Here is a 144,179-nt window from a genome sequence, read left to right as displayed (position 1 = left end):
TATACTGGTAAAGTAAAGCAAAGCAATGTATTCACCTACATAAAGTAGATATTTTATTAATATTTTATTGTTATTGGAATGGTTCACGAGCCACTATAACTTTTATATATAATGGTTTATACAGCACAGAGCAACACAAAATAGGAAAGATAAGGAGGAACGGTTCAAATGACTGCACATAAATTTGATTTGTTTTGTTGGGCACTAATATGATGTCTTGATGTACATCTCTTAATTGTTTACGTTTTTTTTACGTTTACTGCCAAAGGGTGGTCTGTCGAAGTCAAAAAATATTACATAGAGAGAACAGCCAAACTCCACACTGATGAGTTGCTATGCTTGCGAATACGTGCGAGCACAGCAATATATGGTAACATACGCCTTTACACAGACATGCCACAAAGATATATTCAACACATATTTCATACAGCACATAAATTGAACATATCAAGCACTAGACATTATAAGGTTTTAAATAATATAATGGAGTATAACGTCATGTATGTGTATTGTTGGAGCGGAGCAAGATGGACATGTCGTGCTTGGTGTCAAAATGATCGGAGGAATGTGTATGTTAATTTGGTGCCTGTGGTTAGGTTGTAGCACATTGCAACAAATAGTTATGATTGAATGTATGAATATGAAGCCACAATTCAACTGGGAACAAAAGACATCCTGTTTCTTTAAGGCTGGAGATTGCTTGCATATGTACTGACCAATGACTCATCATGAATGAGAAAATTCCCTCCCCTGGACCAATAACAGAAGACCCAGTCCCAGACCTATACTCCCCCAACATAGACAGTGTATAGCTGATCCCACACACAAAAAGTCCTGTTGTTTTGCTGGGTGCTGATGCAGATGGTGTTTTGCGGTTACTCTGCTGCTGTGAGGATGAAGAGATATGGAGAGTGGAGTGTGCATTGAGGGAGATGGTAATTGTATGTTGGCCGTGACTGTATGATTTCTTTTGTAACAATTGCTTCCTATGAAAATGTACTCTGTAACCCTATATATACTATATATACTGTACATGTGTTATATTGTATACATACCCTTTTAAATATCAAATATATACAATGAGCGTTGGACATCAATCAGACAATGTGTGTACTTGTTTTCTCTTAGGAGATGTAGTGTTTGCGATGTACAGCGCACTTTTATCGTATATGGTAATAAGATGCGCCTTGCGTCCGCTGCATATATTTGCACTGGCATTTTAAATGATTGTTAGAAATAGATCTGATTCTATCATATTCTAGTCAGATTGCTTAGAATTTAAGAACGGATCTCTCCGTGTGTACCCCCCTTAACTTCTCTTTGTACCTCGATTTCACTCATTTTTTCAGCTACCTGCCCTCACACCTGAATGGGCTATATTCAGCATTCTCCCCGTTTAGCAACAGATCACTTAGAGATGTAAAAAATAACTTTTCATTAGTAATGCAGCTTGGAAAACTGTACTGCATGAGTGTAAGCGCAGAATACCACTTCTTATGGGCTTCTGATGTTCTCTAATGACTTCCAGTTATATTTGGCTCTTAATTATAATGTTGCTTTGATGACTTTTGCTTTCTCTTTTGTTTTCTTCCCCCCCACTTGGCGCTCCTTTATCTGCAATACAATAGTAACATAGTAAAATTTGGCTTAATTCAGACCTGATCGCTGCTGTGCATTTTTTGCACAGCAGCCGATCAGGTCTGAACTGCGCATGCGTCGGCTCCGCAGTGCATCGGCGCATGCCAAACAACTGACGGCTGTCTCAGCCCTGCGATTGCCTCTGCCTGATTGACAGGCAGAGGTGGTCGCTGGGCAGGAGGGGGCGGGCCGGCGGCGTTTGGCCGCCCTTTAGGGGTTGCAGTCCGGCCAACGCAGGCATGCCCGGACCATTGATGCGGCGGCTGCGTGACATCGCACACAGCCGCTGCAACCCTCACAGCGACAAGTAGCTCCCTGCCAGCGCACAGGAGCTGCCCTGGTGGGGAGCTACTCTTCAAGTACACAAGCATCGCTGCTGTGCAATGCTTTTGTACTAGTACGACGGGGCAGGGCCTGACTAGTCCTGTGCTGGGCATCCCCCCTCATGTCAGGGAAGCTGATCGTAGATGTGCTGAATTTAGCACATCTATGATCAGGTCTGAATTAAGCCCATGGTTGTTGAGGTTGTAAAAAGACAATTGTCCATCGAGTTCAACCTATAGAGCCATGTATTACATTATTATTACAGATTATATCCTTGGGTGCTTATTTTGGCTAAGAATTTATCCAACCCTTTCTTAAATCAATCGATTGAATCCAACATTACAACCTTCTCTGACAGTGAATTCCAAAATCTTACTTGAAGATATTGATTATGTGTCTTATTGGGCTGATGATATGACATATTAGTTTACTTTCTCAGTCACTTATGTTCAGTTAAGTATATTCTATGTAAATTGTTGAATTTCATACCTATCTTTAATTACGAGACTATTATCATCATCCTCATTGGGACCCTGAACTTTTCTCATTTAAACATTTGTTTCCACTGCTATTCTTATGCACTGCTATCTTGTTGTATCAATGTCAGTGTGATTGGAATGTAGTATAGTGCTTTATTTAATAATAAATCTACAAAGAAGAAACCCTGTAAAGACCTATTTTCTATTGCTGCTCAAAAAGACATCCATTTACTGAGGGTGGGCACACACTAGAACGATCTCGGACCGATATGTTGTTTCTGGGCAAATCAGAACGACTCATCAGCCGGATTGTTAAGTCTCTATGCCCGATTTGCGCACTCCTGAGGTTGCATGTAATAACTTTAGGTTGGCTATGCTACATAGCCAACCATAAGATATCATGTACAATGCCATGTTGTTGAATGCAGCATGACATCCTGCATCGCGCTGTTGTCCCCTGCACCATGCAAGTGTGTATGCACTTGTTAATGCAGGGTTCCGCCACCCATCAGATTGGCCGGCTAAACACCATTCTAGCGTGTAGCCGGCCTTAGACAAATTGCTTTATGTTAAGGACTATTGTTCACTTGGAGGTTGTAAACACTGTTTGTGGTTAGACACAAGTGCATTCAATTACTTCATTATGTTTGTGTACAAAATTATATTACCTCTTCATAATAATAGCATTCTACCAGAATAATATAGAATCATTGATGTGTATCTATTCAGCTATGACCTAAATAAAAATATTTTATCTTTCAAGACAATGAAAGGTTTAAAGATAAGGAGAACCATACCAAACCATGGTCTGACATTACAATTAGTTCCATTATGAGTCATTATGGTAAAAAAAAATAAGATTTTAAACCTACCGGTAAATCTTTTTCTCCTAGTCCGTAGAGGATGCTGGGGACTCCGTAAGGACCATGGGGTATAGACGGGCTCCGCAGGAGACATGGGCACTATAAAGAACTTTAGAATGGGTGTGCACTGGCTCCTCCCTCTATGCCCCTCCTCCAGACCTCAGTTAGAGAAACTGTGCCCAGAGGAGATGGACAATACGAGGAAAGGATTTTGTTAATCTAAGGGCAAGATTCATACCAGCCCACACCATCCACACCGTATAACCTGGAATATACGCAACCAGTTAACAGTATGAACAAAACAGTATCAGCTAAAGACTGATCTCAACTGTAACATAACCCTTATGTAAGCAACAACTATATACAAGCCTTGCAGATTTTGTCCGTACTGGGACGGGCGCCCAGCATCCTCTACGGACTAGGAGAAAAAGATTTACCAGTAGGTTTAAAATCTTATTTTCTCTTACGTCCTAGAGGATGCTGGGGACTCCGTAAGGACCATGGGGTTTATACCAAAGCTCCAGACCGGGCGGGAGAGTGCGGACGACTCTGCAGCACCGACTGAGCAAACGCAAGGTCCTCATCAGCCAGGGTATCAAACTTATAGAACTTTGCAAAAGTGTTTGAACCCGACCAGGTAGCAGCTCGGCAAAGCTGTAAAGCCGAGACGCCTCGGGCAGCTGCCCAAGAAGAGCCCACCTTCCTAGTGGAATGGGCCTTTACCGAATTTGGTAACGGCAATCCTGCCATACAATGAGCCTGCTGAATCGTGTTACAGATCCAGCGAGCAATAGTCTGCTTTGAAGCAGGAGCGCCAACTTTGTTGGCTGCATACAGGACAAACAGTGCTTCTGTTTTCCTAACCCGAGCCGTCCTGGCTACATAGATTTTTAAGGCCCTGACTACATCCAGGCACGTGGAATCCTCCAAGTCATCCGTAGCCACAGGCACCACAATAGGTTGGTTCATATGAAATGAAGAAACCACCTTAGGCAAAAATTGAGGACGAGTCCTCAACTCTGCCCTATCCACATGGAAAATCAAATAGGGGCTCTTGTGAGACAAGGCCGCCAATTCAGACACCCGCCTTGCAGATGCCAAGGCCAACAACATGACCACCTTCCAAGTGAGAAACTTTAATTCAACCGTTTGAAGAGGTTCAAACCAGTGAGACTTCAGAAACCGTAACACCATGTTAAGGTCCCATGGTGCCACTGGGGGCACAAAAGGAGGCTGGATGTGCAGCACTCCCTTTACAAAAGTCTGGAGTTCTGGGAGAGAAGCCAATTCCTTCTGAAAGAAAATAGACAGTGCCGAAATCTGTACCTTAATGGAGCCTAATTTTAGGCCCATATCCACTCCTGTCTGTAGAAAGTGGAGAAAACGGCCCAGATGGAAATCTTCCGTAGGAGCCTTCATGGCTTCACACCAAGATACATACTTCCTCCAGATACGGTGATAATGTTTCGCCGTCACCTCCTTCCTAGCCTTTATCAGAGTAGGGATGACTTCCTCCGGAATCCCTTTCCCAGCTAGGATTCGGCGTTCAACCGCCATGCCGTCAAACGTAACCGCGGTAAGTCTTGGAACACGCAGGGCCCCTGTTGCAACAGGTCCTCCCTGAGAGGAAGAGGCCACGGATCTTCTGTGAGCATCTCCTGAAGATCTGAATACCAGGCCCTTCGAGGCCAATCTGGAACAATGAGTATTGTTTTCACTCTTTGTTGTCTTATGATTCTCAATATTTTTGAGATGAGAGGAAGAGGGGGGAATACATAGACCGACTGAAACACCCATGGTGTCACCAGGGCATCCACCGCTACTGCCTGAGGGTCTCTTGACCTGGCACAATACCTCCGAAGCTTCTTGTTGAGGCGGGATGCCATCATGTCTATGTGAGGAATTCCCCGAAGACTTGTTATCTCTGTAAAAACTTCTTGATGAAGTCCCCACTCTCCTGGATGGAGATCGTGTCTGCTGAGGAAGTCTGCTTCCCAGTTGTCCTCTCCCGGAATGAAGACCGCTGACAGAGCGCTTACGTGATTTTCTGCCCAGCGAAGAATCCTGGTGGCTTCCGCCATTGCCACTCTGCACCTTGTCCCACCTTGGCGGTTTACATGAGCCACGGCTGTGACATTGTCTGATTGAATCAGAACCGGTAGGTCGCGAAGAAGATTCTCCGCTTGTCTTAGGCCGTTGTATATGGCCCTCAACTCCAGTACGTTGATGTGTAGACAAGCCTCCTGGCTTGACCATAGCCCCTGAAAATTTCTTCCTTGTGTGACAACTCCCCATCCTCGGAGGCTTGCGTCCGTGGTCACCAGAACCCAGTCTTGAATGCCAAATCTGCAACCCTCTAGAAGGTGAGCACTTTGCTGCCACCACAGGAGAGACACCCTGGCCCTGGGAGACAGGCTTATCTTCTGATGTATTTGTAGATGGGACCCGGACCACTTGTCCAGGAGGTCCCACTGAAACGTCCTTTCTAGAGTCATGCCTAGGAATGATAGTCGAGTCGTTGGAATCAATTGTGACTTTGGCAGATTGAGAATCCAACTGTGTTGTTGTAGCACTCTCAGGGAGAGCGACATGCTCCTCTGCAATTGATCTCTCGATCTCGCTTTTATCAGGAGATCGTCCAAGTATGGGATAATTGTGACTCCCTGCCTGCGCAGGAGCACCATCATCTCCGCCATCACCTTGGTGAAAATCCTCGGGGCCGTGGAAAGCCCAAACGGCAACGTCTGAAACTGGTAATGACAGTCCTGTACAGCGAATCTCAGGTACGCCTGATGAGGAGGATATGTGGGGACATGAAGGTATGCATCCTTTATGTCGAGTGACACCATAAAATCTCCCCCTTCCAGACTGGAGATCACAGCCCAAAGCAATTCCATCTTGAATTTGAACTTTTTCATGTACAGGTTTAGGGATTTTAGATTTAAAAATAAGATTTTACTTACCGGTAAATCTATTTCTCGTAGTCCGTAGTGGATGCTGGGGACTCCGTAAGGACCATGGGGAATAGACGGGCTCCGCAGGAGACAGGGCACTTTGAGAAAGAATTTGGATACTGGTGTGCTCTGGCTCCTCCCTCTATGTCCCTCCTCCAGACCTCAGTTAGAGAAACTGTGCCCGGAAGAGCTGACAGTACAAGGAAAGGATTTTGGAATCCAGGGCAAGACTCATACCAGTCACACCAATCACACCGCGTAACTTGTGATAAACTTACCCAGTTAACAGTATGAACAACAATGGAGCATCAGATAAACCCTGATGCAACCAAACATAACCCTTATTTAAGCAATAACTATATACAAGTATTGCAGAAGAAGTCCGCACTTGGGACGGGCGCCCAGCATCCACTACGGACTACGAGAAATGGATTTACCGGTAAGTAAAATCTTATTTTCTCTAACGTCCTAGTGGATGCTGGGGACTCCGTAAGGACCATGGGGATTATACCAAAGCTCCCAAACGGGCGGGAGAGTGCGGATGACTGCAGCACCGAATGAGCAAACACAAGGTCCTCCTCAGCCAGGGTATCAAACTTATAAAACTTTGCAAAAGTGTTTGAACCTGACCAAGTAGCCGCTCGGCAAAGCTGTAATGCCAAGACCCCTCGGGCAGCCGCCCAAGAAGAGCCCACCTTCCTTTTGGAGTGGGCTTTTACTGATTTTGGAAGCGGCAATCCAGCCGCAGAATGAGCCTGCTGAATTGTGTTACAGATCCAGCGAGCAATAGTTTGCTTTGAAGCAGGAGCACCCAGCTTGTTGGGTGCATACAGGATAAACAACGACTCAGTTTTCCTGACTCTAGCCGTTCTGGCTACATAAACCTTCAAAGCCCTGACCACATCTAGTAACTCGGAATCCTCCAAGTCACGAGTAGCCACAGGCACCACAATAGGTTGGTTCATATGAAAGGATGACACCACTTTTGGCAGAAATTGTGGACGGGTCCGCAATTCTGCCCTGTCCATATGGAAAACCAGATAGGGGCTTTTATGTGACAAAGCCGCTAATTCTGACACACGCCTAGCTGAAGCCAAGGCCAATAACATGACCACCTTCCACGTGAGAAATTTTAACTCCACGGTTTTGAGTGGCTCAAACCAGTGTGACTTCAGGAAACTCAACACCCCGTTAAGATCCCAAGGTGCCAAAGGAGGCACAAAAGGAGGATGAATATGCAGCACTCCCTTTACAAACGTCCGGACTTCCGGAAGAGAAGCCAGTTCTTTTTGAAAGAAAATGGATAGGGCCGAAATCTGGACCTTAATGGAACCCAATTTTAGGCCCAAAGTCACTCCCGACTGTAGGAAGTGAAGGAAACGGCCCAGCTGGAATTCCTCCGTAGGAGCATTCCGGGCCTCACACCAAGCAACATATTTTTGCCATATACGGTGATAATGTTTAGCCGTCACGTGCTTCCTAGCCTTTATCAGCGTAGGAATAACCTCATCCGGAATGCCTTTTTCTGCTAGGATCCTGCGTTCAACCGCCATGCCGTCAAACGCAGCCGCGGTAAGTCTTGGAACAGACAGGGCCCCTGTTGCAACAGGTCCTGTCTTAGAGGCAGAGGCCATGGGTCCTCTGTGAGCATTTCTTGCAGCTCTGGATACCAAGTCCTTCTTGGCCAATCCGGAACAATGAATATTGTTCTCACTCCTCTTTTTCTTATGATTCTCAGCACCTTGGGTATGAGAGGAAGAGGAGGAAATACATAAACCGACTGGAACACCCACGGTGTCACTAGTGCGTCTACAGCTATCGCCTGAGGGTCTCTTGACCTGGCGCAATACCTCTGTAGCTTTTTGTTGAGGCGGGATGCCATCATGTCCACCTGTGGCAGTTCCCACCGACTTGCAATCTGCGCGAAGACTTCTTGATACAGTCCCCACTCTCCCGGGTGGAGGTCGTGCCTGCTGAGGAAGTCTGCTTCCCAGTTGTCCACTCCCGGAATGAACACTGCTGACAGTGCTCTTAAGTAATTCTCTGCCCAGCAAAGAATTCTGGTGGCTTCCGCCATCGCCACCCTGCTCCTTGTGCCGCCTTGGCGGTTTACATGAGCCACTGAGGTGATGTTGTCTGACTGAATCAGCACCGATTGGTCGCGAAGCAGAGTCTCCGCTTGACTTAGGGCGTTGTATATGGCCCTTAGTTCCAGGATGTTGATGTGAAGGCAAGTCTCCTGACTTGACCACAGACCTTGAAAATTTCTTCCCTGTGTGACTGCCCCCCACCCTCGGAGGCTTGCATCCGTGGTCACCAGGACCCAGTCCTGAATGCCGAATCTGCGGCCCTCGAGAAGGTGAGCACTCTGCAGCCACTACAGAAGAGACACCCTGGCCCTGGGGGATAGGGTGATCAGCCGATGCATCTGTAGATGTGATCCGGACCACTTGTCCAACAGATCCCATTGAAAGGTCCTCGCATGGAACCTGCCGAAGGGAATGGCCTCGTATGATGCCACCATCTTTCCCAGGACTCGCGTGCAGTGATGCACCGACACATGTTTTGGTTTTAATAGGTCTCTGACCAGTGTCATGAGCTCCTGTGCCTTCTCCATCGGGAGATAAACCCTCTTCTGGTCTGTGTCCAGAATCATGCCCAGGAAGAGCAGACGAGTCGTAGGAATCAACTGCGACTTTGGAATATTTAGAATCCAGCCGTGCTGTTGTAACACTTCCCGAGAGCGTGCTACGCTGATCAGCAACTGCTCTCTGGACCTCGCCTTTATGAGGAGATTGTCCAAGTATGGGATAATTGTGACCCCTTGCTTTCGCAGGAGCACCATCATTTCCGCCATTACCTTGGTAAATATTCTCGGTGCCGTGGACAGACCAAACAGCAACATCTGGAATTGGTAATGACAATCCTGTACCACAAATCTGAGGTACGCCTGATGAGGTGGATAAATGGGGACATGAAGGTATGCATCCTTTATGTCCAGAGACACCATAAAATCCCCCCCCCTCCAGGCTTGCGATGACCGCTCTGAGCGATTCCATCTTGAACTTGAACCTTTTCAGGTATATGTTCAGGGATTTTAAATTCAATATGGGTCTGACCGAACCGTCCGGTTTCGGTACCACAAACATGGTCGAATAATAACCCTTTCCTTGTTGAAGGAGGGGAACCTTGACCACCACCTGCTGAAGATACAATTTGTGAATTGCAGCTAACACTATTTCCCTCTCTAAGGGGGAAGCTGGCAGGGCCGATTTGAGGTATCGGTGAGAGGGCATCTCTTCGAATTCCAGCTTGTATCCCTGAGACACAATCTCTATCGCCCAGGGATCCACCTGGGAGTGAACCCACTTGTAGCTGAAATTTCGGAGACGCGCCCCCACCGGGCCTAGCTCCGCCTGAGAAGCCCCAGCGTCATGCGGTGGATTTAGTGGAAGCCGGGGAGGACTTCTGTTCCTGGGAACTAGCTGTGTTATGCAGACTCTTTCCTTTGCCCCTGCCTCTGGCAAGAAAGGACGCACCTCGGACTTTCTTGCTCTTTTGTGATCGAAAGGACTGCATTTGGTAATACGGTGCTGTCTTAGGTTGTGAGGGAACATACGGCAAAACATTTGACTTTCCAGCAGTAGCTGTGGAGACCAGGTCCGAGAGACCGTCCCCAAACAACTCCTCACCCTTGTAAGGTAAAACCTCCATGTGCCTCTTTGAGTCGGCATCGCCTGTCCATTGCCGAGTCCACAGGACCCTTCTGGCAGAAATCGACATTGCATTTATTCTAGAGCCCAGAAGGCTAATGTCTCTTTGAGCATCTCTCATATATAGGACAGCGTCTTTTATATGCCCCAGGGTCATTACTATAGTATCCTTGTCTAAGGTATCAAGTTCCTCTGATAAGGTATCCGTCCATGCTGCTACAGCACTACACACCCAGGCCGACGCAATTGCCAGCCTTAGTAAGGTACCTGAATGTGTATAAATGGACTTCAGAGTACTCTCCTGCTTTCTATCCGCAGCATCTTTAAGGGTGGCCGTATCCTGTGACGGCAGGGCTACCCTCTTGGATAAGCGTGTCAGAGCTTTGTCCACCCTAGGGGAGGATTCCCAGCGTAACCTGTCCGATGGCGGGAAGGGATACGCCATAAGCATCCTCTTGGAAATCTGCAGTTTTTTATCTGGAGATTCCCAAGCCTTTTCACATAACTCATTTAGCTCATGTGAAGGGGGAAAGGTCACCTCCTGCCTTTTCTCCCCATACATATGAACCCTCTTGTCAGGGACTGGGGTTTCCTCTGTGATGTGCAACACATCCTTTATTGCTATAATCATATAACGGATGGCTTTAGCCAATTTAGGCTGTAACTTTGCATCATCGCCATCGACACTGGAGTCAGAATCCGTGTCGATATCTGTGTCAACAATTTGGGATAGTGGGCGCTTCTGAGACCCTGACGGCCTCTGCGACATAGGATCAGGCATGGGCTGAGACCCTGACTGTCCTAAGGTTTCAGCTTTATCCAACCTTTTATGCAAGGAATTAACATTATCATTTAAAACCTTCCACATATCCATCCAATCTGGTGTCGGCACTGTCGGCGGCGACCCCACATTCATTTGCTCCCGCTCTGCTTCCACATAGCCTTCATCGTCAAACATGTCGACACAAGCGTACCGACACACCACACACATACAGGGGATGCTCTTTTTGAAGACAGTTCCCCCACAAGGCCCTTTGGAGAGACAGAGAGAGAGAGTATGCCAGCACACACCCCAGCGCTATATGTCCCAGGAATCACACAGTAATTTAGTGTTAACCCAGTAGCTGCTGTATATAAAGCTTTTGCGCCTAATTTATGTGCCCCCCTCTCTTTTTACCCTCTTCTACCGTGTTTCTGCAGGGGAGAGCCTGGGGAGCTTCCTCTCAGCGGAGCTGTGGAGAGAAAATGGCGCTGGTGAGTGCTGAGGAAGAAGCCCAGCCCCCTCAGCGGCGGGCTTCTGTCCCGCGTTTCTGTGTAAAATAATGGCGGGGGCTCATGCATATATACAGTGCCCAACTGTATATATGCTCACTCTTTGCCAAGAGGTTCCTAATTGCTGCCCAGGGCGCCCCCCCCTGCGCCCTGCACCCTACAGTGACCGGAGTGTGTGGGTGTAATGTGGGAGCAATGGCGCACAGCTGCAGTGCTGTGCGCTACCTCAGTTTGAAGACTGGAGTCTTCTGCCGCCGATTTTGAAGTCTTCTTGCTTCTGTCACCGGCTTCTGTCTTCCGGCTCTGCGAGGGGGACGGCGGTGCGGCTCCGGGATCGGACGACAAAGGGTGAGATCCTGTGTACGATCCCTCTGGAGCTAATGGTGTCCAGTAGCCTAAGAAGCAGGACCTATCCTCAGTGAGTAGGGCTGCTTCTCTCCCCTCAGTCCCACGCTGCAGAGAGTCTGTTGCCAGCAGATCTCTCTGAAAATAAAAAAACCTAACAAAATACTTTCTTATAGCAAGCTCAGGAGAGCTCACTAAGTAGCACCCAGCTCGTCCGGGCACAGATTCAAACTGAGGTCTGGAGGAGGGACATAGAGGGAGGAGCCAGAGCACACCAGTATCCAAATTCTTTCTTAAAGTGCCCTGTCTCCTGCGGAGCCCGTCTATTCCCCATGGTCCTTACGGAGTCCCCAGCATCCACTAGGACGCTAGAGAAATGGGTCTGACCGAACCATCCGGCTTCGGGACCACGAACAGGGTTGAATAGTACCCTTTTCCCTGTTGGACTAGGGGAACCCTGACAACCACTTGCTGTTGACACAGCTTTTGAATTGCAACTAACACTACTTCCCTCTCTGGGAGAGAAGCTGGCAAGGCCGACTTGAAAAATCGGCGAGGGGGCACCTCTTCGAATTCCAGTTTGTAACCCTGGGATACAATATCCATCGCCCAAGGATCCACGTCTGACAGAACCCAGACCTGGCTGAAGAGTCGAAGACGTGCCCCCACCGGCGCGGACTCCCTCAGTGGAGCCCCAGCATCATGCGGTGGATTTAGTAGAAGCCGGGGAGGACTTCTGCTCCTGGGAACTAGTCGGAGCAGGTGCTCTCTTCCCTCTACCCTTACCTCTGGCAAGGAAAGATGAGCCCCGACCTCTTCTGGACTTATGCGACCGAAAGGACTGCATCTGATATTGTGAAGTTTTCTTTTGCTGTGGGGGAACAAAAGGCAAAATGGTAGATTTACCCGCGGTAGCTGTGGCAACCAGATCCGCGAGACCTTCCCCAAACAAAACTTCTCCTTTGTATGGCAAAACCTCCATATGCTTCTTTGAGTCGGCATCACCCTTCCATTGGCGGGTCCACAGGGCTCGCCTAGCAGAAATCGCCATGGCGTTGGCTCTCGAACATAGCAGCCCAACGTCTCTTTGAGCGTCCCTCATATATAAGACTGCGTCTTTAATGTGACCTAAGGTCAATAAAATGGTATCCCTGTCTAGGGTATCAAGGTCAGCTGACAAGGTATCTGTCCAAGCAGCAACTGCGCTACATACCCATGCCGATGCTATTGCCGGTCTGAGAAAAGCACCCATATGCGCATAAATAGATTTTAAAGTAGTTTCCTGTCTGCGATCAGCAGGATCCTTGAGGGCTGTCGTGTCCGGAGACGGTAGCGCCACCTTCTTGGACAGGCGCGTTAAAGCCTTGTCCACCCTGGGTGAGGATTCCCAAACGTACCCTGTCCTGTGCAGGGAAAGGATACGCCATAAGAATCCTCTTGGGAATCTGCAGTTTTTTGTCTGGAGTTTCCCAAGCTTTTTCAAATAACTCGTTCAGCTCATGAGATGGGGGAAAGGTTACCTCAGGTTTCTTTTCCTTATAAATGCGCACCCTCGTGTTAGGGACCGAGGGGTCATCTGTGATATGCAAAACATCTTTTATTTCAATAATCATATAACGAATACTTTTGGCCACCCTTGGGTGTAACCTCGCATCATCGTAGTAGACACTGGAGTCAGAATCCGTGTCGGTATCAGTGTCTGCTATTTGGGATAGGGGACGTTTTTGAGACCCAGAAGGGCCCTGTGACCCAGTCGAAGCTGTAGATTGACTCCCTGCTTTTTCCCTGGACTATGCTTTGTCCATTCTCTTATGTAATAAGGTCACATTTGCATTTAAAACATTCCACATGTCCAGCCAATCATGAGTCGGCGTTGGCGACGGAGACACCACAATCATCTGCTCCACCTCCTCCTTAGCTGAGCCTTCCGCATCAGACATGCCGACACACTCGTACCGACACCCCCACACACACAGGGATATAGTTATAAGGAGACAGTTCCCCAATAAGGCCCTTTGGAGAGACAGAGAGAGAGTATGCCAGCACACACCCAGCGCCAACTGACACTGGAAACAATTTCCCAGATAATATAGCGCTTTTATATATATAGTTTACTGTGTAATACACTCACTGCGCCTTACAAGTGCCCCCCCCCCCCCCCCCCCCCTCCTTTCAGCCCTGTGTCACCGTGTTCAGCAGGGGAGAGACCGGGGAGCCAGCTTCTCTGCAGTTCTCTGTGGAGAAAATGGCGCTGGTTAGTGCTGAGGGACCAAGCTCCGCCCCCTCCAGCGGCGGGCTTCGGTCCCGCTCAATGTATAAAAACTGGCGGGGGATTTATATAATTACTGCGTCCGCAGCCCATAAACTTATAAATGCCAGATTTAGAGGTTTTTATTGCTGCCCAGGGCGCCCCCTCCTGCGCCATGCACCCATCAGTGCCTGCTAGTGTGTGTTGTGTGTGGGAGCAATGGCGCGCAGCGTTACCGCTGCGCGCTTACCTCAGGGAAGATCTGAAGTCTTCTGCCGCCTAAGAAGTCTTCTTTTCTTCTTATACTCACCCGGCTTCTATCTACCGGCTCTGTGAGGAGGACGGCGGCATGGCTCTGGGATGAACAGCGAGGGGAGACCTGCGTTCCGACTCCCTCTGGAGCTAATGGTGTCCAGTAGCCTAAGAAGCAGAGCCTATCACTTAAGTAGGTCTGCTTCTCTCTCCTCAGTCCCACGATGCAGGGAGCCTGTTGCCAGCAGTGCTCCCTGAAAATAAAAAACCTAACAAAATTATTTTTCAGAGAAACTCAGGAGAGCTCCCCTGTAATGCACCCAATCTCCTCTGGGCACAAGATCTAACGGAGGTCTGGAGGAGGGGCATAGAGGGAGGAGCCAGTGCACACCCATTCTAAAGTTCTTTATAGTGCCCATGTCTCCTGCGGAGCCCGTCTATACCCCATGGTCCTTACAGAGTCCCCAGCATCCTCTAGGACGTAAGAGAAATACACGTAATGCAATCTGAATGATAGACAATTAAAGTCAGTGTAAGTGTCAGTGTAATTTTTTAGACATCCACTAGCTGGAGCTGTGAGATAATATAATCTATACCAAAGCTACCTGCATTTAGTTACATGGGATCTATTTCTTGTTTGGGCGTGGATCATTGGGTGGACCTGAAAAAGGTCGACAGTGTCCAGGGGTCGACTCCAAAAGGCCAACATGGGAAAAAGGTTGACATGGAATAAAGGTTGACATGGAAATGGTCGACATTAGTTGTTGTTTTTTTTGGGGGGTTGTTGTTTACTCTGTGAAACAGGCCTGCTCCACCTGTGGCTCTCCAGCTGTTGTGAAACTACAAGTCCCAACGTGCTCTGCCACAGTTTTGCTATTACGAAATGCTAAAACTGTGGCAGGGCATGCTGGGATGTGTAGTTTCTCAACAGCTGAAGAGCCACAGGTTGGCCAGGCCTGCTGTAATATGACTGGGAACCCAAATTAGTGCACCAAGCCCCTTGCATGCTGCAGTTACTAATCCCAATCATAGTCCACGTGGATGGTAAAGTATGAAAAAATGTAAAACTATAAAAAAAAAAACTTATGTCGACTATTGCCATGTCGACCTTTCGACAATGTTGACCTGTTTACCATAGCGACCTAATGCATGTCGTCCAATAGTGGCCATGTTATTGACTGTCAGTCGTAGTACTGTCAACCTATCTCTGGGATACCTTTTTGTTCATGCAGTATGTGACAGACAACCAGAGACATCCAATTTCCAAGTATGTTCTGTCAAATGTCTGCATTTTCAGTAGGTTGATTACTCCCTTAGCCTCAGTTCATTTGTCTGTACTAGTTGAACTGTTTCTCATTAATAAACAAATGGTTCCTTATATTTTGTTACCCTCCTTTTCTAATAACCACCTAAAAATCTGTGTGCATGTGTTGAATATATATAGATAAGTGTCAGTAAAGACTGGAGGCCATATGTAACGGCTTGCGAGACAGCCGGAGCTCCAAGATCCCGGCCGAACTCATACTTTTTAAAAGCAGCAAACGTTTACAAGGCAAAACCAACCAGGTTTTACCTTGTAAATGTTTGCTGCTTTAAAAAAAGTACGAGTTCGTCGGAGTCTCGGAGCTCCGGCCGTCTCACAAGCCATTACATCCGGCTCCAGGTCTGCATTCTTTAACCCACTTTAGCTTCTCATACAGGATTCAGTTAAAATGCCGGCTGTCGGGATCTCTGCGTTCAGGATACTGATGCTGGGAATACTGACAGCAGATGACACTGTCGTTATACTGACACCCAGCATCCCGTCTGCTGATGTATCATACCGGATCCTCTCATACGTTTAGGTTTCTCAAGCTGTTGCTCACGCTTTTGAAATAGCCGGTGAAATAGCAGGTATCATCACTCCTAATTGAACTACATCATTGCTAATTGAATACAGGTCTAAAGGGCCCTACTCACTGGCCGACCCGCCGCCGAGCTGCCCGACGGTGGATACGGCCGACGAGCGACCCGGCGGCGGGGGGGCAGTGACGGGGGGAGTGAAGTTTCTTCACTCCCCCCGTCACGCGGCTGCATTGAAGTGCAGGCAAATATGGACGAGATCGTCCATATTGGCCTGCATGCACAGCCGACGGGAGACCAGCGATGAACGAGCGCGGGGACGCGCATCGTTCATCGCTGGAGTCTCCACACTGAAAGATATGAACGAGTTCTCGTTCATTTATGAACGAGATCGTTCATATCTTTCAGAAAATCGGCCAGTGTGTAGGGCCTATAAGAATTACGCAGAAGTACAATTTTTCTATAAGCTCCTTTTGTGCGATATATTGACTATTTCATGAGGGGTGTCTATGGCGCTCTAATTGGGTGCATCCTGCCTGTGTCACATCATAGTGCAAGTCCATGGGGTATATGCAATTGCGGTCGAATTCCAGCCTGCGGTCGAATTCCGGCTGGAATTCGACCGTCGAATCCCGGCCGCTGGGACCCAAATTCGACATATTCAATTAAAAACGGATTCGTCAGCCCCGCTGTCGAAAAATAAGAATTTACTTACCAATAATTCTATTTCTCATAGTCCGTAGTGGATGCTGGGGACTCCGAAAGGACCATGGGGAATAGCGGCTCCGCAGGAGACTGGGCACAAAGTAAAAGCTTTAGGACTAGCTGGTGTGCACTGGCTCCTCCCCCCATGACCCTCCTCCAAGCCTCAGTTAGGATACTGTGCCCGGACGAGCGTACACAATAAGAATGGATTTTGAATCCCGGGTAAGACTCATACCAGCCACACCAATCACACCGTACAACTTGTGATCTGAACCCAGTTAACAGCATGATAACAGAGGAGCCTCTGAAAAGATGGCTCACAACAACAATAACCCGATTTTTGTAACAATAACTATGTACAAGTAATGCAGACAATCCGCACTTGGGATGGGCGCCCAGCATCCACTACGGACTATGAGAAATAGAATTATCGGTAAGTAAATTCTTATTTTCTCTAACGTCCTAGTGGATGCTGGGGACTCCGAAAGGACCATGGGGATTATACCAAAGCTCCCAAACGGGCGGGAGAGTGCGGATGACTCTGCAGCACCGAATGAGAGAACTCCAAGTCCTCCTCAGCCAGGGTATCAAATTTGTAGAATTTAGCAAACGTGTTTGCCCCTGACCAAGTAGCTGCTCGGCAAAGTTGTAAAGCCGAGACCCCTCGGGCAGCCGCCCAAGATGAGCCCACTTTCCGTGTGGAATGGACTTTTACAGATTTTGGCTGTGGCAGGCCTGCCACAGAATGTGCAAGCTGAATTGTACTACAAATCCAACGAGCAATCGTCTGCTTAGAAGCAGGAGCACCCAGCTTGTTGGGTGCATACAGGATAAACAGCGAATCAGATTTCCTGACTCCAGCCGTCCTGGAAACATATATTTTCAGGTCCCTGACTACGTCCAGCAACTTGGAATCCTCCAAGTCCCTAGTAGCCGCAGGCACCACAATAGGCTGGTTTAAGTGAAATGCTGAAACCACCTTAGGGAGAAATTGAGGACGAGTCCTCAATTCTGCCCTGTCCGTATGAAAAATTAGGTAAGTGCTTTTATAGGATAAAGCCGCCAATTCTGAGACACGCCTGGCTGAAGCCAGGGCTAACAGCATTACCACTTTCCATGTGAGATATTTTAAGTCCACAGTGGTGAGTGGTTCAAACCAATGTGATTTTAGGAATCCCAAAACTACATTGAGATCCCAAGGTGCCACTGGAGGCAAAAAAGGAGGCTGTATATGCAGTACTCCCTTGACAAACGTCTGAACTTCAGGAACAGAAGCCAGTTCTTTTTGGAAGAATATTGACAGGGCCGAAATTTGAACCTTAATGGACCCTAATTTGAGGCCCATAGACAGTCCTGTTTGCAGGAAATGCAGGAAACGACCCAGTTGAAATTCCTCTGTAGGGGCCTTCCTGGCCTCGCACCACGCAACATATTTACGCCAAATACGGTGATAATGTTGTATGGTTACATCCTTCCTGGCTTTGATCAGGGTAGGGATGACTTCATCCGGAATGCCTTTTTCCTTCAGGATCCGGCGTTCAACCGCCATGCCGTCAAACGCAGCCGCGGTAAGTCTTGGAACAGACATGGTCCCTGCTGGAGCAGGTCCTTTCTTAGAGGTAGAGGCCACGGGTCTTCCGTGAGCATCTCTTGAATTTCCGGGTACCAAGTCCTTCTTGGCCAATCCGGAGCCACGAGTATAGTCTTTACTCCTCTCCTTCTTATGATTCTCAGTACTTTTGGTATGAGAGGAAGAGGAGGGAACACATACACTGACTGGTACACCCACGGTGTTACCAGAGCGTCCACAGCTATTGCCTGAGGGTCCCTTGACCTGGCGCAATATCTGTCCAGTTTTTTGTTGAGGCGGGACGCCATCATGTCCACCTTTGGTTTTTCCCAACGGTTCACAATCATGTGGAAGACTTCTGGGTGAAGTCCCCACTCCCCCGGGTGAAGATCGTGTCTGCTGAGGAAGTCTGCTTCCCAGTTGTCCACTCCCGGAATGAACACTGCTGACAGTGCTATCACATGATTTTCCGCCCAGCGAAGAATCCTTGCCACTTCCATTATTGCCCTCCTGCTTCTTGTGCCGCCCTGTCTGTTTACGTGGGCGACTGCCGTGATGTTGTCCGACTGGATCAACACCGGCTGACCCTGAAGCAGAGGTCTTGCCTGACTTAGGGCATTGTAAATGGCCCTTAGTTCCAGGATATTTATGTGAAGTGACGTTTCCATGCTTGACCACAAGCCCTGGAAATTTCTTCCCTGTGTGACTGCTCCCCAGCCTCTCAGGCTGGCATCCGTGGTCACCAGGACCCAATCCTGAATGCCGAATCTGCGGCCCTCTAGGAGATGAGCACTCTGTAACCACCACAGGAGAGACACCCTTGTCCTTGGAGACAGGGTTATCCGCTGATGCATTTGAAGATGCGATCCGGACCATTTGTCCAGCAGATCCCACTGAAAAGTTCTTGCGTGGAATCTGCCGAATGGAATCGCTTCGTAAGAAGCCACCATCTTTCCCAGGACCCTTGTGCATTGATGTACTGACACTTGGCCTGGTCTTAGGAGGTTCCTGACTAGGTCGGATAACTCCTTGGCTTTCTCCTCCGGGAGAAACACCTTTTTCTGTACTGTGTCCAGAATCATCCCTAGGAACAGCAGACGTGTCGTCGGAATCAGCTGCGATTTTGGAATATTTAGAATCCATCCGTGCTGTCATAGTACTACTTGAGATAGTGCTACTCCGACCTCTAACTGTTCTCTGGACCTTGCCCTTATCAGGAGATCGTCCAAGTAAGGGATAATTAAGACGCCTTTTCTTCGAAGAAGAATCATCATTTCGGCCATTACCTTGGTAAAGACCCGGGGTGCCGTGGACAATCCAAACGGCAGCGTCTGAAACTGATAGTGACAGTTCTGTACCACAAACCTGAGGTACCCTTGGTGAGAAGGGCAAATTGGGACATGGAGGTAAGCATCCTTGATGTCCAGAGACACCATGTAGTCCCCTTCTTCCAGGTTCGCTATCACTGCTCTGAGTGACTCCATCTTGAACTTGAACCTTTTTATGTAAGTGTTCAAGGATTTCAGATTTAAAATGGGTCTCACCGAGCCGTCCGGCTTCGGTACCACAAACAGCGTGGAATAATACCCCTTTCCCTGTTGTAGGAGGGGTACCTTGATTATCACCTGCTGGGAATACAGCTTGTGAATGGCTTCCAATACCGCCTCCCTGTCGGGGGGAGACGTTGGTAAAGCAGACTTCAGGAACCGGCGAGGGGGAGACGTCTCGAATTCCAATTTGTACCCCTGAGATACTACCTGCAGGATCCAGGGGTCCACTTGCGAGTGAGCCCACTGCGCGCTGAAATTCTTGAGACGGGCCCCCACCGTGCCTGAGTCCGCTTGTAAGGCCCCAGCGTCATGCTGAGGACTTGGCAGAAGCGGGGGAGGGCTTCTGTTCGTGGGAAGAGGCTGTTTGATGCAGTCTTTTTCCCCTTCCTCTGCCCCGGGGCAGATATGAGTGGCCTTTTGCCCGCTTGCCCTTATGGGGACGAAAGGACTGAGCCTGAAAAGACGGTATCTTTTTCTGCTGCGAGGTGACTTGGGGTAAAAAGGTGGATTTTCCAGCCGTTGCCGTGGCCACCAGGTCCGATAGACCGACCCCAAATAACTCCTCCCCTTTATACGGCAATACTTCCATATGCCGTTTGGAATCCGCATCCCCTGACCACTGTCGCGTCCATAATCCTCTTCTGGCAGAAATGGACATCGCACTTACTCTTGATGCCAGAGTGCAAATATCCCTCTGTGCATCTCGCATATATAGAAATGCATCCTTTAAATGCTCTATAGTCAATAATATATTGTCCCTGTCCAGGGTATCAATATTTTCAGTCAGGGAATCCGACCAAGCCACCCCCGCACTGCACATCCAGGCTGAGGCGATTGCTGGTCACAGTATAATACCAGTATGTGTGTATATACTTTTAAGGATATTTTCCAGCTTCCTATCAGCTGGTTCCTTGAGGGCGGCCGTATCAGGAGACGGTAACGCCACTTGTTTTGATAAGCGTGTGAGCGCCTTATCTTTGCTAGGGGGTGTTTCCCAACGCGCCCTAACCTCTGGCGGGAAAGGGTATAATGCCAATAATTTTTTAGAAATTAGCAGTTTTTTATCGGGGGAAACCCACGCTTCATCACACACCTCATTTAATTCACCTGATTCAGGAAAAACTACGGGTAGTTTTTTCACACCCCACATAATACCCTTTTTTGTGGTACTTGTAGTATCAGAAATGTTTAAAACCTCCTTCATTGCCGTGATCATGTAACGGGTGGCCCTACTGGAAAATACGTTTGTTTCCTCACCGTCGACACTGGAGTCAGTGTCCGTGTCAGTGTCTGTATCGACCTGAGGTAACGGGCGTTTTATAGCCCCTGACGGTGTTTGAGACGCCTGTACAGGTATTAACTGATTTGCCGGCTGTCTCATGTCGTCAACAGTCTTTTGTAAAGTGCCGACACTATCACGTAATTCTTTCCATAAGACCATCCAGTCAGGTGTCGACTCCCTAGGGGGTGACATCACTAACACAGGCAATTGCTCCGCCTCCACACCATTTTCCTCCTCATACATGTCGACACAGCGTACCGACACACAGCACACACACAGGGAATGCTCTGACAGAGGACAGGACCCCACTAGCCCTTTGGGGAGACAGAGGGAGAGTTTGCCAGCACACACCAGAGCGCTATATATATACAGGGATAACCTTATATAAGTGTTTTTCCCTAATATAGCTGCTGTATAAATTAATATGCCAATTTAGTGCCCCCCCTCTCTTGTTTTACCCTGTTTCTGTAGTGCAGGACTGCAGGGGAGAGTCAGGGAGCCTTCCTCCAACGGAGCTGTGAGGAAAAAATGGCGCTTGTGTGCTGAGAAGATAGGCTCCGCCCCTTTTTCGGCGGCCTTTCTCCCGCTTTTTTGTGGAAAACTGGCAGGGGTTAAATACATCCATATAGCCCAGGAGCTATATGTGATGTATTTTTAGCCATTTAAGGTATTTTCATTGCGTCCCAGGGCGCCCCCCCCAGCGCCCTGCACCCTCAGTGACCGGAGTGTGAAGTGTGCTGAGAGCAATGGCGCACAGCTGCGGTGCTGTGCGCTACCTTATTGAAGACAGGACGTCTTCTGCCGCCGATTTTCCGGACCTCTTCACTCTTCTGGCTCTGTAAGGGGGCCGGCGGCGCGGCTCCGGGACCCATCCATGGCTGGGCCTGTGATCGTCCCTCTGGAGCTAATGTCCAGTAGCCTAAGAAGCCCAATCCACTCTGCACGCAGGTGAGTTCGCTTCTTCTCCCCTTAGTCCCTCGATGCAGTGAGCCTGTTGCCAGCAGGTCTCACTGAAAATAAAAAAAACCTATTTAAACTTTTACTCTAAGCAGCTCAGGAGAGCCACCTAGATTGCACCCTTCTCGTTCGGGCACAAAATCTTAACTGAGGCTTGGAGGAGGGTCATAGGGGGAGGAGCCAGTGCACACCAGCTAGTCCTAAAGCTTTTACTTTGTGCCCAGTCTCCTGCGGAGCCGCTATTCCCCATGGTCCTTTCGGAGTCCCCAGCATCCACTAGGACGTTAGAGAAAAACGGACCAATTGACGATAGTGTGCGTCCTGGATTCGACTTCATGGATGGCACAAAAGTGTTAAAAAAAACTGAAAAAAATTGCGTGGGGTCCCCCCTCCTAAGCATAACCAGCCTCGGGCTCTTTGAGCCGGTCCTGGTTGTAAAAATACGGGGGGGGAAAAATGACATGGGATCCCCCGTATTTTAACAACCAGCACCGGGCTCTGCATCCAGTCCTGGTGCCAAAAATACAGGGGACAAAACACGTAGGGGTCCCCCGTATTTTTAACACCAGCACCGGGCTCCACTAGTCAGATAATGCCACAGCCGGGGGACACTTTTATATCGGTCCCTGCGGCCCTGGCATTAAATCACTAACTAGTCACCCCTGGCTGGGGTACCCTGGAGGAGTGGGGACCCATTAAATCAAGTGGTCCCCCCCTCCAGCCACCCAAGGGCCAGGGGTGAAGCCCGAGGCTGTCCCCCCCCATCCATGGGCGGCGGATGGGGGGCTGATAGCCATGTGTCAGAAAAAAAGAATATTGTTTTTTGTAGCAGAACTACAAGTCCCAGCAAGCCTCCCCCGCAAGCTGGTACTTGGAGAACCACAAGTACCAGCATGCGGGGGGGGAAACAGGCCCGCTGGCACCTGTAGTTCTACTACAGAAAAATACCCAAATAAAAACAGTACACACACACCGTGACAGTATAACTTTATTACATACATGCACACCGACATACACACGTACTTCCCGATTTGGAGAGAGATTCATCACGAATTACATCGAAAGTGTAATTTTGCAACTTTTTGAATTTGTTACGCCTCATTTACTAAGCTGTCGTATTTTTAATTTTCCTGTTTTCCGATGTCGATGTCATTCGTATTTTTGTAAGGTATAATGCGGCCGATTTAGTGGTTTGTCGGCCGTGTTATGAGGTTTTTTTACGACTGCGTCACATTTCGGTTACGGCAGTGTTTATCCGTTCCCGGACGCGTTTTTTTTCTAAGTTTCGATTTTGTCACTCATCCGTGATTGGTTTGATTCGTGATGGAGGAGTGTCTGTGCTCATTACTATAAAAACGCCCCAAACCGGCCGCACCTCGTGGGTTTAGCTAGTGGAGAGGAGAGAGGAAGGTGTATTAGGAGTTGGTGAGTTTTGTGGAGTTTGTGGAGGATTTGAGGCAGAGTTTTGCGATTGTTGAGTTCTGTACTGTGTGTGTAAGTAGTCTTGTCATACTAGTTGTGTAGTTATTTAAAAGTCTGTCTAGTTTTTTGTCTTTGTTTTTTTTTATGTCAATTGTCATTGTTTGTGAGTGAGTGAGTGTGTGTTTGGTGTGTGGTGTGTAGTGGTAGTGGAGGAGTTTGTTAATTGTTTTTTTTTTCTCAGTGTTATTTGTTGTTTGTCCTGATTATGTCCCAGTCAGAGGTGAGTGTGGTGAAGGAGGTGAGTGAGAGGGAGGAGGTGAGTGAGAGGGAGGAGGTGAGTGAGGTGGAGGAGGTGAGTGAGAGGGAGGAGGTTAGTGAGGAGGAGGGGGAGGTTGCTGCAGCGGCTTCCACTAATAGTGATAGTGATGGTGTTGTGGCTCCGCAGCCACGCACCACTACAAAGACAGGCCGCAATGTTAAGTTCAGTTACGCTGAAAATATGGCTCTGGTGCGGGAGCTGATGAGGCATCATTGCCAGTTGTTTGGACATGATGCTGCAAAGGTGTCAACACGCAGGAAGACTGTTCTGTGGGGGAAGGTTGTTGCGGCTGTGAATAGTGAGGGTGTGGTGAGGCGGACCGAGGACACCTGTCGTAAGCGCTTCTACGACATCAAGCGCCGTGTGAAGGCGAAGATGGCGAAGGAGGCTAAATCAGCCCGCCAAACCGGGGGGTGGACACCCCTTCAGAGCGTCTTATCGAGATAGGGAGGAGCCTGTTCGTACGCTGATTCTGCCTGAAGTGGTTGGTGCAACTCATGTCCGGGATTCGGATCGGCCAAGGCAGGATGGTGAGTTTGTTTACTTTTTTATGTAATTTAAACATCTGTGCTTTGTCCTTAGTTGTGTGAAATGTCTTTGCGCTAATTGTGATTGTTGTTTCTTTCTTCTAATGTGTTGGTGATGTAGTGCAGGCCTGGGCAACCTGTGGCTCTCCAGCTGGTGTAAAACGACAAGTCCCATCATGCCTTGCCACAGTTTTGCTATTAGTGAATGCAAAATGTGTTGCCGGGCATGCTGGGATGTGTAGTTTCACTACATCTGGAGAGACACAGGTTGGCCAGGCCTGATGTAGTGTTACTCTCAATTCTGTTTTTTTTATGCCTTATGTATTGTCAATGTTTCTGGTTGGCTTGGCCTTTTTCTGGTGTCTGATTTTCCAAGTAAATGTTAGTCGGTGTATTTGAAAAAAGTGTGATTACTGTGTTTTATGCATATGTTTAAATTTTAAAAAATTCAATGGACTTATGTTTATTTTGTGTTGTTTTGGGTTGTCATTTGTGTTGATTATGTGTTTTTTCATGCATTTGTGGATTTGATGTTTTCAATTTTGTGCAGATATTTGTGGCTAGTGTTTTCTTGTTAGCGTCTAAAATTGGTAACTTAGCGTACAATATTGTGGCTGTGTAAAGCTACGACGTTTGGGTTTTAAGTAGTATAATATTGTGCATTATGCGCCTTTGTGTATGTATTGTTTGGTGAAATTGTTTCGCATTTAAAGTATACACACCCAATGAAGTCATGCATTCAAGCCTAAGCATCGTTTAGTTAGCTTCTCAGCAGGTACCACATATGTTTACATCCCAATAAGTAATTTGCATAAACATATCAACCAAAGAGTATGTTCATATCGACATTCTTCATATTTCTACAGTACGCCGGAGAAGCAGCACAGCCAGGCCACATACAACATTGCCAAGAGATGCAGATGGTGGCAATGCAGGTAAGATTTAACTGTAACCACATATTCTGCAAACACATAGAAACACAAAATGTTAATGATTATCTTATCACATAGGTTCTTCGGCTAATCCACCTCCACTAAGGCGCCCATCACAGGGCTCGGTTACTGTGGCTACGAGGCCACCCAAGAGGCCCTGTCTTGAGGCTCAAGCTCCAGCACCAGCATCACCACCCCAACGGCGCATCTCCGCAGTGTCGGCCGTGCCACCACTTGCTCTTTTGGCCAGCCCCCAAAGTGAGGATCCACAATCCCCTCAGTTGTCTGGTGAGTAAACATAACAATTACGTGTAAATAAGTTTAAAAACAGTGGGGTAGATTTAATAACCTGGAGAAGGCATAAGGAAGTTAAAAAACACTGATATGTGCAAGATGATAAAGGCAGCAGTACAAAATAAACACAACTGTTAATGTACATATTGGAGCTGTTTGTCTTGTGCTTGTGCTGTTTGTCTTGTGTCTTGTCTTGTCTTAGCACCTAGCACATATCACTGGTTTTTCACTTCCTTATGCCTTCTCCAGGTTTATACATCTGCACCACTGTTAGTACTGAAAAAACAAAAAAACAAATGACCAGTCATACTTGCAATAATAAACAACAACAAGCAGATGGTGTTAAGGTATTTTTTGTCGGTTAATTGTCATATGTGATGTTGGCCATATCAACACATTTTTGTTTTGTTTTTTTTGGGCCTAAAAAAAAAAACATAAATGTAAAGTGTCATCCAATTGTTTTGCATGGCCAAAAACACAACTTCTAAACATAGGGCACCTTAAAACTTTTTCACCCATTGTTAATGTGTACATTTTAGACCACTATATTAGTTAACGTTTTGGACAGACCACTGACTGCCTTGAACAATGTATGAGTGTATTGGTCAACACATTTATTGTATTGTGTGTGTTGTTCCAAAGGAAGCTTCATACCCAATATGTCAATGTAGTACTTTGTATTTGTTTGAGTTCTTCGTGTTTAAACAGTAATTATGGCTCTGAATCCGACTATTTCCACAAACTTTAAACAACGGAGTAGTGAACGTTAGAAGCCACATATTTTTAATAAAAGGTGACCAACATAGTTAAGTTTAGGCCACAATCTCTTTAGCTATTACATTAATATTAAGAAGTAATGCATGTTGACGTAAAGCTATCGTAAGACCAATGCTACATATGTACTAAATAGTGCCTGTCTTCAACCCCATACAGACCCAGGCATCATCACCGAGGATATCCAGCAGGACCGTGACCAGGAGACCTTCACACTCCACCTGCAGCCCATCGATCCGACACAGCCAAACATGCCTCAGGACATACCCCAACCACCCCAAACATCCCAAAGCCACCAATTGAGCACAACACAAGGCCACACACAAATGGGCCCTGAGTTTTGGACCCGTTGGTCCTCACAACAGGCACAACACTACACGTGCCTCACCACCCACAGCCAATACCTGTCAAGTCTGCCCCATCATTTGCCAAGACTGAGTCGCAACTCAGGCGGACTTATAGTGCAGGTGGGCCGAATTGCGAACTCCATGGAACAGATGAGGGCAGACAACACCCAAATGCAGGCAAACCTACAACGCATCTTGGATGAACAGCAGCGCCAGCAACAAACACTCATCCAGATCATCCAACATAATCAAATGATCAATGATAATCTCTCAAGAATGATCGCAAACAACACTGCCGCTAATACGCAGCTCACAGCAAGTTTGAACAATCTTAGCCAAAGCCTAAGTGTGTTGCCATCACACCATGTGACATCGAGCTCGGGGACAACAACACCAAGCCACACCCCAGTTCAATCCCCAGTTCGACGCTCAAGTCGAAGCCGCGCCAACGAGCCTGCACAATCCTCCGCACCCAGCACCCAAAAAAAAAAAAGATAATAATGCATGGCCAGAATATGGTGACCATTTAATTATTTCAAGTTTTTGTTGTGCCTAAATTGGTGTGTTAAAAAAATAAGAATTTACTTACCGATAATTCTATTTCTCGGAGTCCGTAGTGGATGCTGGGGTTCCTGAAAGGACCATGGGGAATAGCGGCTCCGCAGGAGACAGGGCACAAAAAAGTAAAGCTTTACTAGGTCAGGTGGTGTGCACTGGCTCCTCCCCCTATGACCCTCCTCCAGACTCCAGTTAGGTACTGTGCCCGGACGAGCATACACAATAAGGGAGGCATTTTGAATCCCGGGTAAGACTCATACCAGCCACACCAATCACACCGTACAACTTGTGATCTAAACCCAGTTAACAGTATGACAACAGAAAGGGCCTCTTAAAGATGGCTCCTTAACAATAACCCGAATTAGTTAACAATAACTATGTACAAGTATTGCAGATAATCCGCACTTGGGATGGGCGCCCAGCATCCACTACGGACTCCGAGAAATAGAATTATCGGTAAGTAAATTCTTATTTTCTCTATCGTCCTAAGTGGATGCTGGGGTTCCTGAAAGGACCATGGGGATTATACCAAAGCTCCCAAACGGGCGGGAGAGTGCGGATGACTCTGCAGCACCGAATGAGAGAACTCCAGGTCCTCCTTTGCCAGGGTATCAAATTTGTAAAATTTTACAAACGTGTTCTCCCCCGACCACGTAGCTGCTCGGCAGAGTTGTAATGCCGAGACCCCTCGGGCAGCCGCCCAAGATGAGCCCACCTTCCTTGTGGAGTGGGCTTTTACAGTTTTAGGCTGTGGCAGGCCTGCCACAGAATGTGCAAGTTGAATTGTGTTACAAATCCAACGAGCAATCGACTGCTTAGAAGCAGGTGCGCCCAACTTGTTGGGTGCATACAATATAAACAGCGAGTCAGATTTTCTGACTCCAGCCGTCCTTGCAATGTATATTTTTAAGGCTCTGACAACGTCCAACAACTTGGAGTCCTCCAAGTCGCTAGTGGCCGCAGGCACCACAATAGGTTGGTTCAGATGAAATGCTGATACCACTTTAGGGAGAAAATGCGGACGAGTCCGCAGTTCTGCCCTATCCGAATGGAAGATTAGATAAGGACTTTTATAAGATAAAGCCGCCAATTCAGATACTCTCCTGGCAGAGGCCAGGGCTAGTAACATAGTCACTTTCAATGTGAGATATTTCAAATCCACCTTTTTCAATGGTTCAAACCAATGGGATTTGAGGAAATCTAAAACTACATTTAGATCCCACGGTGCCACCGGAGGCACCACAGGAGGCTGTATATGCAGTACTCCCTTGACAAAAGTCTGGACCTCAGGGACAGAGGCCAATTCTTTTTGGAAGAATATTGACAGGGCCGAAATTTTGAACCTTAATGGATCCCAATTTGAGACCCATAGATAATCCTGATTGCAGGAAATGTAGGAAACGACCCAGTTGGAATTCCTCCGTCGGAACCCTCCGATCCTCGCACCACGCTACATATTTTCGCCAAATGCGGTGATAATGTTTCACGGTGACTTCCTTCCGTGCCTTAATCAAGGTAGGAATGACTTCTTCTGGAATGCCTTTCCCTTTTAGGATCTGGCGTTCAACCGCCATGCCGTCAAACGCAGCCGCGGTAAGTCTTGAACAAGACAGGGACCCTGCTGTAGCAGGTCCCTTCTCAGAGGTAGAGGCCACGGTTCGTCCGTGAGCATCTCTTGAAGTTCCGGATACCAAGTCCTTCTCGGCCAATCCGGAACCACTAGTATTGTTCTTACTCTTCTTTGCCGTATGATCTTCAATACCTTTGGTATGAGCGGCAGAGGAGGAAACACATACACTGACTGGTACACCCAAGGAGTTACCAGTGCGTCCACAGCTATTGCCTGTGGATCTCTTGACCTGGCGCAATATTTGTCCAGTTTCTTGTTGAGGCGAGACGCCATCATGTCTACAATTTGTCTTTCCCAACGGTCTATTAACATGTTGAAGACTTCTGGATGTAGACCCCACTCTCCCGGATGAAGATCGTGTCTGCTGAGGAAGTCTGCTTCCCAGTTGTCCACGCCCGGGATGAACACTGCTGACAGTGCTATCACGTGATTCTCCGCCCAGCGAAGAATCTTGGCAGCTTCTGCCATTGCACTCCTGCTTCTTGTGCCGCCCTGCCTGTTTACATGGGCGACCGCCGTGATGTTGTCCGACTGAATCAACACCGGCTTTCCTTGCAGGAGAAGTTCCGCCTGGCTTAGAGCATTGTAGATTGCTCTTAGTTCCAGAATGTTTATGTGAAGAGACTTTTCCAGACTCGTCCATACTCCCTGGAAGTTTCTTCCTTGTGTGACTGCTCCCCAGCCTCTCAGGCTGGCGTCCGTGGTCACCAGGATCCAATCCTGAATGCCGAATCTGCGGCCTTCTAATAGGTGAGCCTTCTGCAACCACCACAGAAGTGACACCCTTGTCTTTGGTGACAGGGTTATTCGCAGGTGCATCTGCAGATGCGACCCTGACCATTTGTCCAACAGATCCCTTTGGAATATTCTTGCATGGAATCTGCCGAATGGAATTGCTTCGTAAGAAGCCACCATTTTTCCCAGGACTCTTGTGCATTGATGTACTGACACTTTTCCTGGTTTTAGGAGGTTCCTGACCAGATCGGATAACTCCTTGGCTTTTTCCTCTGGAAGGAAAACCTTTTTCTGAACCGTGTCCAGAATCATTCCTAGGAACAGCAGACGAGTTGTCGGGATTAAATGGGATTTTGGAATATTCAGAATCCACCCGTGTTGTCTTAGCACCTCTTGAGATAGTGCTAAAGCTGTCTCCAGCTGTTCTCTGGACCTTGCCCTTATTAGGAGATCGTCCAAGTATGGGATAACTAATACGCCTTTTCTTCGAAGAAGAATCATCATCTCGGCCATTACCTTGGTAAAGACCCGAGGCGCCGTGGACAATCCGAACGGCAGCGTCTGAAACTGATAGTGACAGTTTTGAACAATGAACCTGAGGTACCCCTGGTGTGCGGGGTAAATCGGAACGTGTAGATACGCATCCTTGATGTCCAAGGATACCATAAAGTCCCCTTCTTCCAGGTTCGCTATCACTGCTCTGAGTGACTCCATCTTGAACTTGAACTTTTTTATGTAGAGGTTCAAGGACTTCAGATTTAGAATAGGCCTTACCGAGCCATCCGGCTTCGGTACCACAAATAGAGTGGAATAATACCCCTTTCCTTGTTGTAATAGGGGTACTTTGACTATCACCTGCTGAGCGTACAGCTTGTGAATGGCTTCCAACACCCTCTCCCTTTCGGAAGAGACGGTTGGTAAGGCAGACTTCAGGAAACGATGAGGAGGATCCGTCTCTAATTCCAACCTGTACCCCTGAGATATTATCTGCAGGATCCAGGGGTCTACCTGCGAGTGAGCCCACTGCGCGCTGTAATTTTTGAGACGGCCCCCCACTGTCCCCGAGTCCGCTTGAGAGGCCCCAGCGTCATGCTGAGGTTTTTGCAGGAGCCGGGGAGGGCTTCTGTTCCTGGGAAGGAGCTGCCTGTTGGTGTCTCTTCCCTCTTCCTCTGCCTCGTGGCAGGTACGACAAGCCCTTTGCTCTCTTATTTTTGTAGGAGCGAAAAGGCTGCGGTTGAAAGGTCGGTGCCTTTCTCTGTTGGGGAGTGACTTGAGGTAAAAAAGTGGATTTCCCGGCAGTAGCCGTGGCCACCAAGTCTGATAGACCAACTCCAAATAACTCCTCCCCTTTATACGGCAAAACCTCCATGTGACGTTTTGAATCCGCATCGCCTGTCCACTGTCGTGTCCATAAGGCTCTTCTGGCTGAAATGGACATAGCACTCACCCGAGATGCCAGTGTGCAAATATCCCTCTGTGCATCACGCATATAGATAAATGCATCCTTTATTTGTTCTAACGACAGTAAAACATTGTCCCTATCTAGGGTATCAATATTTTCAATCAGGGATTCTGACCAAACTACTCCAGCACTGCACATCCAGGCAGTTGCTATAGCTGGTCGTAGTATAACACCTGCATGTGTGTATATATTCTTTTGAATAACTTCCATCTTTCTATCTGATGGATCCTTAAGTGCGGCCGTCTCAGGAGAGGGTAACGCCACTTGTTTGGATAAGCGTGTGAGCGCCTTGTCCACCTTAGGGGGTGTTTCCCAGCGCGCCCTAACCTCTGGCGGGAAAGGGTATAATGCCAATAACTTTTTTGAAATTATCAACTTTTTATCAGGAGCAACCCACGCTTCATCACACACGTCATTTAATTCTTCTGATTCAGGAAAAACTGTTTGTAGTTTTTTCACACCATACATAATACCCTGTTTTACGGTATCTGTAGTATCAGCTAAATGTAACGTCTCCTTCATTGCCAAAATCATATAACGTGTGGCCCTACTGGAAAATACGTTTGAATTTCTACCGTCGTCACTGGAATCAGTGCCCGTGTCTGGGTCTGTGTCGACCGACTGAGGCAAAGGGCGTTTTACAGCCCCTGACGGTGTTTGAGGCGCCTGGACAGGCATTAATTGATTGTCCGGCCGCCTCATGTCCTCAACTGACTGTTTAAGGGAAGATAAACCATCACGTAATTCCACAAATAAAGGCATCCATTCTGGTGTCGACCCCCTGGGGGGTGACATCTGCATATTTGGCAATTGCTCCGCCTCCACACCAATATCGTCCTCATACATGTCGACACCACGTACCGACACACACCGCAAACTCACAGGGAATGCTCTAATGAAGACAGGACCCACTAGCCCTTTTGGGGAGACAGAGGGAGAGTCTGCCAGCACACACCACAAAGCGCTATATATACAAGGGATATCCTTATATTAAGTGCTCCCTTATAGCTGCTTTAATATATATATATATATAGCCATTAATGTGCCCCCCCTCTCTGTTTTACCCTGTTTCTGTAGTGCAGTGCAGGGGAGAGACCTGGGAGCCGTTCTGACCAGCGGAGCTGTGACAGAAAATGGCGCCGTGTGCTGAGGAGATAGGCCCCGCCCCTTTTTCGGCGGGTTCTTCTCCCGCTATTTTTCCAGTCAGGCAGGGGTTAAATATCTCCATATAGCCCCTATGGGCTATATGTGAGGTATTTTTAGCCTTGTATAAGGTTTATATTTGCCTCTCAGAGCGCCCCCCCCCAGCGCTCTGCACCCTCAGTGACTGCCCAGTGAAGTGTGCTGAGAGGAAAATGGCGCACAGCTGCAGTGCTGTGCGCTACCTTATGAAGACTGAGGAGTCTTCAGCCGCCGGTTTCCGGACCTCTTCACGCTTCAGCATCTGCAAGGGGGTCGGCGGCGCGGCTCCGGGACCGGACTCCACGGCTGGGCCTGTGTTCGATCCCTCTGGAGCTAATGGTGTCCAGTAGCCAAGCAGCAAATCCACTCTGCATGCAGGTGAGTTTACTACTTTCCCCCTAAGTCCCACGTTGCAGTGATCCTGTTGCCAGCAGGACTCACTGTAAAGAAAAAAACCTAAACTAAACTTTCTCTAAGCAGCTCTTTAGGAGAGCCACCTAGATTGCACCCTTCTCGTTCGGGCACAAAATCTAACTGGAGTCTGGAGGAGGGTCATAGGGGGAGGAGCCAGTGCACACCACCTGACCTAGTAAAGCTTTACTTTTTTGTGCCCTGTCTCCTGCGGAGCCGCTATTCCCCATGGTCCTTTCAGGAACCCCAGCATCCACTTAGGACGATAGAGAAAAATAAATTGATAACACAGAATATGTGTATTGCTTAATTCGCAACACAAACAACCTCCACATTAGTGTCTAGGGCCAGATGTGTATTGCTATAAATATATTGCCTACCCCTAGGTGTCCTCAGCTCAACGTATGTCTAATCTATGACACCCAGCACATTGGCCATGGCCGCAAGATCACATAAAGCTACCCTGACTGCATGCCACTGCAACTCCTGGGTAGGGAAGCAGAGAGAGGCATCTATGTAGCCATCCAAGACATCCAAAACCTGAGTGGACATTCCAAAATTAAAGGTGAGTGTCATGACCTGTAAGCAATACAATACCGTGTTCTATTACATTACAGAAGCAACACTTAGACGTAGACGTGTATGTATGTGTTAACTCACCTGAATTACATATTTGAAAAAGGTAACCTGTGAGATACTAATTACATCGGCAGGCACAGCCTGGAAGCTGCCAGTAGCCATAAAGTGCAACACAGGCAGGAGTTTGTGCAGGCCTGAGACAGAGCGAGAGCGTACTGTCTCAGGGTCTAGGTTCAGTTTGACAAGGTCATACAGAGTGAAAATATTATTTACATTTAGTCTGCTCATCTGTATAACATGGTCATCAGCAATTTTGATATCGTTTAAACGCCCACTAAAAAAACAAGCCATGGCCAGCCTACACGGAACATGTACAACCTGCTGACCCTGTTGATTTTCCTGGCCTGGGTTTATTGTAGCCTCATGGAGCAGTGTCAGGTATCCCCCAGCAAACAATACAGCAGTACTACACACAGTAGCAGCCATTTCAGATTGAGTGTTTTGTAAAATGTGTTGGGGCCCCTTTTAAAGGTCAAAAAAGTCAGGTGTGACTAATGTAGAATTGACAACACATGTAAACACGCTTCTCAAAAGCAGGTCTACTTTTTTTTAGGCTTTTTGTACGATTAGTAATTTTTGGCGGCCGTAATTGCATTTTCACGGTAGAAATTACAAATACGAATGCTTAGTAAATGACCGAGTTCTATATCTAAACAGCCGCGTTTGACCGATGGTGTATTCATTCGTACTTTTACTACACAGCCGTAATAAAAATACGAATGCCCTCATCACTGCCGAGATTTGTGCTTAGTAAATTCCCGAGATGACACTTTGAAGAAAAAACAGCAAATCGGTCAAAATCGGGAGCTTAGTAAATATACCCCGAAGTGTCTGTCCCCTTGTCCACGTAGAATCCACGGGGTACCTGTAAATAAAATTATACTCACAACAATCCAATGTAGATCGGTCCTCTTCTTATTAGTTTGTAATCCACGTACTTGGCAAAATAAAAAAATGGAAACCACGGACCACGCACTGAAAGGGGTTCCATGTTTACACATGGGACCCCTTTCCCCAACTGCCGGGACCCCCCGTGACTGCTGTCAAAGAGGGTCCCTTCAGCCAATCAGGGAGCACCACGTCGTGGCACTCTCCCGATTGGCTGTGCGCGTCTGAGCTGTCAGGCGGCGCACTCGAGATACACTGTAGCACATAGGTGCTCCATTGTATCCAACGGTGGGACCTTTGCGGTCAGCGGTTGAGGTTACTCGCGGTCAACCGCTGACCGCAAAGTTCCCACCATTGGAGGTGCGGGTTCCTGGCCAACCTTGGACGTTTTTTTTAAAGGGACATTTTTTTTAAAGGGGCAATCATTTACAAGGCATGGTTTTGTAACTATGTAACTGATTGCCCCTTTAAAAAAATGTCAGAGTTCAGCCAGGAACCCACACCTCCGGCTAACTCGGACTTCATTACATGCGGCCCCAGATGACTGAGGAGGCCATGTCATAATTTGTAGAACTTTCTGCTTTTCCTTACTTTTCAATAATTGATAAACAGTTTAGATGTGTGCTCAGAGTCGTTATCTTGTTGCATGATGAACCCCTTTCCAATATTTTGAGCTCCACTTGTACAATGTGATGTACTATAATACTGTGGTATCGTTTCTTATCTATAGTTGACGTTATTTGAACTAAATCTCCAACTTTCCCTCCACCAAAACCACCCCAAATCATGACATGACCACCACAATGTTGAACTACATGACTTATACAGTTATCTAACACATATTCTCAGACCATTCTTCAAACAGTTTAAATTTGGACTCGTCGGTCCAAAATATTTTCCATTGATCTTGTGGCCAATATCGGTGTTCTTTGGCCTATTCAAGGCGTTTTACTTTACTTACAGACATCAACAATGGTTTTCTGCAAGCTATGCGACCATTTGCCTACATTGCGCAGATGTCTTTTAACTGTATCAACTGATACTGGAGTTTGTCTAATTTTATTCAGTTCTTCTTTGCAGTTGCTGGAAGTCTTCAGTTTCGCTTACTCATTACGATAATGTATCTTTTTTATGTACACCTGGATCGTCCAGAATGTTTTTTTAAGGCCCGTACACACTGGCCGATATATCGGCCGTTCTCTTGAACGGCCGATATATCGCGGGTCCGTCGGCCAGTGTGTACGGCCGATACGTCTGTGAACTCCGTCATTCACAGACGTATCGCGTCGGCCCCACAGCACAGCCGACGGACAATATATCTACGGATATATTGGCGCGTCGCTGTGTGTACGGCAGTCGTCCGACCGCCCGTACACATGCTGCGGCGGCCGGCGGTGATTGACAGCTGAACAGGGCGGGTGTGTGTACACGCCCGCCCAGTTCATGACGTCAGTCCCCGACGGATCGGGCAGTGTGTATGCACAGCACAGTGCCCAATCCGTCCATAGATATATCTGCAGATCAATTGATCTGCAGATATATCTTTCCAGTGTGTACCCACCTTTAGTCACGTTTGTACCTGTTTCTTTGTATCAAGCTAATGCATACGTTACAGTAGACCACAGAATTTTACATTTTTAGCAATTTGTCAATGAGAATAGCCTTTTAATACTGTAAAACTGGAAATTAAAAAAAAAGGAACCTATAAAATATTCATAGTAACATAGTATCTAAGGTTGAAAAAAGACAATTGTCCATCGAGTTCAACCTACTTGTGGTCTCCTATGCACGATTATTTTGTATAAAATTTTGACTGAAGTTGATGACTGCCGCTACGTTTTACACCTCTTTTTTATAACCATAGTGCGTGACTATGCCCCATAACCCTGGATATCCTTATCCATTAGGAATTTATCTAACCCATTCTTAAAGGTGTTGACTGAGTCAGCCATTACAACTCCCTCAGGCAGGGAATTCCAAACACGTATCGTCCTTACCGTAAAAAAGCCTTTACGCCGTATTGTGCGGAATCTCCTCTCCTCTAACCTGAGCGAGTGTCCACGAGTTCTCTGTGTTGATCTAACCAAAAACAGGTCCTGCGCAAGATCTGTATATTGTCCCCTTATATATTTGTAAATGTTGATCATGTCCCCTCTTAATCTCCTCTTTTCCAGTGTAAACATGCCTAGTCTTGCAAGCCTTTCCTCGTATTCCAGCGTCTCCATACCCTTAATTAGTTTGGTCGCCCGCCTTTGAACCTTTTCTAGCTCCAGGATATCCTTTTTGTAGTAAGGTGCCCAGAATTGTACATAGTATTCAAGGTGTGGCCTCACAAGTGATTTCTATAACGGGAGTATAATACTCTCGTCCCTAGCATCAATTCCCCGTTTTATGCATGCTAATATCTTATTAGCCTTCTTTGCTGCAGTCCTACTTTGGGTACTACTGCTTAGTTTGCTATCTATGAGGACACCTAAGTCCTTTTCCAGTACAGAATCCCCTAATTTTACCCCATTTAGTAGGTAGGTGTTATTTTTGTTCTTGCTACCACAGTGCATTACCTTACACTTGTCTGTATTGAAGCGCATTCTCCATTTCGCTGCCCAAGCTTCTAATTTAACTAAGTCGTTCTGAAGCGACTCAGCATCCCCCTCCACATTTATAACTTTACACAATTTGGTATCATCTGCAAAAATTGACACCATGCTCTCTAGACCTTCTGTTAGGTCGTTAATGAAAATATTGAACAATAGCGGTCCTAATACTGAGCCTTGCGGCACACCACTTAGCACTTCAGTCCAAGTTGAAAAAGATCCATTAACCACCATAATAGGGAGCAGCGCACTCCCTATTATCTAACCAGTTTTTGACCCAAGTGCATATTGTGCTTCCTAGCCCTGATTCTTGTAGCTTGTAGATAAGTCTCATGTGTGGTACAGTGTCAAATGCTTTGGCAAAATCTAAAAAGATTACATCCACCTCTTTACCCTGATCTAGGTTTGCGCTTACTGTTTCATAAATGCCAAGTAAGTTGGTTTGACAGGATCTGTCCTTCATAAACCCATGTTGATTCCTTTTAATGACCTTATTGACTTCAAGGAACTTCTGAATACTATCTCTTAGAATACCTTCCAATACTTTCCCCACTATAGATGTAAGATGTAAGATTCATTTAATAAAAATATTTTTTTAATATAGAAAAAATGTTATGGAATAAAATGAAGCAATATACATACCAGATTTATTAATGACCAGCTCTAAATTACAAAATTAAGCATATCAATAAACTCTTGGGACTGTGATGAAAATGAAATACGCTTTTGTTTAAAATAATATGGTAAATTAGGTAAGGTACATTTGAAGTAAAGGGGATGTAGTTAATAATAGGATTTTGATAACCTACCGGTAAATCCTTTTCTCCTAGTCCGTAGAGGATGCTGGGGACGACATCAAGACCATGGGGTATAGACGGGATCCGCAGGAGACATGGGCACTCTAAAGACTTTTCATTGGGTGTGAACTGGCTCCTCCCTCTATGCCCCTCCTCCAGACCTCAGTTGTAGGAACTGTGCCCAGGGAGACTGACATTTCGAGGAAAGTAATTACTTAACTAGTGGTGAGATATCTACCAACTCACACCCTCAACCATGCCGCACACATGGTATTCAACATAGTTCATGCCTGTTGGCGTGTGTTAATTGCAGCAACATGCTGAAACCAAGATAACACAACTTGTGTAACTGTAATAACTAAACTGCAGGTAAAGTACGCACTGGGACGGGCGCCCAGCATCCTCTACGGACTAGGAGAAAAGGATTTACCGGTAGGTTATCAAAATCCTATTTTCCTCATACGTCCTAAAGGATGCTGGGGATGACATCAAAACCATGGGATCTATACCAAAGCTCCAGTAGGGGCGGGAGAGTGCGGATGACCCTGCAGCACCGATTGACCAAACTTTAGGTCCTCATCGGCCAAGGTGTCAAACTTGTAGAATTTTGCAAATGTGTTTGACCCTGACCAAGTAGCTGCTCGGCAAAGTTATAATGCCGAGACCCCCCCGGGCAGCCGCCCAGGAGGAGCCCACCTTCCTAGTAGAATGGGCCTTCACCGACATTGGTAACGGCAATCCAGCCGTAGAATAAGCTTGCTGAATCGTACCTCTGATCCAGCGCGCAATAGTCTGCTTGAAAGCAGGACACCCAATCTTGTTGGGAACATACAGGACAAACAAAACCTCTGTTTTCCGTATTCGAGCTGTTCGAGCAACATAAATCTTCAAAGCTCTAACCACATCTAGAGACTTTCACTCAGCGAAAGTGTCAGTAGCAACTGGCACCAAAATAGGTTGGTTTATGTGGAAAGAGGAAACCCCCTTTGGAAGAAAATGTTGACGAGTTCTCAACTCTGCCCTATCTTCATGGAAGATCAGGTAAGGGCTCTTGTGGGACAAGGCCCCCAATTCAGACACCCGCCTTGCGGATGCCAATGCCAAGAGCATCACCACTTTCCAAGTGAGAAACTTCAACTTTATTTCTTGTAGAGGCTCAAACCAACCCGATTGAAGGAACTGCAACACCACATTAAAGATCCCATGGTGCCACTGGAGGCCCAAATGGAGGCTGGATGTGCAGAACCCCTTTCACGAACGTCTGAACTTCTGGAAAGGAGGCCAATTGTTTTTGAAAGAAAACTTATAAGGCCGAAATCTGGACCTTGATTGACCCCAATCTAAGGCCCGCATCCACAGCAGCCTGCAGAAAATGGAGAAAACGTCCAAACTCAAACTCTTCCGTAGGAGCCTTCTTGGATTCACACCAAGACACATATTTTCTCCAAATACGGTGGTAATGTTTAGACGTCACTCCTTTCCTGTCCTGAATAAGAGTGGGGATGACTTCCTTGGGAATACCCTTTCGGGCTACGATCCGACGCTCAACAGCCATGCCGTCAAACGTAGCCGCGGTAAGTCTTGATACACACAAGGCCCCTGCTGTAGTAGGTCCTCTCGAGGAGGAAGAGGCCGAGGATCTTCTATGAGCAACTCCTGAAGATCTGGATACCAAGCCCTCCTTGGCCAGTCTGGGGAAATGAAGATTGCTCAAACTCTTGTTCTTATTATTATTTTGAGAACTTTTGGAATCAGTGGAAGTTGAGGGAAAACATATACCGACCGAAACACCCACTGGGTCACCAGTGTATCCACTGCTATTGCTTGAGGGTCTCTCGACCTGGAACAATATCTCTGAAGCTTCTTGTTTAGATGAGATGCCATCATGTCTACTTGAGGAAGTCCCCAAAGACTCGTCACCTCTCCAAAGACTTCTTGGTGGAGGCCCCACTCTCCTGGATGGAGATCGTGTCTGCTGAGGAAGTCTTCTTCCCAGTTGTCCACTCCCGGAATGAAAAATTGCTGACAGAGCTCTAACATGTCTTTCTGCCCAGGGGAGAATCCTTGTCACCTCTGCCATTGCCGCTCTGCTTTTCGTTCCGCCTTGCCTGTTTATGTACGCGACTGCGGTTACATTGTCCGACTGGATCTGCACGGGATCTTGAAGATGTACCGCTTGTAGAAGGCCGTTGTAAATGGCTTTCAATTCCAGAACGTTTATGTGAAGGCAGGCTTCCTGACTTGACCATTTTCATTGGAAGCTTTCATCCTGTGTGACAGCTCTCCAGCTTTGGAGACTTGCATCCGTGGCTATTAGGACCCAGTCATGAATCCCAAACCTGCGTCCCTCTAGTAGGTGAGAACTGTGTAGCCACCACAGGAGCGAAATCCTGGCTTTGGGGGGACAGGATTATTTTCCGGTGTTTGTGTAGGTGGCATCCGGACCACTTGTCCAACAGGTCCCACTGGAATACTCTGGCATGAAATCGGCCAAACTGTATGGCCTCGTAGGCCGCTACCATTTTCCCCAACAACCGAATGCATTGATGTATCAACACGCTTGTTGGTTTCAATATTTTTTTTTACCATTTTCTGGATTTCCAGAGCCTTTTCCACTAGAAGAAATACTCTCCGTACTTCTGTGTCCAGAATCATCCCTAAAAAGGACAATCTTGTCGTCGGTTCCAACTGCGACTTTGGAAAATTCATGATCCAACCTTGTTGTTGGAGTATTGACAGGGAGAGTGCGATGTTCTGCACCAACTGTTCCCTGGATCTCGCTTTTATCAGGAGATCGTCCAGATAAGGAATTATATTGACTCCTTTTTAACGAAGGAGGACCATCATCTCCGCCATCACCTTGGTGAATACCCTCGGTGCCGTGGAGAGTCCGAACGGCAACGTCTGAAACTGGTAATGGCAATCCTGTACTGCGAATCTCAGATAAGCTTGGTGAGGAGGATAACTGGGAACATGCAAGTAAGCATCTTTTATGTCTACTGGCACCATGAAGTCCCCCTCTTCCAGACTGGAAATCACTACCCTCAGGGATTCCATCTTGAACTTGAACCTTTTCAGGTAGAGATTCAGATTTTCAGGTTTAAAAACCGGTCTGACCGAGCCGTCCGGCTTCGGAACTACGAAGAGGCTTGAATAAAAAAACCTTCTCCTTACTGTGCCAAGGGTACCAGGACAATGACCTGATCCCGACATAATTTTTTAATTTTTTAATTTTGTTACTGCCTCTCTTCCCGGAAGAGAAGCTGGCAAGGTCGATTTGAAAAATCGGCATTGGGGGACGTCTTGAAACTCTAGTTTGTACCCATGGGACACTATTTGTAAGACCCATTGGTCCAGGCCAGATTGAATCCAGATTTGGCTGAAAAGTTTCAGACGTGCTCCCACCCGAGCGGACTCCCTCAAGGTTGCCCCAGCGTTATGCTGCAGATTTGGCAGAAGCAGGGGTGGACTTCTGCTCCTGCGATCCGGGAGACGCTGCAGATCTTTCCTTTTCCCCTTGCAAAAAAAAAAAGGGGAGACCTTTGGCCTTTTTGTATTTGTTGGGCCGAAAGGACTGTATGTGAGAGTGATGTGTCTTTTTCGTTGGTGTAGGAGCATAAGGCAAGAATGTCGACTTACCTGCGGTAGCCGCCGAGACTAACGCATCCAGCCCATCACCAAACAAGGCCTCACCTTTTTACGGGAGAGCCTCCATATTTTATTTTGGAATCTACATCAGCATTCCACTGACGAATCCACAACGCCCTCCGAGCCGATATTGCCATGGTAGCGGTTCTTGATCCCAAGAAACCAATATATTTCATGGATTCTAGTATGTATGCAGCAGCGTCTTTGATATGACCTAACGTTAGGAGTATCTCGTCTCCATCTATTGTGTCAATGTCTAATGACAAGTTTTCTGACCACTTTTCAATAGCACTACTCACCCACTCACAGACAATGGTAGGCCTGAGTAGTGTCCCATTGGCCACATCAATAAATCACCTCACTCACTTGCAGTCTGTCGGCTCCTTAAGTGATGCCATTCCAGGCGCAGGGAGAAACACCTTTTCTCTTTTATGACAGGGCCCTGTCTAAAATGCGGGGTGACTCCCACCTTTTTTGGAAAAAGGTAAGCTGCCTGAATTCCTTTTGGGAATCTGAAATTTCTTTTCAGGTTAAATCAGACCTGATGTGGAGGGAAATATAAGAATTTACTCACCGGTAATTCTATTTCTCGTAGTCCGTAGTGGATGCTGGGAACTCCGTAAGGACCATGGGGAATAGACGGGCTCCGCAGGAGACTGGGCACTCTAAAAGAAAGATTAGGTACTATCTCGTGTGCACTGGCTTCTCCCTCTATGCCCCTCCTCCAGACCTCAGTTAGGGAAACTGTGCCCGGAAGAGCTGACACAACAAGGAAAGGATTTGGAATCCAGGGTAAGACTCATACCAGCCACACCAATCACACTGTACAACTTGTGATAACCATACCCAGTTAACAGTATGAACAACAACTGAGCCTCCTTTTACGGATGGCTCATAACAATAACCCTTTAGTGAAGCAATAACTATATACATGTATTGCAGAGAGTCCGCACTTGGGACGGGCGCCCAGCATCCACTACGGACTACGAGAAATAGAATTACCGGTGAGTAAATTCTTATTTTCTCTGACGTACTAGTGGATGCTGGGAACTCCGTAAGGACCATGGGGATTATACCAAAGCTCCCAAACGGGCGGGAGAGTGCGGATGACTCTGCAGCACCGAATGAGCAAACTCAAGGTCCTCCTCAGCCAGGGTATCAAACTTGTAGAATTTAGCAAATGTGTTTGAACCCGACCAAGTAGCAGCTCGGCAAAGCTGTAAAGCCGAGACCCCTCGGGCAGCCGCCCAAGAAGAGCCCACCTTCCTTGTGGAATGGGCTTTCACTGATTTAGGATGCGGCAGTCCAGCCGCAGAATGTGCCAGCTGAATCGTGCAACAGATCCAGCGAGCAATAGTTTGCTTTGAAGCAGGAGCACCCAGCTTGTTGGGTGCATGCAGGATAAATAGCAAGTCAGTTTTCCTGACTCCAGCCGTCCTGGAAACATAAATTTTCTAAGCCCGGACTACGTCCAGCAACTTGGAATCCTCCAAGTCCCGAGTAGCCGCAGGCACCACAATAGGTTGGTTCAAATGAAACGCTGATACCACCTTTGGGAGAAATTGGGGACGAGTCCTCAATTCTGCCCTGTCCATATGGAAGATCAGATACGGGCTTTTACATGACAAAGCCGCCAATTCTGACACACGCCTAGCTGAAGCTAAGGCCAACAGCCTGACCACCTTCCACGTGAGATACTTTAGCTCCACGGTCCTAAGTGGCTCAAACCAGTGTGATTTCAGGAAATCCAACACAACGTTAAGATCCCAAGGTGCCACTGGAGGCACAAAAGGGGGCTGAATATGCAGCACTCCCTTTACAAACGTCTGAACTTCAGGCAGTGAAGCCAGTTCTTTTTGAAAGAAAATAGATAGGGCCGAAATCTGGACCTTTATGGACCCCAATTTTAGGCCCATAGTCACCCCTGACTGTAGGAAGTGCAGAAATCGACCCAGCTGGAATTCCTCTGTTGGGGCCTTCCTGGCCTCACACCAAGCGACATATTTCCACCATATGCGGTGATAATGCTTTGCTGTCACATCTTTCCTAGCTTTTATCAGTGTAGGAATCACTTCATCTGGAATGCCCTTTTCCGTTAGGATCTGGCGTTCAACCGCCATGCCGTCAAATGCAGCCGCGGTAAGTCTTGGAACAGACAGGGCCCCTGCTGTAACAGGTCCTGTCTGAGAGGCAGAGGCCATGGGTCCTCTGAGATCATTTCTTGTAGTTCTGGGTACCAAGTTCTTCTTGGCCAATCCGGAACGATGAGTCTAGTTCTTACTCCTCTCTTTCTTACTATCCTCAGTACCTTGGGTATGAGAGGAAGAGGAGGGAACACATAAACCGACTGGTACACCCACGGTGTCACTAGTGCGTCCACAGCTGTCGCCTGAGGGTCCCTTGACCTGGCGCAATATTTTTTTAGCTTTTTGCTGAGGCGGGACGCCATCATGTCCACCCGTGGCAGTTCCCAGCGATTTACAATCTGTGTGAAGACTTCTTGATGAAGTCCCCACTCTCCCGGGTGGAGGTCGTGCCTGCTGAGGAAGTCTGCTTCCCAGTTGTCAACTCCCGGAATGAACACTTCTGACAGTGCTAGCACGTGAATCTCCGCCCATCGAAGAATTCTTGTGTCTTCTGCCATTGCCATCCTGCTTCTCGTGCCGCCCTGGCGGTTTACATGGGCGACCGCCGTGATGTTGTCTGACTGAATCAGTACTGGGTGGTTTTGAAGCAGGGGCTCTGCTTGACTCAGGGCGTTGTAAATGGCCCTTAGTTCCAGTATATTTATGTGTAGTGAAGTCTCCAGACTTGAACACTGTCATTGGAAGTTTCTTCCCTGAGTGACTGCCCCCCATCCTCGGAGGCTTGCATCCGTGGTCACCAGGACCCAGTCCTGTATGCCGAACCTGCGGCCCTCGAGAAGATGAGCACTCTGCAGCCACCACAGCAGAGACACCCTGGCCCTTGGGGACAGGGTGATCAACCGATGCATCTGAAGATGCGATCCGGACCATTTGTCCAACAGATCTCACTGAAAGATCCTTGCATGGAACCTGCCGAAGGGAATTGCTTCGTAAGAAGCCACCATCTTTCCCAGGACTCGCGTGCAGTGATGCACCGACACCTGTTTTGGTTTCAGGAGGTCCCTGACCAGAGATGACAATTCCTGGGCCTTCTCCACCGGGAGAAACACCTTCTTCTGTTCTGTGTCCAGAATCATGCCCAGGAAAAGCAGACGCGTCGCAGGAATCAGCTGCGACTTTGGGATATTCAGAATCCAGCCGTGCTGTTGCAACACCTCCTGAGAGAGTGCTACGCTGACCAACAACTGCTCTCTGGACCTCGCCTTTATGAGGAGATCGTCCAAGTACGGGATAATTATAACTCCCTTCTTCCGAAGGAGTATCATCATTTCGGCCATTACCTTGGTAAATATTCTCGGTGCCGTGGAGAGACCAAACGGCAACGTCTGGAATTGGTAATGACAGTCCTGTACCACAAACCTGAGGTATTCCAGGTGAGGTGGGTAAATGGGGACATGCAAGTAAGCATCCTTGATGTCCAGCGACACCATAAAATCCCCCTCTTCCAGGCTTGCAATAACCGCCCTGAGCGATTCCATTTTGAACTTGAACTTCTTTATAGAAGTGTTCAAGGATTTTAAATTCAGAATGGGTCTCACCGAACCGTCCGGTTTCGGTACCACAAACATTGTGGATTAGTAACCCCTGCCCTGTTGAAGGAGGGGGACCTTGATTATCACCTGCTGGAAGTACAGCTTGTGAATTGCCGCCAGTACTACCTCCCTTTCCCTGGGAGCAGCTGGCAAGGCTGATTTGAGGTAACGGCGAGGGGGAGTCGCCTCGAATTCCAGCTTGTATCCCTGAGATACAATTTGTACAGCCTAGAGATCCACTTGTGAGCGAACCCACTGGTTGCTGAAGTTTCGGAGACGCGCCCCCACCGCACCTGGCTCCGCCTGTGGAGCCCCAACGTCATGCGGTGGACTTAGTGGAAGCAGGGGAGGATTTTTGTTCCTGGGAACTGGCTGTCTGGTGCAGCTTCTTTCCTCTACCCTTGCCTCTGGCCAGAAAGAATGCTCCTCTGACCCGCTTGCCTTTCTGAGGCCGAAAGGACTGCACTTGATAATACGGTGCTTTCTTAGACTGTGAGGGAACCTGAGGCAAAAAAGTCGACTTCCCAGCAGTTGCTGTGGATACGAGGTCCGAGAGACCGTCCCCAAACAATTCCTCACCCTTATAAGGCAAAACCTCCATGTGTTTTTTAGAATCAGCATCACCTGTCCACTGCCGAGTCCATAATACTCTCCTGGCAGAAATGGACATTGCATTAATTCTAGATGCCAGCAGGCAAATGTCCCTCTGGGCATCCCGCATATATAAGACAACGTCTTTTATATGTTCGATGGTTAGCAAAACAGTATCCCTGTCGAGGGAATCAATGTTGTCTGACAGGGTATCAGTCCATGCTGCTGCAGCACTACACATCCAGGCTGAAGCAATAGCAGGTCTCAGTAGAGTACCAGAGTGTGTATACACAGACTTCAGGATAGCTTCCTGCTTTCTATCCGCAGGCTCCTTTAGGGCGGCCGTATCCTGAGACGGCAGTGCCACCCTTTTAGATAAGCGTGTTAGCGCCTTGTCCACCCTAGGGGATTTTTCCCAACGTAACCTATCCGTTGGCGGGAAAGGGTACGCCATCAGTAACCTCTTAGAAATCACTAGTTTCTTATCAGGGGAACTCCACGCTTCTTCACACAAATCATTTAATTCATCAGATGGGGGAAAAGTCACTGGCTGCTTTTTCTCCCCAAACATAATACCCCTCTTGGTAACCGGGTTAATATCAGAAATGTGCAATACATCTTTCATTGCAGTAATCATGCATCGGATGGCTTTTGTAGACTGTACATTTGTCTCATCCTCATCTACACTGGAGTCAGACTCCGTGTCGACATCTGTGTCTACCATCTGAGCTAGCGGGCGTTTATGAGCCCCTGACGGCTTCTGAGTCGCCTGGGCAGGCGCGGGCTGAGACCCCGGCTGTCCCAAGGCTGCTGCGTCATCGAACCTTTTATGTAAGGAGTTGACACTGTCGGTTAAGACCTTCCACATATCCATCCAATCAGGTGTCGGCCCCGTCGGGGGCGACACCACACTTATCTGCCCCTGCTCCGCCTCCACGTAACCCTCCTCATCAAACATGTCGACACAGCCGTACCAACACACCGCACACACACAGGGAATGCTCAGACTGAGGACAGGACCCCACAAAGTCCTTTGGGGAGACAGAGAGAGAGTATGCCAGCACACACCACAGCGCTATATAACACAGGGATTCTCACTGATAATAAGTGATTTACCCAATAGCTGCTTTATATGTCTTATTTGCGCCTAAATTTATGTGCCCCCCCTCTCTTTTTAACCCGTCTTGTACCTGGATACTGCAGGGGAGAGCCTGGGGAGCTGCTTCCAGCGGAGCTGTGAAGAGAAAATGGCGCTGGTGTGCTGAGGAAGAAGGCCCCGCCCCCTCAGCGGCGGGCTTCTGTCCCGCGTTTTATGTAACTTAATGGCGGGGTTTTTTACACATATACAGTTTTCAGACTGTATTATGTGTATTTTAAGTGCCAAAAGGTATTATAATTGCTGCCCAGGGCGCCCCCCCCCCCAGCGCCCTGCACCCTACAGTGACCGGAGTGTGTGGTGTGCTGTGGGAGCAATGGCGCACAGCTGCGGTGCTGTGCGCTACCTTAATGAAGACAGGAGTCTTCTGCCGCCGATTTCATCGCTTCTCTTCTGTCTTCTGGCTCTGCAAGGGGGATGGCGGCGCGGCTCCGGGAACGGACGATCGAGGTCAGGCCCTGTGTTCGAACCCTCTGGAGCTAATGGTGTCCAGTAGCCTAAGAAGTACAAGCTAGCTGCAAGCAGGTAGGTTTGCTTCTCTCCCCTCAGTCCCACGTAGCAGTGAGTCTGTTGCCAGCAGATCTCACTGAAAATAAAAAACCTAACAAATACTTTCTTTTCTAGCAAGCTCAGGAGAGCCCACTAGGAGCACCCAGCTCTGGCCGGGCAGATTCTAACTGAGGTCTGGAGGAGGGGCATAGAGGGAGGAGCCAGTGCACACCAGATAGTACCTAATCTTTCTTTTAGAGTGCCCAGTCTCCTGCGGAGCCCGTCTATTCCCCATGGTCCTTACGGAGTTCCCAGCATCCACTAGGACGTCAGAGAAATTACATTACTTCTTTACTAAAGTAAAACCCTCTCTTTGTGGTAAAAGAGGGGGCTTCGTAACTTCTAACACCTCCTTTATAGCTAAAACATGTTTTGAATGCTTTATTGCTAACTTAGGACCTATTCCCCTGGAATCACTAGTGTCGACACAGGAATCAGTCCGTGTCGGTATCAGTATGTACTACTTGTGCAAATTTGTATGTGACCCAGAAAGGTCCCTATGGATGAAAGGCAGAACTATTAAAAATCACATATTCAACAGATTATTTTCATTTTCTGTATGAGATTCAGTCCAACCTCTTACTGATATGATTCACAGTATCATGTAACCTTTTCACCCAGTCAGGCTCTTAGTGTCATATTACACCTCTGTGTCCCTAACATGTCTCCACAGAGTTCCCTGCCACAGACATGTCACACTGCACAAACACACCACAGACACTCCGGGACTTATAGGGGTCAGACCCACAGTAAAATCTGTCAGAGGGACGCAGATGGGATTTGCCAGTCCACAACCCAGCGCCAGTAACACAATGTCTGTGAACACAAAATGCTCACTGACATTCAGCGCTTTTATAATGTTAATCACACAATTATATAGCACCAAATTCACTGTGGCCCCCCCTGTTTTGCACCCTGATACTTGTTCAGTAGTGGAGGAGGACCAGCCTGCGGAGAGAAAATGGCATTGCGCAGTGTGCTGGCCGACTGAGGAAGCTCCACTCTTCAATGGTGTGTTTCTCCTCAGCTTTTATGAGGTAATTTTTTATACTGGTGGGGGTAGGACTGTGCCTCAGCAACTTATGCCCCTTATTTATGCCAGTTTCCATAGGTTTCATGCTGCCCAGGGCACCCCTCCCCCCCCCCCGCACCCTGCAGTGCCTGTGTATGTGTGGGCGACATGGCGCGCTGCGCTCCCGCCAGCCGCGCGGTACCTTTAGCCGTCACTTTCTTGATTGAAGATCTGTCTTCTAACACTCACCTGTCTTCTGACTTCTGGCTCTGTGAGGGGGGTGACAGCGTGCTGTGGGAGTGAGCATCTAGGCACGGCTAGCGTTCAGTTCCCTTCAGGAGCTAATGGTGTCCTGTCAGCCAGAAGCAGAGCCATGAAACTCTGTAGGAAGTTGGTTCCTACTTCTGCCCCCTCAGTCCCACGAAGCAGGGAGTCTGATGCCAGCAGATCTCCCTGAAAATAAAAAACCTAACATAAGTCTTTTCAGAGAAACTCAGTAGAGCTCCTTAGAGTGCATCCAGTCGACCTGTGCACATTTCTAAAACTGAGGTCTGGAGGAGGGGCATAGAGGGAGGAGCCAGTTCACACCCAATGAAAAGTCTTTAGAGTGCCCATGTCTCCTGCGGATCCCGTCTATACCCGATGGTCGTGATGTCGTCCCCAGCATCCTCTAGGACGTATGAGAAATCCCGGCTGTCGGGATTCCAGCGTTCAGGATCCCGACGTCGGTATCCCAACTGCTGAGAATGTTGACAGCCCGCAAGGGGCTTCGTAGCGCTCACCCCACTGCCGGCATTCTGGCGGGCGTGATGCCGCTATCGGGATAATGGCAGCCGGTATCCCAGCGTTCAGATGCCGCTATCGGGATAATGACAGCAGGTATCCCGTCCGCCGGGATTTCATATCCAACCAAAGTAAAGTCTTGGTTTTATCATGATAATGATTTGAGGGAGCAATTACAGTTGATATTCATTATGATAGAGCATTATAAGTAAACATATAAGCTTTTGCCAAACACTTTTGCACGCTAGTGTGTGTATATTGTAAAAGGGGTACTGGTAATAAGGACTCGGTAGGCAGGTTTTCTGGCAAAACACAGGGTCTTTACTGCCATCAGACACTGTGCACTGCATACACAGGCTTGGGCCAGGTCACACAAGTACATACAGAAAATAAACAAATGAACATAAAAGGGTCTAAGCACTTCCCGTGCGCAATAATAATTCTGCTGCGATGGCCTGCAGCCACCATCTCCCATGCTGTCCTGGCACAGCCAACGTCCACAGTCCCTGGCACTACAAACTGCATACTACTCGCTGGCCTCTAATAGGCATCAGTGCGACCTGTAGTGGGTGTATGGGAGTTTTAAACTGTTCTTGTTCTCAGTGATGAGTTCTTGCTGTATCTGGGAAATCCACAAACCCAGAAGTTCCATATCTCTACTACAGCTGCAGAATGTGCAAGCTTCTCACAGCCATATAGTGTCCGAAAACAGTAGTAGCCTGCTGCTGTTTTGGACACTATTTGGCTATGAGAAGCTTTTTGGGGTGTAGTACAGTATGCCGGCGCTCGGGCTCCCGGCAAACAGCATACCGGCGCCGGGAGCCCAACCGCCGGCATACCGACAGCGTGGCAAGCGCAAAGGAGCCCCTTGCGGGCTCGGTGGTGCGCTACGCGCGCCACACTATTTTATTCTCCCTCCAGGGGGGTCGTGGACCCCCACGAGGGAGAATAGCTGTCGGTATGCCGGGTGTCGGGATTCCGGCGCCGGTATACTGTGCGCTGGGATCCCGACATTCGGCATACTGAAGACCACCCACTTTTTGTGTACAGCTATTCACTGTGATTATTTACATGGTTTGTGACACTGAAGTAAATGAACTATTGACATTGACATGTCCATACTGCATTTGTTATACCTTCCAACTGTACGATTTCAGTGGGACAGTTCCGCTATTCGGACACTGTCCCGCTGTCCCTCCCGAGGGTCGCAGTGTCCCACGGGCGGGGGGGGGGGGCAGTTGGTGGAAGCTTTGATCAACCGCTGCCCTGCAAAGCAGCCGGTGATCACTGAATAGATTCCGTGCGCACTCGCACGGCATCTATTTAATGCTAGGTGGGAGCAGGGGCTGCCCAGCGATCGGGGATCACTGGGCATGCCCCCAAAATTGCAAAAAACGGGTCCGTGATGCTCAGCCACATCAACCGAGGCCATGTCTCTCCTGCATTAAGCCATGCCCCCTTTTTGCCGCACAGGGGTCCTGATTTCTCCCTCATCAAAGTTGGGAGGTATGCATTTGTTGTGAACTACTGTCACATGATCTGTAGAAGTTCTCATATTGACCTTCTATTTTTGAACTCCAATGTCTATTTAACAACTATAGAAGGACCGTATAATTGTGCATTGATATAAGACCCCTGAAGAAGTCCTATGGACGAAACGCGTTGGGTTTTTATGCTGATCTGAATTGCTATCAGAATCTTCATTTTATCGCCATCATCTACATTGTTTATTATCTAATGCCAAAATTGAATGTCATTGTTCATTGCAAACTGTAAATCATACTGTCCTAACAGAGCCTATAAGTCATATATGTCAAGTTTGCTCTTATGAATAAATTTTTATTTTTTAACTGTTGATAATATTGGCGGAGAAAGTACATCTTTCTGTGCATATTAGCTCCCTTGGGAAATCCCCAACTTTGTATCTTTATCATATTGTACCCAGTCTAACAGGGGGTACTTTCCTAGAGGTGTAGCTCAATTTATCAGTGCAAAGTAAGGACATATTTCTTCTGTGTATATTTATTTTATTTATTAGCAGTTTCTTATATAGCGCAGCATATTCCATTGCGCTTTACACCCAACAGGAATAATCAATGGCACTCGAGAGGCAGATTCAAATTGCAAAAAGACAGGTCTTATTGTCGACATTGCGGGGTATGTACCCCTTTCTAAAGACATACCAGAACACACAATACATAGATACACTTACCCCCTTAAAAATACCCGAGTCCACCATTCACGCTTCCCGCCGCCGCACTCACGCCGCGAGCAGCTGGAAGTTGTCACATGCAGCACTTCTGGGTCGCAGGTCCTGTCAGTCACCATAGCAATGCGGCGGTTTGCGTTCCACTGGAGGCGCATGACGTACTCCAGTGGAACACAAACTGCCGCGTTGCTATCCTGAAACGTCGACAATAGGACCTGTCTTTTTGCAAGTTGAATCTGCTTCTCGAGTGCCATTCATTATTCCTGTTGGGTGAGATATAAAACTTTTGTATTTAGGCACTGAGGCCGTTATTTATTAGTTTGGAGTGTCGGCTGATATGGGCTTATGGGTTGATTTTATATATATCTCTATCTATCTGAGTCCCTAGGGTGACCCCCAATAGGCACTGCGAAAGGGAAGATAGAAAACACACTCCTATAAAAAAGAAACTTTATATGTAGAGGTCTTCTCCCCCATCGTGTGAGTACGGTACGCTACCCCATAAACGTGACAAGGTGGAGGATCAAGATTTCGGACTATCCCCCATCTAGAACTGTATTTATTAACCAGGGGCTTGCAACCCCTTTTTCGATTTAGACCTGATCGCTGGGCTGCTAACTTTGCTGTCCTGCGATCAGATAGTCGCCGCCTCCAGGGAGAGAGTGTAAATTCACCGTGCAAGTGTGCGATCCCATGTGTACGCAGAGCTGCAAAAATCCACTTTGTGCAGTGCAGTCTCTGCGCAGCCCTGGACTTACTCCTACAGTGTGATGAGAACAGGCTGATTGGGACTGGAGCTGACGTTAGACACCCTCCCTGAAAATGTTTGTGCTTTTTCGGACACTCCCAATTACTGGTCAGTTACCACCCACAAAAGGCTTCCTCCTGTCAATCACCTTGCGAACACCCGTGCGATTGGATTTTTCACACCATACCGTCGCTGACTGGCAATGCCCTTTGTTGTTGTCCAATGTGCATGCACATTGCGGTGCATGTACATTGCGGTGCATACGCACGCGGTTAGTACCTGATCGCCCACTGTGCGAAAACGCACAGCAGCAATCAGGTCTGAATCACCCCCTATTATATTTATTTTCCTCCCGTTTATGTCCATTACTGCTGGGAGGAAAAAGACGTTCCGGATGGTTCCATCAGAAGGACCTTTTAACATTATCGCATTAAGACTGTGGACTTGTGAGCGCTGATTCACACGTGATATCCATTTGTTTTTGCAAATATACAGTATACATACAGTGGCAGTGGTCTGTGAATCATGGACCATCAAAGCTTTCCTTGAGATCATTAAAGTCCATGGACCATTGCTGAATCAGTGGTTAACCCTTTAATGGCCATCCTTAGCACAGACATCTATTTTCAAATTGTTCTAAGTAGTGATTTAGCCACACCATGCTACCTGCTAATAGTGTTTTTCTCAAACTGTAGAGTGAATTCAATTGGGCACAAGGTTTACTCTGCAAAAAAACCTTGCGCCCAATTTTGGACTACCGCATCGGTTTCAGCTCTGAAAACCCTGTGGTGCATGAAAAAAATAATTATGAAAAATGACACTTACCACTCCAGTGGTCTCCGCGGCTCCCTTCCATCTTGCCACTGGGGAGGAGGCTTCTGGAGGTCTCAAGGGCTGCTAGGAGATGTAGTTCTCGTAGTTGCTGCCTTGGGGGAGGGGGGGGGGGGGGTGTCACGCACACCAGGTGTCAAACAGACACACACTCACCCCTGCTGGAGTCCGGTTCCAGATGCTGGAGAAGACACCGCTGCGGAAGGGGCTCATTTATTAATGAGTAATGATAGGATTTGAATTACCTACCGGTAAATCCTTTTCTTGTAGTCCGAGGATGCTGGGGTCCATATTAGTACGATAGGATATAGACGCGTCCACCAGGAGCCATGGGCATTTAAGACTTTAATAGTGTGGGCTGGCTCCTCCCTCTATGCGCCTCCTACCAGACTCAGTCTAGAAACTGTGCCCGAGGAGACGAACAACTTCGCGAGAAGGACTGTACACATATAGTGGCGAGATTCACACCAGCTCTCACACACACACACACACACACACACACACACACACACACACACACACACACACACACACACACACACACACACACGGCAAACCAAGCTAACCAGCTTGAAAACTCAGCAACTGCTGAACAAGAATACTTAAGCAAGTAACAAAACAGTAATTAACCAAGAACAAAGCAGTACCGAACCAAGTAACCACTGCAGGAACACGAAGCGCTGGGCGGGCTCCCAGCATCCTCTACGGACTATGAGCAAAGGATTTACCGGTAGGTTATTAAAATCCTATTTTCTCTTACGTCATAGAGGATGCTGAGTCAATATTAGTACCATGGGTATGTACCAAAGCTCCCAGAACGGGAGGGAGAGCGCGTAGGCTCCTGCAGAACCGATTGACCAAACCTTAGGTCCTCAGTGGCCAAAGTATCGAACTTGTAGAACTTAGCAAACGTGTTCGACCCAGACCAAGTAGCCGCTCGGCAAAGCTGTAAAGCCGAGACACCCCGGGCAGCCGCTCAGAAAGAACCCACCTTACGGGTAGAGTGGGCCCTAACAGATTTGGGACACGGCAATCCTGCCGTAGACTATGCATGCTGGATAGTGACCCTGATCCAGCGAGAGATAGTCTGCTTCGACGCAAGACACCCAATTTTCTTGGGATCATACAGGACAAACAGAGAGTCCGATTTTAAGTGACGAGCAGTACCCATCAGATAGATTTTCAGAGCCCTTACATCATCCAAGGACTTTGACAAAATTGAGGAGTCAGTAGCAACTGCCACCACAATAGGTTGGTTGATATAAAAAGCCGACACAATCTTTGGAAGGAACTGCTGACATGTCCGGAGCTCAGCTCTATCTTCATGGAAGATTAAGTAGGGGATTTTACAAGACAAGGCCCCCCAACTGCGACACACGTCTAGCAGAAGCTAAGGCCAACAAAGTGACAGCCCTCCACGTGAGAAACTTGACCTCAACCTCCTGTAGAGGCTTGAACCAATCCAATTGGAGGAACTGTAACACCACATTAAGATCCCAGGGTGCCGTAGGCAGCACAAAGGGAGGCTGGATGTGCAGAACCCCTTTCAAGAAAGTCTGAACCTCAGGGAGGGAAGTCAGTTGTCTCTGGAAGAAAATGGATAAGGCCGAAATCTGGACCTTTATGGATCCCAAACTCAGGCCCATATCCACACCTTCTTGCAGGAAGAGGAGAATCCGTCCCAGTTGAAACTCCACCATAGAAAACTTCTTGGATTCACACCAAGTTACATACTTTTTCCAAATGCGATGGTAATGTTCAGACGTTACTCCTTTCAGGGTAGGAATAACCTTGTTCGGAATGCCCTTCCGAGCTAATATCTGGCGTTTAACCTCCATGCCGTCAAACGTAGCCATGCTAAGTCTTGTTAAGTGAACGGCCTCTGTTGCAGAAGGTCCTCCCAAAGAGGAAGAGGCCTCGGGTCTTCCAGCAGTAGATCCAGAAGATCCGCGTACCAAGCCCTTCTTGGCCAGTCCGAAGCAATGAGGATTGCCTGAACTCTTGTTCTCTTTACGAGTTTTAGAATCCTTGGAATGAGTGGAAGTGGAGGAAACACGTACACTGACTGGAACACCCACGGAGTTACCAGGGCGTCTACCGCCACTGCTTGTGGGTCTCTTGACCTGGAACAGTACTTCCGAAGCTTCTTGTCGAGACGGGAGGCCATCATATCTATTTGAGGTACACCCCAAAGATTTGTCACCTCCGTGAACAGCTCCGGATGGAGGCCCCACTCTCCTGGATGGAGATCGTGTCTGCTGAGGAAGTCCGCTTCCCAGTTGTCCACTCCCGGAATGAAGATTGCTGACAGCACCAACGCGTGCCTTTCTGCCCAGAGGAGGATTCTTTTTACCTCTGACATTGCAGCTCTGCTCTTCGTTCCGCCCAGTCGGTTTATGTAGGCCACCATCGTTACGTTGTCCGACTGCACCTGAATGGCCCGATCTTGTAGAAGATGTGCCGCCTGTAGAAGACCGTTGTACACGCCCCTTAGTTCCAGAATGTTGATTGGAAGAATGGATTCCAGACTTGACCACCTTCCTTGGAAGGTTTCCCCTTGGGTGACTGCGCCCCAACCTCTGAGACTTGCATCCGTGGTTAGAAGGATCCAGTTCTGAATCCCGAACCTGCGGCCCTCTAGAAGGTGAGGCAATTGTAGCCACCACAGGAGTGAAATCCTGGCTTTTGGCGACAGATGTATCCTTTGGTGCATGTGCAGATGAGACCCCGACCACTTGTCCAGGAGATCCAGTTGGAAGGACTGTGCATGAAATCTTCCGTACTGAAGAGCCTCATAGGAGGCAACCATCTTCCCTAGAAGGTGAATGCACTGATAAACCGATACCCGGGAAGGCTTTAAGACATCCCGGACCATAGTTTGGATCACCAACGCTTTCTCCACCGGTAGATATGCCCTCTGCACTTCCGTATTGAGTATCATCCCCAGGAAAAACCATCTCCTTGTCGGCTCCAAATGTGACTTGGGAAGATTCAGGATCCATCCATGTTCCCTGAGGAGTCGAGTTGTGAGAGCAATGGACTGCAACAACCTCTCCCAGGAAGATGCCTTTATCAGCAGACCGTCCAGATAAGGAATTATATTCACCCCTTGCCTGCGGAGCAGAATCATCTTCTCTGCCATTACCTTGGTGAATACCCTCGGTGCTGTGGAGAGGCCGAACGGCAGTGCCTGGAACTGGTAGTGACAGTCCAACAGCGCAAATCTGAGATAAGCCTGGTGTTGCGGCCAAATCGGAATGTGGAGGTACGCATCCTTGATGTCTGAGGACACCAGAAACTCTCCCTCCTCCAGCCCTGAGATCACTGCTCTCAGAGACTCCATTTTGAACTTGAATTCCCTCAGATAAAAGTTTAGCGACTTCAGGTTCAAAATCGGCCTGACCGAACCATCTGGTTTCGGTACCACAAATAGGTTTGAATAGTAACCCTGGTTTACTAGATGAGGTGGAACTGGAACAATTACATCTGACCTTTCCAACTTTTGAATGGCTTTTGAATGGCTATGCTTCATAGCCCTTTCTGTCAGCAAAGCTGGCAAGCCTGATTTGAAGAACCTGTGAGTTGGGAGCTCTTAAACCTCCAGTTTGTACCCCTAGGACACAATATCCTGTACCCAGGGATCCAGACCGGACGACACCCAGACGTGACTGAAACATCTGAGCCTCGCTACCACCTGCCCATTCTCCAGGCAGGGAGGTCCACCGTCATGATGAGGATTTTGAGGACACAGAGGCAGGTTTCTGGTCTTGGGAACCTGCAGGTGCCGGTTTTTGTCAGTAATGTGTAACAGATCCCAAATAGCCTCAATCATGAGTTGCACCCCTCTTGCCAGGGAAGCTTCACCTCCTCCACATATCCGCATCACCCTCTGCCGTGTCAGAGTCGGTGTCCGTTTCGACTTGCATAATCTGAGCAAGCGCACGTTTCTTGGATACACCAGGGGATTTTGAGGTAGTGGGGACAGAACCAGACAAAACCTCCACAGATTGTTTTAAAATCTATGATTCCATCTCATAATGCACAATCCTAGTAGAAATCTGGGATATCATTCCCTTAATAGACGCTACCCACTGGGGCTCGGATTCAGAAGGCTGAGACAAAATATTACATTCCTGTGTACATGGAATGGATTCCTCTGGAGAAGATACATATTCTGCCGCACAAGACACAGAGTCCCTGGACATGGTTATGTGAGAAAGTTACACACACACACACACACACACACACACACACACACACACACACACACACGAAAATGTCAGACACAGTTTCCCCCAAGTAGCTTCAGAGAAACACAGAGCTTGGAGACAGCACACACACAGTGCCTCAGTAGGCAGTTATAATAGGATTTTGGTACCTACCAGTAAATCCTTTTCTCGTAGTCCGTAGGAGGATGCTGGGGTCCACATTAGTACCATGGGATATAGACGGGTCCACCAGGAGCCATTGGCACTTTAAGAGTTTAAGAGTGTGGGCTGGCTCCTCCCTCTATGCCCCTCCTACCAGACTCAGTCTAGAAACTGTGCCCGAGGAGATGACATACTTCGAGAGAAGGACTTAACACAGATAGTGGTGAGATTCATATCAGCTCACACATACAAGGCACGTCAAGACAACTAGCTTGAACTATTCAGCAACGGCTGAAACCTTACTTACCAAATAACAATGCAGTACTCAACTAAAACGAAGTTTTACTGAACCCAATACCAACTGCAGGAAACGAAGCGCTGGGCGGGCACCCAGCATCCTCTACGGACTACGAGAAAAGGATTTACCGGTAGGTACCAAAATCCTATTTTCTCTTACGTCCTAGAGGATGCTGGGGTCAACATTAGTACCATGGGGATGTACCAAAGCTCCCAGAACGGGAGGGAGAGAGTGGAGGCTCCTGCAGAACTGATTGACTGAACTTCAGATCATCAGAGGCCAAAGTATCGAACTTGTAGAACTTTGCAAACGTGTTCGATCCAGACCAAGTTACAGCTCGGCAAAGTTGCAATGCCGAGACACCCCAGGCAGCCGCCCAGGAAGACCCCACCATACGAGTAGAGTGGGTATTAACAGATGTTGGACACGGCAGTCCTGCCGTAGAATAAGCGTTCTGGATAGTGAACCTAATCCAGCGAGAAAAAGTAGGTTGGTTGATATGAAATGCCGACACAAGCTTTGGAAGGAACTGCTGACGAGTCCGGAGCTCCGCTCTATCCTCATGGAAGATCAAGTAAGGGCTTTTGCATGATAAAGCCCCCAGCTCAGAGACACGCCTAGCAGAAGCTAAGGCCAGCATGGTGACAGCCTTCCATGTAAGAAATTTGAGCTCCACCTCCTGTAGAGGCTCAAACCAATCCGATTGGAGAAACTGCAACACCACGTTAAGGTCCCAAGGCGCCTTAGGCGGTACAAAGGGAGGTTGGATATGCAGAACTCCCTTCAAAAAGGTCTGAACCTCAGTGAGGGCAGCCAATTGTTTCTGAAAGAAAATAGACAGGGCTGAAATCTGGACCTTTACAGATCCCAATCTCAGTCCCATATCCACTCCTGCCTGCAGGAAGAGGAGGAAACGTCCCAGTTGAAATTCCACCGCAGGAAATTTCTTGGACTCACACCACGAAACATATTTCTTCCAAATACGATGGTAATGTTTTGACGTTACCCCTTTCCTAGTTTGTATGAGGGTAGGAATAACTTTCTTCGGAATACCTTTCCGAGCAAGAATCAGGCGCTCAACTTCCATGCCGTCAAACGTAGCCGCGGTAAGTCTTGATAGGCGAACGGCTCCTGCTGCAGCAGGTCCTCCCGAAGAGGAAGAGGCCTCGGCTCTTCTTGCAGTAGATTCAGAAGGTCCGCGTGCCAAGCCCTTCTTGGCCAGTCTGGGACAATGAGAATCACTTGAACCCTTGTTCTCCTTATGAGCGTTAGGATTCTAGGGATCAGTGGGAGAGGTGGAAACACGTACACTGACTGGAACACCCACGGAGACACCAGGGCGTCCACTACCACTGCCTGTGGGTCCCTCGACCTGGAACAATAACACCGAAGCTTCTTGTTGAGCCGAGGGGCCATCATGTCTATTTGGGGTAGTCCCCAAAGATCTGTTACCTCTTTGAACACCTCCGGATGGAGGCCCCACTCTCCTGGATGGAGATTGTGTCTGCTGAGGAAGTCCGCTTCCCAGTTGTCTACTCCCGGAATGAAGAAGGCTGACAGCGCCAGCGCGTGCTTTTCCGTCCAGAGGAGTATTCTTGTGACCTCTAACATTGCCGCTCTGCTCTTTGTTATGCTCTGTAGGTTTATGTAAGCCACTGTTCTTACGTTGTCCGACTGCACTTGAATGGCCCGGTTTTGTAGAAGAGGGGCCGCCTGAAGACCGTTGTAGACGACTCTTAGTTCCAGAATGTTGATGGGCAGGCTGGCTTCCAGGCTTGATTACCGTCCTTGGAAGGTCACCCCTTGTGTGACTGCTCCCCAGCCCCGGAGGCTCGCATCCGTTGTTAGCAGGACCCAGTCCTGAATCCCGAACCTGCGGCCTTCCAGGAGGTGAGGCAATTGGAGCCACTAGAGGAGTGAAATCCTTGCCCTTGGCAACAGATGAATTCTTTGATGCATGTGGAGGTGAGAGCCCGACCACCTGTCCAGGAGGTCCAGTTGGAAGGTCCGAGCATGAAACCTCCCGTACTGGAGAGCCTCGTAAGAGGCCACCATCTTTCCCAATAGGCGAATGCATTGATGTACCGACACCCGGGGTGGCTTCAAGACATCCCGGACCATGGATTGGATCACCAACACCTTGTCCCGCGGAAGAAACACTCAATGCACTTCCGTATCCAGGATCATTCCCAGAAATGACAATCTCTGGGTTGGTTCCAAATGTGACTTTGGAAAATTCAGAATCCACCCGTGACTCTGAAGCAGCAGCGTTGTGAGAACAATGGACTGCAGCAGCTTCTCCCTGGATGATGCCTTTATCAGGAGATCGTCCAGATAAGGAATGATGTTCACACCTTGCTTGCGGAGTAGCATCATCATTTCCGCCATCACCTTGGTAAACACCCTCGGTGCTGTTGAGAGGCCAAATGGCAGGGCCTGGAACTGAAAATGACAGTCCAGCAATGAGAAGCGGAGATAAGCCTGATGAGGCAGCTAGATCGGAATGTGAAGGTACGCATCCTTGATATCCAGTGATACCAGGAATTCCCTCTCTTCAAGACCAGATATCACCGCCCTGAGAGACTCCATCTTGAACTTGAACTCCTTTAGAAAGGGGCTCAATGCTTTTAGGTTCAGAATGTGCCTGACTGAACCATCCAGTTTCGGTACCACGAAAAGGTTTGAATAGTAACCTTTCGTCAGCATGTGCGGTGGTACCGGGTCAATGACCTGTGCCTCCACCAACCTTTGGACAGCGTCCTGAAGCACAGTGCCGTCCTCCAACAGAGTTGGTAAGCCCGACCTGAAATAACGGTGAGGAGGGAGACTTTGAAATTCCAGCCTGTATCCCTGAGACATAATATCTATTACCCAGGGATCCAGGCCGGACGATACCCAGACATGACTGAGCTGAGTCTCGCTCCCACAGGCCTCACCTCCGGGCCTTCCCGTCCACCGTCATGCGGAGGACTTTGGAGTACCTGAAGTAGGTTTTTATTGTTGGGAACCTGCGGCGGCAGGCTTCTTGGATTTAACCTTACCTCCCCTGAAGAAGGTATTGGATGACTTGGCCTTTCTGGACTTGTTGAGCCGAAAGGACTGCTGCGTAGCTGAGGAGAAGGATCTCTTCGGAGCAGGTGCTGCTGAGGGAAGATACGGAGACTTACCTGCTGTAGCGGTAGATATCCACGCGTCTAGGGCTTCCCCAAAGAGTGCCTGGCCTGTATAGGGCAGCAACTCCACACTCCTCTCTATATTCTGCGTCGGCCGACCACTGGCGGAGCCACAGTCCCCGACGAGCTGAAACAGACATGGAAGAAATTCCCGCAGCCACGGAACCCAGGTCTTTCATGGATTCAACCATAAAACCTGCAGAATCATGAATGTTGCGTAAGTAAAATGCAACGTCATCCCTATCCATTGTTTCCAAATCCTCAATTAAGGTAGCCGACCACTTCACTATTGCGTTCGCAATCCATGCACTGGCAATAGTCGGACGTAATATGGTCCCTTAAGCAGTGTACACTGATTTCAGAGTATTATCAATTTTCCTATCTGCCAGCTCCTTTAAGGCGGTAGATCCCGGCACCAGTAAAACCACCTTCTTGGAGAGTCTGGATACAGATGCGTCAATAATTGGCGGGTTTTCACACTTTTTCCTATCCTCCTCAGGGAAAGGAAAAGCTACCAGAATCCTCTTAGGAATCTGAAACTTTTCAGGATTCACCCAGGCCTTTTCAAATATAGCATTCAGCTCTTTTGACGCAGGGAAGGTTAGCGAGGCTTTCTGGTTTTCAATGAAGAAAGCCTCCTCAACCTGCTCAGGTGTGGTATCATTAACATTTAACACATCCCTGATAGCCTCTATCAACAACTGTACCCCCCTTGCAAGAGATGCGGACCCCCCGCAATACATCCCCATCACCATCTGTAGTGTCAGAATCGGTATCCGTGTCCTCTTGTGTTACCTGCACAAGCGCACGTTTGTGGGGGAATATAGTGGGGTGACCCGAAGTACCAGACAAGGGCCATACAACCATAGAGGACTTCAATACCTGGGTTGCAGACTCATTACTGGTAACCCTGTCAGATATCTGAGAAATCCAAGTCTTGATAGAGGAAAACCACTCTGGTTCCCTTGTTGGAATCTGTGCCAAACCAGTGCTAACCTGATTACATGGAATGGGATCATCCTGTGAGGATAAATCCTCTGCAGCATATGACACTGTATCCCTGGACATTGCTGCTGGTGACCACCAAACACATCACACACACACACACACACACACACACACACACACACACACACACACACACACACACACACACACACACACACACACACACACACACACACACACAGGATGGTCCTTAATAGGACACACAGTCAAACAATCAGCCTCCCCTCCCTTCTACAACCCCCTGGTACCGTATTACAGTAAATTGGAGCTGCTGTGGAGGGACCAGGATCTTCCTTCAGCTATCAGCATGCAGGAAAATGGCGCTGGAACGCTGCAGGATCCGCTCTGAGGAGAAGCTCCGCCCCCTTCATGGCGCTGTCTTCCCGCTCTTCTGAATTTGAAACTGGTCTGAGGATTTGTGCTGGCTGGGATCCTGGGAGCCCGACAGGCTTCCTGACCAGAGTGAGGGGTAAGCGCTGGCCCAGGGCGCCCCTCACAGCACCGCACAGTGTACCTCTGGTACCGTCCAGGAGCGCGGTTAATACCGCGCTCTTCCCCTGTTGCCGCCATCTTCACACCGGCCCCCCGCTTGCTAGGGGGGGGGGTCGGTGACTAATTCACCACTTGCTTCAGCTCTGTAAGGGGTCGGCGGCATGCTGCTGGGGTGAGCGGTTCCCTTGCAGCGGAGACTGATCAGCCCCTCTGGAGCTCAGTGTCCAGTCAGCGGAGTCAGTGGCTCAGACCCTGCAGGGCAGACACTGCTCCCCCCCTTAGTCCCACGCTGCAGGGAGGCTGTTGCCAGCAGCCTCCCTGTAAAATAACAAACTCTAAACTAAACTTTATTAGGAAAGCTCAGGAGAGCTCCCCTAGCTGTGACAGGATAGCTGGAGTCGTGGAGGGTCAGCGCTTCCTGTCAGCATCTCAGAGTGTGGAACTGCCGGGAGAAAATGGCGCTGGTGAGCTGAAGTTCCGCCCCCAAACATGGCGCATTTTCCCGCACTTTGAATATTTATACTGCCTGAGGTAATGGCGTTAGCAGCCTTACCGAAGCCCCTGATAGCGTGAGTGACCAGTTGTAAGGGTATTGCACTGGCCAAGGGCGCCCCTCACAGCTCCGCACATGTACCGCTGAGCCTTCCGGAGCGCAGTGTTAGTGCTGCGCTCCAACCCTGTAGCCGCAATACACACCGGCTCCCCGCTTGTCGGGTCACCGGTGATACACTCACCACCTCGATCTTCTGGCTCTGTTAGGGGGCGGCGGCATGCTTCAAGAGTGAGCGGTCGCCTCGGGGGCTAACGATCATCACCCTCAGGAGCTCAGTGTCCTGTCAGCGGAAATAGTGGCCATTAACCTCAGAGGGTTGGACACTAGTCCCCCCTAAGTCCCACGAAGCAGGGAGGCTGTTGCCAGCAGCCTCCCTGTGCCTAATTATCTTTTAAAAAAACAAAGAAGCTCTCGGAGCTACCCTAGCTGTGACCGGCTCCTCCGGAAACATTTTCTAAATGGAGTCTGGTAGGAGGGGCATAGAGGGAGGGGCCTGCCCACACTATTAAATCCTTAAAGTGCCTATGGCTCCTGGTTGACCCGTCTATACCCCAAAGTACTAATATGGACCCCAGCATCCCCTAGGAAGTAAAAGAAAAAACTCACTGTGGATGATGGAACTCGTTGCGCATAATGATACATGGTGCTCCAGCCAATCAGCTGCTCATGTATTCAGCTCACGTCATGTGTTTTAAAAATAACAGATGGGAGCCGATTGGCTGAAGCACCATTTATCATACGCAACAAGTTTTATCACTTGTTAATAAATGGGCCCCTAATTAAGCTAATTGGAAACTTTCAAATAGTCCTCAGGACAGGAAGGGGGTGGGGTGGGACACAGGGGATGCCAGAGCAGGCCCTGGTATTTTTTACTAAAAATAACAATTTTAGGAAAAATCAGACATGCTTTGCAGGTGCGTGAAAAAGTCGGGCCCATTTTTTCTCTTCTAATTGAAAAGCAAAACCCTGTGGCTTTTTTAATTTCCCACCCTCAAATGAATTCATCAGGGGTTTTTGCTATTCAATTGCAGGACTGAAAATGAGACTCAGTGGGGGGAATTCAATTGTTTGAAAAGTTGGTTGGGTGTCTGTTTTTTCCTTTCTATTAGATAGAAAAAAAAACCAGACACCCAACTGACTTTTCAAACAATTGAATACCCCCCAGTGAGTTATTTTTTCTCGCACCTCCAGAGCAAGTCTGATTTTTCCTAAACATTGTTAATTTTAGGAAAAAATAAGAATTTACTTACCGATAATTCTATTTCTCGGAGTCCGTAGTGGATGCTGGGGTTCCTGAAAGGACCATGGGGAATAGCGGCTCCGCAGGAGACAGGGCACAAAAAGTAAAGCTTTTCCAGATCAGGTGGTGTGCACTGGCTCCTCCCCCTATGACCCTCCTCCAGACTCCAGTTAGGTACTGTGCCCGGACGAGCGTACACAATAAGGGAGGATTTTGAATCCCGGGTAAGACTCATACCAGCCACACCAATCACACCGTACAACTTGTGATCTAAACCCAGTTAACAGTATGATAACAAAAGGAGCCTCTGAAAGACGGCTTCCTACAACAATAACCCGATTTTTGTAACAATAACTATGTACAAGTATTGCAGAATAATCCGCACTTGGGATGGGCGCCCAGCATCCACTACGGACTCCGAGAAATAGAATTATCGGTAAGTAAATTCTTATTTTCTCTATCGTCCTAGTGGATGCTGGGGTTCCTGAAAGGACCATGGGGATTATACCAAAGCTCCCAAACGGGCGGGAGAGTGCGGATGACTCTGCAGCACCGAATGAGAGAACTCCAGGTCCTCTTTTGCCAGGGTATCAAATTTGTAAAATTTTACAAACGTGTTCTCCCCCGACCACGTAGCTGCTCGGCAGAGTTGTAATGTCGAGACCCCTCGGGCAGCCGCCCAAGATGAGCCCACCTTCCTTGTGGAATGGGCATTTACATATTTTTTTTTTTTCTGTGGCAAGCCTGCCACAGAATGTGCAAGCTGAATTGTACTACAAATCCAACGAGCAATAGTCTGCTTAGAAGCAGGAGCACCCAGCTTGTTGGGTGCATACAGGATAAACAGCAAGTCAGATTTCCTGACTCCAGCCGACCTGGAAACTATATTTTCAGGGCCCTGACAACATCCAGCAACTTGGAGTCCTCCAAGTCCCTAGTAGCCGCAGGCACCACAATAAGCTGGTTCAGGTGAAACGCTGACACCACCTTAGGGAGAAACTGGGGACGAGTCCACAGCTTTGCTCTGTCCGAATGGACAATCAGATATGGCTTTGTGAGATAAAGCCGCCAATTCTGACACTCGCCTGGCCGAGGCCAGGACCAACAGCATGGTCACTTTCCATGTGAGATATATCAAATCCACAGATTTGAGTTGTTTAAAACAATGTGATTTTAGGAATCCCAAACTACGTTGAGATCGCCCAGTGCCACTGGAGACATCAAAAAGGGGTTGTATATGCAGTACTCCCTTAACAACTTCTGGACTTCAGGAACTGAAGCCAATTTCTTTCTGGAAGAAAATCGACCGGTCGAAATTTGAACCTTAATGGACCCCAATTTGAGACCCATATACACTCCTGCTTGCAGGAATGTAGGAATTAACCTAGTTGAAATTCTTCCGTGGAGCCTTCCTGGCCTCACACCATGGAACATATTTTCACCTAAGCGGTGATAATGTTGTGCGGTCACCTCCTTCCTGGCTCTGACCAGGGTAGGGATGACCTCTTCCGGAATGCCTTTTTCCCTTAGGATCCGGCGTTCACCCGCCCTGGCGTCAACGCAGCTGCGGTAAGTCATGGAACAGACATGATTCTTGCTGAATCAAGATCCTTTCTAGTATCTCTTGAAGTTCCGGGTACCAAGTTCTTCTTGGCCCAAACCGGAACCACGAGTATAGTTCTTACTCCTCTCCTTCCTATCATTCTCCATACACTGGGTATGAAAGGCAGAGGAGGGAACACATACACCGACTGGTACACCCACGGTGTTACCAGAGCGTCCCAGCTATTGCATGAGGGTCTCTAGACCTGGCGCTTCATGTGGGACGCCATCATAACCACCTTTGGTCTTTCCCAACGGTTTACAAACATGTGGAAACTTCCAGATGAAGTTCCCACTTTTCCGGGTGGAATTCATTTATGCTGAGGAAATCTTCCTAGTTGTCCACTCCCGGAATGAACACTGCTGACAGTGTTATCACATGATCTTTCGCCCAGCGAAGAATCCTTGCTGTCATTGCCCTCCTGCTTCTTGTGCCGCCCCGTCTGTTTACGTGGGCGACTGCCATGATGATGTCCTACTGGATCAGCACCGGTTGACTTTGAAGCAGAGGTCTTCCTAGGCTCAGAGCATCGTAAATTGCCCTTAGCTCCAGTATATTCATGTGGAGAGAAATCTCCAGACTTGACCACACTTCCTTGGAAATTTCTTCCTTGTGTGACTGTTCCCCAGCCTCTCAGGCTGGCATCCGTGGTCACCAGAACACAGTCCTGAATGCTGAATGTGCTGCCCTCTAGAAGATGAGCGCTCTGCAGCCCCCACAGAAGAGACACCCTTGTCCTTGGAGACAGGGTTATCCGCTGATGCATCTGAAGATGCGATCCGGACCATTCGTCCAGCAAATCCCCCTGAAAAGTTTTTGCGTGAGATCTGCCGAATGGAATCGCTTCGTAAGAAGCCACCATTTTTCCCAGGACTCCTGTGCATTGATGCACTGATACTTGGCCTGGTTTTAGGAGGTTTCTGACTAGGTCGGATAACTCCCTGGCTTTCCCCTCCAGGAGAAATACCTCTTTCTGGACTATGCCCAGAATCATTCCTAGGAACAGCAGACGTATCATCGGAAAACAGCTGCGATTTTTGGAATATTTAGAATCCACTCGTGCTGTCGTAGAACTACTTTAGATAGTTCTTTTCCGACCTCCAACTGTTCTCTGGAAACTTGCCCCTTTCAGGATATCGTCCAAGTAAGGGATAATTAAGATGCCTTTCTTCTTTTAAGAATCATCTTTTCGGCCATTACCTTGGTAAAGGCCCGGGGTGCCGTGGATAATTCAACGGCAGCGTCTGAAACTGATATTGACAGTTCTGTATCACGAACCAGAGGTACCCTTGTTGAGAAGGGCAAATTTGGACATGGAGGTAATCCTTGATGTCCAGGGACACCATATAGTCCCCTTTTTTCCGGTTCTCTATCACTGCTTTGAGTGACTCCATCTTGATTTGAACCTTTTTATGTAAGTGTTCAAAGATTTCAGATTTAGACTATGTCTCACCAAGCCGTCTGGCTTCAGTACCACAATATAGTGTGGAAGACAAATACCCTTTTCCTTGTTGTAGGAGGGGTACTTTGATTATCACCTGCTGGAAATACAGCTTGTGAATTTTTTCCCAATACTGCCTCCCTGTCGGAGGAAGCCGTTGGTAAAGCAGGCTTCAGGAACCTGCGAGGAAAAAATGTCTCGACTCTCCAATCTGTACCCCTGGGATAATACTTGTACGATCTAGGGGTCAACTTGCGAGTGATCCCACTGCGCGCTGAGACTCTTGAGACTACCCCCCCACTGGTGGAGGGCTTCTTTTCCTGGGAAGGGGCTGCCTGCTGCAGTCTACTTCCCTTTCCTCTATGTCTGGGCAGATATGACTGGCCTTTTGCCCGCTTGCCCACATGGGAACGGAAGGATTGAGGCTGAAAAGACAGTGTCTTTTTCTGCTGAGATGTAACTTGGGGTAAAAAGGTTGGATTTCCCAGCTGTAGCCGTGGCCCCCAGGTCCGATGGACCGACCCCAAATAACTCCTTCCCTTTATACGGCAATACTTCCACGTGCCGTATGGGATCTGTATCACCTGACCACTGTCGTGTCCATGACATCTTCCGGGAGATATGGACAACGCACTTATCTTGATGCCAGAGTGCAAATATCCCTCTGTGCATCTCGCATACATATATATAGAATGCATCCTATTAAATGCTCTATATCAATAAAATATTTTTAGTCAGGGAATTCGACCAAGCCAACCCAGCACTGCATCTCCAGGCTGATGGCGATCGCTGGTCGCAGTATAACCACCGTATGTGTGTATATACTTTTTAGGATATTTTTCCAGCTGCCTATCAGCTGGCTCCTTGAGGGCGGCCGTATCTGGAGACGGTAACGCCACTTGATAAGCGTGTGAGCGCCTTTTCCACCCTAAGGGGTGTTTCCCAACGCGCCCTAACTTCTGGCGGGAAAGGGTATAACGCCAATATTTGCTATCGGGGTAAACCCACGCATCATCACACACTTCATTTTATTTTATCTGATTCAGGAAAAACTACAGGTAGTTTTTTCACTTCCACATAATACCCTTTTTTGTGGTACTTGTAGTATCAGAAATATGTAACAGCTCCTTCATTGCCCTTAACGTGTGGCCCTAATGAGGAATACGTTTGTTTATTCACCGTCGACACTGGATTCAGTGTCCGTGTCTGTGTCTGTGTCGACCGACTGAGGTAAATGGGCGTTTTTTATAAAAAAACCCTGACGGTGTTTCTGAGACGCCTGGACCGTTACTAATTGTTTGTCGGCCGTCTCATGTCGTCAACCGACCTTGCAGCGTGTTGACATTCTCACGTAATTCCCTAAATAAGCCATCCATTCCGGTGTCGACTCCCTAGAGAGTGACATCACCATTACAGGCAATTTCTCCGCCTCCTCCAGCATCGTCCTCATACATGTCGACACACACGTACCGACACACAGCACACACACCTGGAATGCTCTGACAGAGGACAGGACCCCACTAGCCCTTTTGGAGAGACAGAGGGAGAGTTTGCCAGCACACACCAAAAAACGCTATAATTACATAGGGACAACCTTATATAAGTGTTTCTCCCTAATAGCATCTTTATATATATATATTTATATCGCCAATTTGTGCCCCCCCTCTCTGTTTAAACCCTGTTTCTGTAGTGCAGTGCAGGGGAGAGCCTGGGAGCCTTCTCTCCAGCCTTTCTGTGAGAGAAAAAATGGCGCTGTGTGCTGAGGAGATAGGCCCCGCCCCTTTTACGGCGGGCTCGTCTCCCGCTCTTTAGTGAAGTTTGGCAGGGGTTAAATATCTCCATATAGCCTCTGGGGGCTATATGTGAGGTATTTTTAGCCAGTATATAGGTTTACATTTGCCTCCCAGGGCGCCCCCCCCCAGCGCCCTGCACCCTCAGTGACAGCGTGTGAAGTGTGCTGAGAGGAAAATGGCGCACAGCTGCAGTGCTGTGCGCTACCTTTAGAAGACTGTCAGAGTCTTCAGCCGCCGATTCTGGACCTCTTCTAACTTCAGCATCTGCAAGGGGGCCGGCGGCGCGGCTCCGGTGACCATCCAGGCTGTACCTGTGATCGTCCCTCTGGAGCTAATGTCCAGTAGCCAAGAAGCCAATCCATCCTGCACGCAGGTGAGTTCACTTCTTCTCCCCTCAGTCCCTCGTTGCAGTGATCCTGTTGCCAGCAGGACTCACTGTAAAATAAAAAACCTAAGCTAAACTTTCTCTAAGCAGCTCTTTAGGAGAGCCACCTAGATTGCACCCTTCTCGGCCGGGCACAAAAATCTAACTGGAGTCTGGAGGAGGGTCATAGGGGGAGGAGCCAGTGCACACCACCTGATCTGGAAAAGCTTTACTTTTTGTGCCCTGTCTCCTGCGGAGCCGCTATTCCCCATGGTCCTTTCAGGAACCCCAGCATCCACTAGGACGATAGAGAAATCACCGGAACTTGCCCTGGGACCCAGGCGACACCCCCCAGGGACTAATTACGCAATTAGAAGTTTTCAATTAGTTTAAGTAGCCTGTACTTACCTCCCTAAGCAGTGTCAGGATCCAGTTCTCTGCAGCAACAGTGAGTGTAATGGATGTGTGACTGTGAGTGTAAGTTAGTGTGTCTGCATGAGTATGTGTGTGTGACCACCCCATATAGCAGGCATTCCTAACCACGGTCCTCAAGGCACACCAACAGTGCAGGTTTTAGTAATATCCAGGCTGCAGCACAGATGGTTAAATAAAAATAACGGAGCTACTAATTAAGTCATCTGTGCTGAAGCCTGGTTATCACTGAAACCTGCACTGTTAGTGTGCCTCGAGTACCGTGGTTGGGAATGCCTGCCATATAGTGTCATCCCCCAAGAGGCAGTAGCTGGAAGAACTAAATCTCCCAGTAGCCCCCTCCCTAGTGGGAAGATGGAGGGGAGACCACCAGAGAGGTATCTTTTTTATCTAATTTTTGCGCGCTGTGGGGTTTTCCGTTCTGAGAACCCCGTGACCATTTTTAAAAAAAATTGGATACGGGGGGGGGGGGGGAATTGGCAGCGTGCATACCTGCGTTCATCCAAATTGGGTGCGAGGTCCGTGAGGTTTTTACCTCGCTAACAAGGGGAATGAGAACACATCTATAAATAGCCTAACTCAGAGGTTCTCAAATGCAGTCCTCAAGGCACCCCAATGATCCAGGTTTTAAGTTTATCAATGCTTGACCACAGGTGTCTAGTACCTCAGTCAATCTGATTTAGACATCTGTGCTAAGCCATGGATATACCTAAAACCTGGACCGGTTAGGTGACTTTAGGGGTGTTCTTCAGTTTGCCAGCTGTCGGGATCCCGGCGCACAGTATACCGGCGCCGGAATCCCGACAGCCGGCATACCGACACTTTTTATCCCTCTTGGGGGTCCACGAGATAGCGTGGCGAGCCCGCAAGGGGCTCATTTGCGCTCGCCACGCTGTCGGAATGCGGCACCAGTATGCTGATCGCTGGGAGCCCGGCCGCCAGCATACCCTACTACACCCAACTTTAGGACACTTGTATTAACCTGGAGAAGTCATAAGGAAGTGATAAAGCAGTGATAAACGCACCAGCCATTCAGCTCCAATGTGTAAATTGACAGAAGCTGACTGGCTGGTATTTTTTATCACTGGTTTATCACTTTCTTATGCCTTCTCCAGGTTAACACATCTGCCCCATGGTTTAGGAACCTCTGGTCTAACTTATGATTCAGGGTAACAAACTGAAAGCTTGGGGGTCATGAGACCTGTCCCTGTACACCATGTGCCGTGCACAGAGGGCAGGGGAGCTACTGCTGCTGCTGAGACATGTCATGTACCTCACACAGACAGTGACAGCGCTAACACACGGTCGCGAGAGCATCACGTGACGGGGGCCGGCATGACGTCACCGGCCGGCAAGTTCCTTGCGTCCCCTGACGTAGTAGGGCCGGCGCTGGTGACGTTTCCCGGGGCCCTGTCAGGAAGTTGCTCCCGCGGCCGCCCGGGCAGTGCACTGCGCATGCTCCCAGCCACCATTTTGCTGCTGTTGAACGCTGTGTGTCGGGGGTTTGTTCTCCGGGCGGGGGAGGCTGAGGAACAGGGCTTGGGAGAGAGCAAGACGGATCAGCGCAGGGAGGAGGCGGGAGCATCGGAGCAGCCATCCCGGCCGGGGTCACTTACACCGAGAGGGCCTAGAGCAAGGACACCGGAGCAGCCATGGCCAATATCGCAGCGCAGAGGATCAAGCGGGAGTTCAAAGAGGTGTTAAAGAGCGAGGAGGTGAGTAGGAAGGAAGGGGTGCTGTTCCCCCACCCACCATCCCGGGGGCTCTGTCCACCCCCTACCCAGGAGGCTTTGTCCTCCTCCAACCCAATCCAGGGGGCTCTGTCCCACCCATGGGAGCTAATGACACGCAGCATGAGATTACCCTGCTGCTTTACACACAGGCTCGGGGGTAGGGGGGTCACGCTGGGCTCGAAGTAAGAACTTGGGCAAGCTCCAGTATGGAACTTGTAGTTCCACAGTAGCTACAGACACAGGTTGCTGTCACCTGCCAGACAGGGAATTGTTCACAAAGTCAAATTATGTTGCTAGGGTAGTGTCACAGTGCCTCCAACATGGCCCATTCCACTGGGTACACAACACTTGGATCCTGCACTGCCCACCTCAGGATTGCAGTCACCCGTGTTAAGGGGGTACTCACGGAGCGATCGCTGCTTAAAATCTAAGCAATCTGACTAGATTGCTTAGATTTTAAGCAGCGATCACTCCGTGTGTACCCCTCACAGCGATAGTGATCCGCTATTGCTACATTGGCTCGCAGGCAGGCCATTATACACCTTTTACGTCAATGTACTAGTTCCGCACGGGATGGTATCAATATCCCAGTAGTCACCATCCCGACGGCCCTAATCCCAGTTTATCCTGGTGAGTGTTTTCAACTCTAATCCTGAACGCACGCCCTGCGGTCTAACCCTGAAAGCACCCCCCCCATCACAGCCTAACCCTAATCTTCCCCCTAGGGCCTAACTGTAACCCCAGTACTTACTATCTGTATTCTCACAGCTGGAATATTAACTACATCCCGCTCAGCACTGGTGATTGCAATCCTAATTGGAGTGGGAAGTGCAGGATCAGAGCATATTTGTACCTGAGGAAGGGCTCATGGTGTAATCCATTTTACACTGATGGGATTGGATCTGGAAGTTAAAATGAGCAGAAAGATGTAAATTGAATACATTTCTTTCAATAAAAAAATATTTCCTGTTCACTCTGTGCGCTGAATTGCTGTTCTTCATAATTATTCACATAAGTCATTGGTTCTCAACATAAATGTCCTAATATACATACTCTAGGCTTTATTTTTTGTCCTGAGCCATTTAATCTGTCTATATGGCGGCTGACCATTCTGCAGCTTCCTAGGGTGTAATAAGATTGCCAAATCCTCACTGTAAAAAGAAATGGGGTTCAAGTTCAGGACATGGGGCCCCATGAGGTTAACATAACTAAACTGCTTCAGAACATCAGAAAATCTGTTCTGAATACTAAGTGTTACGTTAGTAGAAGTTTAATAATGTTATACCTGTACTGTATATTCTAAGAGTTTACTAATGTTCTGAAGTGCACTCTCTGTAAAGTCTGTGTGCTCTGGTTGATATGACTGTATAATTAAATTGACTGTAGTGTGGTCATGAGAAGTTGGACTGTGAGCTCAGATTCTGTATGGAATACCGGTGGTCAGGAGAACGGCGCCGGAATCCCGTCAGCGAGCGCAGCAAGTCCGCTTGCCACACTTCGGGCCCAGTGGCAAGATTTGCTCACCATACTATTATATTCCCCCACAAGTAGTGGCGTGGACCACCACCCAAGTGGAAATAGTGGGCTTCTGTTGGGATTCTGTCCGCTGGCATTAGTCCAGCGTCTGTATCCTGACCGCCGGGATCCCGACAGCCGGTAAATGAACCACATCCCGTAATCTCTAGTGGGGCTGTGAATAATGTGAGTGATGTAAACATTTTCTCTAAAGAGCATTGTAATATGTTGTTACTAAGGGTACTACGGAGGGATTGCAGCAGATATCTGCCACAGTCCCTCTATTTTCGTCCGCAAATGCAGCTCCCACTGGTTTCTATGGGGGTAGTTGTGCTGCTGGATTTACCAAGCTGCAGATGACGTTACTCTATAGTAGCCTATGTGCTATTCTGTCGCAGATCATTGCAGAGAGGGAGACTCTTGCCTCTCTCTCATCTGCTCCCAGTGATGCATACACCCGCCAGTGGCTGTGCATGTGCATTGGCTGCAGAGGACCCCAACCAGGAAGCAGGGTGATAGATTTGTGTACAGGCCCTTTTCTCTCTAGCCAGCAGCGCTGTAGTTCTGGGCACTAGCGCTGCCCCAAAGTCTAAAGCGCATGTGCAGATCTTCGGGAAAATGGAGCAGTGGACATGTTCCCAGTAATTTTCCTACTGCGTGTATGTGCAGAGACACTGGGAAAATGGCACCGCGCCATTTTCCCAGTGATTTCTGCTGCTGTGCTGCAGGACTCCGGAGTATTAATAATTATGGGTGCAGGGTATGCGGTGTGGCCCCCCCCCCCCACTGTGGACCCAGGGGCCCACGTGCACTGCACACACTGCACCCATTATAAATATGCCAGTATATGACTAAGCATAACGGCCACTCCCCCAGGTTCAGGAATTTTCTTGTTTACTGTATTTCATAATAACACATTTTATTTTGTCAGCTTTTTATGAATGTATTGATTTATATCTGATAACCTGATTCATAGCATATACTGACTAGTTGCGATAGCAGCGTTTACAATGTTTTTAAAGCAGGCTTGGACAACCTGTAGTTCCCCATGGAGGCGGTTCAATTGTTTATCATTCCTGTCTAAATTGATCGGGTGCTGTTCAGTTGTTTTGGACGACCAGCCCTGAGGCTGCACTTATCGCAGACTTTTGCTCGCACCCTCCTGATATAAAGTAAGGCTTTGGGGCAGGGCGCGAGTGTTAGGTGCGACCAGCACTGTGCTTGGCAAAAGCTGCTGAACCTGTGCATTTAGTTCCTGCCTGAAATGCCTGGAAACAATTGAATTTATGGGCGACTTCTCCACTGGTCCACTTCTCCACTCTTGAGACCTCACCCAGTAAATCAGCTAGTTAAACCCAATTTAAATTTTGACAGGCCACAATTGCCTGTGTAGTACCGATAAAATAGGAGTGTGTTATCATACAGTAGGACGACCCTAGACCCCCAAATGCAAGTGTTTATTTGAAAAATGTTAATGTAAACAGGAAGTCCAGTCTGCTTGAGGAAGCCATTGGTCTTCTCTTTGGTGCACTTGCGCCACCATTATTGCTGCTCATGGAACTGAAAAAGTTAGTAAACAAAATAAGTAATAACTATAACTGTTGTGAGGGGTTCAAGGAGTGATTTTATTACTGTGATATTCACCTGCATGGTATAATGCAGGTCGCTCTGACAGTATGAAACAGTGCATACAGCAACTGGTAATTTGTGTCCCCATTTTGAGTCAACATCCCTGTAAGGGTGTCAATGTACTCTTATCAGTGTTGAGTCTGCTCTATATAACAGAAGCTTATATCTGTAATTATTGGTACATTCATACTTGATTTGCTTTGGAAAATGAAATAATACGTTCTAGTGAACTGTGCCCTGTAAATTGCTAACTGCTCGGAAACAACTAGATTCTTTGGGTAACTCCTCGACATGGAAGTGCTTATGGTTTAATTTGGAAGGTGTAGGGGGGAAAAGTCCATATTGAAATCAAAATCTTCACTACTTCTTGCTGATGACATTTGGTATTTACAATTTCGCAAGTCACTGTAAATGAAGTGAAAGTGACACCATCTGGTGACTTTCCTTCATTTGAGGCGTGTCCTTTGTGACTAAAATACTTGGCTAAGCAGTCCTTACTGGAGAATCAGTACTGTGCATGACTTGCATATTGAAGTCAGTATTATTGGAAGGCATATATATAGCTGTTAAAGAGTAAACCAATTTACCATGAGTAATACAAAGTTCTTAGTGCAGCACATTGGTGATCTGCTGGTGGTTACATTGTGCTGCATCCAGAACCTTATTGTGTCTGCTCAGCCTACTAACTGCAGGAAATCCCCCAGCTCCTGCAGTCTGACCTTTCTCCTACAGTAAGGAATGCAGCGTAATGGTGTTATCCAAGATATTGAAGGTCTAAGCAGCGGTGCTTAACATGCGACCCTCCAGCTGTTGTGGAACTACACATCCCAGCATGCCCTAATAGTAAAAAATCTGTTGGGGCATGCAGGGAGGTCTAGTTCTACAACAGCTGGAGGGCCAAATGTTGAGCACCCCTGGTTTAAAGATAAGAGTGCTCATTGTCCATACATCTTTCTTCCTCAAGTGCTCTTATGCCCCATACACACTAGACGAGAAAGTAAAAGATCTCTCTCAGAAGGGCCATTCTGAGCAATATCTTTTACTATCGTGTCTAGTGTGTACACTCAATATCGTTAACGATGAACAGTTCAGAGGGAGGACCTCGTTAACGAGAGCCATGCTGCAGCCCCCACCGGAGCTCCCTCCCTGCCGCCATTGGCAAGTGTGTATGCACTTGCTGATACCGGAACCCCGCCAGGTCCCAGATGAAGCCAATATCGCTGGGCACACACATCGTCTATTGTGCACCTGGCTTAAGTTAACAGTTTCTCCTTTTGAAGGAATAATATGTGATGACCTCCATACAGTTATACACAAATGTCGTCACCTGATTGTAGAGAAAATAGACATTTCTCTGACGTCCTAGTGGATGCTGGGACTTCCGTAAGGACCATGGGGAATATCGGCTCCGCAGGAGACTGGGCACAAAGTAAAAGCTTTAGGACTAGCTGGTGTGCACTGGCTCCTCCCCCTATGACCCTCCTCCAAGCCTCAGTTAAGATTTTGTGCCCGGCCGAGAAGGGTGCAATCTAGGTGGCTCTCCTGAGCTGCTTAGAAGTAAAAGTATACTTAGGTTTTTTATTTTCAGTGAGTCCTGCTGGCAACAGGCTCACTGCAGCGCGGGACTAAGGGGAGAAGAAGCGAACTCACCTGCGTGCAGAGTGGATTGGGCTTCTTGGCTACTGGACATTAGCTCCAGAGGGACGATCACAGGTTCAGCCTGGATGGGTCCCGGAGCCGCGCCGCCGGCCCCCTTACAGAGCCAGAAGAGCGAAGAGATCCGGAGAAAGCGGCGGCAGAAGACGTTCCTGTCTTCAGATAAGGTAGCGCACAGCACTGCAGCTGTGCGCCATTGCTCTCAGCACACTTCACACTCCGGTCACTGAGGGTGCAGGGCGCTGGGGGGGAGCGCCCTGAGACGCAATAAAACTTGATAAAAACCTTATGTGGCTAAAGAAATGCATCACATATAGCTCCTGGGCAATATGGATGCATTTAACCCCTGCCAGTTTTCCAGAAAAAAGCGGGAGAAAAGGCCGCCGTGAAGGGGGCGGAGCCTATCTCCTCAGCACACAAGCGTCATTTTCTTTCACAGCTCCGCTGGAAGGACGGCTCCCTGACTCTCCCCTGCAGACTACACTACAGAAACGGGGTAAAACAAGAGAGGGGGGCTCTATTGGCAGCTAATATATAATACAGCCGCTATAAAGGGAGTAACACTTATAATAAGAATTTACTTACCGATAATTCTATTTCTCGTAGTCCGTAGTGGATGCTGGGGACTCCGTAAGGACCATGGGGAATAGCGGCTCCGCAGGAGACTGGGCACATCTAAAGAAAGCTTTAGGACTATCTGGTGTGCACTGGCTCCTCCCCCTATGACCCTCCTCCAAGCCTCAGTTAGGATACTGTGCCCGGACGAGCGTACACAATAAGGAAGGATTTTGAATCCCGGGTAAGACTCATACCAGCCACACCAATCACACTGTACAACTTGTGATCTGAACCCAGTTAACAGCATGATAACAGAGGAGCCTCTAGAAAAGATGGCTCACTACAGCAATAACCCGATTTTTTGGTAACAATAACTATGTACCAGTATTGCAGCCAATCCGCACTTGGGATGGGCGCCCAGCATCCACTACGGACTACGAGAAATAGAATTATCGGTAAGTAAATTCTTATTTTCTCTAACGTCCTAAGTGGATGCTGGGGACTCCGTAAGGACCATGGGGATCATACCAAAGCTCCCAAACGGGCGGGAGAGTGCGGATGACTCTGCAGCACCAATTGAGAGAACTCCAGGTCCTCCTCAGCCAGGGTATCAATTTTGTAGAATTTTACAAACGTATTTGCTCCTGACCAAGTAGCTGCTCGGCAAAGTTGTAAAGCCGAGACCCCTCGGGCAGCCGCCCAAGATGAGCCCACCTTCCTTGTGGAGTGGGCATTTACAGATTTTTGGCTGTGGCAGGCCTGCCACAGAATGTGCAAGCTGAATTGTACTACAAATCCAACGAGCAATAGTCTGCTTAGAAGCAGGAGCACCCAGCTTGTTGGGTGCATACAGGATAAACAGCGAGTCAGATTTTCTGACTCCAGCCGTCCTGGAAACATATATTTTCAGGGCCCTGACAACGTCTAGCAACTTGGAGACCTCCAAGTCCCTAGTAGCCGCAGGCACCACAATAGGTTGGTTCAGGTGAAACGCTGAAACCACCTTAGGGAGAAACTGAGGACGAGTCCTCAATTCCGCCCTGTCCGAATGGAAAATCAGATAAGGGCTTTTACAGGATAAAGCCGCCAATTCTGACACGCGCCTGGCCCAGGCCAGGGCCAACAGCATGACCACTTTCCATGTGAGATATTTTAACTCCACAGATTTAAGTGGTTCAAACCAATGTGACTTTTGGAACCCAAAAAACTACATTGAGATCCCAAAGTGCCACTGGAGGCACAAAAGGAGGCTGTATATGCAGTACCCCTTTTACAAACGTCTGAACTTCAGGGACTGAAGCTAGTTCTTTTTGGAAGAAAATTGACAGGGCCGAAATTTGAACCTTAATGGACCCCAATTTCAGGCCCATAGACACTCCTGTTTGCAGGAAATGTAGGAATCGACCCAGTTGAATTTCCTCCGTCGGGCCTTACTGGCCTCGCACCACGCAACATATTTTCGCCAAATGCGGTGATAATGTTTTGCGGTTACATCCTTCCTGGCTTTGATCAGGATAGGGATAACCTTATCCGGAATGCCTTTTTTCCTTCAGGATCCAGCGTTCAACCGCCATGCCGTCAAACGCAGCCGCAGTAAGTCTTGGAACAGACAGGGTCCTTGTTGGAGCAGGTCCCTTCTTAGAGGTAGAGGCCAAGGATCCTCCGTGAGCATCTCTTGAAGTTCCGGTTACCAAGTCCTTCTTGGCCAATCCGGAGCCACGAATATAGTGCTTACTCCTCTCCATCTTATCAATCTCAGTACCTTGGGTATGAGAGGCAGAGGAGGGAACACATACACTGACTGGTACACCCACGGTGTTACCAGAACGTCTACAGCTATTGCCTGAGGGTCCCTTGACCTGGCGCAATACCTGTCGAGTTTTTCCCAACGGTTTATAATCATGTGGAAGACTTCTGGGTGAATTCCCCACTCTCCCGGGTGGAGGTCGTGCTGAGGAAGTCTGCTTCCCAGTTGTCCACTCCCGGAATGAATACTGCTGACAGTGCTATCACATGATTTTCCGCCCAGCGAAGAATCCTTGCAGCTTCTGCCATTGCCCTCCTGCTTCTTGTGCCACCCTGTCTGTTTACGTGGGTGACTGCCGTGATGTTGTCCGACTGGATCAACACCGGCTGACCTTGAAGCAGAAGTCTTGCTAAGCTTAGAGCATTGTAAATGGCCCTTAGCTTCAGGATATTTATGTGAAGTGATGTCTCCAGGCTTGACCATAAGCCCTGGATATTCCTTCCCTGTGTGACTGCTCCCCAGCCTCGCAGGCTGGCATCCGTGGTCACCAGGACCCAGTCCTGAATGCCGAATCTGCGGCCCTCTAGAAGATGAGCACTCTGCAACCACCACAGGAGGGACACCCTTGTCCTTGGTGACAGGGTTATCCGCTGATGCATCTGAAGATGCGACCCGGACCATTTGTCCAGCAGGTCCCACTGGAAAGTTCTTGCGTGGAATCTGCCGAATGGGATTGCTTCGTAGGAAGCCACCATTTTACCCAGAACCCTTGTGCATTGATGCACTGAGACTTGGCTCGGTTTTAGGAGGTTCCTGACTAGCTCGGATAACTCCCTGTCTTTCCCCTCCGGGAGAAACACCTTTTTCTGGACTGTGTCCAGGATCATCCCTAGGAACAGAAGACAAGTCGTCGGAACCAGCTGCTATTTTGGAATATTGAGAATCCAATCGTGCTGCCGCAACACTACCTGAGATAGTGCTACACCGACCTCCAACTGTTCCCTGGATCTTACCCTTATCAGGGAATCGTCCAAGTAAGGGATAACTAAAATTCCCTTCCTTCGAAGGAATATCATCATTTCGGCCATTACCTTGGTAAAGACCCGGGGTGCCGTGGACCATCCATACGGCAGCGTCTGAACTGATAGTGACAGTTCTGTACCATAAACCTGAGGTACCCTTGGTGAGAAGGGTAAATTTTGACATGAAGGTAAGCATCCTTGATGTCCCGAGACATCATGTAGTCCCCTTCTTCCAGGTTCGCAATCACTGCTCTGAGTGACTCAATCTTGAATTTGAACCTCTGTATGTAAGTGTTCAAAGATTTTAGATTTAGAATCGGTCTCACCGAGCCGTCCGGCTTCGGTACCACAACAGTGTGGAATAATACCCCGTTTCCTGTTGCAGGAGGGGTACCTTGATTATCACCTGCTGGGAATACAGCTTGTGAATGGCTTCCAAAACTGTCTCCCTGTCAGAAGGAGACATCGGTAAAGCCGACTTTAGGAAAACGGCGAGGGGGAGACGTCTCGAATTCTAATTTGTACCCCTGAGATATCACCTGAAGGATCCAGGGGTCTACTTGCGAGTGAGCCCACTGCGCGCTGAAATTCATTGAGACGGGCCCCCCACCGTGCCTGATTCTGCTTGTAAAGCCCCAGCGTCATACTGAGGGCTTGGCAGAGGCGGGAGAGGGTTTCTGTTCCTGGGAACTGGCTGATTTCTACAGCCTTTTTCCTCTCCCTCTGTCACGGGGCAGAAATGAGGAACAGTTTGCCCGCTTGTCAACGAAAAGACTTCTCATGTTGAGAGGCGACCTGGGGTACAAACGTGGATTTCCCAGCTGTTGCCGTGGCCACCAGGTCTGAAAGACCGACCCCAAATAACTCCTCCCCTTATTAAGGCAATACTTCCAAATGCCGTTTGGAATACGCATCACCTGACCACTGACGTGTCCATAACCCTCTACTGGTAGAAATGGACAACGCACTTAGACTTGATGCCAGTCGGCAAATATTCCGCTGTGCATCACGCATATATAGAAATGCATCTTTTAAATGCTCTATAGGCAAAAATATACTGTCCCTATCTAGGGTATCAATATTTTCAGTCAGGGAAACCGACCACGCCAACCCAGCACTGCACATCCAGGCTGAGGCGATTGCTGGTCGCAGTATAACACCAGTATGTGTGTAAATACATTTTAGGATACCCTCCTGCTTTCTATCAGCAGGATCCTTAAGGGCGGCCATCTCAGGAGAGGGTAGAGCCCTTACAAGCGTGTGAGCGCTTTATCCACCCTAGGGGGTGTTTCCCAACGCACCCTAACCTCTGGCGGGAAAGGATATAATGCCAATAACATTTTAGAAATTATCAGTTATCGGGGGAAAACCACGCATCATCACACACCTCATTTAATTTCTCAGATTCAGGAAAACTACAGGTAGTTTTTCCTCACCGAACATAATACCCCTTTTTGGTGGTACTCGTATTATCAGAAATGTGTAAAACATTTTTCATTGCCTCAATCATGTAACGTGTGGCCCTACTGGAAGTCACATTTGTCTCTTCACCGTCGACACTGGAGTCAGTATCCGTGTCGGCGTCTATATCTGCCATCTGAGGTAACGGGCGCTTTAGAGCCCCTGACGGCCTATGAGACGTCTGGACAGGCACAAGCTGAGTAGCCGGCTGTCTCATGTCAACCACTGTCTTTTATACAGAGCTGACACTGTCACGTAATTCCTTCCAACAGTTCATCCACTCAGGTGTCGACCCCCTAGGGGGTGACATCACTATTACAGGCAATCTGCTCCGTCTCCACATCATTTTTCTCCTCATACATGTCGACACAAACGTACCGACATACAGCACACACACAGGGAATGCTCTGATAGAGGACAGGACCCCACTAGCCCTTTGGGGAGACAGAGGGAGAGTTTGCCAGCACACACCAAAGTGCTATATATATACAGGGATAACCTTATATAAGTGTTTTTCCCCTTATAGCTGCTGTATTGTTAATACTGCGCCTAATTAGTGCCCCCCTCTCTTTTTTTAACCCTTTCTGTAGTGTAGTGACTGCAGGGGAGAGCCAGGGGAGCTTCCCTCCAACTGAGCTGTGAGGGAAAATGGCGCCAGTGTGCTGAGGAGATAGGCTCCGCCCCTTTTTCGCGGACTTTTCTCCTGCTTTTTTATGGATTCTGGCAGGGGTTAAAATTCATCCATATAGCCCTGGGGGCTATATGTGATGTATTTTCGCCAGCCAAGGTGTTTTTATTGCTGCTCAGGGCGCCCCCCCCTAGCGCCCTGCACCCTCAGTGACCGAAGTGTGAAGTGTGCTGAGGAGCAATGGCGCACAGCTGCAGTGCTGTGCGCTACCTTGGTGAAGACAGGATGTCTTCTGCCGCCGATTTTCCGGACCTCTTCTGTCTTCTGGCTCTGTAAGGGGGCCGGCGGCGCGGCTCTGGGACCCATCCATGGCTGGGCCTGTGATCGTCCCTCTGGAGCTAATGTCCAGTAGCCTAAGAAGCCCAATCCACTCTGCACGCAGGTGAGTTCGCTTCTTCTCCCCTTAGTCCCTCGATGCAGTGAGCCTGTTGCCAGCAGGTCTCACTGAAAATAAAAAACCTAAACTAAAACTTTCACTAAGAAGCTCAGGAGAGCCCCTAGTGTGCACCCTTCTCGTTCGGGCACAGAGATCTAACTGAGGCTTGGAGGAGGGTCATAGGGGGAGGAGCCAGTGCACACCAGATAGTCCTAAAGCTTTCTTTAGATGTGCCCAGTCTCCTGCGGAGCCGCTATTCCCCATGGTCCTTACGGAGTCCCCAGCATCCACTTAGGACGTTAGAGAAATAAGGTTATCCCTGAATATATATAGCGCTCTGGTGTGTGCTGGCAAACTCTCCCTCTGTCTCCCCAAAGGGCTAGTGGGGTCCTATCCTCTGTCAGAGCATTCCCTGTGTGTGCGCTGGGTGTCGGTACGATTGTGTCGACATGTATGAGGAGGAAAATGATGTGGAAGCAGAGCAATTGCCTGTGTTAGTGATGTCACCCCCTAGGGAGTCGACACCTGACTGGATGGTTGTATTTAAAGAATTACGTGACAATGAAGGAGGCATTGAACATTTGACACTACAAGTACCACAAAAAAGGGTATTATGTGGGGTGTGAAAAAACTACCAGTAGTTTTTCCTGAATCAGATGAATTAAATGAGGTGTGTGATAAGGCGTGGGTTTCCCCCGATAAAAAACTGCTGATTTCTAACAAATTATTGGCACTATACCCTTTCCCGCCAGAGGTTAGGGCACGTTGGGAAACACCCCCTAGGGTAGATAAGGCGCTCACACGCTTATCAAAACATGATACGGCCGCCCTCAAGGAACCAGCTGATAGAAGGCTGGAAAATATCCTAAAAGGTATATACACACATACTGGTGTTATACTGCGACCAGCAATCGCCTCAGCCTGGATGTGCAGCGCTGGAGTGGCTTGGTCGGATTCCCTGACTGAAAATATTGATACCCTGGATAGGGACAGTATATTATTAACTATAGAGCATTACTATATATGCGTGATGCACAGAGGGATATTTGCACCCTGGCATCAAGAGTGAGTGCGATGTCCATTTCTGCCAGAAGGGCGTTATGGACGTGACAGTGGTCAGGTGATGCAGATTCCAAACGACATATGGAAGTATTGCCGTATAAAGGGGAGGAGTTATTTGGGGTCGGTCTATCAGACCTGGTGGCCACGGCAACGGCTGGAAAGTCCACCTTTTTACCCCAGGTCACCTCTCAGCAGAAAAAGACACCGTCTTTTCAAACTCAGTCCTTTCGTTCCCATAAGAACAAGCGGGCAAAAGGCCACTCATTTCTGCCCCGGGGCAGAGGAAGAGGAAAAAGACTGCACCAGGCAGCCTCTTCCCAGGAGCAGAAGCCCTCCCCCGCTTCTGCCAAGTCTTCAGCATGACGCTGGGGCTTTACAAGCGGACTCAGGCACGGTGGGGGCCCGTCTCAAAAATTTCAACGCGCAGTGGGCTCACTCGCAAGTGGACCCCTGGATCCTGCAGGTAGTATCACAGGGGTACAAATTGGAATTCGAGACGTCTCCCCCTCGAAGATTCCTGAAGTCTGCTCTACCAACGTCTCCCTCCGACAGGGAGGCAGTATTGGAAGCTATTCACAAGCTGTATTCCCAGCAGGTGATAATCAAGGTACCCCTCCTACAACAGGGAAAGGGGTATTATTCCACGCTTTTTGTGGTACCGAAGCCGGACGGCTCGGTGAGACCAATTTTAAATCTAAAATCCTTGGACACTTACATAAAAAGGTTCAAGTTCAAGATGGAATCACTCAGAGCAGTGATAGCGAATCTGGAAGAAGGGGACTATATGGTATCTCTGGACATCAAAGATGCTTATCTCCATGTCCCAATCTTCCCTTCTCACCAAGGGTACCTCAGGTTTGTGGTACAAGACTGTCATTATCAGTTTCAGACGCTGCCATTTGGATTGTCCACGGCACCCCGGGTCTTTACCAAGGTAATGGCCGAAATGATGATTCTTCTTCGAAGAAAAGGCGTCTTAATTATCCCTTACTTGGACGATCTCCGGATAAGGGCAAGGTCCAGGGAACAGTTAGAGTTCGGAGTAGCACTGTCTCAGGTAGTGTTACGTCCGCACGGGTGGATTCTAAATATCCCAAAATCACAGCTGATTCCAACAACACGTCTACTGTTCCTGGGGATGATTCTGGACACAGTCCAGAAAAAGGTGTTTCTCCCGGAGGAGAAGGCCAGGGAGTTATCCGAGCTAGTCAGGAACCTCCTAAAACCAGGCCAGGTGTCAGTGCATCAATGCACGAGAGTCCTGGGAAAAATGGTGGCTTCTTACGAAGCGATTCCATTCGGAAGATTCAATGCAAGAACGTTTCAGTGGGATCTGCTGGACAAATGGTCCGGATCGCATCTTAAGATGCATCAGCGGATTACCCTATCTCCAAGGACAAGGGTGTCTCTCCTGTGGTGGTTACAGAGGGCTCATCTTCTAGAGGGCCGCAGATTCGGCATTCAGGATTGGATGCTGGTGACCACGGATGCCAGCCTGAGAGGCTGGGGAGCAGTCACACAGGGAAGAAATTTCCAGGGCTTGTGGTCAAGCATGGAAACGTCTCTTCACATAAATATCCTGGAACTAAGGGCCATTTACAATGCCCTAAGTCAAGCAAGGCCTCTGCTTCAGGGTCAGTCGGTATTGATCCAATCGGACAACATCACGGCAGTCGCCCACGTCAACAGACAGGGCGGCACAAGAGGCAGGAGGGCAATGGCAGAAGCTGCAAGGATTCTCCGCTGGGTGGAAAATCATGTGGTAGCACTGTCAGCAGTGTTCATTCCGGGAGTGGACAACTGGGAAGCAGACTTCCTCAGCAGACACGACCTCCACCCGGGGGAGTGGGGACTTCACCCAGAAGTCTTCCAACTGATTGTAAACCGTTGGGAAAAACCAAAGGTGGACATGATGGCGTCCCGTCTCAACAAAAAACTGGACAGATATTGCGCAAGGTCAAGGGACCCTCAGGCAATAGCGGTGGATGCTCTGGTAACACCGTGGGTGTACCAGTCGGTGTATGTGTTCCCTCCTCTGCCTCTCATACCAAAAGTTTTGAGAATCATAAGAAAGAGAGGAGTAAGAACTATACTTGTGGCTCCGGATTGGCCAAGAAGAACTTGGTACCCGGAACTGCAAGAGATGCTCACGGAGGATCCGTGGCCTCTACCTCTAAGAAAGGACCTGCTCCAGCAGGGACCTTGTCTGTTCCAAGACTTACCGCGGCTGCGTTTGACGGCATGGCGGTTGAACGCCGGATCCTGATGGAAAAAGGCATTCCAGATGAAGTCATCCCTACCCTGATCAAAGCCAGGAAGGATGTAACCGCGAAACATTATCACCGCATTTGGCGAAAATATGTTGCGTGGTGTGAGGCCAAGAAGGCCCCCACAGAGGAATTTCAACTGGGTCGTTTCTTACATTTCCTGCAAGCAGGACTGTCTATGGGCCTAAAATTAGGATCCATTAAGGTTCAAATTTCGGCCCTGTCGATCTTCTTCCAGAAAGAACTGGCTTCAGTGCCTGAAGTTCAGACGTTTGTCAAGGGGGTACTGCATATACAGCCTCCTTTTGTGCCACCAGTGGCACCTTGGGATCTCAATGTAGTTTTAGGGTTCCTAAAATCACATTGGTTTGAACCACTCACCACTGTGGACTTGAAATATCTCACATGGAAAGTGGTAATGCTGTTAGCCCTGGCTTCAGCCAGGCGTGTCTCAGAATTGGCGGCTTTATCATATAAAAGCCCTTACCTAATTTTTCATTCAGACAGGGCAGAATTGAGGACTCGTCCTCAATTTCTCCCTAAGGTGGTTTCAGCGTTTCACATGAACCAACCTATTGTGGTACCTGCGGCTACTAGGGACTTGGAGGACTCCAAGTTACTGGACGTAGTCAGGGCCCTGAAAATATGTTTCCAGGACGGCTGGAGTCAGAAAATCTGACTCGCTGTTTATCCTGTATGCACCCAACAAGCTGGGTGCTCCTGCTTCTAAGCAGACGATTGCTCGTTGGATTTGTAGTACAATTCAGCTTGCACATTCTGTGGCAGGACTGCCACAGCCAAAATCTGTTAAAGCCCATTCCACAAGGAAAGTGGGCTCATCTTGGGCGGCTGCCCGAGGGGTCTCGGCTTTACAACTTTGCCGAGCAGCTACTTGGTCAGGGGCAAACACGTTTGCAAAATTTTACAAATTCGATACCCTGGCTGAGGTGGACCTGGAGTTCTCTCATTCGGTGCTGCAGAGTCATCCGCACTCTCCCGCCCGTTTGGGAGCTTTGGTATAATCCCCATGGTCCTTACGGAAGTCCCAGCATCCACTAGGACGTCAGAGAAAATAAGAATCTACTTACCGATAATTCTATTTCTCGTAGTCCGTAGTGGATGCTGGGCGCCCATCCCAAGTGCGGATTGTCTGCAATACTTGTATATAGTTATTGTTACAAAAAATCGGGTTGTTTATTGTTGTGAGCCATCTTTTTAGAGGCTCCTAAGTTTTATCATACTGTTAACTGGGTTCAGATCACAGGTTGTACGGTGTGATTGGTGTGGCTGGTATGAGTCTTACCCGGGATTCAAAATCCTTCCTTATTGTGTACGCTCGTCCGGGCACAGTATCCTAACTGAGGCTTGGAGGAGGGTCATAGGGGGAGGAGCCAGTGCACACCAGCTAGTCCTAAAGCTTTTACTTTGTGCCCAGTCTCCTGCGGAGCCGCTATTCCCCATGGTCCTTACGGAAGTCCCAGCATCCACTACGGACTACGAGAAATAGAATTATCGGTAAGTAAATTCTTATTTTTTTGTGCTGAATTAATAATCGTCAAAATGTCATCTATTGATAATTAGCAGTGTCTCTCAACCTCCCCAGCCGCTCATATTTTCAGGATTTCTGTCTCTGGCATAACTACTGATCCAGCAAAAATAGATAAATTGATCTATGAATAAATAAAGACGTCCATAAAACATGACCTTTTGGGGGTACTCTGGGACTGGAGTTGAGAACCACTGTGTATTGTTGAGGCACGAAGTGTATTGGGGCCAATTCAATTGTTGTTTTTTGCGGTTGCCAATAGATGGCGCCCAAAACAGCAATTCAATTGTTGTTGTTATTATCCTTTATTTGGCGCCATAAGGGTTCCGCAGCGCCCAATTACAGAGTACATAAACAAATAATCAAACAGGAAAACAGCAACTTACAGTTGATGACAATATAGGACAAGTACAGGGTAAATAAACATAGTTACATCAGCAGATGACACTGGAATAAGTATCAGGCGGCAGAAGACTGCTGGATGTGGTGCAGTTGAAGATTATTAAAGTAAAAAAAAGGATAAGCACATGAGGGAAGAGGGCCCTGCTCGTGAGCTTGCATTCTAAAGGGGAGGAGTAGACAGACAGGGGTGACACAAATGGGGTACATAGCGAGCGTGGAACAGAGGGTTAGGATGAGATTTGGCTGGGTTTGGTGAAGAAGTGGGTCTTGAGAGCTCGTTTGAAGTTTTGTTCTGCCGTTCGGATGTCCTGCAGCCATGGAGGACACTTCCCCCCCCCCCCCCCCTCTTGTGACCTCCTGATGTGAGGAAAAAAAGCGTGCAAACTTGGTACTTTGGGCGTCCAAAGCAGAAGTTTAGCCCTTTTTGGTGGCTAAACCCGGTCTGTTTAGGGTTTACTATGGTATGCCGGCGGTCGGGCTCCCGGCGACAGGCATACCGGCGCCGGGAGCCCGACCGCCGGCTTACCGACAGTGTGGCGAGCGCAAATGAGCCCCTTGCGGGCTCGCTGCGCTCGCCACGCTACGGGCACGGTGGCGCTATTTTATTCTCCCTCCAGGGGGGGTCATGGACCCCCACAAGGGAGAATAAGTGTCGGTATGCCGGCTGTCGGGATTCCGGCGCAGGTATACTGTGCGCAGGGATCCCGTCAGTCGGCATACCGAAGACCACCCGTCTCTTTAGGTGTGACATGCGATATGCATGTATGCCCAAACAACAATTGAATAGTTACAATTGTTTGTATGTATAAACAGTCCTGTTTAGACAGGATTTTTAGATGCCCAAAACAATTGAATTGGCCTCAGTGTGGTATTACTACATGTTCAGTCTCCCATATCTGAAATGCTTGGGAGCAGAGGTATTTTAGAATATTTGCAAAGTATAGGGGGGAATTCAAGTGAATGCAATGTTTAGCTCCGTGGATAAGTGTCTTGAGCTATTCAGTTAGGTGTAAAGCCGTGACTAGAGGATTTCTGCTTAACAGAGTTGCGAGCAGAAATCCAACTTAACTATATATATTTTTATTTACCTCCCTATGGGGATGGCAGTCATTTTTGTATCATGGTATATGACATTTTTCACTGTTGCGGGCATTTGGGGGTCAATGCAGTATCTCAGCTCAGAAAAGTCATAGAAAGCTGGAATAAAAACCGTTATTTTCAGCACATTTCAAGCTACTTTTCTCTAACGTCCTAGTGGATGCTGGGGACTCCGTAAGGACCATGGGGAATAGACGGGCTCCGCAGGAGACTGGGCACTCTAAGAAAGATTTAGTACTACTGGTGTGCACTGGCTCCTCCCTCTATGCCCCTCCTCCAGACCTCAGTTAGAATCTGTGCCCGGACAGAGCTGGGTGCATTTTAGTGAGCTCTCCTGAGCTTGCTAATAAGAAAGTATTTGTTAGGTTTTTTATTTTCAGAGAGCTTCTGCTGGCAACAGACTCTCTGCTACGTGGGACTGAGGGGAGAGAAGCAAACCTACTAACTGCGGCTAGGTTGCACTTCTTAGGCTACTGGACACCATTAGCTCCAGAGGGATCGAACACAGGAACCTAACCTTGTCGTCCGTTCCCGGAGCCGCGCCACCGTCCCCCTCGCAGAGCCAGAAGACAGAAGCCGGCGGCTTGAAGCAAGAAGACGTCAAAATCGGCGGCAGAAGACTCCTGTCTTCATATGAGGTAGCGCACAGCACTGCAGCTGTGCGCCATTGCGCCCACACTAACCCACACACTCCGGTCACTGTAGGGTGCAGGGCGCAGGGGGGGGGCGCCCTGGGCAGCAATTGATTACCTCCTGGCAAAAGAGCAGCATATATACAGCTGGACACTGTATTATGCATGAGCCCCCGCCATTAATTTTACACAAAATCGCAGGACAGAAGCCCGCCGCTGAGGGGGCGGGGCCTTCTTCCTCTGCACTCACCAGCACCATTTTCTCACCACAGCTCCGCTGAGAAGAAGCTCCCCAGGCTCTCCCCTGCAGACTCACGGTAGAAAGAGGGTAAAAAGAGGGGGGGGGGGGCACATAAATTTAGCGCTTTAATCATATATACAGCAGCTACTGGGTAAACACTAAGTTACTGTGTGATTCCTGGGTCATATAGCGCTGGGGTGTGTGCTGGCATACTCTCTCTCTGTCTCTCCAAAAGGCCTTGTGGGGGTCCTGTCCTCATATAGAGCATCCCCTGTGTGTGGGGTGTGTTGGTACGCATGTGTCGACATGTTTGACGAGGAGGGCTATGTGGAGGCAGAGCAGGTGCAGATGAATGACGTGTCTCCGCCGACGGCGCCGACACCTGATTGGATATGTGGAAGGTGTTAAATGATAATGTAAACTCCTTGCATAAAAGGTTGGATAAAGCTGATGCCTTGGGACAGTCGGGGTCTCAGCCCATGCCTGATCCTACAGCGCAGAGGCCGTCAGGGTCTCAGAAGCGCCCACTACCCAAAATTGTTGACACAGATATCGACACGGATTCTGACTCCAGTGTCGATGACGATGATGCAAAATTGCAGCCTAAAATGGCTAAAGCCATCCGCTACGTGATTATAGCAATGAAGGATGTATTGCACATATCAGAGGTAAACCCTGTCCCTGACAAGAGGGTTTATATGTATGGGGAGAAAAAGCAAGAGGTGACTTTTCCCCCTTCACATGAGTTAAATGAGTTATGTGAAAAAGCGTGGGATTCCCCCGATACGAAAGTGCTGATTTCCAAAAGGTTACTTATGGCGTACCCTTTCCCGCCAACAGACAGGATGCGCTGGGAATCCTCCCCTAGGGTAGATAAAGCTCTGACACGCTTATCTAAGAAGGTGGCCCTGCCGTCACAGTATACGGCCTCCCTAAAGGATCCTGCCGATAGGAAGCAGGAAAGTATCCTGAAGTCTGTTTATACACATTCAGGTACTCTACTGAGGCCGGCAATTGCGTCGGCCTGGATGTGTAGTGCTGTAGCAGCATGGACAGATAATCTGTCTGAGGAACTGGATACCTTAGACAAGGATACCATTTTACTGACCCTGGGGCATATAAAAGACGCTGTCCTATATATGAGGGATGCCCAGAGGGACATTTGCCTACTGGGCTCTAGAATGAATGCAATGTCAATTTCTGCCAGAAGGGTCCTGTGGACTCTGCAATGGACAGGTGATGCCGACTCCAAAAAGCACATGGAGGTTTTACCTTACAAGTGTGAGGAGTTGTTTGGGGACGGTCTCTCGGACCTAATTTCCACAGCTACGGCTGGGAAGTCAAATTTTTTGCCATATATTCCCTCACAGCCTAAGAAAGCACCGTATTACCAAATGCAGTCCTTTCGTTCACAAAGAAGCAAGAAAGTCAGAGGTGCATCCTTTCTTGCCAGAGGCAGGGGTAGAGGAAAGAAGCTGCACCATACAGCTAGTTCCCAGGAACAGAAGTCCTCCCCGGCTTCCACTAAATCCACCGCATGACGCTGGGGCTCCACAGGTGGAGCCAGGAGCGGTGGGGGCGCGTCTCCGAAATTTCAGCCACCAGTGGGTTTGCTCACAGGTGGATCCCTGGGCTATACAGATTGTGTCTCAGGGATACAAGCTGGAATTCGAAGTGATGCCCCCTCACCGTTACCTCAAATCGGCCCTGTCAGCTTCCCCCATGGAAAGGGAAGTAGTGTTAGCGGCAATTCACAAGTTATATCTCCAGCAGGTGGTGGTAAAGGTTCCCCTCCTTCAACAGGGAAGGGGATACTATTCCACAATGTTTGTGGTACCGAAACCGGACGGTTCGGTCAGACCCATAAAGTCCCTGAACATTTATCTGAAAAGATTCAAGTTCAAAATGGAACCGCTCAGAGCGGTCATTGCAAGCCTGGAAGAGGGGGATTTTATGGTGTCTCTGGACATCAAGGATGCTTACTTGCATGTCCCCATTTATCCACCTCATCAGGAGTACCTCAGATTTGTGGTACAGGACTGTCATTACCAATTCCAGACGTTGCCGCTTGGGCTCTCCACGGCACCGAGAATATTTACCAAGGTAATGGCAGAAATGATGGTGATCCTGAGAAAGCAAGGAGTCAGTTATCCCATACTTGGACGATCTCCTCATAAAGGCGAGGTCCAGAGAGCAGTTGCTGATCAGCGTAGCACACTCTCAGGAAGTGTTGCAGCAGCATGGCTGGATTCTGAATATCCCAAAGTCGCAGCTGATTCCTACGACGCGTCTTCCCTTTCTGGGCATGATTCTGGACACAGACCAGAAGAAAGTGTTTCTCCCGGCGGAGAAGGCTCAGGAGCTCGTGACTCTAGTCAGAGACCTCTTAAAACCGAAACAGGTGTCGGTGCATCACTGCACGCGAGTCCTGGGAAAGATGGTGGCATCGTACGAAGCCATTCCCTTCGGCAGGTTCCATGCGAGGATCTTTCAGTGGGATCTGTTGGACAAGTGGTCTGGATCGCATCTTCAGATGCATCGGCTGAATACCCTGTCCCCGAGGGCCAGGGTGTCTCTTCTGTGGTGGCTGCAGAGTGCTCACCTTCTCGAGGGCCACAGGTTCGGCATACAGAACTGGGTCCTGGTGACCACGGATGCGAGCCTCCGAGGATGGGGTGCAGTCACTCAGGGAAGAAACTTCCAAGGGTTGTGGTCAAGTCAGGAGGCTTGTCTGCACATAAATATCCTGGAACTAAGGGCCATATACAACGCCCTGAGTCAAGCGGAGCCTCTGCTTCGAAACCAACCGGTGCTGATTCAGTCAGACAACATCACCGCAGTGGGTCATGTAAACCGCCAGGGCGGCACAAAAAGCAGAGTGGCGATGGCGGAAGCCACCAGGATTCTTCGTTGGGCGGAGAATCACGTGCAAGCACTGTCAGCAGTGTTCATTCCGGGAGTGGACAACTGGGAAGCAGACTTCCTCAGCAGGCACGACCTCCACCCGGGAGAGTGGGGACTTCATCACGAAGTCTTCACTCAGATTACAAATCGATGGGAACTGCCACAGGTGGACATGATGGCATCCCGTCTCAACAAAAAGCTACAAAGGTATTGCGCCAGGTCAAGAGACCCTCAGGCGATAGCTGTGGACGCACTAGTAACACCGTGGGTGTTCCAGTCGGTCTATGTGTTTCCTTCTCTTCCTCTCATACCCAAGGTGCTGAGAATCGTAAGAAAAAGAGGAGTGAGAACAATACTCATTGTTCCGGATTGGCCAAGAAGGACTTGGTACCCGGAACTGCAAGAAATGCTCACAGAGGACCCATGGCCTCTGCCTCTCAGACAGGACCTGTTACAGCAGGGGCCCTGTCTGTTCCAAGACTTACCGCAGCTGCGTTTGACGGCATGGCGGTTGAACGCAGGATCCTAGCGGAAAAGGGCATTCCGGATGAAGTTATTCCTACGCTGATAAAGGCTAGGAAGGACGTGACAGCAAAACACTATCACCGTATATGGCGAAAATATGTTGCGTGGTGTGAGGCCAGGAAGGCCCCTACAGAGGAATTCCAGCTGGGCCGGTTCCGGCACTTCCTACAGTCTGGAGTGACTATGGGCTTGAAGTTGGGGTCCATAAAGGTCCAGATTTCGGCCCTATCCATTTTCTTTCAAAAGGAACAGGCTTCTCTTCCTGAAGTTCAGACGTTTAAGGGAGTGCTGCGGATCTCAACGTGGTGTTGGGTTTCCTGAAATGCCACTTAAGACCGTGGAGCTAAAGTATCTCACGTGGAAAGGTGGTCATGCTATTGGCCTTAGCTTCGGCTAGGCGTGTGTCAGAATTGGCAGCTTTGTCATGTAAAAGCCCCTATCTGGTTTTCCATAAGGACAGGGCAGAATTACGGACTCGTCCGCAATTTCTGCCGAAGGTGGTGTCATCTTTTCATTTGAACCAACCTATTGTGGTGCCTGCGGCTACTCGTGACTTGTAGGATTCCTAGTTGCTTGATGTAGTCAGGGCTTTGAAGATCTATGTAGCCAGGACGGCTGGAGTCAGGAAGACTGACTCGCTGTTTATCCTGTATGCATCCAACAAGCTGGGTGCTCCTGCTTCAAAGCAAACCATTGCTCGCTGGATCTGTAACACGATTCAGCAGGCTCATTCTGCGGCTGGATTGCCGCATCCAAAATCAGTGAAAGCCCATTCCACAAGGAAAGTGGGCTCTTCTTGGGCGGCTGCCCGAGGGGTCTCAGCATTACAGCTTTGCCGAGCAGCTACTTGGTCGGGTCCAAACACATTTGCTAAGTTCTACAAGTTTGATACCCTGGCTGAGGAGGACCTTGTGTTTGCCCATTCGGTGCTGCAGAGTCATCCGCACTCTCCCGCCCGTTTGGGAGCTTTGGTATAATCCCCATGGTCCTTACGGAGTCCCCAGCATCCACTAGGACGTTAGAGAAAATTAGATTTTACTCACCGGTAAATCAATTCTCGTAGTCCGTAGTGGATGCTGGGCGCCCGTCCCAAGTGCAGACTTTCTGCAATACGTGTATATAGTTATTGCTTAATAAAGGGTTATGTTATGGTGGCATCCATCTGTTGTTGTTCATACTGTTGACTGGGTAAGTTTATCACAAGTTATACGGTGTGATTGGTGTGGCTGGTATGAGTCTTACCCTGGATTCCAAAATCCTTTCCTTGTAATGTCAGCTCTTCCGGGTACAGTTTCCTTAACTGAGGTCTGGAGGAGGGGCATAGAGGGAGGAGCCAGTGCACACCAGTAGTACTAAATCTTTCTTAGAGTGCCCAGTCTCCTGCGGAGCCCGTCTATTCCCCATGGTCCTTACGGAGTCCCCAGCATCCACTACAGACTACGAGAAATAGATTTACCGGTGAGTAAAATCTAATTTTCTCTAACGTCCTAGTGGATGCTGGGGACTCCGTAAGGACCATGGGGAATAGCGGCTCCGCAGGAGACTGGGCACAACTAAAGAAAGCTTTTAGGTCACCTGGTGTGCACTGGCTCCTCCCACTATGACCCTCCTCCAAGCCTCAGTTAGATTTTGTGCCCGGCCGAGGTTGGATGCACACTAGGGGCTCTCCTGAGCTTCTAAAAAAGTATATAATTAGGTTTTTTATTTTACAGTGAGACCTGCTGGCAACAGGCTCACTGCAGCGAGGGACTAAGGGGAGAAGAAGCGAACCTACCTGCTTGCAGCTAGCGCTGGACACCATTAGCTCCAGAGGGATCGACCGCATGGAACTGGCCTTGGTGTTCGGTCCCGGAGCCGCGCCGCCGTCCCCCTTACAGAGCCAGAAGCAAGAAGAGGTCCGGAAAATCGGCGGCAGAAGACATCAGTCTTCACCAAGGTAGCGCACAGCACTGCAGCTGTGCGCCATTGCTCCTCATACACACTTCACACTCCGGTCACTGAGGGTGCAGGGCGCTAGGGGGGGGCACCCTGAGCAGCAATAAAAACACCTTGGCTGGCAAAAATACCACAATATATAGCCCCAGAGGCTATATATGTGATAATTACCCCTGCCAGAATCCATAAAAAAGCGGGAGAATAGTCCGCGAAAAAGGGGCGGAGCTATCTCCTTCAGCACACTGGTGCCATTTCTCCCTCACAGCTCCGCTGGAAGGTAGCTCCCTGGCTCTCCCCTGCAGTCTACACTACAGAAAAGGGTAAAAAGGAGAGGGGGGGGAGGCGGAGCAGATGCCTATAGAAGGGATGTCACCCCCTGCGGGGCAGACACCTGAGTGGATGGACTTATGGAAGGAATTGCGTGCACGTGTCGACTCCTTACACAAAAAATTTGACGAAAATGCGGGACAGCCGGCTTCTCAGTTCGTGCCTGTCCAGGCGTCTCAAATGCCATCGGGGGCTCTAAAACGCCCGCTACCTCAGATGGCAGACGCGGATGTCGACACGGATACTGACACCAGTGTCGACGACGATGAGTCTAGTCTAATGTCCACTAAGGCCATTCGTTGCATGATTGAAGCAATGAAAGAGGTGTTACACGTTTCAGATATAAACCCAGGTACCACTAAAAAGGGTATTATGTTTGGGGAGAAAAAACTACCCGTAGTTTTTCCCCCATCAGAAGAATTAAATGAAGTGTGTGAAGAAGCGTGGGCTTTCCCTGATAAAAGATTGGTAATCTCTAAGAAGTTACTAATGGCGTTCCCTTTCCCGCCAGAGGATAGGTCACGTTGGGAGATACCCCCTAGGGTGGATAAAGCGCTCACACGTTTGTCTAAAAAGGTGGCACTACCGTCTCCGGATACGGCCGCCCTCAAGGTACCTGCTGATAGAAAGCAGGAGGCGATCCTGAAGTCTGTATATACACACTCAGGCATTATACTTAGACCAGCTATTGCGTCAGCATGGATGTGCAGTGCTGCCGCTGCGTGGTCAGATTCCCTGTCAGAAAATATTGACACCCTAGACAGGGACACTATTCTGCTAACCATAGAGCATATAAAAGACTCAGTCTTATACATGAGAGATGCACAGAGGGAGATCTGCCGGCTGGCATCTTAAATAAGTGCATTGTCCATTTCTGCTAGGAGAGGCTTATGGACTCGCCAGTGGACAGGAGATGCAGATTCAAAAAGGCACATGGAAGTTTTGCCTTATAAGGGTGAGGAGTTATTTGGGGATGGTCTCTCGGACCTAGTTTCCACAGCAACTGCTGGGAAGTCAACATTTTTACCCCATGTTCCCTCACAGCCTAAAAAGGCGCCGTTTTATCAGGTACAGTCCTTTCGGACTCAGAAAAACAGGCGTGGAAAAGGCGGGTCCTTTCTGTCCAGAGGCAGAGGTAGGGGAAAAAGGCTGCAACAAACAGCAGGTTCCCAGGAGCAAAAGTCCTCCCCCGCTTCTTCCAAGTCCGCCGCATGACGGTGGGGCTCCACAGGAGGAGCCAGGTACGGTGGGGGGCCGCCTCAAAAATTTCAGCGATCAGTGGGCTCGCTCACAGGTGGATCCCTGGATCCTGCAAATAGTATCTCAAGGGTACGAACTGGAATTCGAGGCGTCTCCACCCCACCGGTTCCTAAAATCTGCCTTGCCGATTACTCCTTCAGACAGGGAGGCTGTGCTAGCGGCAATTCACAAGCTGTATTCCCAGCAGGTGATAATCAAGGTGCCCCTACTTCAACAAGGACGGGGTTACTATTCCACACTGTTTGTGGTACCGAAACCGGACGGTTCGGTGAGACCCATTTTAAATTTGAAATCCTTGAACACATACATAAAAAAACCCAAGTTCAAGATGGAATCGCTCAGGGCGGTTATTGCAAGCCTGGACGATTGGGATTACGTGGTATCCCTGGACATCAAGGATGCTTACCTGCATGTCCCCATTTACTATCCTCACCAGGAGTACCTCAGATTTGTGGTACAGGATTGCCATTACCAATTCCAGACGCTGCCGTTTGGACTCTCCACGGCACCGAGGGTGTTTACCAAGGTAATGGCGGAAATGATGATACTCCTTCGAAGAAAGGGAGTTTTAATTATCCCGTACTTGGACGATCTCCTAATAAAGGCGAGGTCCAAGGAGCAGTTGTTGGTGGGAGTAGCACTATCTCAGGAGGTGCTACACCAGCACGGTTGGATTCTGAATATTCCAAAATCACAGCTGATTCCGACGACACGTCTACTGTTCCTGGGTATGATTCTGGATACAGTCCAGAAAAAAGTGTTTCTCCCGTAGGAGAAAGCCAAGGAGCTGTCATCTCTAGTCGGAGACCTCCTGAAACCAAAACAGGTATCGGTGCATCACTGCACGCGGGTCCTGGGAAAGATGGTGGCTTCTTACGAAGCAATTCCTTTCGGCAGGTTCCATGCCAGAATCTTTCAGTGGGACCTGTTGGACAAATGGTCCGGATCGCATCTTCAGATGCATCGCCTAATAACCCTGTCTCCAAGAACCAGGGTGTCTCTGCTGTGGTGGCTGCAGAGTGCTCATCTTCTAGAGGGCCGCAGATTCGGCATACAGGACTGGGTCCTGGTGACCACGGATGCCAGCCTTCGAGGCAGTCACACAGGGAAGAAACTTCCAAGGGCTGTGGTCGAGTCAGGAGACTTCCCTACACATAAATATTCTGGAACTAAGGGCCATTTACAATGCCCTAAGTCAGGCAAAATCCCTGCTTCTACACCAGCCGGTACTGATCCAGTCAGACAACATCACGGCAGTCGCCCATGTAAATCGACAGGGCGGCACAAGAAGCAGGATAGCAATGGCAGAAGCCACAAGGATTCTCCGATGGGCGGAAAATCATGTACTAGCACTGTCAGCAGTGTTCATTCCGGGAGTGGACAACTGGGAAGCAGACTTTCTCAGCAGGCACGACCTCCACCCGGGAGAGTGGGGACTTCATCCAGAAGTCTTCACGCTGATTGTAAATCGATGGGAACGGCCACAGGTGGACATGATGGCGTCCCGCCTAAACAAAAAACTAGAGAGATATTGCGCCAGGTCAAGGGACCCTCAGGCGATAGCTGTGGACGCTCTAGTGACACCGTGGGTGTACCAGTCGGTTTATGTGTTCCCTCCTCTGCCTCTCATACCAAGGGTACTGAGAATAATAAGAAAACGAGGAGTAAGAACAATACTCGTGGTTCCGGATTGGCCAAGACGAGCGTGGTACCCGGAACTTCAAGAGATGATCTCAGAGGACCCATGGCCTCTGCCGCTCAGACAGGACCTGCTGCAGCAGGGGCCCTGTCTGTTCCAAGACTTACCGCGGCTGCGTTTGACGGCATGGCGGTTGAACACCGGATCCTGAAGGAAAAGGGCATTCCGGAGGAAGTCATTCCTACGCTGATTAAAGCCAGGAAAGATGTAACTGCAAAGCATTATCACCGCATATGGCGGAAGTATGTTGCTTGGTGTGAGGCCAAAAAGGCCCCAACAGAGGAATTTCAACTAGGTCGATTTCTGCATTTCCTACAAGCAGGAGTGACTATGGGCCTGAAATTAGGCTCCATTAAGGTACAGATCTCGGCTCTGTCGATTTTTTTTCCAGAAAGAACTAGCTTCACTACCTGAAGTTCAGACGTTTGTGAAAGGAGTGCTGCATATTCAGCCCCCGTTTGTGCCTCCAGTGGCACCTTGGGATCTCAACGTGGTGTTGAGTTTCTTAAAATCACATTGGTTTGAGCCACTTAAAACCGTGGATCTAAAATATCTCACGTGGAAAGTGGTCATGTTATTGGCCTTGGCTTCAGCCAGGCGTGTGTCAGAATTGGCGGCTTTGTCATGTAAAAGCCCTTATCTGATTTTCCATATGGATAGGGCGGAATTGAGGACTCGTCCCCAGTTTCTCCCTAAGGTGGTATCAGCTTTTCACTTGAACCAACCTATTGTGGTGCCTGCGGCTACTAGGGACTTGGAGGATTCCAAGTTACTGGACGTAGTCAGGGCCTTGAAAATTTATGTTTCCAGGACGGCTAGAGTCAGGAAAACTGACTCGCTATTTATCCTGTATGCTCCCAACAAACTGGGTGCTCCTGCTTCTAAGCAGACTATTGCTCGCTGGATTTGTAGCACAATTCAGCTGGCGCATTCTGCGGCTGGACTGCCGCATCCTAAATCAGTAAAAGCCCATTCCACAAGGAAGGTGGGCTCATCTTGGGCGGCTGCCCGAGGGGTCTCGGCTTTACAACTTTGCCGAGCTGCTACTTGGTCAGGGGCAAACACGTTTGCAAAATTCTACAAATTTGATACCCTGGCTGAGGAGGACCTTGAGTTCTCTCATTCGATGCTGCAGAGTCATCCGCACTCTCCCGCCCGTTTGGGAGCTTTGGTATAATCCCCATGGTCCTTACGGAGTTCCCAGCATCCACTAGGACGTCAGAGAAAATAAGATTTTACTTACCGGTAAATCTATTTCTCGTAGTCCGTAGTGGATGCTGGGCGCCCATCCCAAGTGCGGATTGTCTGCAATACTTGTACATAGTTATTGTTAACTAAAGGGTTATTGTTGAGCCATCTGTTGAGAGGCTCAGTTGTTTTCATACTGTTAAACTGGGTATAGTATCACGAGTTATACGGTGTGATTGGTGTGGCTGGTATGAGTCTTACCCGGGATTCAAAATCCTTCCTTATTATGTCAGCTCGTCCGGGCACAGTGTCCTAACTGAGGCTTGGAGGAGGGTCATAGTGGGAGGAGCCAGTGCACACCAGGTAACCTAAAAGCTTTCTTTAGTCGTGCCCAGTCTCCTACGGAGCCGCTATTCCCCATGGTCCTTACGGAGTTCCCAGCATCCACTACGGACTACGAGAAATAGATTTACCGGTAAGTAAAATCTTATTTTTTTTTTTGTCATACAACTATTTTCCTGCTTCACTTCATTATGACTGCAAATTTAAGCCCAAAGTAAATTGATTTTTAAAAAGTATATTTTTTGGTGGGAAGGAATAAAATTTCAGAGCTGTAATATCTCTGGTGGAGGACCTGATAAAAAATTTCCAATTCACAGCATACACAGTACTTGTGAGGGGTAACTGTAAAAAAAAAAAAATTGGAGTTTGATATTCCATTTTTTAATATTCGCTTTTTTCTATGGACAAGAAATGTAACTTGAGATGTGCTGAAAATGTTTTTTATTCCAGCTTTCTATGGGGTCAATTCTATTCTCCGACAGTTGAATAGCGGCTATTCAATACAGCGACGAGTGACCCTCAATTGTCGGGAATTCTTCCCTCATTCCCGGGGAATGAGAGAAGAAACCCGACAAAAGTGCTGCCTCGCGGCCGGCGCGAGGCTGATTCTGTCGGGAATCAGCCTCGCGCCGGGGAGTTAAGTCGGAGAATGCCCGTTCTCCCGACAATTCAACCTGTTTAGTCGGCGAGAACGGGCCATCGCCGACTTAACTGGAGCTGAATTGAATAGCGTCGGGAGCTAATTCCCGGCGCTATTCAACTGTCGCTGAATAGAATTGACCCCTATGACTTTTCTGAGCTGACATACTGCATTTACCCCAAATGTCTGCAACAGTGAAAAATGTCATATGCCATGATTAAAAAAAAAAAAAAAAAAAAAAAAAAGGTTGACACCTTCATATGAAGGTAAATAAAAATAAAGTAATGCTGGTTTCTGACTACTAACTTAGTCATCACACACTCAAAATAAAATACAAATAAAAAATGGTCAAGCATCCTATTTAATTTAATTTTGGACCATTTGTCATGGATTTACCCTAGTGCCACAATGCTAGTTGCAGGTTTGCTGCATGCTGCAACAGCATTGCGCCCAGCACTTAAGTCATAAAATGCAATTTACTGCAACTAAACCCCAGACATTAGGCGTGGTAAACTGCAATGCAGGGGGCGATGTGAACAATTGCATAGCTGTAGGGACTAATTCCCGGAGCTATGCAACATCGCATTCAATTGAATTCCCCCCCCCATAATGAGATCTTGGGGATGGGATTCAAGTCTATACACAAAATGCATTTGTTTTATATACACCTTGCTTTTACATATTGCCTTAGAGGGGGGCGGGCACAGAGTTTGCTGCAGCCACGTGTAGGCGGGGCAGGCACAAAGTATGCTGCAGCCGCGTGTAGGAGAGGGGGGGGGGCGGGTACAAAGTATGCTGCAGGTAGGAGAGGGGGGGCGGGCACAGAGTGCTGCAGCAGCGGGTGGGATAGAGGGGGGGCGCGTACAGTGTAAACTGCGGCAGCTGCCTAGTTGTAGAGGAAGGGGGCTGATACTGCTGATGGGTGGGAGAGCGGACGGGGCGCACATAGTATGCTGCAGCCGCAGGGTTTAAGGAGGGGGGTGTGCACAGTGTACGCTTCTGTGGCTGCTGGGTGGGAGAGCGGGTCCCGGGGAAGCTGCAGCCGCCGGTTGGGTGAGCCGGGGGACACAATGTCAGCTGCACAGTGAGAGCTGCAGCTGCCGTATGGGCACCCATACAGCGTGCGTTGGACACACTTTTTGGGCGGGGGAGTGTGTTTGAGCGCCCAAACGCGAAGCCCTAAAAACCATTTGAATTGCGCCCATCAGGGATGCCTGAACTGGCGCGAATAATGCGCAAACAGTGGGCGCTGTCATTAGGCGCCCAAAAAATAACAATTGAATCGGTCCCTCTGAGTGTCTTCTTTATTGGGAGATATCCGAGGCTTGAATTGCGCACCGGAGCAAATTGGTGAAATGTGAGTGGCGGCTGAAAATGGAGATAGAAATATAGAGATATATTATAAATTTCAAGCTCCGGCACTCCACAGGTTCTATTTAAATGCTGCTCCCGGTGCCTTCCACATACCAGTCAAATGAACTACTGTACATGCAATATATAGTTCCAACGTCGGCACTCAGGATAGTAATGAAACTGATTTTGTTTTTTTATTTTGCTAAACCTATCTTGCCTATTTTTGTTATGTAAAGTTTTAAGCGCTTGAGTGTTAGTCGGGATTATCTAAATTCTTTTTTTTTTTATTGATGACCTAATTTGTAATGTGCATACAGCCATAATGACCAATCACATCTGTTTTTTACCTTGCAATTCTCTGGGTGATTGTTAATTGGTTGGTATGCGTTTCTCGTACACACAGGTCTTATTTTAAAGAGCTTAATTGGCTTTAACATTGACTTTCCACAAAATGAAGTGAATGGGTTTGGTTCTAGACTTGCTGACAACTGTTCATTTTGCTTCCGTTTTCATTTTGTGTGTATTTGAAGCATCTTGCATTTTAGATATAAGGGCCTTTATTTTTTCTTTTGTCATTTGTATTAATTATCGCCTTGATGCATGTTTGTTTGCATGTTTCATATAGTAATGTGTTTTCTAAAGTGGATAAAGCCGTTCAGCTTATGACAGTACATAGAATTTTTGTTGCTGATGCTATATATTATGTTTCTCTGACGTCCTAGTGGATGCTGGGGACTCTGTAAGGACCATGGGGAATAGACGGCTCCGCAGGAGACTGGGCACATCTAAAGAAAGATTTAGGTCTATCTGGTGTGCACTGGCTCCTCCCCCTATGACCCTCCTCCAAGCCTCAGTTAGATTTCTGTGCCCGGCCGAGCTGGATGCACACTAGGGGCTCTCCTGAGCTCCTAGAAAGAAAGTATAGTTTAGGTTTTTTATTTTACAGTGAGACCTGCTGGCAACAGGCTCACTGCAGCGAGGGACTAAGGGGAGAAGAAGCGAACCTACCTAAGTGGTGGTAGCTTGGGCTTCTTAGGCTACTGGACACCATTAGCTCCAGAGGGATCGCACACAGAGCCAGAAGCAAGAAGGTCCGGAAAATCGGCGGCTGAAGACTTCTGTCTTCTCCAAGGTAGCGCACAGCACTGCAGCTGTGCGCCATTGCTCCTCATGCACACCACACACTTCGGTCACTGATGGGTTCAGGGCGCTTGGGGGGGGGGGCGCCCTGAGCAGCAATATTAACACCTTGGCTGGCAAAACTGACACCATATATAGCCCCAGAGGCTATATAGGTGTAAATTACCCCTGCCAGAATAGCACAAAAAGCGGGAGAAAGCCTGCCGAAAAAGGGGCGGAGCCATCTCCCTCAGCACACTGGCGCCATTTTCCCTCACAGCTCCGCTGAAGGGATCGCTCCCTGGCTCTCCCCTGCAGTCCTGCACTACAGAAAGGGTAAAAAAGAGAGGGGGGGCACAAAATTATATATATATATATATATATATATATATATATATATATATATATATATATATATATATATATATATATATATATATATATATATATATATATATATATAATGTGCAGCTATAAGGGAAAACACTCTTTATAGGTGATATCCCTGTGGTATATAGCGCTCTGGTGTGTGCTGGCATACTCTCCCTCTGTCTCCCCAAAGGGCTTTGTGGGGTCCTGTCCTCTGTCAGAGCATTCCCTGTGTGTGTGCTGTGCGTCGGTACCGCTGTGTCGACATGTATGATGAGGAAAATGATGTGGAGGCAGAGCAAATGCCTGTAAATGTGTTGTCACCCCCTGAGGGGTCGACAACTGTGTGGATGGACTTATGGAAGGAATTACGTGACAGTGTCAGCTCCTTACATAAAAGGTTTGACGACATAGGACAGCCGGCTACTCAGCTTGTGACTGTTCCAGCGTCTCAAATGTCATCAGGGGCTTTAAAACGCCCGCTACCTCAGATGGCAGACACAGATGTCGACACGGATACCGACTCCAGTGTCGACGACGATGAGACTAGTGTACCCTCCAATAGGTCCACCCGTTACATGATTGAGGCAATGAAAAATGTATTACACATTTCTCTGACGTCCTAGTGGATGCTGGGAACTCCGTAAGGACCATGGGGAATAGCGGGCTCCGAAGGAGGCTGGGCACTCTAGAAAGATCTTAGACTACCTGGTGTGCACTGGCTCCTCCCACTATGACCCTCCTCCAAGCCTCAGTTAGATTTCGTGCCCGGCCGAGGTTGGATGCACACTAGGGGCTCTCCTGAGCTCTTAGAAAGTTATAGTCTTAGAATTTGTTATTTTCAGTGAGACCTGCTGGCAACAGGCTCACTGCAGCGAGGGACTAAGGGGAGAAGAAGCGAACTCGCCTGCTTGCAGCCGGATTGGGCTTCTTAGGCTACTGGACACCATTAGCTCCAGAGGGATCGACCGCAGGCCCAGCCTTGATGTTCGGTCCCGGAGCCGCGCCGCCGTCCCCCTTACAGAGCCAGAAGCAAGAAGATGGTCCGGAAAATCGGCGGCATGAAGACATCCTATCTTCACCAAGGTAGCGCACAGCACTGCAGCTGTGCGCCATTGCACCTCATACACACTTCACACTCCGGTCACTGAGGGTGCAGGGCGCTGGGGGGGGGCGCCCTGAGGCAGCAATAAAAACACCTTGGCTGGCTAAAATACCTCAATATATAGCCCCTGGGGCTATATATGAGGTAAATACCCCTGCCAGAATCCCATAAAAAGCGGGAGAATACGCCGCGAAAAAGGGGCGGAGCCTATCTCCTCAGCTCACTGGCGCCATTTTTCCCTCACAGCTCGGCTGGAAGGAAGCTCCCTGGCTCTTCCCTGCAATTCTACAGTACAGTAAGAGGGAAAAGAGAGGGGGGGCATTAAAATTGGCACTGTATACAGTATATTATATTGAAAAGCAGCTATTAGGGACATAACTCAGTTAGTCCCTGTATGTATGTATATATATATATATATATATATATATATATATATATATATATATATTATATATATAGCGCTCTGGTGTGTGCTGGCATACTCTTACTCTGTCCCCCCAAAGGGCTTTTGTGGGTCCTGTCCTCTGTTGGAGCATTCCCTGCGTGTGTGGAGTGTGTCGGTACGGCTGTGTCGACATGTTTGAGGAGGATAATGATGTGGAGGGGGAGCAGATGCCTTTAGCAGGGATGTCACCCCCTGGGGGTCAGACACCTGAGTGGATGGTATTATGGCAGGAAATGAGTGCACGTATAGACTCCTTACATAAAAAATTTGACGACCTGCCGACTGTGGGACAGCCGAGTCTTCAGCTCGTGCCTGTCCAGGTGTCTCAAAAGTCATCAGGGGCTCTGAAACGCCCGCTATCTCAGGTGGCACAAGTAGATGTCGACACGGATACTGACACCAGTGTCGACGACGATGAGTCAAATTTAATGCCCGTTAAGGCCATTCACTGCATGATTGAGGCAATGAAAGAGGTGTTAAATATTTCTGATTTACATCCAGGTACCACAAAAAAGGGTATTATGTTTGGGGAGAAAAAACTACCTGTAGTTTTTCCCCCGTCAGATGAATTAAATGAAGTGTGTGAAGAAGCGTGGGCTTCCCCTGATAAGAAATTGGTAATTCCTAAGAAGCTACTAATGGCGTTCCCTTTCCCGCCAGAGGATAGGTTACGTTGGGCAACACCACCGAAGGTGGATAAAGCGCTCACACGTTTGTCTAAAAAGGTGGCACTACCGTCCCAGGATACGGCCGCCCTTAAGGAACCTGTTGATAGAAAGCAGGAGGCGATCCTGAAGTCTGTATATACACACTCAGGCATTATACTCAGACCAGCTATTGCGTCAGCATGGATGTGCAGTGCTGCCGCTGCGTGGTCAGATAAACTGTCAGAAGATATTGACACGTTAGACAGAGACACGATCCTGCTAACAATTGACTATATCAAAGACTCAGTCTTATACATGAGAGATGCACAGAGGGAAATCTGCCGGCTGGCATCTAAAGTAAGTGCATTATCCATCTCTGCTAGGAGATGCTTATGGACTCGCCAGTGGACTGGAGATGCAGATTCCAAAAGGCACATGGAAGTTTTGCCTTATAAGGGGGAGGAATTATTTGGGGATGGTCTCTCCGACCTAGTTTCCACAGCAACGTCTGGGAAGTCAGCATTTTTACCCCATGTCCCCTCACAGCCTAAGAAGGCGCCATTTTATCAGGTTCAGTCCTTTCGGTCCCAGAAAAATAAGCGGGGAAAAGGAGGGTCTTTTCTGTCAAGAGGCAGAGGGAAAAGGCTGCAGCAAACAGCAGGTTCCCAGGAACAAAAGTCCTCCCCCGCTTCCTCTTCCAAGTCCGCCGCATGACAGTGGGGCTTCACAGGCGGAGCCAGGTACGGTGGGGGCCCGCCTCAGGAATTTCAGCAATCAGTGGGCTCGCTCACAGGTGGATCCCTGGATCCTTCAAATAGTATCTCAGGGATACAGGCTGGAATTCGAGGCGACTCCACCCCGCCGTTTCCTAAAATCCGCCTTGCCGATTGCTCCCTCAGACAGGGAGGCGGTGCTAGCAGCGATTCACAAGCTGTATTCCCAGCAGGTGATAATCAAGGTACCCCTACTTCAACAAGGCCGGGGTTACTATTCCACACTATTTGTGGTGCCGAAACCGGACGGTTCGGTAAGACCCATTTTAAATTTGAAATCCTTGAACACATACATAAAAAAATTCAAGTTCAAGATGGAATCGCTCAGGGCGGTTATTGCAAGCCTGGACGAGGGGGATTACATGGTATCCCTGGACATCAAGGATGCTTACCTGCATGTCCCCATTTACAATTCTCACCAGGAGTACCTCAGATTTGTGGTACAGGATTGCCATTACCAATTCCAGACGCTGCCGTTTGGACTCTCCACGGCACCGAGGGTATTTACCAAGGTTATGGCGGAAATGATGATACTCCTTCGAAAAAAGGGAGTTTTAATTATCTCATACTTGGACGATCTCCTAATAAAGGCACGATCCAAGGAACAGTTGTTAGTGGGAGTAGCACTATCTCAGGAAGTGCTGAGCCAGCACGGTTGGATTCTGAATATCCCAAAGTCACAGCTGGTCCCCACGACACGTCTAATGTTCCTGGGAATGATTCTGGACACGGCCCAGAAAAAAGTGTTTCTCCCGGAGGAGAAAGCCAGTGAGTTGTCTTCTCTAGTCAGAGACCTCCTAAAACCAAAACAGGTATCGGTGCATCACTGCACGCGAGTCCTGGGAAAGATGGTAGCTTCTTACGAAGCAATTCCATTCGGCAGGTTCCATGCCAGAATTTTTCAGTGGGACCTGTTGGACAAGTGGTCCGGATCGCATCTTCAGATGCATCGTTTAATAACCCTGTCTCCACGAACCAGGGTGTCTTCTGTGGTGGCTGCACAGTGCTCATCTTCTGGAGGGCCGCAGATTCGGCATACAGGACTGGGTCCTGGTGACCACGGATGCCAGCCTACGAGGCTGGGGGGCAGTCACAAAGGGAAGAAATTTCCAAGGACTATGGTCAAGTCAGGAGACTGCCCTTCACATAAATATTCTGGAACTAAGGGCCATTTACAATGCCCTAAGTCAAGCAAAATCCCTGCTCCTACACCAGCCGGTGCTGATCCAGTCAGACAACATCACGGCAGTCGCCCATGTGAATCGACAGGGCGGCACAAGAAGCAGGACGGCGATGGCAGAAGCCACAAAAATTCTCCGATGGGCGGAGAATCATGTACTAGCACTGTCAGCAGTGTTCATCCCGGGAGTGGACAACTGGGAAGCAGACTTTCTCAGCAGGCACGACCTCCACCCGGGAGAGTGGGGACTTCATCCAGAAGTCTTCCAAATGATTGTAAATCAATGGGGTCGTCCACAGGTGGACATGATGGCGTCCCGCCTAAACAAAAAACTAGAGAAGTATTGCGCCAGGTCAAGAGACCCTCAGGCGATAGCTGTGGACGCTCTAGTGACACCGTGGGTGTACCGGTCAGTTTATGTGTTCCCTCCTCTACCTCTCATACCAAAGGTATTGAGAATAATAAGAAAGCGAGGAGTAAACACAATTCTCGTGGTTCCGGATTGGCCGAGAAGAGCGTGGTACCCGGAACTTCAAGAGATGATCTCAGAGGACCCGTGGTCTCTGCCGCTCAGACAGGACCTGCTGCAGCAGGGCCCCTGTCTGTTCCAAGACTTACCGCGGCTGCGTTTGACGGCATGGCGGTTGAACGCCGGATCCTGAAGGAAAAGGGCATTCCGGAGGAAGTCATTCCTACGCTTATTAAAGCCAGGAAAGATGTTACGGCAAAGCATTATCACCGCATATGGCGGAAATATGTTGCATGGTGCGAGGCCAAAAAGGCCCCAACAGAGGAATTTCAACTAGGTCGATTTCTGCATTTCCTGCAAGCAGAAGTGAATATGGGCCTAAAACTGGGCTCCATTAAGGTACAGATCTCGGCTCTGTCAATTTTCTTTCAAAAAGAACTAGCTTCAGTACCTGAAGTTCAGACATTTGTGAAAGGAGTGCTGCATATTCAGCCCCCATTTGTGCCTCCTGTGGCACCTTGGGATCTCAACGTGATGTTGAGTTTCTTAAAATCACATTGGTTTGAGCCGCTAAAAACCGTGGATCTGAAATATCTCACGTGGAAAGTGGTCATGTTATTGGCCTTGGCTTCAGCCAGGCGAGTGTCAGAGTTGGCGGCTTTATCATGTAAAAGCCCTTATCTGATTTTCCATATGGATAGGGCAGAATTGAGGACTCGTCCCCAGTTTCTCCCTAAGGTGGTGTCAGCGTTTCACCTGAACCAGCCTATTGTGGTGCCTGCGGCTACTAAGGATTTGGAGGACTCCAAGTTGCTAGACGTTGTCAGGGCCCTGAAAATATGTTTCCAGGACGGCTGGAGTCAGAAAATCTGACTCGCTGTTTATCCTGTATGCACCCAACAAGCTGGGTGCTCCTGCTTCTAAGCAGACTATTGCTCGTTGGATTTGTAGTACAATTCAGCTTGCACATACTGTGGCAGGCCTGCCACAGCCAAAATCTGTAAAAGCCCATTCCACAAGGAAGGTGGGCTCATCTTGGGCGGCTGCCCGAGGGGTCTCGGCTTTACAACTTTGCCGAGCTGCTACTTGGTCAGGGGCAAACACGTTTGCAAAATTCTATAAATTTGATACCCTGGCTGAGGAGGACCTGGAGTTCTCTCATTCGGTGCTGCAGAGTCATCCGCACTCTCCCGCCCGTTTGGGAGCTTTGGTATAATCCCCATGGTCCTTACGGAGTTCCCAGCATCCACTAGGACGTCAGAGAAAATAAGAATTTACTCACCGGTAATTCTATTTCTCGTAGTCCGTAGTGGATGCTGGGCGCCCATCCCAAGTGCGGTTTATCTGCAATACTTGTACATAGTTATTGTTAACTAAATCGGGTTATTGTTGAGCCATCTGTTGAGAGGCTCTATTGTTTCATACTGTTAACTGTGTTTCATATCACGAGTTGTACGGTGTGATTGGTGTGGCTGGTATGAGTCTTACCCGGGATTCAAAATCCTTCCTTATTGTGTACGCTCGTCCGGGCACAGTACCTAACTGAGGCTTGGAGGAGGGTCATAGTGGGAGGAGCCAGTGCACACCAGGTAGTCTAAGATCTTTCTAGAGTGCCCAGCCTCCTTCGGAGCCCGCTATTCCCCATGGTCCTTACGGAGTTCCCAGCATCCACTACGGACTACGAGAAATAGAATTACCGGTGAGTAAATTCTTATTTTCTGATAGTACCCCAGGTACCACAAAAAAGGGTATTATGTTCGGTGAGAAAAAACTAGCAGTAGTTTTTCCTGCATCTGAGGAATTAAATGAGGTGTGTGAGGAAGCCTGGACTTCCCCCGATAAGAAATTGATAATTTCTAAACGGTTATTGGCAGCGTACCCTTTCCTGCCAGAGGATAGGTCACGTTGGGAAACATCCCCTAGGGTAGATAAAGCGCTTACACGTTTATCAAAACAGGTGGCACTACCGTCTCCGGAAACGGCCGCCCTAAAGGATCCTGCTGATAGAAAGCAGGAGGCTACCCTAAAAGCTATATATGCACACACAGGCATTATATTGCGACCAGCGATTGCATCAGCATGGATGTGCAGTGCTGCGTGGTCAGATTCCCTGTCGGATAATATTGATACTTTGGATAGGGACACTATTTTGCTGACAGTAGAGCATATAAAAGACGCTGTCTTATACATGCGTGATGCACAGAGGGATATTTGCCGGCTGGCATCAAAAACAAGCGCAATGTCCATTGCCGCCAGAAGGGGGTTATGGACTCGGCAGTGGTTAGGTGATGCCGATTCAAAAAGGCACATGGAAGTTTTGCCTTTATAAGGGGGCTGGGAAATCAACATTTTTGCCACAGGCTACCCCACAGCAAAAGAAGGCACCGTATTATCAAGTACAGTCCTTTCGGCCCCATAAACACAAGAGGGCTCGAGGCGCATCCTTTCTGCCGAGAGGCAAAGGTAGAGGAAAAAAGCTGCAACATACAGCCAGTTCCCAAGAGCAAAAGTCCTCCCCCGCGTCCGGTAAGTCCACAGCATGACGCTGGGGCGTCACAGGCGGATCCGGGCACGGTGGGGGCCCGTCTCAGAAATTTCAGCACACAGTGGGCTCTCTCACAGGTGGATCCCTGGACCCTTCAAGTAGTATCTCAGGGGTACAGGCTGGAATTCGAGACGTCGTCCCCCCCCCCCCCCCCCCCCCCCCCCCCCGCCGTTTTCTAAAATCTGCCACTGCCAGGGAGGCAGTGTTGGTGGCTATCCAAAAACTTTATTCACAGCAAGTGATTGTCAGGGTACCCCTCCTTCAGCAAGGGAAGGGTTACTATTCCACAATGTTTGTGGTACCGAAACCGGACTGTTCGGTGAGACCCATCTTAAATGTAAAATCCTTGAACACTTATATCAAAAGGTTCAAGTTCAAGATGGAATCGCTCAGGGCGGTTATTGCGAGCCTGGACGAGGGGGATTACATGGTCTCCCTGGACATCAAGGATGCGTACCTGCATGTCCCCATTTACCCTCCTCACCAGGAGTACCTCAGATTTGTGGTACAGGGCTGTCGCTATCTGTTCCAGACGCTGCCGTTTGGGTTATCCACGGCACCGAGGGTCTTTACCAAGGTAATGGCCGAAATGATGATACTCCTTCGCAAGAAGGGAATTTTAATTATCTCGTACTTGGACGATCTCCTGATAAAGGCGAGGTCCAAGGAACAGTTGGTAGTGGGGGTAGCACTTTCTCGGGAAGTGCTACAACAGCACGGCTGGATTCTCAATATTCCAAAGTCACAGCTGGTCCTGACGACACGTCTTCTGTTCCTGGGAATGATTCTGGACACAGACCAGAAAAAAAGTGTTTCTTCCAGTGGAAAAAGCCGAGGAGTTGTCATCTCTAGTCAGAGACCTCCTAAAACCGGGACATGTGTCGGTACATCAATGCACACGAGTCCTGGGAAAAATGGTAGCTTCGTACGAAGCAATTCCATTCGGAAGGTTCCACGCAAGGACTTTCCAGTGGGACCTGTTGGACAAATGGTCCGGGTACCATCTCCAGATGCAACAGCGGATAACCCTGTCGGCAAGGACCAGGGTGTCGCTGCTGTGGTGGCTGCAGAGGGCTCATCTACTAGAGGGCCACAGATTCGGAATACAGGACTGGGTCCTGGTGACCACGGATGCCAGCCTTCGGGGCTGGGGCGCAGTCACACAGGGAAGGAAATTTCCAAGGACTGTGGTCAAATCAGGAGATTTCGCTTCACATAAATATTCTAGAGCTAAGGGCCATTTACAATGCCCTAAGCCAAGCAAGGCCCCTGCTTCAGAACCAGCCGGTACTGATCCAATCAGACAACATCACGGCGGTCGCCCATGTAAACAGACAGGGCGGCACAAGAAGCAGGAGGGCAATGGCAGAAGCCACAGATATTGCGCCAGGTCAAGGGACCCTCAGGCGATTGCTGTGGACTCTCTGGTAGCACCGTGGGTGTACCAGTCGGTTTATGTGTTTCCTCCTCTGCCTCTCATTCCCAAGGTACTGAGAATAATACGAAGGCGAGGAGTGAAAACTATACTCGTGGTTCCGGATTGGCCAAGAAGAGCTTGGTACCCGGAACTTCAAGAGATGCTTTCAGAGGACCCTTGGCCTCTGCCGCTCAGACAGGACCTGCTGCAGCAGGGGCCCTGTCTGTTCCAAGACTTACCGCGGCTACGTTTGACGGCATGGCGGTTGAACACCGGATCCTGAAGGAAAAGGGCATTCCGGAGGAAGTCATCCCTACCCTGATCAAAGCCAGGAAGGATGTCACCGCAAAACATTATCACCGCATTTGGTGGAAATATGTTGCTTGGTGTGAGGCCAGGAAGGCCCCAACGGAGGAATTTCAACTGGGTCGATTCCTGCATTTCCTGCAAGCAGGGGTGACGTTGGGCCACAAATTGGGGTCCATTAAGGTCCAGATTTCGGCCCTGTCGATTTTCTTCCATAAAGAACTGGCTTCACTGCCTGAAGTTCAGACTTTTGTCAAAGGAGTTCTGCGTATTCAGCCTCCTTTTGTGCCCCCAGTGGCACCTTGGGATCTCAATGTGGTTTTGGAGTTCTTGAAAGCATATTGGTTTGAACCACTTAAGACTGTGGATTTGAAATATCTCACGTGGAAAGTGGTCATGCTGTTGGCCCTGGCTTCGGCCAGGCGTGTGTCAGAATTGGCGGCTTTGTCCTATAAAAGCCCTTATCTGATTTTCCATATGGATAGGGCAGAGTTGAGGACTCGACCTCAGTTTCTCCCGAAGGTGGTATCAGCGTTTCACTTGAACCAGCCTATTGTGGTGCCCTCGGCTACTAGGAACTTGGAGGATTCCAAGTTACTGGACGTAGTCAGGGCCCTGAAAATTTATGTTTCCAGGACGGCTAGAGTCGGGAAAACTGACTCGCTGTTTATCCTGTATGCACCCAACAAACTGGGTGCTCCTGCTTCTAAGCAGACTATCGCACGCTGGATTTGTAGCACTATTCAGCTGGCGCATTCTGCGGTGGGACTACCGCAGCCTAAATCTGTAAAAGCCCATTCCACAAGGAAGGTGGGCTCATCTTGGGCGGCTGCCCGAGGGGTCTCGGCTTTACAACTTTGCCGAGCTGCTACTTGGTAAGGGGCAAACACGTTTGCAAAATTCTACAAATTTGATACCCTGGCTGAGGAGGACCTGGAGTTCTCTCATTCGGTGTTGCAGAGTCATCCGCACTCTCCCGCCCGTTTTGGAGCTTTGGTATAATCCCCATGGTCCTTACGGAGTCCCCAGCATCCACTAGGACGTCAGAGAAAATAAGAATTTACTCACCGGTAATTCTATTTCTCGTAGTCCGTAGTGGATGCTGGGCGCCCATCCCAAGTGCGGATTGTCTGCAATACTTGTAAATAGTTATTGTTACACAAATCGGGTTGTTATTGCGAGCCATCTGTTCAGAGGCTCCGTTGTTATCATACTGTTAACCGGGGTTCCTATCACGAGTTATACGGTGTGATTGGTGTGGCTGGTATGAGTCTTACCCGGGATTCAAAATCCTTCCTTATTGTGTCAGCTATTCCGGGCACAGTGTCCTAACTGAGGCTTGGAGGAGGGTCATAGGGGGAGGAGCCAGTGCACACCAGATAGACCTAAATCTTTCTTTAGATGTGCTCAGTCTCCTGCGGAGCCGTCTATTCCCCATGGTCCTTACGGAGTCCCCAGCATCCACTACGGACTACGAGAAATAGAATTACCGGTGAGTAAATTCTTATTTTTTGTCTTATTGCTTCTTTATAAAATATGTAGTGATTGTTAGTTTGAGAGAATGGGTTTATGTGGCAGAATCACAACCTGTTTTTCCCACAGTCAGCAAGTTGTCTTTAGGTTGCTGTTTTGTGAGTAAAACGTTCCAGAATGGCTGAACAATTTACTCTTCATTGTATTGGTTTTTAAAAGCCTTTTAGAATAGTTTTTATCCAAAAACTAGAAAGTGACACATTTGCTGCCTTGTGTGTGCGCGTTTGTTTAAAGCAAAAGTGTGATGAGTTTTTGGTATGTTGTTGAATATAAACATTAAATGGAGAACTCTAGCACAAAAAAAATGTCAAATTATATTGCCTTATAATAGTATGGTTAAATCTTATGTAATACTTTCTCTTTTGCATTACAAAAATAATAATCAGTGATGGTTATTCAGTTGCTTTGTGGGCACCCACCAGAGCTATTGAACTGTTCATGCACTGTGGGCTGCCCATTGGTACCGGGTTTGGTAGTGTAAACCGACTAAACCCAGCTAAAGTCCTGGTTTGAGCGCCCAAACCACTGTGTATTTGCACATTTCGCCTCACATCTCACAGTTGTTAGTGACATGCCGTTGTTCTCAGTTCATAAGAGATTTTGCTCATTTTTTCTAAAGAATGGCTGAAATTCTATTTTCATGTCATGCCTTAAAATCAAAACAAATAGTTTTTAGGTAAATGAATGCACTTATACTGCGTAGAACCACTGATCGACTGTCACAAATAATAATAGAAATGTATAATTTATATTACATATGAAGGAGTGAGAATACTGCCTTATGCTGGGAGTGTCCATTTACATAGGAGGTAGGATGGATCATGCGTGTGACCGTGTTAGTCTGTCAGGACCCTAGTGATACTGTTCCACAGAACCTTTTTTTTCCCCCCTCATACAAGTGTACACTATTTTGATGGCTATGTAATAGGCAGGTTACTGTCTACTCTAGTAAATTTTACTACTGGGGGGGAATTCAAATGTGTTTTCATGCCCTTTGGTACCTGACCTCCCGTCTAAAGTGACTAAGTGATACTCAATTGTTTGTGCCTGCGGACACGAGTAAATGGGTGCCTTTTACTTATAGTGCATGTCGCTACCAATTGGACCAGGTTTAGACTCGTAAAGCGGCTGTATTCGTCTAAAGTACTCATCGTGCTGCATTTGGGCACCCAAAAGCCATATTTCTGGCAGATTTCTGCTCGGTGCCTAAGGCGGACGCGAGCACTAATAATGGGTACCGTCGGCACTTGCGCCCATTGGCAGATACAATTGATGGACTACCCTTGGTTGTGCATGTATTACACCTGGATACGCTTTCAATATTTTGTCCTTGTTGACAATGTTTAAAAGATGCAAACGTAAAGTTAGTTGTGTTTTGAGGTTTATTAAAGTCTGAATCTATATTTTCTGTTTCTTCCTTTTACAGACTAGCAAAAACCAAATCAAAGTAGACCTAGTAGATGAAAACTTCTCCGAGCTGAGAGGTGAAATTGCTGGTCCACCGGACACACCGTATGAAGGTAGGAATCCCTGATTGCATGGAAGGTTATGATGGGGGGTTGCACATGCTAATGGTGGTCTTTGAAATCTTTCTGTAACATATCTGTGACTATGTGAAGGAAATAGTTTGTTAAATTAGAATTAATTTGTTTTCCCTTCTAAGTCAAGATCAGTCATACAGTCAGTTTGCACCAGCTGAGCATACCCTTTACAGGCAGTTATAGTATTGCAGGTGTCTACTGTGTGTGCGTTTACTGTACAGTAGCAGCTTAAAAACTCAGAGGAGAAAATAATTGTCCTTGGCACAGATGTATCCCCCAAAAAGATTACTCAAAAAAGGGCATATATTTTTAGTCTAAATATGTATAGTTCTAAACCTGTGTTAAAGTTTTAATTAATAAAACTAACATATACATCTATCATAATAACTTCTATTTATTAACTAAAGTTACCATATTAAAAAAAAAAAAATCACGTGCAAATAAGTGTGAACCATATACAGGTTGAGTATCCCATATCCAAATATACAGAAATACGGAATTTTTTGAGTGAGAGTAAGATAGTGAAACCTTTGTTTTCTGATGACTCAATGTACACAAACTTTGTTTAATACACAAGTATTAACAAAAATTTAATTAAATGACCAGGCTGTGTATAAGCTGTATATGGAACATAAATTAATTCTGTGCTTAGACTTAGGTCCTATCGCCATGATATCTCATTATGGCATGCAATTATTCCAAAATACGGAAAAATCCGATATCCAAAATACACCTGGTCCCAAGCATTTTGGATATGGGATACTCAACCTGTATTCCTTCAGTACAGTAGCTTCAATTTAGTGCATTCAGAGTAGATAGGGCTAATTATCTGCATATGCTTATGGAACAGAGATGTCCCTTGTATAAAGATGTATTCTTTTATGCTGTTTCAGTTGTACCAAATATCTCCTCTCGGTGTGCCAGGTTCCAGGTGACTCTGCTGCTCTGAGCGTCTTTTTCACTTGAAATATGCTTCTTATTACTGACCTGCACATAGGCATGGGTTATAGAGCGCATTATAACGGGGGTGATAAATGAAGGAACACATGCTGTTTTATACACATTTGTGTTGTGAAAGTGGTATTATAAATGAGACTGTATGAGAGCTAGCTCTGTATTTATCCTGTTATAAAACAATACACAGTTAAATCTGTTCCATGGAAGGATCAACCAGCTATTAGTTGTGTGTTTTCTAGGATATTTAATGTAGGGATCCAAGTATGTAATGTGGCAAGCATCACACTGCCTGGCTTATTTGGCTGTTTGTGTTATTCCCATGCCTTATACTTCATCATTTGTCTGTCTCCACCCCTCCTGGCTGCCTTATCACACGTGGTAGCCATTGGATGTCGAAAAGTTTTACATACTCTCTGTGAGGCCTAATTCTCAAGTTTCCATATTCCAGAATACAGTTGTTCCCGTTTGTAAGTTACTCAGTGATATTCTTATACAGTTGTAGCCTATATTAACAATGTCCCTATATTAGCATAAGATGTGCTGTCTGAATTGTGTAAAGTACCTTTGTTGCTACTGTTTTGCAACAGACTGTTTAGGCCCTTTTGAGTTCCATACATTTACATTCGTATACTTAAGTTGGCTGCTTTCAGTGCAAACCAAACATACTCATTGGCTGATCATAAAAGTATAATTAACCCACACATATAACAAAAGTGTACTGTTTGCTTTTCTAGGGAATTCACAGGATGTGTTTGCCCCTTGGTGACATGAATTATATACGTACTCTGGCTGGTAATGATGATTGTATATTATCTGCATTACAGAATAACTATATGGGTCATCTTGTTTTCAAGAATCCCTTTGTGGAATGAAGTCATTCCTTTCATCCATATGTTGCCATGAATACTAGAATATGTTGGTGATAGAGTGACGTACATGATATGTTATGCCCAAATTATTTCTATTTCCGGAAGTTGTTCCCACGTAGATACATTGTGTTTCGGTATAAAAACCATGTGGCAGATGACTTTCCTTTTATAACATGCAGTAGGAGCCATTATCAATGATACTCTGTCCAGGTTGGATGTGAAGGGCTGTGTATGCTTCATTTATTGGGAAAGTCTGAATTTTCTGTTCATAAACTGATGTGTTTATTAGCAGTCTGCAGGCCTACCTCTGCTCTATACAACCATCTTGACTCCCAGCAACCCATCATTACAATGTCCTACTTTGTGATGTGTGGCACTGTTCTGTAGCCAGTGTTACAGGATTAATAGATAATGTCACTGTGACAGACCTGATTGGGATGAGCCCTATGTCTTTTCCAACCATCAAATGGGGGTATAGTACTTAATGGAGGAGATTCAAATGTTTGAAAAGTTGGTTGGGTGTCTTTTTTTCCCCCTTGTCTATTAGGTAGGAAAAAACAGACTCCCAACTGACTTTTCTCTATCGTCCTAGTGGATGCTGGGGTTCCTGAAAGGACCATGGGGAATAGCGGCTCCGCATGAGACAGGGCACAAAAAGTAAAGCTTTAGGATCAGGTGGTGTGCACTGGCTCCTCCCCCTATGACCCCCCTCCAAGCCTCAGTTAGATTTTTGTGCCCGGCCGAGAAGGGTGCAATCTAGGTGGCTCTCCTAAAGAGCTGCTTAGAAAAGTTTAGCTTAGGTTTTTTATTTTACAGTGAGTCCTGCTGGCAACAGGATCACTGCAACGAGGGACTTAGGGGAGAAGAAGTGAACTCACCTGCGTGCAGGATGGATTGGCTTCTTTGGCTACTGGACATTAGCTCCAGAGGGACGATCACAGGTACAGCCTGGATGGTCACCGGAGCCTCGCCGCCGGCCCCCTTGCAGATGCTGAAACGAGAAGAGGTCCAGAATCGGCGGCAGAAGACTCCTCAGTCTTCTTAAGGTAGCGCACAGCACTGCAGCTGTGCGCCATTTCCTCTCAGCACACTTCACACGGCAGTCACTGAGGGTGCAGGGCGCTGGGAGGGGGGCGCCCTGGGAGGCAAATGAAAACCTTTTTTGGCTAAAAATACCTCACATATAGCCTCCGGGGGCTATATGGAGATATTTAACCCCTGCCAGAATCCATTAAAGAGCGGGAGACGAGGCCGCCGAAAAAGGGGCGGGGCCTATCTCCTCAGCACACAGCGCCATTTTCCCTCACAGAAAGGCTGGAGGGAAGGCTCCCAGGCTCTCCCCTGCACTGCACTACAGAAACAGGGTTAAAACAGAGAGGGGGGGCACTAATTTGGCGTTAGAAATATATAAAAGATGCTATAAGGGAAAACACTTATATAAGGTTGTCCCTATATAATTATAGCGTTTTTGGTGTGTGCTGGCAAACTCTCCCTCTGTCTCTCCAAAGGGCTAGTGGGTCCTGTCCTCTATCAGAGCATTCCCTGTGTGTGTGCTGTGTGTCGGTACGTGTGTCGACATGTATGAGGACGATGTTGGTGAGGAGGCGGAGCAATTGCCTGTAATGGTGATGTCACTCTCTAGGGAGTCGACACCGGAATGGATGGCTTATTTAGGGAATTACGTGATAATGTCAACACGCTGCAAGGTCGGTTGACGACATGAGACGGCCGACAAACAATTAGTACCGGTCCAGACGTCTCAGAAACACCGTCAGGGGTTTTAAAACGCCCGTTTACTTTAGTCGGTCGACACAGACACGGACACTGAATCCAGTGTCGACGGTGAATAAACAAACGTATTCCTTATTAGGGCCACACGTTAAGGGCAATGAAGGAGGTGTTACATATTTCTGATACTACAAGTACCACAAAAGAGGGTATTATGTGGGATGTGAAAAAACTACCGTAGTTTTTCCTGAATCAGATAAATTAAATGAAGTGTGTGATGATGCGTGGGTTCCCCCCGATAGAAAATTATGGGCGGTATACCCTTTCCCGCCAGAAGTTAGGGCGCGTTGGGAAACACCCCTTAGGGTGGATAAGGCGCTCACACGCTTATCAAAACAAGTGGCGGTACCGTCTATAGATAGGGCCGTCCTCAAGGAGCCAGCTGACAGGAGGCTGGAAAATATCATAAAAAGTATATACACACATACTGGTGTTATACTGCGACCAGCGATCGCCTCAGCCTGGATGTGCAGAGCTGGGGTGGCTTGGTCGGATTCCCTGACTAAAAATATTGATACCCTTGACAGGGACAGTATTTTATTGACTATAGAGCATTTAAAGGATGCATTTTCTATATATGCGAGATGCACAGAGGGATATTTGCACTCTGGCATCAAGAGTAAGTGCGATGTCCATATCTGCCAGAAGATGTTTATGGACACGACAGTGGTCAGGTGATGCAGATTCCAAACGGCACAAAGGTGTATTGCCGTATAAAGGAAGAGGAGTTATTTGGGGTCGGTCCATCGGACCTGGTGGCCACGGCAACTGCTGGAAAATCCACCGTTTTTACCCTAAGTCACATCTCTGCAGAAAAAGACACCGTCTTTTCACTCTCAGTCCTTTCGTCCCTATAAGAGTCATATCTGCCCAGGGATAGAGGAAAGGGAAGAAGACTGCAGCAGGCAGCCCATTCCCAGGAACAGAAGCGTTCCACCGCTTCTGCCAAGCTCTCAGCATGACGCTGGGACCGTACAGGACCCCTGGATCCTACATGTAGTATCCCAGGGGTACAGATTGGAATGTCGAGACGTTTCCCCTTCGCAGGCTCCTGAAGTCTGGTTTACCAAGGTCTCCCTCCGACAAGGAGGCAGTATGGGAAACAATTCACAAGCTGTATTCCCAGCAGGTGATAATTAAATTACCCCTCCTACTACAAGAAAAGGGGTATTATTCCACATTATATTGTGGTACTGAAGCCAGAAGGCTAGGTGAGACCTATTCTAAATCTAAAAAAATTTGAACACTTACAAAGGTTCAAATCAAGATGGAGTCACTCAGAGCAGTGATAACGAACCAGGAAGAAGGGGACTATATAGTGTCCCGAGACATCAGGGATGCTTACCTCCATGTCCAAAATTTGCCCTTCTCACTAAGGGTACCTCAGGTTCGTGGTACAGAACTGTCACTATCAGTTTCAGACGCTGCCGTTTGGATTGTCCACGGCACCCCGGGTCTTTACCAAGGTAATGGCCGAAATGATGATTCTTCTTCGAAGAAAAGGCGTCTTAATTATCCCTTACTTGGACGATCTCCTGATAAGGGCAAAGTCCAGGGAACAGTTGGAGGTCGGAGTAGCACTATCTCGGATACTGCTACAATAGCACGGGTGGATTCTAAATATTCCAAAATCGCAGCTGATCCCGACGACAAGTCTGCTGTGCCTAGGGATGATTCTGGACACAGTCCAGAAAAAGGTGTTTTCTCCCGGAAGAGAAAGCCAGGGAGTTATCCGAGCTAGTCAGGAACCTCCTAAAATCAGTGCATCATTGCACAAGGGTCCTGGTAAAGATGGTGACTTCCTACGAAGCAATTCCATTCGGCAGATTTCACGCAAGAATTTTTCAGTGGGATCTGCTGGACAAATGGTCCGGATCGCATCTTCAGATGCATCAGCGGATAACCCTATATCCAAGGACAAGGGTGTCTCTCCTGTGGTGGTTACAGAGTGCTCATCTTCTAGAGGGCCGCAGATTCGGCATTCAGGATTGGATGCTGGTGACCACGGAGGCCAGCCCGAGAGGCTGGGGAGCAGTCACACAAGGAAAAAATTTCCAGGGAGTGTGATCAAGTCTGGAGACTTTTCTCCACATAAATATACTGGAGCTAAGGGTAAATTTATAATACTCTAAGCTTAGCAAGACCTCTGCTTCAAGGTCAGCCGGTATTGATCCAGTGGGAAAAACATCACGGCAGTCGCCCACGTAAATAGACAGGGCGGCACAAGAAGCAGGAGGGCAATGGCAAAAACTGCAAGGACTTTTCGCTGGGCGGAAAATCATGTGATAGCACTGTCAGCAGTGTTTCATTCCGGGAATGGAAACTGGGAAGCAGACTTCCTCAGCAGGCACGACCTCCACCCAGCAGAATGGAAACTTCATCGGGAAGTTTTCCACATGATTGTAAACCGTTGGGAAATACCAAAGGTGGACATGATGGCGTCCCGTCTGAACAAAAAACGGGACAGGTATTGCGCCAGGTTAAGAGACCCTCAGGCAATAGCTGTGGACGTTCTGGTAACACCATGGATGTACCAGTCGGTGTATGTGTTCCATCCTCTGCTTCTCATACCTAAGGTACTGAGACTTATAAGACGTAGAGGAGTAAGAACTATACTCATGGCTCCGGATTGGCCAAGAAGGACTTGGTACCCGGAACTTCAAGAGATGCTCACAGAGGACGTATGGCCTCTGCCGCTAAGAAGGGACTTGTTTCAGCAAGTACCATGTCTGTTCCAAGACTTACCGCAGCTGCGTTTGACGGCATGGCGGTGGAACGCCGGATCCTAAGGGAAAAAGGCATTCCGGAAGAGGTCATTCCTACCCTGGTCAAAGCCAGAAAGGAGGTGACCGCACAACATTATCACCACATGTGGCAAAAATATGTTGCGTGGTGTGAGGCCAGAAAGGCCCCACGAAGAAATGTCAACTCGGTCGATTCCTGCATTTCCTGCAAACAGGAGTGTCTATGGGCCTCAAATTGGGGTCCATTAAGGTTCAAATTTCGGCCCTGTCGATTTTCTTCCAGAAAGAAGTGGCTTCAGTTCCTGAAGTCCAGAAGTTTGTCAAGGGAGTATTGCATATACAACCCCCTTTTGTGCCTCCAGTGGCACTGTGGGATCTCAACGTAGTTCTGGGATTCCTCAAATCACATTGGTTTAAAACCAGTCAAATCTGTGGATTTGAAGCATCTCACATGAAAAGTGACCATGCTCTTGGCCCTGGCCTGGACCAGGCGAGTGTCAAATTGGTGGGTTTTTTTCTCAAAAAAGCCCATATCTGATTGTCCATTCGGACAGGGCAGAGCTGCGGACTCGTCCCCAGTTCTCTCCCTAAGGTGGTGTCAGTGTTTCACCTGAACCAGCTTATTTTGGTGCCTTGCGCCTACTAGGGACTTGGAGGACTCCAGGTTGCTAGATGTTGTCAGGGCCCTGTAAATATAGGTTCCAGGACGGCTGGAGTCGGGAAAACGGACTTGCTGTTATCCTGTATGCACCCAACAAACTGGGTGCTCTTGCTTCTAAGCAGACTATTGCTAGTTGGATGTGTAATACAATTCAGCTTGCACATTCTGTGGCAGGCCTGCCACAGCCAAAATATGTAAATGCCCATTCCACAAGGAAGGTGGGCTTATCTTGGGCGGCTGCCCGAGGGGTCTCGGCTTTACAACTTTGCCGAGCGGCTATTTAGTCAGGGGCAAACACGTTGGTAAAATCCTACAAATTTGATACCCTGGCTAAGGAGGACCTGGAGTTCTCTCATTCGGTGCTGCAGAGTCATCCGCACTCTCCCGCCCGTTTGGGAGCTTTGGTATTATCCCCATGGTCCTTTCAGGAACCCCAGCATCCACTAGGACGATAGAGAAAATAAGAATTTACTTACCGATAATTCTATTTCTCGGAGTCCGTAGTGGATGCTGGGCGCCCATCCCAAGTGCGGATTATCTGCAATACTTGTACATAGTTACAAAAATCGGGTTATTATTGTTGTGAGCCATCTTTTCAGAGGCTCCGCTGTTATCATACTGTTAACTGGGTTCAGATCACAGGTTGTACAGTGAGATTGGTGTGGCTGGTGTGAGTCTTACCCGGGATTCAAAATCCTTCCTTATTGTGTACGCTCGTCCGGGCACAGTATCCTAACTGAGGCTTGGAGGGGGGTCATAGGGGGAGGAGCCAGTGCACACCACCTGATCCTAAAGCTTTACTTTTTGTGCGCTGTCTCCTGCGGAGCCGCTATTCCCCATGGTCCTTTCAGGAACCCCAGCATCCACTACGGACTCCGAGAAATAGAATTATCGGTAAGTAAATTCTTATTTTTTTCAAACATTTGAATCTCCCCCAATGAGTCCTGGTCCACCATGCAGAGTGGTGCCTCGGCCATCCATATAGTACACGCATTCCCAACCACTGTCCTCAAGGCATGTCCAAAAAGTGACCTCTTCGGTCGCCCAAATAGCACTTAACAATTGTGCACATTAGTTTAGTTTGGTTTAGCTGCTTTATGCTGCTAAACCTGACTCTAATGGGTGCGCTAACGAGCATTAATTGAATATCACCCCTGCAATCTCCTGTCACTTTAAATGGAAGATTGGCCTGCGATAGCAATTGAATACTGCCCTTAGTGTGCCTTGAGGACTGAAGTTGGGAAACACTATAGTACATGTACTACATGTCTGGTCACTGTTTATAACCTGACTGTGAGTCAGAAGAACATAATTGGAAGCCATATATACACTATTTTCATCCCCAGCTCCTTTTCAGTGGAAAGTGTTTCTTCCCATACTTTATAGCTTTAACACTGGAGATCTCCCTTTAGACATATCTTAAGGGAGCAGGGCAAGTGCATTCCTTTGTATGAAGATGTCGTAGCGCTTCCCATTACAATGGCATTACAGTTTCTGTATCATTTCTTCTACAGAGTACTGCTCTCCACACAGACTGTAAGGTGCTACTTACTGTACTTCCATATACAGTATTTCCCCACACTTTGCTCCAACAACTTGTTAATAGGAAGTGTGGACTTGATGCCATCAAAACCTGTTGTGGTGGTTTATCCAATGCTAGACCTGCACCCTAATACAGCTTTAACAATCTCTTCAGGTCCTTAATTCTAACACTGATTTTAATATTTTTATCCAGACCAATTGCTGGGCTTTCCAAACACTGTAGTAGTAGGTTTTGGTGCATTGTGTATAAAATAGTTGTTCTACAGCCTGGTAAATACTTAAGATGGTTTACTTTCTTTTACCGGCTGATGCCTTCTCTGCTGGCACCCATCACAGTGACTTTCGTTCTTCAGGTACACCTTGTTTCTCTACTAGACTAAAGCCAAAGGCATCATATCAAAATGCATTCACTCTTATTTTCTGCCAAGCAAATCCGTATAATGAATAAGGGGAATGTTCCCAGTATGCCAGTGATCAGTAATTCCAGGGTATGCACACAGGGCGTTTACTATAAATAGTCTAGGTGATCACTTTTACTACTGAATCTGTTCTCACGTATGGATGTGGGAAGTGCAGGCTGCAGTCAGAGCTGTATCCGTCAGTGCCTATATATATGATCTTACAGAGATCCATTTGTTCTATCTCTTGTGCGTTCAACTCCCATGTAACGGAAAGGAAAATGCTTGTGTAAAGGAGTCCCGGGGAAAGGAGAACCTATATATTTGGATGTACAGGTAACAGTGAATGCATTTGGAGACTTTTCGGCTTGCTCAGCGCTAGTGATTGCATTACCAGTAGCAGCAGAGACCCCTTCTCTTCACAGCTTTGTCTCTCCATTTCCTCTTCACTGTCACATGTCAAGAGTTGCCCCTCCATATGTTACTGTACTGATGTACTGGCCAGGAATGAGGACAGTATGGTACTGTAATGGTCCTACTAATTGCTGTCAATTTTCTATGAGGTGCTGTTAAATCCTATAAATACTTATTTATGTAATAAACTGATTTTATTTTGTTACAGGTGGACGGTATCAATTAGAAATTAAAATACCAGAAACCTACCCATTTAATCCACCTAAGGTTAGTAGACCTCTGTTTTTAACCTTTTATGTCATGTTTTCTTTTATTTTCATAAAATGTTATCTCATGACCTTTTATTGGTGTATATTCTAAATGTAGTTGGGTATCTCTTAATATGTGATGCATGCATAGACCTGGTTACATCATTCTTATCTCTATGGATCTCTGAGAAATATGAAGCCAGCTCCTTGACTAAATAGCCACTGTGATGCCAAATGTAGTGTTTGTAATATAATTCCAGTATATTTCTCTTGCGTCCTAGAGGATCCTGGGGACTCCGTAAGGACCATGGGGAATAGACTGGCTCCGCAGGAGACATGGGCACTAAAAAGAACTTTAGATATGGGTGTGCACTGGCTCCTCCCTCTATGCCCCTCCTCCAGACCTCAGTTTGATACTGTGCCCAGAGGAGACTGGGTGCACTACAGGGGAGCTCTCCTGAGTTTCCTGAAAGAAAGAAAGAAAGAAAGAAAGAGAAAGAAAGAAAGAATTTTTGTTAGGTTTTTTATTTTCAGGGAGCCTGCTGGCAACAGGCTCCCTGCATCGAGGGACTGAGGGGAGAGAAGCAGACCTACTTAAATGATAGGCTCCGCTTCTTAGGCTACTGGACACCATTAGCTCCAGAGGGAGTCGGAACGCAGGTCTCTCCTAGCTGTTCGTCCCGGAGCCGCGCCGCCGTCCTCCTCACAGAGCCGGAAGATAAAAGCCGGGTGAGTATGAGAAGACAGAAGACTTCAGAGGTGGCAGAAGACTTCTGATCTTCACTGAGGTAACGCGCAGCGGTAACGTGGCGCGCCATTGCTCCCACTCAGAACACACACGGTGGGCACTGTAAGGGTGCAGGGCGCAGGGGGGGGGGCGCCCTGGGCAGCAATTTAAACCCCTGTGACTGGCAATAAAGTGTATGTATGTATGTGTGTGTGTGTGTGTGTATATATATATATATATATATATATATATATATATATATATATATATATATATATATATATATATATATATATATATATATATATATTGCTCTGCACTGTATATTAGAGATCCCCCGCCAGTTTTTTGAAAGGAATCGAGTGGGACCGAAGCCCGCCGCTGAGGGGGCGGAGCTTGATCCATCAGCACTCACCAGCGCCATTTTCTCCACAACACACTGCTGAGAAGCTGGCTCCCCGGACTCTCCCCTGCTGAACACGGTGACAGGGGGTTTTAAAGAAGGGGGGGGGGGGCACATAATTTGGCGCAGTGAATATAATAAAAGCGTTATCTGGGTATTTTTTTTTCCCAGGGTCATTGGCGCTGGGTGTGTGCGGGCATACTCTCTCTCTCGGTCTCTCCTAAGGGCCTTGTGGGGGAACTGTCTCCAGATAGAGAATTCCCTGAGTGTGTGGGGTGTCGGTACGCGTGTGTCGGCATGTCTGAAGCGGAAGGCTCTTCCAGGGAGGAGGTGGAGCAAATGTGTGGTGTCTCCGTCGGCAACGCCGACACCTGACTGGTTGGATATGTGGAATGTTTTAAATGCAAATGTAAATTTATTACACAAAAGGTTGGACAAAGCAGAGTCCAGGGAATGCACAGGGAGTCGAGCCCTGCCTTTCACCATGTCGCAGGGACCTTCTGGGTCTCAAAAGCACCCACTATCCCAAGTAGTAGACACTGATACCGACACGGATTCTGACTCCAGTGTCGACTACGATGATGTAAAGTTACAGCCAAAATTGGCTAAAAGTATTCATTATATGATTATTGCAATAAAAGATGTGTTGCATATCACAGATGACCCCTCTGTCCTTGACACGAGGGTACGTATGTATAAGGAAAAGAAACCTGAGGTAACCTTTCCCCCATCTCATGAACTGAACAAGTTATTTGAAAAGGCTTGGGAATCTCCAGACAAAAAACTGCAGATTCCCAAAAGGATTCTTATGGCGTATCCTTTCCCGGCTAAGGACAGGATTCGGTGGGAATCCTCCCCAAGGGTGGACAAAGCGTTGACACGCTTATCCAAATAGGTAGCGCTGCCATCTCAAGATACGGTGACCCTCAAGGATCCTGCTGATCGCAGGCAGGAGACTACCTTGAAGTCAATTTACACACATACTGGTACCTTACTCAGACCGGCGATAGCGTCGGCTTGGGTTTGTAGCGCGGTAGCAGCGTGGACAGATACCTTATCTGCTGATATAGATATGCTGGATAAGGAAACCATTTTATTGACCCTGGGTCATATTAAAGATGCTGTCCTATATATGAGAAATGCTCAGAGAGACGTTGGCCTACTGGGTTCCAGAGCCAACGCTATGGCGATTTCCGCTAGACGAGCCCTATGGACCCGACAATGGACGGGTGATGCCGACTCGAAGAGGCATATGGAGGTTTTACCTTACAAGGGTGAGGAATTGTTTGGGGAAGGTCTCACGGACCTGGTTTCCACAGCTACTGCAGGTAAATCAGCATTTTTGCCTTAGGTTTCCTCACAGCCTAGGAAAACGCCACATTATCAGATGCAGTCCTTTCGGTCGCATAAACCCAAGAGAGTGCGGGGATCTTTCTTTCTTGCCAGAGGTAAGGGCAGGGGGAAAAAGCTGCCAGCCACAGCTAGTTCCCAGGAGCAGAAGTACTCCCCGGCCTCTACAAAATCCACTGCATGATGCTGGGGCTCCGCTGAGGGAGTCCGCCCCAGTGTGGGCACGTCTTCGACTTTTCAGCCACGTCTGGATTCACTCACAGGTGGATCCCTGGGCAATAGAAATTGTTTCCCTGAGTTACAAGCTGGAATTCGAAGAGGTGCCTCCTCGCCGGTTTTTCAAATCTGCCCTACCGGCTGCTCCCCCAGAGAGGGAGATGGTTTCAAATGCAATTCAAAAGTTGTGTCTTCAACAAGTGGTGGTCAAGGTTCCCCTGCTTCAGCAGGGGATGGGGTATTACTCAACCCTGTTTGTGGTCCCGAAACCGGACGGTTTGGTCAGACCCATTTTAAATTTAAAATCCTTAAACCTATACTTAAAAAGGTTCAAATTCAAGATGGAATCGCTCAAGGCGGTCATAGCCAGCCTTGTAGGGGGGGATTATATGGTATCCCTGGACATAAAGGATGCATACCTTCATGTCCCCATACATCCGCCTCATCAGGCGTTCCTGAGATTTGCTGTACAGGATTGTCATTACCAATTTCAGACGTTGTCGTTTGGGCTTTCCACGGCCCCGAGGATTTTCACCAAGGAAATGATGGTGCTCCTGCGCAAGCAGGGTATCACAATTATCCCGTACTTGGACGATCTCCTAATAAAAGCGAGATCAAAAGAGCAGTTACTGAACAGCGTATCGCTTTCCCTGAGGGTGTTGCAGCAGCACGGCTGGATTCTCAATATCCCGAAGTCACAGTTGGTTCCGACGACCCGTTTGCCTTTCTTATGCATGATTCTGGATACAGACCAGAAAAGGGTTGATCTCCCGATGGAAAAGGCCCAAGAGCTCATGAGTTTGGTCAGGGACCTCTTGAAGCCAGAAAGGGTGTGGGTGCATCACTGCACTTGAGTTCTGGGAAAGATGGTGGCGTCTTACGAGGCCATTCCGTTCGGCAGGTTCCATGCGAGGACTTTTCAGTGGGACCTTCTGGACAAGTGGTCCGGGTCACATCTACAGATTCATCAGATGATCAGCCTGTCCCCCAGGGCCAGGGTATCTCTCCTGTGGTGGCTGCAAAGTGCTCACCTTCTGGAGGGTCGCAGGTTCGGCATTCAGGACTGGGTTCTGATAACCACGGACGTGAGCCTCCGAGGTTGGGGAGCGGTCACACAGGGAAGAAACTTCCAGGGTCTCTGGTCAAGCCAGGAGGCTTGTCTTCACATCAACGTACTGAAATTAAGGGCCGTATACAACGGCCTTCATCAAGCGGAGACTTTGCTTCGCGACCTACCGGTTCTGATTCAGTCAGACATCATCACCGCAGTGGCTCATGTAAACCGCTAAGGCGGAACAAAGAGCAGAGTGGCAATGAGCGTAAAATCATGTAAGCGCTCTGACAGCAGTCTTCATTCCGGGAGTGGACAACTGGCAAGCAGACTTCCTCAGTAGACACTATCTACATCCAGGAGAGTGGGGACTTCATCAGGAAGTCTTCGCAGAGATTGCAAGTCAGTGGGGACTGCCTCAGATAGACATGATGGCGTCACGCCTCAACAAAAAACTACCGAGGTATTGCGCCAGGTCAAGGGACCCTCAGGTGGTAGCAGTGGACGCCCTGGGGACACCGTGGGTGTTCCAGTCGGTCTATGTGTTTCCTCCTCTTCCTCTCATCTCCAAGGTCTTGAGAATCATAAGACGAAGAGGAGTACAGACCATTCTCATTGTTCCAGATTGGCCTCGAAGGGCCTGGTATCCGGATCTGCAGAAAAATGCTCACAGAAGATCCGTGGCCTCTTCCTCTCAGAGAGGACCTGTCACAACAGGGGCCCTTTCTGTTCCAAGACTTACCGCGGCTGCGTTTGACGGCATGGCGGTTGAATGCCGGATCCTAGCGGAAAAGGGCATTCCGGATGAGGTCATTCCTACTCTGATAAAGGCTAGGAAGGACGTGACAGCAAAACATTATCACCGTATTTGGAGGAAGTATGTCTCTTGCTGTGAGTCCAGGAATGCTCCTCCGGAAGAATTCCATCTGGGCCGTTCCTTCACTTCCTACAGACTGGAGTGAATTTGGGCCTAAAATTAGGCTCCATTAAGGTTCAGATTTCGGCCCTATCCATTTTCTTTCAAAAGGAATTGGCTTCTCTTCCGGAAGAACAGATTTTTGTGAAGGGAGTTCTGCATGCTGCATATCCAGCCTCCTTTTGTACCTCCAGTGGCGCCCTGGGACCTTAACGTGGTGTTGCGGTTCCTTAAGTCTCACTGGTTTGAGCCACTTAAAACGGTGGAATTAAAGTATCTCACTTGGAAAGTGGTCATGTTGTTGGTCTTGGCATCGGCAAGGTGAGTGTCGGAATTGGCGGCTTTATCTCACAAAAGCCCCTATCTGATTTTCCATATGGATAGAGCAGAGTTGCGGACTCAATTTTTGCCCAAGGTGGTTTCATCTTTTCATATGAACCAACCTATTGTGGTGCCTGTGGCTATGCGGGACTTGGAGGATTACGAGTCCCTTGATGTGGTCAGGGCATTGAAAATTTATGTAGCCAGAACAGCTCGGGTGAGGAAAACAGAGGCTCTGTTTGTCCTGTATGCAGCCAAAGAAACAACAAAACCAAAGTGTCTGGCGCTCGATTAATATGTACTAAATCTCTATAAAAAGAGAGAGGACAACCTATATTCGGCTGCCTTCCCAATGTGGACCTGGAGATCCACCCAACATGCAAATGCAACCAAGAAAAAATAAGTGAAGGCGCACAGAAATATAGAATAACCTACTGCTGTTTTGATACAAATTAGTAATTTATTGCTAATTAGATATAAAATATTAAAATACACACAATAAAACAAAATTAATAATATTTACCATAAGACCAACAAACAATAATTTTGTTAATACCGCATATAGTTATTGGCTCCACACAGACTGATGATTTGATTAGTAAATTACTCCTTCAAGAATTAACTTAACCGCATGCACAGGTTGGCGCGCCTGCTTCTAAGCAGACTATTGCTCGCTGGATCTGTAACACGATTCAGCAGGTTCATTCTACGGCTGGATTGCCGGTACCAAATTCGGTAAAGGCCCATTTCACTAGGAAGGTGGGCTCTTCTTGGGCGGCTGCCCGAGGTGTATCGGCATTACAGCTTTGCCGAGCAGCAACTTGGTCGGGTTCAAACACCTTTGCAAAGTTCTACAAGTTTGATACCCTGGCTGATGAGGACCTCATGTTTGCTCTATCGGTGCTGCAGAGTCATCCACATTCTCCCACCCGTTTTGGAGCTTTGGTATAATCCCCATGGTCCTTACGGATTCCCCAGCATCCTCTAGGACGTAAGAGAAAATAAGATTTTAAACCTACTGGTAAATCTTTTTCTCCTAGTCCGTAGAGGATGCTGGGCGCCCGTCCCAGTGCAGACTATCTTCTGCAAGACTTGTATATAGTTTCTGCTTACATAAGGGTTATGTAACAGTTTTGATCAGTCTTGGGCTGATGCTGTTTTGTTTCATACTGTTGACTGGTTCGTATATCCATGTTATACGGTGTGGATGGTGTGGGCTGGTATGAATCTTGCCCTTAGATTAACAATAATCCTTTCCTCGTACTGTCCGTCTCCTCTGGGCACAGTTTCTCTAACTGAGGTCTGGAGGAGGGACATAGAGGGAGGAGCCAGTGCACACCCATATCTAAAGTTCTTTTTAGTGCCCATGTCTCCTGCGGAGCCCGTCTATTCCCCATGGTCCTTACGGAGTCCCCAGCATCCTCTACGGACTAGGAGAAAAAGATTTACCGGTAGGTTTAAAATCCTTATTTTTTATAATAGGGGTTCTTATTACTGAGGATAGCCATCTTCTTAAATAGAACTTGAACACGCTTTTAGTTATAATTATGCGTCTTTGTGTTTTAGGTGCGATTTATTACTAAAATCTGGCATCCAAATATTAGTTCGGTTACGGGAGCCATATGTTTGGACATATTGAAAGACCAATGGTAAGATGTGATACACGAGGGCTTTTCATATGTAAACAGGGTCATTTTATACTAGAGATGAGTGGGTTCGGTTTTACTCTGATTTACCCGGATCTTCTTATTGGCTCTCGGATGTCACACGTTTTGGTTAGCCAAAAAGAAAAATCGTGAAAATCTGAACTGGCGTTAATTCTGGCGTTAAGAACAGAGTAAATCCGAACCTGCTCATCTGTTTTATATGGTATCTGGTCTCTAGGTCAACCACTATTGGTCGACATGAGTTTTTTAAAAAATGTTTTAATTTTTTGAACTTTTTCATGCTTTACGATCCACGTGGACTACAATTGGAAACTGTAACCTTCCATGAAGCAATGCGATCTACTTACTGTCGACCAATAGTGGTTGACCTAGAGCAGTGATGGCTAACCTTGACACTCCAGTTGTTGTTGAACTACATATCCCAGCATGCCCTGCTACAGTTTTGTTATTTGGCCATGCTAAAACTGATGCAGGGCATGGTGGGATGTGTAGTTAAACAGCTGGAGTGTCAAGGTTAGCCATCACTGACCTAGACACTGATGACCTAAGTATAGTTGACCCTATGATCCACACCCATTTTATACATGCTCTGCACCTATCACCATCTCACAGTGGCAGTGGTTAGTCTAGAAGCAATGTTGCAAAGAACGAAGCATACCACAAAAATACAGCAGATTAAATTTTATTAATTGAATGCAGCTGCGAGGCTGATCCTCCTCACCAACTGTTCACTGTCTGCTGATACACGGACAGTCCCTCCATTGGTTACTGGTATTAACCAAACTTCACCAACATACATAACTAAATCTCTTTGCTTATCTCAAAATAATCTCCCTACCTGACCGCTCTGCACAAGATCCGTGTCTCATCCACGTGCATTACTCACTCCCAATTACAGGACTTTTTGCTTGGGCTGCACCTCCGTTCCCTGAAAACTCGCCTCTTTCAGACAAGCTTATCAGATTCCACAACTGCCCACATAAACTTTATAAGCTTCCTACCCAGTAACTTCCCCTCTGTACAGTCCACGCACATGTTTTCTCTTTCTTCACTTTCACATTCTTCTGACCCGTGTCCAGCATTGCTGTGTGACCATGTCATACAGCCCATTAAGAACCTTTGCAATCTGACGGGACCATTATGAATTAGCATTTTGTATTATTGCCTATTTCCCTATAGATTGTAAGCTTGCGAGCAGGGTCTTCCTACCTATGCCTGTCTGTTATTACCCAGTTATTTGTTCTTTTTTTAAGAAACTGATAATAAATAAATCATTTTAGTGGTCTCACAAATTCACATTGCATATTGATTGGCTAAATAGTTACGAAATGTAGGAGACTTCGGGGTCTATTTACTAAGCCTTGGATGGAGATAAAGTCGCTTTAGACAAAGCACCAGCCAATCGGCTCCTAACTGTCATTTTTCAAACCCAGCCTGTGACATAGCAGTTAGGAGCCAATTGGCTGGTACTTTATCTCCATCCAAGGCTTAGTAAATAGACCTCTTCGACCTCTATAGTGAGCTTCAACTATTAGGTGTTTGTTTTCTGCAGATCTCTATGGAGACTATGGGCCAGATGCATCATCGCTTGGAAAGTGATAAAACAGAGAGTGAAAAATTACCGGCCAATCAGCTCCTAACTTCCATGCCACAGGCTGTGTTTGAAAAATGACAGTGCTGATTGGCTGGTACTTTATCACTCTCCATTGTTTCACTTTCCAGGTGATGATGCATCTAGCTGCATGTAGTTTTATTTGTGTTCACTGTTGAGCTCCCCTTTAATTGTGTAGCGTTAACAGAAAGCCTTGTCATGTCCTCTCAGGGCAGCAGCCATGACATTAAGAACAGTGTTGTTATCGTTGCAAGCCCTATTGGCTGCAGCAGAACCAGATGACCCACAGGACGCAGTGGTGGCCAATCAGGTAAGACTATTATGTTGTCTATTTCTGTTGTGCAACTTTTTTTTTCTTTTTTAAAGTACAAAACCGTATGATTCATAGCGAAGTTGTCCCTTTCATAAAGTAGTAACATTTTTTGATTACATTGCCAGCTACCAACACACCTTTCACTGGTATTTCCTTTTTTTTTCTTTTTTTTTTCCCAACACAAATTTTCCTGTGTGAAAAGCCAGGCCCATATTAGTACGAGAGAGAAACCTGCAATCTGCTTGAAACGATTGTCCATTAAAACTGAAGTTTTTATGCTGTTTTTGTTTTTCCCCTTTTGTTGTTGTGGCTAGTACAAGCAAAATCCAGAAATGTTTAAACAGACAGCCCGGCTGTGGGCACACGTATACGCAGGAGCGCCTGTCACTAGTCCAGAATACACAAGAAAAATAGAGAACCTTTGTGCTATGGGCTTTGATAGAGTAAGTATTGTATGCGTTCTCTACAATAGCATGGCAGATACGGCTTGTCTGGCCTCTTCAGAGTGAGCTCCTATTTATAAAGTACAAAATGTATTATGCAAGAGCATGTTATAAGCCACATTCCTATATATTTAGGATGAATACATGAAATACTTCTGTAACCAAAAAAAATGCTGTTATCTGACTTGTTTACTTTATAAACATCTAGTTTCACTTGGGGCTTTTTGCTGTTCACTTACACAAATCATACATGCTCTGTTCTCACCCACATGTAAATTTAGGGAATGTTTGTTCCAAAATATTGCAATAAAGGTTTAAGCAAGTTAACTCCGCCAAATTCTTCCCTTCTGGCCAGTCCCTACACTGACTCCCAAACACATGAGCGCTCCCCTGCCGCTAGGAATTACACAGATTTTCCACACAGACTACGCTTTTTTTCATAGGTCGTGGTCTGTTAACTCAAAGGCTTAAAGAGACACAAACTATATAGTTATATTTTATGCATGGGTTACCTCAGGCTCCACCCTGTCCCACTGTCTGCTGTCCGTCATCTCCGCAGCCACCCAGGCTTTCTGCTTCATTGCATTTTGCATCTTTTTATTGAGACACCTTTTTGACAATGATTCTTACTCTTACGTCCTAGAGGATGCTGGGGACTCCGTAAGGACCATGGGGTATAGACGGGCTCCGCAGGAGACATGGGCACTATAAAGAACTTTAGAATGGGTGTGCACTGGCTCCTCCCTCTATGCCCCTCCTCCAGACCTCAGTTTATTCTTGTGCCCAGAGGAGACTGGGTGCATTACAGGGGAGCTCTCCTGAGTTTCTCTGAAAAAAGAATTTTGTTAGGTTTTTTTATTGTCGGGGAGCACTGCTGGCAACAGGCTCCCTGCATCGTGGGACTGAGGAGAGAGAAGCAGACCTACTTAAGTGATGGGCTCTGCTTCTTAGGCTACTGGACACCATTAGCTCCAGAGGGAGTCGGAACGCAGGTCTCCCCTCGCCGTTCGTCCCAGAGCCGCGCCGCCGCCGTCCTCCTCACAGAGCCGGAAGATAGAAGCCGGGTGAGTATAAGAAGAAAGAAGACGTCAAAGGCGGCAGAAGACTTCTGATCTTCCCTGAGGTAAGCGCGCAGCGGTAACGCTGCGCGCCATTGCTCCCACACACAACACACTCAAGCAGGCAATGATGGGCGCAGGGGGGGGGGCGCCCTGGGCAGCAATATAAACCTCTAGGACTGGCATATAAGTATATATAGGCTGCGGAGGCAGTAGTTATAAAAATCCCCCGCCAGTTATACAAAATTGAGCGGGACCGAAGCCCGCCGCTGGAGGGGGCGGAGCTTGGTCACATAACACTAACCAGCGCCATTTTCTCGACAGTGTACTGCAAAGAAGCTGGCTCCCCGGACTCTCCCCTGCTGAACACGGTGACACAGGGCTGAAAAGAGGGGGGGGGGGGCACTTGTAAGGCGCAGTGAGTGTATTACACAGATAATTATATATAAAAAAGCGCTATATTATCTGGGAATTTGTTTCCAGTGTCAGTTGGCGCTGGGTGTGTGCTGGCATACACTCTGTCTCTCCAAAGGGCCTTAGTGGGGAACTGTCTCCATATAAATATATCCCTGTGTGTGTGGGGGTGTCGGTACGACTGTGTCGACATGTCTGAAGCGGAAGGCTCATCTAAGGAGGAGGTGGAGCAGATGATTGTGATGTCTCCGTCGGCAACGCCGACTCCTGAATGTTTTAAATGCAAATGTGACCTTCTTACATAAGAGGATGGACAAAGCAGAGTCCAGGGAAAAAGCAGGGAGTCAATCCATGGCTTTGACTGAGTCACATGGCCCTTCAGGGTCTCCAAAACGTTCTCTATCCCAAATAGCAGACACTGATACCGACACGGATTCTGACTCCAGTGTCGACTACGATGATGCAAGGTTACACCCAAGGGTGGCCAAAAGTATTAATTATATGATCATTGCAATAAAAGATGTGTTGCATATCACAGATGACCCCTCTGTCCCTGACACGAGGGTGCGCATGTATAAGGAAAAGAAACCTGAGGTAACCTTTCCCCCATCTCATGAGCTGAACGCGTTATTTGAAAAAGCTTGGGAAACTCCAGACAAAAAACTGCAGATTCCCAAGAGGATTCTTATGGCGTATCCTTTCCCTGCACAGGACAGGGTACGGTGGGAATCCTCGCCCAGGGTAGACAAGGCTTTAACGCGCTTGTCCAAGAAGGTGGCGCTACCGTCTCCTGACACGGCAGCCCTCAAGGATCCTGCTGATCGCAGACAGGAAACTTACCTTAAAATCTATTTATACGCATACGGGTGCTTTATTCAGACCGGCAATAGCATCGGCATGGGTATGTAGCGCAGTTGCAGCTTGGACAGATACCTTGTCAGCTGACTTTGATACCCTAGATAGGGATACCATTTTATTGACGTTAGGTCATATTAAAGACGCAGTCTTATATATGAGAGACGCTCAGAGACGTTGGGCTGCTAGGTTCGAGAGCCAACGCCATTACGATTTCTGCTAGGCGAGCCCTGTGGACCCGCCAATGGACGGGTGATGCCGACTCAAAGAAGCATATGGAGGTTTTACCTTACAAGGGTGAGGTTTTATTCGGGGAAGGTCTTGCGGACCTGGTTTCAACAGCTACCGCGGGTAAATCTACCTTTTTGCCTTTTGTTCCCCCGCAGCAAAAGAAAACTCCGCAACATCGGATGCAGTACTTTCGGTCGCATAAGTCCAGAAGAGGTCGGGGGCTCATCCTTCCTCTCCAGAGGTAAGGGTAGAGGGAAAAGAACGCCTGCCTCGGCTAGTTCCCAGGAACAGAAGTCCTCCCCGGCTTCTGCTAAATCCACCGCATGACGCTGGGGCTCCACTGAGGGAGTCCGCGCCGGTGGGGGCACATCTTCGACTCATCAGCCAGGTCTGGGTTCGGTCAGACGTGGATCCTTGGGCGATGGAAATTGTATCCCAAGGCTACAACCTGGAATTCGAAGAGGTGCCCCCTCGCCGATTTTTCAAGTCGGCCTTGCCAGCTTCTCCCCCAGAAAGGGCAGTAGTGTTAGCTGCGATTCAAAAGCTGTGTCAACAGCAGGTGATTATCAAGGTTCCCCTAGTCCAACAGGGAAAAGGGTACTATTCGACCCTGTTCGTGGTCCCGAAGCCAGATGGCTCGGTCAGACCCATTTTAAATCTAAAAACCCTAAACCTATACTTGGAAAAACTTCAAATTCAAGATGGAATCGCTCCGGGCAGTGATCTCCAGTCTGGAAGGGGGGGGATTTTATGGTGTCACTCGACATAAAGGATGCATACCTTCATGTCCCCATATATCCTCATCAGGAGTACCTGAGATTCGCTGTACAGGACTGTCATTACCAGTTTCAGACGTTGCCGTTTGGGCTTTCCACGGCCCCGAGAATTTTCACCAAGGTGATGGCGGAGATGATGGTGCTCCTGCGCAGGCAGGGAGTCACAATTATCCCGTACTTGGACGATCTCCTGATAAAAGCGAGATCGAGAGAACAATTGCTGAAGAGCGTATCGCTCTCCCTGAGAGTGCTACAACAGCACGGTTGAATTCTAAATCTGCCAAGGTCATAGTTGATTCTAACGACTCGACTATCATTCCTAGGCATGATTCTGGACACTGAACGGAAGAGGGTTTTTCTCCCAATGGAAAAAGACCTGGACCTCCAGAACTTGGTCAGAGACCTGCTAAAACCAAAAAGAGTGTCTGTTCATCAATGCACTCGAGTTCCAGGGAAAATGGTGGCAGCCTACGAGGCCATCCCTTTCGGCAGGTTTCATGCGAGGACATTTCAGTGGGACCTTCTGGACATGTGGTCCGGGTCCCATCTACAAATACATCAGAAGATAAGCCTGTTCCCCAGGGCCAGGGTGTGTCTCCTGTGGTGGCTGCAGAGTGCTCACCTTCTAGAGGGTCGCAGGTTCGGCATTCAAGACTGGGTTCTGATGACCACGGACGCGAGCCTCCGAGGATGGGGAGCAGTCACACAAGGAAGAAATTTTCAGGGACTATGGTCAAGCCAGGAGGCTTGTCTGCACATCAACGTACTGGAATTGAGGGCCATATACAACGGCCTACGACAAGCGGAGAATCTTCTTCGCGACCTACCGGTTCTGGTTCAATCAGACAACGTCACAGCAGTGGCTCATGTAAACCGCCAAGGCGGTACAAGGAGCAGAGTGGCAGTGGCGGAAGCCACCAGGATTCTTCGCTGGGCGGAAAATCGCGTAATTCTCTGTCAGCAGTCTTCATTCCGGGAGTGGACAACTGGGAAGCAGACTTCCTCAGCAGGCACGATCTCCATCCAGGAGAGTGGGGACTTCATCAAGAAGTTTTTGCAGAGATAACAAGTCTTTGGGGAATTCCTCAAATAGACATGATGGCGTCACACCTCAACAAGAAGCTTCGGAGGTATTGTGCCAGGTCAAGGGACCCTCAGGCAGTAGCGGTGGACGCCCTGGTGACACCATGGGTGTTTTCAGTCGGTCTATGTGTTCCCTCCTCTTCCTTTCATCTCAAAAATATTGAGAATCATAAGACGAAAAAGAGTGCGGACAATACTCATTGTTCCGGATTGGCCTCAAAGGGCCTGGTACTCAGATCTTCAGGAAATGCTCACAGAAGATCCGTGGCCTCTTCCTCTCAGGGAGGACCTGTTACAGCAGGGGCCCTGCGTGTTCCAAGACTTACCGCGGTTACGTTTGACGGCATAGCGGTTGAACACCGAATCCTAGCTGGGAAAGGTATTCCGGAAGAAGTCATCCCTACGATGATGAAGGCTAGGAAGGAGGTGACGGCGAAACATTATCACCGTATCTGGAGGAAATATGTTTCTTGGTGTGAAGCCAAACATGCTCCTATGGAGTATTTCCATCTGGGCCGTTTTCTCCACTTTCTAGACAGGAGTGGATATGGGCCTGAAGTTAGGCTCCATTAAGGTACAGATTTCGGCCTTATCTATATTCTTTCAGAAGGAATTGGCTTCTCTCCCAGAAGTCCAGACTTTTGTAAAGAGAGTGCTGCACATCCAGCCTCCTTTTGTGCCCCCAGTGGCACCATGGGACCTTAACATGGTATTACGGTTCCTAATCTCTCACTGGTTTGAACCGCTTCAGACGGTTGAATTAAAGTTTCTCACTTGGAAGGTGGTCATGTTGTTGGCCTTGGCATCTGCGAGGCGGGTGTCCGAATTGGTGGCCTTGTCTCACAAGAGCCCCTATCTGATTTTCCATATGGATAGAGCGGAGTTGAGGACTCGTCCTCAATTTTTGCCCAAGGTGGTTTCATATGAACCAACCTATTGTGGTGCCTGTGGCTACGGGTGACTTGGAGGACTCAAGTCCCTGGATGTAGTCAGGGCCTTAAAAATATACCGTATATACTCGAGTATAAGTCGACCCGAATATAAGCCGAGGCACCTAATTCTACCACAAAAACCTGGGAAAACTTATTGACTCGAGTATAAGCCTAGGGTGGGAAATGCAGCTCTAGCCGTACACAGCCCTCAGTGCCAGATATGCCCCCACAGTGCCAGATATGCCCCCACAGTGCCAGATATGCCCCCACAGTGCCAGATATGCCCCCACAGTGCCAGATATGCCCCCACAGTGCCAGATATGCCCCCACAGTGCCAGATATGCCCCCACAGTGCCAGATATGCCCCCACAGTGCCAGATATGCCCCCACAGTGCCAGATATGCCCCCACACTGCCAGATATGCCCCCACACTGCCAGATATGCCCCCACACTGCCAGATATGCCCCCACACTGCCAGATATGCCCCCACACTGCCAGATATGCCCCCACAGTGCCAGATATGCCCCCACAGTGCCAGATATGCCCCCACAGTGCCAGATATGCCCCTCATGCTGCCACATATGCCCCCTCATGCTGCCACATATGCCCCCTCATGCTGCCACATATGCCCCCTCATGCTGCCACATATGCCCCCTCATGCTGCCAGATACGTCCCCTCATGCTGCCAGATACGTCCCCTCATGCTGCCAGATACGTCCCCTCATGCTGCCAGATACGTCCCCTCATGCTGCCAGATACGTCCCCTCATGCTGCCAGATACGTCCCCTCATGCTGCCAGATACGTCCCCTCATGCTGCCAGATACGTCCCCTCATGCTGCCAGATACGTCCCCTCATGCTGCCAGATACGTCCCCTCATGCTGCCAGATACGTCCCCTCATGCTGCCAGATACGTCCCCTCATGCTGCCAGATACGTCCCCTCATGCTGCCAGATACGTCCCCTCATGCTGCCAGATACGTCCCCTCATGCTGCCAGATACGTCCCCTCATGCTGCCAGATACGTCCCCTCATGCTGCCAGATACGTCCCCTCATGCTGCCAGATACGTCCCCTCATGCTGCCAGATACGTCCCCTCATGCTGCCAGATACGTCCCCTCATGCTGCCAGATACGTCCCCTCATGCTGCCAGATACGTCCCCTCATGCTGCCAGATACGTCCCCTCATGCTGCCACATACGTCCCCTCATGCTGCCACATACGTCCCCTCATGCTGCCACATACGTCCCCTCATGCTGCCACATACGTCCCCTCATGCTGCCACATACGTCCCCTCATGCTGCCACATACGTCCCCTCATGCTGCCACATACGTCCCCTCATGCTGCCACATACGTCCCCTCATGCTGCCACATACGTCCCCTCATGCTGCCACATACGTCCCCTCATGCTGCCACATACGTCCCCTCATGCTGCCACATACGTCCCCTCATGCTGCCACATACGTCCCCTCATGCTGCCACATACGTCCCCTCATGCTGCCACATACGTCCCCTCATGCTGCCACATACGTCCCCTCATGCTGCCACATACGTCCCCTCATGCTGCCACATACGTCCCCTCATGCTGCCACATACGTCCCCTCATGCTGCCACATACGTCCCCTCATGCTGCCACATACGTCCCCTCATGCTGCCACATACGTCCCCTCATGCTGCCACATATACCCCCTCATGCTGCCAGATATGCTCCCTCCCCAAGTGCCAGGTATGCCCCACAGTGTTGTTACTTACCCCTCCGTCGATCCCGCGCTGTCTTCTGGAGGGACACGAAGCGCACAGCACGCGCCTCTCCTGTCCCTCCTGCATCTTCGGCGGCCGCGGCAGGTCTATTAAAGGAAGTGCCGGTTCGTGATCAGAGGTCACGAACGGGTACTTCCTGTAATAGAACCGCCGCTGCTGCCGCCGGAGATGCAGGAGGGACACAGGAGAGCCGCGCGCTGTGCGCTTCGTGTCCCTCCTTCACACTGCTCTGCCTCTGCCTGTCACTGACTCGAGTATAAGCCGAGGTGGCTTTTTCAGCACAAAAAAAAGTGCTGAAAAAGTCGGCTTATACTCGAGTATATACGGTATGTAGCCAGGACGGCTCGGGTTAGGAAAACAGAGGCACTGTTTGTCCTGTATGCGGCCAACAAAGTTGGCGCTCCTGCTTCGAAGCAGACTATTGCTCGCTGGTTCTGTAATACGATTCAGTAGGCTCATTCTACGGCAGGATTGCCGTTACCAAATTCGGTAAAGGCCCATTCCACTAGGAAGGTGGGCTCTTCTTGGGCGGCTGCCCGAGGCGTCTCGACTTTACAGCTTTGCCGAGCAGCTACCTGGTCGGGTTCAAACACTTTTGCAAAGTTCTATAAGTTTGATACCCTGGCTGACGAGGACCTTGCATTTGCTCAGTCGGTGCTGCAGAGTTGTCCGCACTCCCCCGCCCGGTCTGGAGCTTTGGTATAAACTCCATGGTCCTTACGGAGTCCCCAGCATCCTCTGGGACATAAGAGAAAATAAGATTTTACACCTACCGGTAAATCTTTTTCTCCTAGTCCGTAGAGGATGCTGGGCGCCCGTCCCAGTGCGGACTACTTTCTGCAAGGCTTGTATATAGTTATTGCTTACATAAGGGTTATGTTTCAGTTGTAATCAGTCTGTGTCTGGTAATGTTTTATTGCATACTGTTAACTGGTTGCGTATATTCCAGGTTATACGGTGTGGATGGTGTGGGCTGGTATGAATCTTGCCCTTGGATTAACAAAATCCTTTCCTCGTACTGTCCGTCTCCTCTGGGCACAGTTCTCTAACTGAGGCCTGGAGGAGGGACATAGAGGGAGGAGCCAGTGCACACCCATTCTAAAGTTCTTTATAGTGCCCATGTCTCCTGCGGAGCCAGTCTATACCCCATGGTCCTTACGGAGTCCCCAGCATCCTCTACAGACTAGGAGAAAAAGATTTACTGGTAGGTTTAAAATCTTATTTTCTCTACAGTCACACCTGCACAATTAGTTCAGCATATGAATTGTAGCCTTGTTTTTATATGAAGATTGGTTTAATCCTCATACACTCTCTCTCTCTTCCTTTACTCCCCTCCTGCAGAATGCAGTAATAGCAGCTTTGTCATCAAAAGCATGGGACGTAGAAACTGCGACAGAACTACTCCTGAGTAACTGAGAGGTCGTCCCGCTTTCCCCTTCCCAAACAGCACGTCATCTGTTATTTTTAGGATTCTGCATAAAAGGAAAAAAAAAAACCACAACAAAAACCGCACTCCTGCGTGACAATGCTATTTAGACCATACTGGAGACTGATGGAAAAGAAACTGCTCTGTAAATAAAGCTAATTAAACATGTAAATTAAGCGACCACCACACACAAAGGGGAGGGGTATAAGTATAATTTGTTTTTTGTTTTTTCTCTTAATACTGTAAAAAGAAAATATTGAAGCTGAACCAATGGGATGAGATTGATTTGTGTTTTACCGTTTGACCCAGAGCCGCACAAGGGCCCTTAAGGTGGTTTGTTTTGTTTCTCTGCTATGATCTCCTTTACTGGAGGAGATGCATCAGCAGCCTCACTCTGAGGAGTCCTAGGACTCCATCAACCCATCATTGTCTACCTTAATGCTAGTAACAACCACCTTTCATGTCTGTGGACGCGCATGCATGCACACCAATGGATTACATTGATTCATCCGAACAATTCATTTGTAATATGTTTGGTACTTTTGCGTTCCGATCGGCCATTTTTATTTTTTTCGGAGTGCTGGAGTTGTGAAGATCAGTGATTAGTTGATCATGAACCAGGCTTAGACAACTTGAAGCTGCCCCAGCTGTTACTTGATAGTCAGATCCCACTTGCTGGCAAGCATGGAATGCTGGAACTTGCGGTTCAGCAACATCTGGATGCTTTTCGGTACCAAATATTGTTATAGGTGTTGGATTTACTTTAATGTTCCACAATACCGTTTACAGAAAACTGCACACAATTTTTAACAGAAGGAGCCAAACAATGAGAAAGCAAATCCATTAAACTGTCTTGGAGCCTTATCGGTGACTTATTGCGGCTGCCATAATGTATATTTTCAATGGTTTCCTATCGTAGTTAGATACACACTGTGCGTGCTATGTGCTTGTGACACAGTCTGTCTGTGCTGCTGTTCCTGTAGCTTAAGCGGTTGTTACATATAAAAATCCTTGATCTCTATAGTGCACTCAATAACCGTACACTAACCAGTTATGGAATGCTTGACAAACTGTGAACAACGCTTTTGTGTGCTTTGGTCTGTGTAGACTTTGCATTTGCTATAGAGATGTATGCTTTCTCAATTGCGCACACTTAAGCTGCAGGGACAACAACACATGCTGTCTATGCTATAGGTGCCAGGTAAGTCCTCTGTGTACAAGCTCAGCAGGTCTCACACTTGTGACAGCTTGCATAAAAAACATTTGAACCCACAGTCTACAACTTCCCACCTACTATCCGCAGTAAGCTGGAGAAAGTTATCTGTCCAATTCTTGTAGGAAGTGACACTTGCCATTCTGTGCAGAATTCTGCACCAGGTGCTTGCATAAGACTGCAGGGTTAATCTACCCCTCCCATTGGCAACCTACATTACCATTTTTTTTTTTTTTTTTCAGTTTAACCCTATATCATGCAGACTGATTACGGATTATTTAAAGGTTCAGGCTTCACTTGCACTTTAGTAGTGAATTCCTGTAATTTCTTAGCACTTTTAATGAGAGGCTTAAATTTGTTTAAATCCATGATTTCTCATCTGTAATAAACAGTTGTTTGAAATTCATTAAGTCTGCTTGGGGGTCTTGGTTTTTGTTTTGTTGTGAATATAATTCAAGAATTGCTCCAAAGCATTTCAAAGATCATTTGCTTACTCATCTCTTGGCCTTTCTAAAATGTGTCACCAAGTGCTCCCAAAAATAAATACTAAAAAACCGAAAACATTGTACCCGATGTATATTTTTCTTTCCTTCATATTTTGTAGGTCTGTGCCATTTGCAGTAGCTCAAATGTCTGTTTTAAAGGAAGCATTAAACTATGATAATATTGGAGTTATTTGCATAACTGTGGGACATTCCACGCCATCTGACAGGTTTGGTTATGTTTGGAATAGTGCAACAAATAAAGTGGAAAAAACAAAAACCTTCTAAACCTTGGTGTGTGATTTTCATGAGGAGCATTTGTCTGGAGAACCCTTGCAGGTTTTGTATAGTGTTTTTGATAATCCTAATGTCAACCGACATTTTACAGACACCAGAATGTCGACAGCCAACGTGTCCATTATTCATGTGTTGACATTATGACATTCAACAACACGGTGTTGATCTTTTGACTGTTAACGTAATTATCAACATTATGACTACATCCCCCCCGTGACAAGGGAACATGGATGAATTGAGCTTAATGTATGCTTTGTCTGACTCTTCCACACTTTTTTA

General features: G+C 48.1%; 1 protein-coding gene across 1 annotated transcript; it reads left to right on the top strand.

Annotated features, from left to right (window-relative positions):
• Window positions 1-70,871: 70,871 nt before the first annotated feature.
• UBE2K (ubiquitin conjugating enzyme E2 K) lies at window positions 70,872-143,892 on the top strand. Its single transcript, XM_063921156.1, has 7 exons — window positions 70,872-71,193; window positions 114,619-114,712; window positions 124,315-124,373; window positions 130,905-130,987; window positions 132,828-132,927; window positions 133,245-133,373; window positions 141,824-143,892. The coding sequence occupies exons 1-7, from the start codon at window positions 71,131-71,133 to the stop codon at window positions 141,896-141,898; spliced, it is 603 nt and encodes a 200-aa protein (XP_063777226.1). The 5' UTR covers window positions 70,872-71,130; the 3' UTR covers window positions 141,899-143,892.
• The last annotated feature ends 287 nt before the right edge of the window (window positions 143,893-144,179 follow it).

The sequence above is a fragment of the Pseudophryne corroboree genome, chromosome 1 (genome assembly GCF_028390025.1).
Source record: "Pseudophryne corroboree isolate aPseCor3 chromosome 1, aPseCor3.hap2, whole genome shotgun sequence".
In the NCBI taxonomy this organism is placed as follows: Eukaryota; Metazoa; Chordata; class Amphibia; order Anura; family Myobatrachidae; genus Pseudophryne; species Pseudophryne corroboree.
This window is presented reverse-complemented; position numbering and strand designations above follow the sequence as displayed.

Bases quoted from the DNA above. Each gene is read 5' to 3' on its own strand.
- UBE2K (XM_063921156.1), top strand. From the start codon at position 71,131: ATGGCCAATATCGCAGCGCAGAGGATCAAGCGGGAGTTCAAAGAGGTG. The intron at 71,194-114,618 runs GTGAGTAGGAAG...TTCCTTTTACAG, and splicing joins AGGTGTTAAAGAGCGAGGAG to ACTAGCAAAAACCAAATCAA. The intron at 133,374-141,823 runs GTAAGTATTGTA...CCCCTCCTGCAG, and splicing joins GTGCTATGGGCTTTGATAGA to AATGCAGTAATAGCAGCTTT.